At 42.4% G+C, this 105,844-nt stretch overlaps 2 protein-coding genes across 7 annotated transcripts; one reads left to right on the forward strand and one right to left on the reverse strand.

Annotated features, from left to right (window-relative positions):
• Positions 1-1,848: 1,848 nt before the first annotated feature.
• ATP6V1C1 (ATPase H+ transporting V1 subunit C1) lies at positions 1,849-41,619 on the reverse strand. 3 transcript variants are annotated; one of them, XM_073330400.1, is made up of 13 exons: positions 41,529-41,619; positions 30,583-30,765; positions 26,786-26,853; positions 22,005-22,090; positions 20,215-20,309; positions 14,822-14,913; positions 12,578-12,676; positions 10,777-10,845; positions 8,685-8,777; positions 8,506-8,599; positions 6,792-6,889; positions 4,319-4,445; positions 1,849-2,630 (listed from the first exon to the last, which is right to left on the reverse strand). In XM_073330400.1, the coding sequence occupies exons 2-13, from the start codon at positions 30,712-30,714 to the stop codon at positions 2,535-2,537; spliced, it is 1,149 nt and encodes a 382-aa protein (XP_073186501.1). In that variant the 5' UTR covers positions 30,715-30,765; positions 41,529-41,619; the 3' UTR covers positions 1,849-2,534. The 3 variants fall into 3 exon arrangements, with proteins under 3 accessions (XP_073186501.1, XP_073186500.1, XP_073186502.1); XM_073330399.1 differs by having other exon boundaries at positions 41,444-41,609; XM_073330401.1 differs by lacking the exons at positions 26,786-26,853; positions 30,583-30,765; positions 41,529-41,619 and adding an exon at positions 22,290-23,279.
• A 164-nt stretch (positions 41,620-41,783) lies between these two features.
• LOC140906445 (uncharacterized) lies at positions 41,784-80,586 on the forward strand. Of its 4 annotated transcripts, none has more exons than XR_012157112.1 (3): positions 41,784-41,981; positions 79,158-79,281; positions 80,271-80,586. XR_012157112.1 is itself a non-coding variant. In XM_073330403.1 (2 exons), the coding sequence occupies exons 1-2, from the start codon at positions 41,810-41,812 to the stop codon at positions 56,153-56,155; spliced, it is 654 nt and encodes a 217-aa protein (XP_073186504.1). In that variant the 5' UTR covers positions 41,784-41,809; the 3' UTR covers positions 56,156-57,386. The 4 variants fall into 4 exon arrangements, 1 of the variants encoding a protein (XP_073186504.1); XR_012157114.1 differs by lacking the exons at positions 41,784-41,981; positions 79,158-79,281; positions 80,271-80,586 and adding exons at positions 45,359-45,740; positions 52,453-55,032; positions 55,674-57,386; XM_073330403.1 differs by lacking the exons at positions 79,158-79,281; positions 80,271-80,586 and adding an exon at positions 55,674-57,386.
• The last annotated feature ends 25,258 nt before the right edge of the window (positions 80,587-105,844 follow it).

The raw sequence follows: 105,844 nt of genomic DNA on the forward strand, positions 1-105,844 counted from the left end.
AAAGTCCCAAAGCCCTTTGTTCTAAGAATGCCAGCCAGTATACTAATCCTTACTGCCAAACACCTTCATGCCTTTTCCCATGCTACCTCTATGCTCACAATATCCTGCAAAGTCCAAGCTTCAAAGCCACTCTCTCTCCCCTCCCTACACCCACAATCTTTCCATAAGGATTCACTTCTTCCATACTGGCTGCAAGTGAGACAATAGCTATTTAAGAGAATTACTTCCATTTCCTGCTGATTTGTTACCACCACTTGTTGCATCTTATCTAAAACTAAACTGCAAGCTCTTCGGGGCAGGGATCATCTCTTTGTTGGTACTGTAAAGTGCCAAATACTTGCATGCAATAATATATGAAAGTAGTAACCAAGCCCTGCTCTAGATGATATGAAAGGTAGGGCAAGAGATGAGGCAGAAAGTCTCCATTTTAACAAGAAACCCTCTGCTTTCCCCTCCACTACAATACAATTGCCTCCCCTCTCACTGCTTTATCTATTCCACACCTTCAAGTCGCATCTTAACACCTTTCCCCTTTGTCAGTGCACATTAAAATCAAGACGGGAAATAGTCACGAGGTCTAGGAAATAAATTTCTTATTTATTTGTGTCCAGCTCAGGTGCCCATAATTCAAGAAGGACATTGATAAACTGACACGAGATCAAAGAAGAGTCAGGAGAATGATTAAAGAATTAGAAAAAACATCCCTTTTAGTGACTGAGCTCTTTGAGTCTATCTGTTCAATTTAACAAAGAGAAGGCTAAGGAGTGACTTGATTCTGGTCTATAAGTACCTACACGATGAACAAATATTTAATAATATGTTCTTCAAGCTATCAGAGAAAGGACTAACATGATTCAAGGGCTGAAAGTTGAAGCTAGACAAATTCAGACTGGAAATAAGCCATAAGTTTTTAAATGATGAGAGTAATTAGTCATTGGAACAATTTACTAAGTGATGGAGTCTCTATCACTGGCAATTTTAAAATCAAGATTAGATGTTTTTCTAAAAGATCTGCTCTAGGAATTATTTTGGGGGGAAGTTTTCTGGTCTGCACCATACAGGAGTTCAAACTGGACCACAATAGTCCCTTCTGGGCTTAGAATCTATGAATGATTTTGTTTTGGAGTTTTGCTACTTTAGCTCAGAACTCCTTCTAAGTTCTTATACACAAGCACGTCCTTCCTTTAAATGGGCCGGGAGTTTCAATGAAAGCTGCTGCCAAGTCTGTCAGACATATGCCTGCAAGAGTGTTTATACTAAGCAATTAGAAGTCACACTACTGATCTTCCTTGAGCCTTTCAACATTGCTTAGATCCCGATTACAGGGGAAACAACTGACTAGGGGGAAACAGTTCCAAAAGACTACAACACTCCAGAGAGGCACTGATTTACCAAACATTATTTCAAAGCTCAGGACTTGTCCGGATGACTACAATAAGCTTTAGTGTTATAAATCCAGTACTTGGAATCCATCAGTGTTGAAGTAGTGAGTGAAGATACAGTTTCAAATGCAAATGTCTTGAGAACAGTTACTAGAAATGTTAATAAACTCTTTCCGACAAGAATTAAAAGGATGCTGTCTTGTGTGATGAGGATATAGGGTAAGTAGCAGCTCTTTCTCTAGAATTTTGCATGCTACGTTATAAAAGAGTAGCCACCGTTGCAAATAAGTGAAAACAGAGTAATACATATATATAAGTAGAAATACTGACTAGGCCCAGGGCGTAAGAAGCCTCTCTCTCTCCCACTTCTCCAGAGAGTAAGGCCATGACTGTCTCCTTAAGAGAAGTTGTGTACGTATATTCACACATGGAACTTTAAATTATAGAAATAAAATCTGCTCCAGTATTTCTCACAACAATGCAGATGTTTATTTTAGTTTACCTCGCATCAAATATTTATGTTAAACTGAAAACTTCATTTTTATATGGTCAGATACAGCATATATCACATCTTTACATTACCTGTATTCATGTTTGGCTGGAGATTTTTACAGTTCTATGCATCAGAATAAGACAGACCATACATTTGCACAGGTATTTTTATTTTCTCCGACAGTGCTTATGGATTATAATTTAAAATATTCTGAAAGCACAGACTGTATATCAATCTCACATACTTTACATCACAATTCAACAACGTTAACATCTGTATCTACTAAATACAGAGAACAAAATGGCATGTTTACACTATCTTCCTTTGTAAACAAGGTCTTTATGAACAATGGTAAATGAAATTAATGCAATCACCATATGAAAGAGGAATTATCCTTTTCTTTAAATAAATGACTGTTTATAAATACTTTCATTCTCTCAATATACATTTACAGACTTGATTGATTAAAAGCAGTAATACCTACATTTTTCTTTAAAAGAAAATGCCAAGAGATGGACCACCATGGGGAAAATTCACCTAAGTAAAGGGAGTAAGAAGCAAGCATAGGATTAACAGAGTTAAAAGTATCATTGTACTTCAACCTCACTTCTGTTTGTTTACACCAACACTATCAGAGGATTGTCAGGATAAGAAAAGGTTTACTTGAAGTCCAGCAAATTGCAATCAATCTTGTAATACACATATGGGTAGTACTCCTGTTGACTGAGGTTTAAGCCTGGAATATCCATAGTTGCCTGTGAAAAAGTTTTTAAAAAAAATTACTAAACATTTTACAATATAATTTGTCAGTATCCCATTCAGGAGATTACATGACATAGTCAAACATTTAAGATGCACAAAAGTCATGCCATGTTTTGTCTGGTAATGTAAACGTTAAGGGAAGAAAAGGATAATATGCCATCAGGCTTCTCAAAATGGAGTAAGATGAATAGAGGAAAAAAGATCCTTCCTCACAAAATATTGGTAGGTTAGCATCAGTAATACATGCCATATTTTCATATGAAATGACATTTGGCTTTGTTACCATAATATAACTATATGGAGCAAAAATGTAGTTACTTGTTTCTTTTTTTCAGTTTCTTAGCTTAATACAATCTTCAGCAAATCACATGCGTTACTGCTACTCCTCTACAATAGTTTGTATTAAAGGATTTTCCTTTACATAACAACATTTAAGTAATGCAGTTTTGTCTAACTATTTTCAAGTGTGGAAATCTAAAGGAGACCCTGAAGAATCAGTATAAATGAAATTTAGATTTGTTTATTTACATCCCTATTTCATTAAACTATTGTATTTAATATTTATGCAAATTTAAAAATTGTACTGGAGGACAATTCAGCTGATCCAAAAGTTTGAACATTAGTCCGCAGGATTAAATATGATTTTTCATTCCCTATTTCTGATCAACATTGACTTCTTACATTAAAAGAATTTTTGAAACATTTTCAGAAGGAACCTTCATGATTATTTGGCTGGACTCCACATTTCACCTGCATTTTGCTCTGAAGACATTGGCTTGTTTTAAGGTCAAATGCTCATGAAAGGTAACAGCTATGGACACTGAAGTTTTATCTAGACACAGAACAAGTATAGTATTGGCAGCAGCAGTGCAAGCTTTCCTTGCACTGAGGACCTCTAGAGGTGGAAAGGGTAATTCTGAATTCATGTCCATTCACTCCTTCGCATCTCTGCTGAAACTGCCAAGTAAAAGTATGCTTTTCTTGTTTTTAATAAACAGAAGCAATCCCTCAGATTGGAGATGGCAAATACTATCTCCTGTATTATTTGTGCTTAAAAGTTATGAAATGCCTAGAGATGAATTCTAAACTAAGTTTAAACTTGACTGAAGGCATTTTTCTCAATCCATTTGACTTAAAGTTCTATTTTCTTCTTACTGTGCCACCATGGTACATTGGCCATGGAAAGGTGCTTTAAAAATTGTACAGTGTCTGTTGGACCCACAGCAATCCCCAAGAACACAGAAACAGCTCTTCAGATGACTTGGTTGTAAATTGAGTACTTCCTCCTTTGCAAAAACCCATGCACAAGGCGTCTGGAGAACTCCACTGAATTAATTCCAATAAGAAAAAATGGCCTCTGCAGTAGAGGAGAGCAATGAGGAACGGTTGTACTTAATGGAGAGGATGAGCTTTAAACAAACAAAACAGCTCCTGAAACCTTTTGTGACCTGCCCCAAGACAATCCATGGAGCATATTTCTTGTTAAACAGCATCCAGAAGAGCCTAGAAGCCTGAGTCTCTTTCTTTCTCATGGAGCAATTCCTTTCAGAGGATTAACACTGTACAGTGAGGCAGACCATTCCCACTTAATTTTAAGAAAAGACTAATCAATGTAGGGTTGAACGTGGGTGGCAACTGGACACCATAAACACTAGTTATAGAAATTACACAAGTTACTTACATCAATGATAGCTGCTGCACTGCTATCAAGGTGTTTGTATAAATCATTCAAAACCTCTCTCAGTTTCTTCATTGTTTTCTTATTGGGTTGAAGGAGCATTGCCTGGAAATTAACTGGCAAACCATACCTGAGGGAGCAAGCAGAAAGCTGTGACAGATGCTAATGAGATTTTTTTTAAAGTGGCTTAAGAGTTTATTCATTCTTACTTCAAACAGTGCTATATCACTTTTTAGGGAGAAGAGACCTTGCTAAAGGTTTCTGGTTCCTGAGAATAAAACATCTGCTTATTTTTTTAATTTTGGGAAGACCATATTGTTATTACTGTTTCATCATATTGAGAACTTTGGAAAAGAATTTTATTTCATGTTAAAGAAGAGGAGATATCTAATATTTAGACACCTGTTTTTTTATTCCTTCCATGGTCAATATTGAACTCCCATATTCATTCTTACCAAGCTTCATCCCCCACTTTATTATTATTATTTTAAGTTTTGAAGACTTCAATTAGCTTACTTCTAAGTCTTGGGGTTGCAACAAAATAATTTACCTAGGTTGAAAGATCTCATTTGTGTGGAAAGGCTAGCCCCCTTTCTTATCAATCCCTTCTCACAACCACCTTTTAACTTCTCTAGGTGCATATTCATCTTCAACACTTACATTCTCATCTTACTTTCCTTACCCACATTGTCTCCCAAGGTAATAAGTCTGCATAGTTGTGGGATGGGCAAGCTGTGGAAAAGACCTATCAAATTAATTTAAGATTCTATTATCAATCCCTACCATTCTTTCAACACTGCTCCTTCACCTACCTCATTCTATTTTTTACACTGTTCCGTTATTGTAAATGTAGTATCAAGAAGGTTTCAGTAACTGTCCAAATTAGAAAGCTGCAAACGTCAACTGAGAACCAGATGTTGCTATCCTAACAATCCGCCTTCTTCGCAGAATTCATCCAGTTATTTTAATCAACTTATTAGCTATGCTTCTTGTTCACTTATGAACAAGAGAAAAGCAGAGCATGAGCAAATAGTAAAGCCACATGCTGGGGAAAAAATAAATCTAGTGGTTACTGCTACGCAGAGTCTTGGGTTGCTTTGTATGCCTCAAAGCCTGAGCAATTTTGTATTAAACTGTGTTTACCTAATAATATGACTGAGTGCTTTGTCTTCTGTGTACAGTAACTCCTCGCTTAACGTTGTAGTTATGTTCCTGAAAAATGCGACTTTAAGCAAAATGATGTTAAGTGAATCCAATTTCCCCTTAAGAATTAATGTAAATGGGGGGGCGTGTTAGGTTCCAGGGAAATTTTTTTCACCAGACAAGACTATATATATATATACACACACACACAAAGTATAAGTTTTAAACAAACAATTTAATACTATACACAGCAATGATTGTGAAGCTTGGTTGAGGTGGTGAAGTGAGAGGGTGGAATATTTCCCAGGGAATGCCTTTCTGCTAAATGATGAACTAGCACTCGGCTGAGCCCTGAAGGGTTAACACATTGTTGTTAATGTAGCCTCACAAGCTACAAGGCAGTGCAGATGGAGAGAGGCATGGCAGACAGTGACAGAGACACACACCATGTGCGTGTGAGAGAGAGGCGCATCGCCCCTTTAAGTACACTGACCCCACTCTAAGTACATTGCCTTTTTAAGTAGATCTGCAAGTTGAGACAGCAGCTGCTGCCAGCAAGCTCCCTCCATCCTGAGCCCTGTTGTGTCCCCCCCTGCTCTATGGAGATGGGGTAAGCGGGGGCCAGGAGCAGGGGGGAGGGGAACACCCTGACATTAGCTCCCCACTCTTCACCCCCCCCCCCCGTACAGCAAGCAGGAGGCTCCCAGGAGCAGCTCCAAGGCAGAAGGCAGGAGCAGCACATGGCAGTGGGGGGAGGGAAAGCTGCTGGCAGTTCAGCTTTCCCTTCCCCCACTGCTGGGTGGCTGCCACACAGGGAACTTAGGGGAACGGGGAGCTGATAGGGAGGCTGCTGGTCCACCCTGGTGCCAAGCCCCCACCAGCTAGCTCCAACGGGCTGCTCTTCCTGCAAGCAGTGGACAAAGCAGGTGGCTGCCAAACAATGTTATAAGGGAGCATTGCGAAACTTTAAAAGAGCATGTTCCCTAACTGATCAGCAACGAAACAACATTAACCGGGATGACTTTAAGTGAGGAATTACTGTATCTTGAATAGATCACTTTATTTATTGCTTGCATTTCTAAGTCTAGAAAGTTTTCTTCTACAAGCCATTCAATTAAAGCAAACCATTAACAGTCAGTGAGGACCTCTTGCTCTAATATACAGAAAGCCCAAGATGCTTAAAGGAGTAAGGCAAGAGCACCTCCAAGAACACTACAGAATGAGCTGAGCCAGATGGTGCATGGATTAAGATCCTCAGTTATCTACATGTCGCTCCAGATAGGTTTTTTAAAGTCTAGGAAAAACAGTGACACTCAGCTCCAGATCTATTTACCTTAGAACAGATTCAACAAAAACTCGTAATGCTTTCACATGAATCCATGCAATGAATGCTTCACTGAAATTCACTTTCAGCCACCGAACCAGAGGTCCCTGTTAGAGGGGGAGGAGAGAGGGGACAAGAGACAGGAAGTTATTCACAAGCATCAATAAAGATTCAGCCTTATTAAAATTTGTTTAAACAGATACTCAGTGTTAAAAATGGTATTACTACAGACACAGAAAATGGATGAATGGAATAGGTGACGCTGGACAGCTAACTCCAAAATGTTTTAGTATACAGAAATTACAGTAGGAATCTCATATGAAAACTGCACTTGGGTTTACTGAGACTACTCTGGACTTTAAGAATAGCCAAATATCTATTAGTGAAGTTCATAATCACTCTGCTACTGTACTTTTAGCCCATAGAAATCTGTTAACTCTGAAAATTAGGGCAACAATCCTGAGTCATGCCTCATCTACTTTGCTCCACTCCAACGGTATGAAGCAGCCCTAAACCCAGAAACCATACTGTTAAGATCTTCTTTGCATAGGGAGATCCCTGGACAGGATAGAGTCCCCACAGAGAATCAACGTCACTCCTCTTAGCTGCTGGTATAGGAGATGTGGACAGGGCTCTTGTGCACTGGGAATGCCTAGAGCCATAATGGCTCCTTAGGTCTGCTGGCAGCAGGCACAGGTTAGATCAGTGATACTGAGACTTCAGTGGTTTAGGAACCAAACTAGCAATCAACATTATTGAAAAGAGAAACAGTAGTGTGAATTCATTGTTTAATTTACTATAGCGCTATATATTCATAGAGTTTTATATTTTTTTTATATATATATATATATACACACACACACACACACACAATTCTCACAGCAAAATAATTGACCAATTATCATCATCTTATCAACTACAATTAACAGTAAAAAAGCAACCTGATTGGTTAATAACTTAGATCAAGTAAAAACTAAATCACACAGTGTTTAAATATGTGCTTTAAAGAGCCACAGGAGACACATTAAAGAGCCACTTGTGGCTCTTGAGCCTGTCTGCCTAGCATTTGGTTAGGCTGACCTACTACACAGCAGCCCCAAGATCAGGGAAACACAGAGAGCATCACTTCAACCCCCATCCTCATTTACCTTAGCCAGAGCTAAGGATCTGGCTAGGTATATTGTACCACTGAAGGAGGACAACTTAATGTGTGTTTTTTCTTCTACTTAAAAGGAGAGAATTGAGTTTTAGCTTTCTGCTTGGACACCATAGTCTTTCTAACAGTGTTTTTGGACTAGAGACATAGTTGTATATTTTATAGAAGACTTTGTAATGCTAGGAGCTACTATCTGTAATGTTTTCAGGCAAGCTACAATGCCTTTAACTGGCGTTCATAGCCAGGATCCACCATATTTCAAGCGTGAGTGTAATGGAAACAACTTACATATTATCCAAGTCCTTTTGGGACTGAGTTACCATTTTGGTGAGTTTATTCAATATCAAAAAGCCATTCAACAGTTCACATGCAACTGAGTATACCCTTATCTCAAGGATTATCATCTCTGAGCATTATGTCTCAAACCAAAAACAGATATAACAGAGAAAAGGACTCTTGTTGTGAGCTTTGTAGTTGGAGGATGATTGCAACAGTGAACTTTTCATGCCTAAATGCTCAGTTATAGTAATTTCTGTCCAAAATAATATTTAGTTTATGCCAACTTACAAACTGTTTTTTTTTGTCAGTAGATAGCCTGTTCATTTCTTCTTTGTCTGCTTTCATCTCTTCTTCATTATACTGGAAATCACGGACCATAAACCTACATTTGGAGAGGAACAAGAACACTGCAAGTGGCTGTGTAGAGTACTCTTAAATAGGAAATCAATCTGAAGAAGTGATCTTACTTGTATTCCCTGGCTTTGTGTCTGAAGTCATCCACTGCCTTCCTGAACAAGGTGACATTACACAGGTAACTATCTTGGTCCTCAGAAAGAACACTGTAAAGGAAAAAAAAAAGTGTTACAATTCGCAAGTTTAGAACCTTTATGGGGCTGAAGCATCACAATCAAAATTCTAGTCTGTGGTCACTCAGAACTAGTAAAATCAAATTAGTTGCTTATGAATGGTTCTAGAACAACCCTACCACACCCAGAATACTTAATTTCCAGAGTTTAACTACATTAGAGAATAGTAATTGTAGCTCAAACATGTGCCTTTGTCATCCTTGAGCAAGAGAGGAACTGTTTACATTTTACATTCACATGCTTTCTGGAGTAAAACTGTTAGCTGCGCTAAACCAGATATTTCTTCAATTTAAAGCCATATTTTATTGGAAATGAACTTGAGTTGATTTCATTTCAATGTACATAGTCATGAGACTTTTCAGTAGTTACATTTATTTTGGTGCCTTTCAGGTGAAAGGAAATGGGTGCAAGTATGGAGAGACAGGAGTTGAGGTAGCAGCGAACTAAGAGTAGGTGATTGGGTGGCATAGAGCTGCGTTAGCCATCTTGGAAAGGGAGTGCTCTAAAGAAGTCCAGCTAACGTCCCAATACAATGTGGCTTTTCTCACAAAAGTTAATCTTTCTAAAAGCCCAAATGCTAAAATGTCTGTAGCGAACAATTAAAGGGATCTAGCTTGTTCCCCACTGCCATGAAATCCATCATCCAACCCACCTGATTTACACCACCCACCCATCTAAGAGCAAAGTGTGCAATATACCTAATTATCAAAATAATCTACGAGGAAACTACTAAAAAATGATGCCTCAAATAGAAAATGACAATTTTGCCTCAGTAATTATAATGCTTTTAACACTTGGAACACACTGTTTGCCTAGCCATCTCCCTTGCCACATTCAAATCCCTCTAAAAAAATCATTTCTATCTCCAAGTAAGATAGGGGCAAGAATAGTAACAAAACAGAAAGGACTGGAAGTTAGGCATCAAGCTTGCATGTGCTCGAGTTACCACGTTATATTACTGTTGCCCTTGTTCTCTCTCCCACTACTGCTATCACATTTGTCTTTACGAACATTTGTTGTGTTAAATTTACATTGTAAGCTCTTAAGGGAAAGGATCATGTTTTTACCACATATCTAGGCACTCTTAAAAATCCAGTGTTGCTTAATATGACTTGCAGACAAAGGAAAATGCATTTGCCCATTCCCCCTTCCTGCATGATTTTTTTTTTTTTTTAAATAGTAAAGTTCACTGGATTTCCCCTAGCCAATCCTCTGGCATGTTCCCAAATATTCTCCCCACCAAAAAAACCCAATCCAACACCCACACTCTCCACTCCCATCAAGGATTTGCACTTACACAGATCCATCCTGTTTCTCTGCACCACCCCCAAAACACTACACAATAGTCACCTCCACACCATCACACAGAGGCACACGTGTGTGCCTCCTCACACATTTTTTCTAGGTAATGTGCTGACCTCCATGGTTATAGAGTGCCAAAACATACATTACTCATCTCCACATCTCCATCCTATCCCCTGCCCAGAACCATCTGCATCAGGTTTCCAGTGATATAACTTATTTGTTTCTAGCCCTTCTAGTAATGGCAACACAGTTACCACTATCAAGCATTGTTTTGTAGAGGGGGGTTTTGTTGTTGTTGTTTTTTAAAATAAGACACTGGGGCCCAGGACTAAAGCAGCACATCTAGACTAGTTTAATTTTCCTGCTTCAATTCTTCGGTCCATGCCTTATAAACACTGGGGCTGACTGACACCTTTGTGAACTACAGAATTTAGAGAGAATCTTAAAGTTTAGAATATTGTACTTGGAGTTGAATTCAGATGAATTATTTAATAAGAACATAGGTAATGACTTTATAATCAATTACTAATCAGCAATTAAAACCCAATTACAAATAAAAGGTCCCAAAGATTTAGGGTGAAGAGGTACTCTTATGCATCATTAAAACCCAATTCAAGCAAATCAAAGATTTACTTTGGAAAAAGCTGAATCATAAAAAACCACTTACTTGCTGGATCGTGGAACTACCATCTCCGATAATGTTTCATATTGCTTAACCCAGTCATTGTAATTTGACCTACAGAATAAATAGGTTATAATTCAAGTTTAGTACTACAACAATAAAACCATGGTAAAAATCAAATGGGTCACAAGAAGCTGGCAGAGAACCCCTGAATATTAAGATACCCACAGGAGTATTTCAAAATTCTTTCTTCCTCTTGCTAATCAAGTTTCCTTCCTATCATTGGAGGACATCAGAAAGTATATGAAATAGGGAATTTGGTCCCCTGTCCTATTTTTCAGGGCACGAAATATTGCAAAGAAAACACTCTGAAATGAGAACTCAGAGAAATTGAGAAATAGTATCTGATTTTTAAAAATATTGTTTATAAGTTTACACGTGTATTGTATAAGGTGGGCTATTTTTTAAAGTGAAAAGCAAAGTTTTTCTTAAATCTGGCACAGCTACACAATGAAGTTAATAATTACATGTTTAACACCTCTCAGAGGATCTCCAAATGTCTGACAGACATTGTTCAATGAAGTCTCTCAACACTCCTATGAGATATTTACACCCCTTTTAGGAGTTGGATAAATGTAAGTACAGAGATTAAGAACCAGCTTTTCAGAGACATTATGCACCCCAGCACTCAAAATTAATATGATGCATTTGTGGGTGTTTTATTCCTGTTTATGGGAATGGAACCCATCCCTACGCAACCTGCCCAAAGTCAAAACAAGTCAAATGCAGAAGGAAAAATATGATCCATGAGTCTTCACTCTCATTCCCTTGCTACTACCACTAGAATAGATAATATTGCTTTCCTATGGTGTTACACTTAATTCTTACTGAATACTGAACTACTATTTAGTAATGTTGTGTGTATATATTGTAAATTAGAAGCCCACCATCTGCTCCCCGCCCCAAAGGGATAGCCTGGTGACGTAAAGGCAGCACAACAAAATGCCCTGAGTTTACTCAGTTTTTGAATCAAGAAATAGTCAGTCTGCTATGTTCCATCCCATTCGCTCTAAAAAAAGATTTGGGTTTCTAGGTTAGCACTTTTTGGCAGAGGGGCAGATTTTCAATTTGAAGCTAATACTTCAAAAGTTATCTGTACAGTACTCAGCATGTACCTGACAATTCCTCTTGACCCTCATGCCAGTCAGAGCATTCCTTTAGAAGACTTAATGAGATTTCAAGACTACTGAAAGGAATATTCCTTAAATTGCTAGAGGTTGTACATGATTCTAAAGGCAATGCTCAAGCTCTTTGAGAAGATGGGATAAAGAAACTAAATAGAACCTTAATGTATTAAAATTAATGTATGAAAAAAAAAGCTTAAGTTAAGTGGTACAAGCTAATACTGAAATTACAAGGCAAATCAGTGACTAGTTCTTTTAGGAAAATTAGGAAAGAAATCCTGGCTTTCTTCCAGTATTTTGCTTGGATTTTATTATTTTATATGGACAACTTTTGTAACATTAGCAAGGGGAATCACCTTTCCATACAAAACATTAACGGCCTAATTCCAAATTTTCTCCAAGGGGATTTGTGGATAGTGAGCACTCCCTATGATAAAGCCAAAAAATAGCAACAGTGAGAAAATATCCACACAGGCTTATTATGCCACAGGTGAGCATCCAAAAGTTTGGGCTACATTGTTTTCAATCTCAAAATTGTCTAAAAGCCATACTATAAACAGTTCCTTTCCTACTTCAAACAAAACATATTGTACAAAACTTACATTTTTGCTTGCATTTTGGTTATATTTGTATTCAGTGTTTGGTACCACAAGATTACTTACTTTGGTACAACCACCACCAATGTAATTAAGTATTCTGAATCAAGTACAAAGTCCTCTTTCTTTACAATATCAGCCAGACTTCTAGTTAGCAAGCTTCCCCTGTAGAGGAACAAAAACTGCTATAGTAAGTGTATAGTTCAAATCTTAAACTTGGTCTGGATAACTTCTAGTGTTTGGTTAATAACATTTTAGAAAGTACTTCACTTAAGAACTAATTACTAGTATGCAGAGTGCACTTACTACTCTTTCTGTAACTGAAGTTTTTGTAACATAAGAGTTATCAGTGGTTCCACTGTCACTACTATAGCCCATGTGGCGTGGCAGCAGCTGAGGCTCCTGATCAGTGATGAGCTGCCAAAATCTTAACAACGGGTTCCCTCCTCACCCCACGAGGGGGTCGTTGCCTGCCCCTGCCCCCCCGGGACTCCTGCCCCATCCAACCCCCCCCGTGTTCCTTGACGCGCCCGCCCCCCCAGAACCCCTGCCCCCTGACTGCCCCCAGAACTGGGCAGGAGGGTTTCGTGGGCCACCATAGTGGGTGCCCACTCCTAAGAGCCAGAGGCACCCGCCGGGGGGTGACATGGGGAGTCCCGGAGGTGCTTACCTGGGGCAGCTCCCAGGAAGCATCCGGCAGGTCCCTCTGGCTCCTAGGGGCAGGGGAACATAGCTGGGGGGGAGCAGGGGGAGTGGCCGTTCCCCCACTGATCACATCAAAAGTGGCGCCTTAGGTGCCGACTCCCTGGGTGCTCCGGGGCTGGAGCACCCAAGTGGAAAATTTGGTGGATGCAGGGCACCCACTGGCAGCTCCCCACCCTACCCCCAGCCCCAGCTCACCTCCGCTTCCTCCCCTGAACATGCTGCCCCACCCTGCTTCTCCACTCCCTCCCCCGGCTTCCCGTGAATCAGCTGTTCGGCGGAAAGCCTGGGAGGGCTGAGAAGCAGGCGGCGGCTTCCCACTCAGGCTCAGGCCGAGGGTGGCGGAGGTGAGCTGGGGCGGGGAGCGGTTCCCCTGCAGCCCCCCCACCCCCGGGTTTACCTGTCTGCAGTGCGGGCAGCCCTCCTCGCGCCCCAGCTCACCTCCACCTCCCTGGGCCTGAGCAGGAAGCCACGGCCTGCTTCTCAGCCCGCCCCGGCTTCCCGCGCAAACAGCTGATTCACAGGAAGCCTGGGGGCAGGGGGTGGAGAAGCAGGGCAGGGCAGCACATTCAGGGGAGGGGGAGGAGGCGGAGGGGAGGTGAGCTGGGGCTGGGAGTAGGGCGGGGAGCTGCCAGTGGGTGCTCTGCACCCATCAAATTTTCTACTTGGGTGCTCCAGCCCTGGAGGACCCATGGAGTTGGCGCCTAAGGTGCCACTTTTAGCCACTTAAATTTAGAAGCCCTTTTAGAACCGGTTGTCCCTCGTGGAACAACCGGTTCTAAAAGGGCTTCTAAATTTAACAACCAGTTCTAGCAAACCAGTGAGAACCGCTCCAGCTCACCACTGCTCCTGACCAATCCATATGTGAGGGTTTGCGATAAAAGTTCCTAAGTCAATTACGTGTTTTTAAGTCCCATTTTAAAAAATGACTTTAAGAGGCAAAAGTACAATTGACTATCAGAGACTTAGGAGCCCAAATCACTTCTGAAAAATGTATCCTTAGGGCTTGTATATAGCCACTGGGCATACCCTCCCAAAGTGCATGCCTCCACACAGAAAACACTATAGTCTGGTTACATTAAGGACCTTTCACACGCAGAGAGGAAGGACAGAATGTTACCCTCAGTTACTTAAAGTTACTCCGATTCCCTATTTTCATTACGTTTTATCTTTACCCATTTAAGACATTGTATCTACATTGCTCAACTAATCTGGGTTTTTGGGGACAAGTCACCTATTACTGGAGGAATATATCAAGTTCAATATTAATTGATTTCTTCAGACAGCAACAATAAAAGGAGAAACTTCCTCAAGAGAAGTTTAGGTAGATACTTAAATTATAAGGAAACCAATAGCAACAGGCTCAGGTAATTAGTAGCATTATTCAAGTAGAATACTGTTTGCGTATAACTATAGTGAAGTAAAAATTACTATTTTAGGCCTGTTCACCCCCGTAAACAAGCTAATTATCATGACACACCAGAATTCTGAAACATAGGCACCTCTAAAAACCTACCAAGCCGAAATATAGTATATTCACATTACCAACACTTTGCAGTTAAACTGCCATTTTTCTGTGCTGCATTAGCAAGGTCTAAGATCACTTACGCATTCTTTCTTTCCAAGTTCTGAAGGTTGCCTTTCAGATTGTTATATGCTGATGCTCTTGATTTTAAGTCATTATCAATCTGGGTTACTCCCTTTAAAACACAAGATTCAAAAATCAAATTGTTCACTTTAAGTCTCATAAAAGGATAAATTTAGCAAACAAATTATTTTTTAAATTGTCTCTAAGAAAAAGTTAGAGATTTCATTATTTGTAAGCAGAAATTTGACAAAATTGGAAAAACAAAGCACTGAACAAGTTGTATTGCTACACAATTCTAAAACTGGGAACACACTGCAATCATCTCTAAGGAAATCCAGTGAGTAATGTAGACTGGAACTTGCCATTTATGAACCACAAGTTCTATGCTGACATGCGGTTTTTGTTTTCAGAAGTGTCATGAAGTGATGCACACTTCACTCACCTCCCCCTTACCAAATAATATTTCATCTGTATTTTTATGTCAACTATCTTTACAAGATATTTAATTTATTCCAGAAACTTTCAGAGACCCCACAATCGAAATTGTTCATCCATTGTGCTTCTATAGTGCATTACATGTCCAAAAAACACTATACAAAATATAGTTGCAGAAACAGTTTACCACAACTCTTCTGCCATAAAACACTCTCATCCATTTAAGTGGAACTGACCAACTGCCAGTAGTGAACAGACTATTTTCTAATGCATGATCTTCACTTGTATCATAAAAAAAAAAGTGAATTGTGACCATATTTCATCCCCTACCCAATATATCTCCATATACTCTTCTGTACACTAATGGGAGTTCAAACATGTTGCTCTGTATTAATATTAGATCCTCCAAGTTTAGTTTCCAGACTTCAAAAGGAGTACAGATTTTGAATCTTTAAAGCAGGCTCTCTCTTTACTACTACACACTAAGCTATTTACTAAATACACTTTTAACTTCCTCCCTCGACCTTGATTTCTAATCATATTATTATTCCTTCTATCAAGCCATTTCTTGGCCAAAGAATGTCACTGAGGCCAAGAATTTAGTAAAAAGAAAAGGAGTACTTGTGGCACCTTAGAGACTAACCAATTTATTTGAGCATAAGCTTTCGTGAGCTACAGCTCACTTCATCGGAGATCTTCTACACTTTCCACAGTATGCATCTGATGAAGTGAGCTGTAGCTCACGAAAGCTTATGCTCAAATAAATTGGTTAGTTTCTAAGGTGCCACAAGTACTCCTTTTCTTTTTGCGAATACAGACCAACACGGCTGTTACTCTGAAACCAAGAATTTAGTATGATTCAAAAAGGGAATGGATGTTTACATGGATTCAGACTTACACTAGTTAACAACAGTATTTTCGGAAGCAATATAGAACTTCATGCTTCAGGGTTTAAGCCAGTCTGTATCAAGAAGAGACATGAATGGGGGCAGATTACACAGATTACACTGCCTATTGCATGGTTTCTTATACCTTCCTCTGAAGTATATGGCACTGGACACTGTCAGACAAGATACTGGACTAGATGCACTGGGTCTAAATCCAGTATGAAAATTCCTATGTTCCAATTCTAAATATTGTCGTGTTTATACTACACCATTTTTTTTTAACTAAGCAGTTCCCTGATTGTATACTTTGAAGGGAAGATGTAGCAAAGTTTGCATCAGAAAGCCACTTGCCAATTCCATTTAGGAAGTTTCAGTCCTGTTTTATATCTTGGCATAACACCAAGCTATCTCTGCTGCAGGTCTGTAGCAGTTTGTTATAACTAAAATGGTGGGGTGGGGGGAGGGCTGTTTCAGCATGTTTTATGAGAGTTTTCTTCATTTAGTAAAGAGTGCCATGAGATATTTTGGCTTGTGCTGAAATTGCACTGGGCCACATCCAATGTAATTATTGCTGGTTAAAAATCAAAGCATTTCAAAATTAAAAATCAGAGCCTGACTTATTTTATTAGCTACAGATAATTGGGTATGTCTTAACTCCTTTCTTTCTTTCCTCCAGACTATTTTGCCCCCCTTATTCATTCACTGTTTTGGGTCTGATTATTTCCAATTACATTAGCCTACATGCTAGTTTCAAATATAAGGTATCTTTGGCATTACAGACAGATTCTCTGCCCATCTCAGAGCCATCTTGTTATAAGATTCTATTAAGGATTTACATCTGTAATTAGAAGTCTAGTCTCTTAGAATTGCCTACTTCCTCCATGGCTACTCAAGCCAAGTATAACTTGTACTCCACCTTTAAGATTTAGGGGGTCACTGTGAACCTTTAATGATCTTCGATAAAGAGATGGTAAAACAGATATTCCTTTATCACACGGAATTTAGGAAGGCTCTACATGCTGGCTGCCTGTTAAGCATATTGATTTAAAAATGTTTAGTTATATATTATATATATATATATATATACACACACACACACACACACAAAAAGGACTTAGTACAGTGTACCTCTCTGGTCTTATAATTAAACCTAAAACCCACCTCTACTGCTTCTATCTCAAGTATCTAGGTACATATACATTACACAATAATATATGAATGCCTTATTAATAGACAAGAGCAGCAAAGAGTCCTATGGCACCTTATAGACTATCAAATGTACTGGAGCATAAGCTTTCATGGGTGAATACCCAGTTCATCGGATACATGTCAGATCCAGACTAACACACCTACCCTTCTGATTATTAATAGGTAGTGCCTTTATTTGGGCCTACATTGTTGTCAGAGAGTTTTTCAGTGTTTTTTACCATGACTGCTTCCAAGGTTAGGTTTTTTAGTTACTGGCAACAGGTGTCCCAGACCCAGTCCCAGCTCCCAGGATTATGTCTGGGGGGACTCAGCTCAGAACCTTTTTCTCCCTATGTGCCAGAGAACACGGGAGCTTGTAGCCAGCTTCAGTTGCTTATCTTACTGGCTCCCCAGGCCTCAGCTGCTGAACTGGTCTTCAGGTTGCCTAGTTTGCCAGCCTACACTTCTGTTTCCTTTGCTCCCTGGCTGCGGGTTGGACTTGGGCTCTTTCTCAAGTCCCTGCTCCATGACTCCAGGGAACAGTGAAGGGAACATGCACTGTGATGAAATTAACTCCCCCTTGTGGGGAAAGCATCAGAGTTTTTTTAGGACAATAATATGGAAGACGAGAACCACCAGAGTTATATTTAATGCAAAAGGTATTTTGGAAGTGATCTAAAAACCTCATGCTTCAGGGTTTAAGCTAATCTTTAACTATTAGGAATCAGCAAGAAACTTTCATGTGCGGCAGATTATACCACAGTGCCTACAGTGAGGAGGTTTCATACTGCCTACAGTGAGGAGGTTTCAAACTGCCTACAGTGAGGAGGTTTCAAACTGCCTACAGTGAGGTTTCATACATCTGGTGTTGGCCATTCTCAGACAGGAGACTGGCTAGATGAACCATGTTGTGATCTAGTATGGCAATTCCTGTGCAGTAAGAGGCAGCTGTAGGCAGGTCCTGGAAGGGTAAGGCAACAGACAGAAACAAGATGTCTGGCCCTGGCTACAGCAAAATGGCAAAATTTCATGCCACCTTGAAAATTCCCAGGTATGCACAGTTGCAGAATTGCAAAGTGCATGGAGCCTGGATTGAGATCAATGTGGCTGGTCACCCCTCAGGACTATTGTTTCAGGTTCTCTACAGACTCAAACAGATGACACTATCAGTTTACACTGTTCATTTCAGGTTCTCCGCAACTCTCAATGGCTAGAAACAGGTGGCTTTAAAAAATAAAAATAATCAAAAGTAAGGTTCTGGTGCACAGTTTTGTGGCAGGTGGGCAAGAGCTTTAGCAACTTCCAAGGCTGGGAGGGAGCGGGGAGAGAAATCACAGAGGACACTATCCTGCTTATGTTTGAGCTATTTTTGAAATGCAATTAAATTACACTTACGTTTGTGTAGTTCTCTAAGTGATTTCCATCCTCTACCTCTGGACAGATAAATTACTATAACTATGATTGTTTCTATAGATAATTTCCATTGCAGGACCAATAATGAGAGAAGATATAGTGGCAAAATCTTCTGTTACTTGTCCAAGTACTCCATACTCTCTTACTTATTAAACAAAACCAGATTTCAGAGACTGCTTATTTCCTCAAGTATCAGCTCAATAAGACTTTCACAAATCTACCAGTGAAGTTACTGTAAAACTTTTTCCAGAGTTTAAATTCTAGGAGTGGATGAACATTTTACAACTGATCAATTGCCAAAAACAAATCTCTTCATTTTTTCTGCTTTCTTCAAGATTACAAAGAACTCATGACCTTACATAGTTTCACATTTTAACACGAACACATTTCACATAAGAAATATTACGGTCATGCAGTTTTTATCAAAGCCAGAAGTCAGCCTTCATACTTCCAGTAGGACTAAAGTATTGCAGACACAAAATATATGAAAGTTTAATTACCAAGCCTAGGAACATGATTATTGATAAAGAGGTGATCTTAAGCTATTTATCTAATTTAAGAAATGACAGTTACTACAGCTTGAATTTAGTCTTCCATAACACTGCATCAAACTAAGTGTCAGATACAGTCTGGATCAGCTACATGGTGTATACTGGTATAACAAACTTAGCAAGAAGTTCAAACCAGAGGATGCAATCTGTAAACAGCTGGGGCATGCACCCTAATTGCAGAGCACATGTCAGCATTCTAGCACTGATCCTTCCTTTTACTTGCAACCTACTTCCATGATTCTCAGTTTTGACCAACTGAACTAAAGAAGAAAAGGAGTACTTGTGGCACCTTAGAGACTAAAATTAATTTGTTAGTCTCTAAGGTGCCACAAGTACTCCTTTTCTTTTTGCGAATACAGACTAACACGGCTGCTACTCTGAAACCTGAACTAAAGAAGGTACTTCTGTGTGCCCTGTGCAGCTGCTTCATGGTTGTCTGGATTTTCTTTTGTGCAAATTCCACCATTAGCCAGTTCAGACACCACACAGGAGAACAGAAACAAACCGTAAAGTACCCTGGAGCTATTAACGCAGTGGAAAAATATACTGAAATCTCTTGTTGCTTTAACACAAGGGGTCATATCTGGCCTGACCTGTGTAATCCCACAGAAATCCATGAGATTATACATGGTGAGAGAACAGATTTTGTTTTAGGAAGAAAAAAAGAGCACAGATACCAAACGAAAGACATAACGAACCTGCCAAACAGAAGCAAGTTTTGTTTATATATGGTGTTAATATTGAATTTTTTGCTGTAGCCAAATACTACAGTTGTCACAGAACTGGTGATAGGTGGAAAGGAGGTGACCCTTAAGAAAATCTCTCGTTTCGTAAGTAGTTCAGAGTGGAAAAAATTGAGAATCATTGTCAAACTAAGTTCTCGTATCAAGGATGAAAGCAACACAATATATATGTAGTTTGAATTACATGTCATCTTACCTTTGCAATTATTTCTGAAATATTCTTCAGGGACTGTTTGATGGGATACTTGGCCATATCCCACTGGAACCTTATTATATAGGTAACCAAGTCAACTAAAAATGCGAAGGAATGAATGTGTTAAATTTGGTAATAAAGAAAATAGACTTTAATACTTTACTTGTTTGCTATAGTATTGTTTATGATGCCATGGAAGGTACTGAGAAAGACTGCAGACTTTCAGATATATTGGCCCTATTACTAAGGCTGTGTTTACACTGCCACTTTCAGCGCTAAAACTTTAGTTGTTCAGGGGTGCGAAAAAGTGACAGAAGTGACAAAAAATTTTGCGCTGAAAAGCACCAGCACGCTCTTGGCAATAAAGCTACCACCCCTCATTTGCGGTCGGTTTTGGTTGTTTTTTTAAAAATCGCCAGGAGAGCTCTCCCCTGGTGATAAAGCATGACTACACTGCCCACATCACAGCGCTGCCGTGGCCGCGCTGTAATGTGGGCAGTGTAGACATACCCTTAGACTTATGGTATTAGAATTTCTGATACTAAAATGTTATAGGTGCATTAATTGAGATTCTTGCCTTCAGATATTGACTGCTGTAGACCCTTAAAATTGAAGAAATATTAACCTGGAGAACATGGCAGTGATATCTCTTGAGAACCAGCAAAGTGATGAAGACAAAAACAGTATGTCTGCCTACCACCTATGACAGGGATGGCCCAACTGCAGCTTGTGAGCCGCATGCAGCTGTTTTACAGTTAAAGTGTGGCTCACTAAGCCCCTCACACCTCCCCCCCATTCTCCAGCTGCCAGACTGGGGCAGGGGGCTTGTGGCTTCTGCCCTGTGGCAGGGTGGTGGGACTTGGGGCTTCTGCCCTGCTGGGGAGGTACCTGCTGGGGCTCCAGAAGGAGCAGGGATGAGGCCCTTACCCCCGGCAGGCACGCCCGGCTCTCAAACCTTTGAAGATTATTGTGTGTGGCTGAGGGTCAGTAAGTTTGGCCACCCCGACCTATGGCATTCAAGTCTTGGATTTGCACAAAGCTGTTTTTTAATTTAAAATTTAATTTGGGTCTCAGAATAGCAGCTTCATGCATAGGTGCTGGGAGCAGTTTCTATATAGATATGTATATATCAGATTTCCTTTCTGTTGAGCACTACTTCAGCAGTTATTTTAACTGAATTTTGTATCTGTCCTTAATATCAATACCAGGCAATAGTAAACTCAGTTTGAATTTGCCAGATTACTTGGTGACAGAATGCTGACATGAGGGATCAGTGCTGTGTTCCACCATAGCCAGTCTTCTGTTTCTAAGAGAAAACTAGCTTGATAAAATGCCACTTGACAACTTGGGGGAAGGCAGAGATTCTCAGCTAGCTTATGTGAAGAACTTAGTAAGCAAAATTTGGACACCCTTTTATGAACATAATTTATTGATGGAGTATTGGATTCTAAACAAAATCTTTAAAAATGTATAAAAAGTAAAGAAAAAAATTGGACTTTAAACTGGTGGAGGTATCAAACCAGAGTACCCAAAAGGAACTCAAGGCTTTTCTTGGAAGTGGACAGTTACCATACACATCTGTACCTATATTTTCTACCCACAATTGGAGGTATCATCCCCTCCGATATAAGTGACTTATGTAAGACTGGTATAAATGACTTATGCAAGAGACAGATGAAAGCATTTTCATGTTTAAACTAAGTTCTCAGTCTGATTCTTTACATGATCTGTTAAGTCGGTAGGAAAAAAGGCAGAAAATCCTGAAACACTTGAGAATAAAGTTAACACTTTACCTCCATTAGCCAATAGATTTTCCTGAACTTTATCTTTACTGTCTTCCAGAACATCAGCCATGTATTGGGCCACCTTCTTGACCACTCTGGAGAACAAAGATAGAGCAACAAAACATGAACTGCTTTGAGGATGAAGAAAGCACTGCCATCTTATAAGAGAATCTGTTACATTAGTCCACTGAGTCAAAGACAATTTGGCCCAATCTTTTTTAATACTGTTTTCCAAACAGTTTCAGATCAGTTACATCAAACTTAATTTTTAAATTGCGTTCCTGGAAGCCTCACCTTACAGAATTTTTCCATTTGCAGGAAGCCATCTCCCCAACAACTGCAGACATATCTGTTTTGTTTTTAGGCTTTCATAGGTGCTTGTCATTGTGATGTGACTATCTTCCAGAGTTCCACAGTATTTATATTCTATTTATATTCAGTGGGATTTGGGTGCCTGCTTCCCTTAGGATCTTCTGAAAAATCCCAGCCCAGTGAGGTTGGGAGTATGATTATCTCTATTTAATACAAAGGAAACTGAGACACAGACTGATTAAAGCCATGTCTACTATGCTACTGTAACTCCGTAGCATAGATGCAGATACAGTGACAGAAGGGGTTTTTCCGTCGCTATCAGAACTCCACCTTCCTGAGCATAACTATGGCGCTAAGGGTTGTGCCTTTTCACACACCTAAGCACTGTAGATATGCTAACCTAAGCGTTAAGTGTAGACCAAAGTGTTAAGTGAGTTACCAAAGGCACAAAGACAGACTGTGGATGAGCCAGCAAGAGAACCCAAGTCTCCTGAGTAATAGTCCAGTGCCTTAAACACAAGGCCATCCTTCCTGTCTAGTAAAGTAGAATGCTATTTTAACAGTATTTCAACCATTTACATGTACAAACCTAAAAGATTATTTGCTTTGTTTGAAAGCTTTACAACAAAGTTACCACACCATTAATCATTTCGCTTTCCCTCCCTTTAAGACTATGTCATCAAACTGTTAACTAACAATTTTAGATTTGGATAAGACAATGGTCATCTATATTGAATGCCTTACTATGTCTGTATCAGTAAGACACACACTGGTTTAGCAGGGACACTGTGAACATAATGCTGTGAAAGGAAAAGGAGTTGTGTTTATTTAGCTCTTCATTTTAAAAAGCAGTTATGTTGCCCAGGCTACAGATACTTTCCCCAACACAAACCTCCTCAGACAACAATGAACAAACTCATGTAAGGCTATACCTAGCAATTTGTAAAATAAATTACCACAAGCAACTGACTGCAGATTTGCTAAGGAAAATGTCAGCACCACTACTAGTCGGCCATTTGATTAGCTGAGCTTGAAGGCCTTACTCAAGGAAATTTGTTAGTCTCTAAGGTGTTACAAGTACTCCTCATTCTTTTTGCTGATACAGACTAACATGGCTACCACTCTGAAACCTGTCAAGAACATCTGTTTCTCATGCAGTAACTTTTGAATGTCACGTCTGATCAATTCCAAAATTTCAGGGAATGTTCTAGGCATCAGTGGCCAAAATCCTACTTATTTGGGAGAAAATTGAAAAACCAAAAGGGGACAAGTGGGGAAACATAAGAATGGCCATACAGGGTCAGAGCAAAGGTCCATCTAGCCCAGTATCCTGTCTTCTAACAGTGGCCAATGCCAGATGCCCCAGAGGGAATGAACAAAACAGGTAATCATCATCAAGTGATCCATACCCTGTTGCCCATTCCCAGTTTCTGGCACATGGAGCTCCTGCCACCTGATTAACACAGTCACAGCTTCAAGCACCTCTACAATTGTCCACAGATCAAGCAGGTTGATGGCATTCATTAATGCCTTCCATCATAACTATAGCCTCTTATATTTCTGCTTATCCTCCCAACAGTTTAACTTGTTGGCACTCTGAATAACTCATCTTCTAGACAGAAAGAATAATGCTGAATAATGTCGGTGCCAGGGGCAGAGGCATGGTGCCTGAGGAGAAGCTTGGTGTCAAGTCCCCTACTGGTACACTCAGTGCCATGGAGGAGGCATTCTTTGTGCCTCAACTCCATCTCCTTCGCACGGACCTCGGTGGTGCCAGAGGTGCCCGGAGCGCCATAGCTGCTCACCCAAGCATATATTGGCATCAGGGGCAGCGACCTGGAAGGAGACCGCCTCTGTTTTCAAAGTGTTCTCTATGAAGAAATCTGAGCCCTCTTTTTTCATTTTTCAGAGGGTATGTCTCCTTTCCCATTTGGAGGAGTGACCAGAGAGGCAGTCTGCTTGTCCGACTCTGGTTGGAGGGATTTCTCCATTAAAATAATTTTTAGCCGGAGATCCCTGTCACATGGGGCTCTGGCTTTCAAATTGCTGCAGTGGGGGCATTTTTGGGGGATATGCCCCTCACCCAGGCAGCGTACATGCAACGAGCATAAGGAGCCGCAGCATTTGAAGCCTGAAGAACCAGGCATCTTAGCAGGTAACCATCCCCTGAGGGGAGGTAGCTAACAAAAGAAAACTTTTCTTTTTTTTTTCCCAATAAACTAAAACTAACTTTCTATCTAACTATCTAATTAACTATTTTTCTAATGGTTTTAGAGAAGAGTGCTAACACTGCCCCAGAGCTCCATCTTCAGCCGAGGACATTTGAGAAAGAACTGGAGGGCTCAGATCATGCACATGTTACATGCAACACCAACAGCACGTGCAAGAAGGCTACTGGGCACGTGCAACCAGTGTGGACACTGCTATTGTAAATCCCTGATCAACAGCGCCGGGACACACCAACACCTGAAGTGGAGCACCCACAGGAACAGCACTAGAAGAAGAATTATAGCATTAAATGGAAAGATCCTCTAATCTCTTTCTTTTCTTCCCCACCTAAAGAAAGACCAAACCCTTGCCCTTGAAGATAATGAGTCTTTTTTGGAATTGGTAAACTCCATACCAGACAACCCTGTAGAACAGCAAAGATGCATTCTGTTGGAACAATGGCCCTACAGCAAAATTAATTTCTTTGTAATCCTATATACTTTACCTCAGAGTTAGCTAAGAAGGTATTAACTACTCCTGGGGGAATTCTGCGCCACTGTGTGCCTGAAGAAACATCGGCCCTGCAGAATCCCTTTGCCTCCCCACGCTAGTGCTCACTCACCCCTCCCCAGCAGCCTGGAACCATCTGTTAGGGCACCTGGAGCAGCTGTGGGAGAGAAGTCACCGCACGGGGGGGGAGGGGGGAGGAGAGGGCAGGGGGAAGGAGAGACAGAATTCCCTCTACCCTGCATGGAGCAGCCAGGGCTGGGTCAGATCAACCCCCAGAAACCTTTCCCCCCGCTGCAGGAAGCTCTGCACAGCAGAGGGGGTGTCTGGGTGCAGAGGGTAAGACTCAGCATAGGGGAGCAGGGGTCCAGATGCACTGGTGTCAGGTGGATGGGAGAGCAGCTCCCCATACAGTGACCCCTTCCCCCACTTCCTGGCCCCATCGCACCTCGGCCATTGGGGGAGGGGTCACTGTATGGGAAGCTGCTCCCCGTGTCCACCCGACCCCTGTGCATCTGGACCCCCACCCACACCAAAAACCCCTTTCCCCACTGAGAAGTTTTGTTGTATCTGTGTTACTGAAATATGTTGTGAGGTTGGGAACACCCACAACCAGCCTTTCAGGTGCAAAAATGGAGGAGCTAGACATGCTGATGGCCCATTAAAGGGAATCCACGCTCCCAAGGACTATCCCGAGAACTGTATACAACGGAGACTTCTCAGGAATAGCATGTAGACAATGGAGACTGCTTGACCCATGTCATAACAAAGGATCTTTCCAGCAAGGTGGAAGAAGCTTTGAAAGGAGGGGAAGTATATCATCACTTGGCCTCATGCTCCCCACAATTCACCACCTGGAAACATGTTTGGTGGACAAAGACTTTGAACTGGGGAAGTAGTCCTGGGCTGGAGGAGAATTCCAGCCTGTGTACTGAAGATCTGTAACCTGCTTACACTATCAGGGTGAGACACCACTTGATTCAAATCTTGTTTAATTTATAGAACTTACATTGTGCACTTATTTTAATTTTCTTTGGTAACCATCTCTATCCTTTATTCCTACCACTTATAACTTCCCGTAGTTAATAAACCTGTTTCATATTTTTCCTAAAACAGCGTATTGTGCTTGAAGTGCTGGGGAAACCTCTGCTCAGTGTATAAAAGCTAGTTCAGGTCCTCTCCACATTGGGCAATAAACTTACACTGGTCAGGCTTCTGACCAGGGCAGGACGGTACATCCCTGGGGTCCTAGGCTGGGGAGCTGGGGGAATTGGCTGGAGTCTCTCTACTGTTAGTTCATGAGTGGCTAGGAGAAGCATTTATGTAACTCAGCTGGATGTGTCCCTGCCTGTGGATGTCACACAGACAGTATCTGGAGAGGTTTGTAGCTTGTCATAGTATAACAGTGTGAGAGGGAGCCCAGGTTGGTAAGCCAGTGGGCTCAGCAGTATTCCAATTCCAGTTGCACCCCAGGAAAACCCGTCATACTCACCATCACTTCCTGTGATTCTTAAGCCAAGATCTGAACACATTTCTCCTGAATCTGGCAGCACACAGCACTTTTTTTTTTTAATTAATGAAGGTAACCTTAAGCCTGTTTAGATCTCTCTTTTTATAAAAAGTATGTGTACTACTGAACAATAGGTCAATCTGCTGAAAGGTTGACTATGGAGTTTGACATTGTGAAGGTTGACATGAAGCCTGAGCAACATCAATTATACGATATATACATATATATATATATATATATATAGTTATATTACCCCTCCACAAATGCGTCCAACTTAGCCAATTCATCTGACAAACCAACTAAAATATCCAGTGTGCCAACCTAGAAGAGAAAAAATAATTAAAGTTTATTAATGGATTTTAGGTTCAAGTCAAGTCTTAGAGACCAAGCACTTAACAAAAAAAGCTTTACACATTCTATACAAACCCAGACCTTAAGGATTCAAAGCAGTACAAGATGTCTGAATTTGATAATTACCACGGACTTTAATAGGAGTCACACAAATCAAACTTTAAACATTAATTGCTTCCTGAAACGGTCTTAGACTTGACTTAATGTAGCTTGCTACAACAGGGCTTTCTGCACTATACCCATTCAAAATCCTTTGATACTGTCCATCGATACTGAAAAGTCAATTGTGATTTGCTGCAGTCTTTTTGAGTTCTGTATGTAGAAATTGCCAGTGGCTAGTTCCAGATGCTCCAATGGAAGTTATAAGAACACTGAAGTAGGCAGATGTGGGATAATTTGCCACCCATATTAGGTCTCACTCTTATCTAATAATTAGAGATTGGTTTAAGCCCTGAAACATGAGATTTAACATCCCTTCCAAGATTTGTTGCTATTAATAACAACAACTCTGGAAACTCATTATTCATATAAGTGTCCAAAGTACAGTAATGAAGTGTAGTTTTTTAGCATTGGTTCTTACTTTTGCCACCCTCCAAAAAGCAGTCATCTTCTTTTCCTTTTTATATATAAGATATTTGCAGCTACTTTTGCACATTTACTTTCAGGAGACTAAAACGTAACCATTTTAGATTCAAATATTGTGTAATAAAGTGTGGATTATATGAAATATTTTGGGTGCCAGTTATTTGATGTTTAAGTCACAGGAAGGTCTTGGAACCTCATATATGGTTAGACTTCCTCAAATATACAGACAAAAACTGAAGGGTTTTTTTTTGGGGGTGGGGGGAGAGGACATGTAAAATAAGAGCTCAGAAAAATCTCTTGACATGTGCTGGTACATGTTGTTCACATAAAGAAACAAATGTTTTACAAAGAACAAGCACTAAGTCTACGACCTTTAAAAGCCACATTTAAATGCCTTGATTATGTTACACTGAAAATTAAATAAAGGTGCGTTACAAACCTTTATGTAGACACAATCGTTAACCTAAGCTGTTGAAGACTCCAAATCTAACAGATTTCTGTTCTATGCACTCACATGTACATAAAAATGTGCCTCAGGTTGCAATTTTGAATACAATCCCTGTGCCCTTTTCTTGCCTTGAGGGCTAGGGAGGGAAAGAGGATGTTTCACATTCTAATCCCTGGTAGTGGCCTACTTACAGGTTCATATACAGCCAAAAATCCTAAAGTGAATGATTTATGAGATTTTGGTCTCAACAGGGAGAAATCTCAAGAACATCTTGTGATATTTTGATGCCATCCAAACCTTAACCTAAGCTCCCTCTGCACCTGAATACAGCCTCTTTGTCCACACAATGTTTAGGCTGGAAGAACACAACTTTTGGCCATAAAGCGTACACAGGAATTAGAAAGGTTATACACAAGCACAGCACAAAACAGTCTTGACTCCATGAGGAAAGAGTCTTACTTCAGCAAGATCAGAGATAAAGGAAAAAGGGAAGAATTACTTGCTTAGGTCCTCAATGAGGGGTACAACAGTAAAACCCACAGAGAGCTGTCCTTGGTAAGTATTGGCCTCACCCCTGCAGACAGACAATTATTTGATTCTGTGCCAGATCCACAGATGCATTAAGCTTGTGCTTGACACAACTGAAGAGAAGGAGAGGGAAGATTGTTTTAATCTACCTTCTACTCTCAGGATGCTGGGTCTGAAACTTCTACCAGCATAATATAGAGTATTTCCAGGGGTGCTTTAAATTATACCAGCTGGAGACGACTCCGAAGAACCTCACCACCCGCTAAGAATAAACTGGAGCATTGTGCTCTCTCACTCTCGCTCCCAAGGACAGCGACAGGTAAGCCGGTGGTAGGTAGCCAGTGGCCTCCTATTTAGGAATCATTCCAGTGACAGGCAGGTTTTCCTACCTTCTTCCTTTTCTCCTTCCCCTTTGGTAGATTTTTCTTCTTTTAAAAGTTGATCTGGACTTATAATTTCTTATTGTTTCTGAGACTAGGATGTGTCTTTTCTTACTTAATGTACTGGCTCCCAACTGTGACTGACAGGAAGAAGTAAACCAATTCAAGAGAAACTGCTTTTCAGATTTCCTTTTCCTTGCAATGGTATCCACTGTCTCTTACTACTTTTTTACTCTTGGGGGAATTCTGCACCATTGCACATGTGCAGAAGGCATGTTCCCTCCACAGTTTTGTTTTTTTCTATGCAAAATACGGATTCTGCTGGAGAGGTGTTGCTATACACCTTTTGCCCAACCAGGGGTTGCTGTGGCACCAGAAGAGAGGGAAGTCAGCTGGCAGAGAAGCTGCGCTCCTCACAGCAGGGCCGGGTGACGAACCATGGGATGGACAGAGTGGGGCACACAGGGCTGCTGGGGGGGTGGGGGCATCACAGACTGGGGTTCAGAAGGGCTAGCAGGGCGATAGACTGGGGCACAGGCTCAAGAGCTAGTGGGTGACAGCATTGAACCAGGGGCTGAATGGGAGGGGGGCTGCAGGAACTCGTGGGAACAGGGGCACATGCGCCTGACTGAATGGGAGAGGGTAGGGGTCTGACAGGGTCTGCATGGGGGAGGCTTCCCAACTCCCTAACAATCCTTTCCCCCCCTTCCCAAAAACAAAACAAAACAAAAACACAACCAACCTTGTTCCATACATCTCCCACTCACATCCAACAACCCTCCAGATTCACTCTCAGACTCCTTCCCAGCAATTACTTCCCCTCCCTCAGTTCTTCCATTACCCCTGACCACCACCCAAACCTTTGCTCTGATTCTGAGGTAAATACATTTCTGTATTGTAGTGTAAATTAATAACTCAATGCTCTGTATTAATATGTCTAGTAAGGTATCTATTTGTCCTGAATTTTTTTTGTCTGTATTGTTAGAAATACTTGCTGACAGGTATTTCAAAATAGATTACCAAAATAATTGAAACTAGTGTGATTCTGTTTTATTTTGACCAAAAAAATGCAGAATTTTAAAATATTGTGTGCAGAGTTTTTGGGGTTTTTTTGCCATAGAATTCCCCCAGAAGTCATTTTTCCATGCAATAACTTGGCAAGACACACTGAGGCAGCACCATTTGCACTGAAGGAAGAAGTGCTGTGTCTGGATATAGGTTCTGTCTCTGACAAAGACTCTGATTTTAATCAAGCCATTTCATGGTATCTCATGTGAAAAAGGAGAAGCAGACAATTCAGAAGTGGACCATAGAAAACCCTACCGCAGACAGCTCATATTACAAATCTTAGTTGATCAAAATACATTTATATCTTCTCCTCCATTTAACTACTAACTCATGGTTTCAACATTTTTTTTTCTTATGCAGCAGTTGCCAGATCTAGAAGAATGCAGTGAGTGCGATTTATTGCATCTTCAAGCCTTGCAGAGTAAATAGAACCCAGAACTCAGAATATGTTAAGCAGAATAATTGATTTTTCAGTTATTTTCTTCAACTGAATTTATTTCTGGTGTTCCGGTCTACATAAACTTCTAATTATCTGCAATTTTCTTCATTAAAATTAAAGTTTCACAATTCAAACCACCAATAACTACCTAACTAGAAACATAAGTTCACTGAGTTTTTGCAGCAGAAGAATCCTGAATTAGATAAAGAAAATATGCACATTTTAGGAAATATGAGAGAGTATTTACGTACCTTTAAGTCAGGAATATTGAACTTTGAATTGGTGGAGAGATTATTATTTTTTGTAGTAGCAGCATGTAGTTTCTCCCATGTCTGTTGACACGTTTTCTCCCCAGGAGCAGAAATAAGCCAGAATTCTGTCATTTTTGTCACTTTATCTTTACACTTAATATGTCTGAAAATAGATGCGAGACACTGGAGAGAAAAAGGATCTATACTTAGCCACAGATTAGTGTCCCTCAAAGTAGTACTGTAACTTTAAAAAAAGTCTACTGTGTTTTCAGAAAAAAGAAAAGGAGTACTTGTGGCACCTTAGAGACTAACCAATTTATTTGAGCATGAGCTTTCATGAGCTACAGTTCAACACACTGCAAAAAGCCTACTAAAATACCCCATAATGTTGTTACATTTGTTTTTTTCATTACTTGCCATTTTACTTTTAAATTACCAGCCCTGCAAACTCAACCTAGAAATTGCAAGTTAAGGTGGGTTCTTTCAACTACATAGATTCTCCAATAGGACATAATTTACAAGTCTACTGAAGGTGCACAAGTGATAACAGAATTCAGCTCAAACTCCCACAGCCATATTTACTCTGCAGTGCCAATATAAAGAAGGTTTTTTTTTAAAAGCCCAGACAGCAAGCAAATACATTTGAATATATAAGGAGAACAAATTGGCTCAGTAAGGTGGCGTTAAGTTTTACCTGACCACTTTTCAGAGTAGAATCACACTTGAAGAGCTATTGCTTGACAATGAAGTAATTTTTGGACGTTTACTGCTCTGAAGTTAAGAGTGTTTTCCAAGTGGCTAACATGAATAGGGAATTTGTTACACATAATCTAATAGTCACTGAATCTCTGATCTCATCATGGTACTTTACAAAACTGTACACATAATAGACAATTGTTCATTACAACAATGCAAGTACTGAAAGAAAATTACAGTGAGACAAGTAAACTTTTCAAAGAAGATCAAAGAGGAAGTATTTAGGCACTGTTCTAGACATGAAAAACAGAACCAAGCCTATTGAGAGTTACTGGACTTTTTGAATTAGTAAATGAATTTAAAAAAAATCAAGTTTAACACATCACTAAGTGGGCTTTGTTCATTTGACAATTATGGCTTAGTTCTGTTAATTCCTAATATTTTTTTCTATAGTATATTTTGGAAAAGTTGTGAAGTTTTAATGAGACCTCACTAAAGCACTTATAATCTTTCTTGAGAAAGGGGCCCATATCTTTAAGAATCAAAGTGTGTGGGTTAGCAAAGCTCTACTGTACTTTAAAACACATGTATTCCCTTGATTGTATGACTTCCAAATTAATGCAAGTCTCTTCCAATTAGAAGATAAACAGGATGAGGCTCATATTACTAAACTCTACTGTCTGCCCACACAGAAGATTTCCTCAAATGACAACTGCCAATTTATTTCCTCCCTTAATAATATGCCCTTTCACCACCACCAAGATCCCTCTTATAAAGGAAGCTACTTAATGCAATAACAGAATGTGGCACATGACTGCAAAGATTTTATGCCCATGAGTGTGATGTCTATGCAGGGGAAGGAGGGGGTATAATTTTCTGGTATATAAAGCCTAGACATCTACATGAAAAAATGCTAGCTATATTATCTCACATCATTTGACTTCCATAGAATTTGGTCTGCTAAATATCCCATGTTTCTGGAGAAAATGAGACTTACACCCTTCCCTTCTCATGACTTAGAAGCACTCTTTCACTTAATATATGACAAAAATCCAGCACTCCAGGTGCAACGCTAGACGCCTCTTCCACTACCCTCACTCTTAGTTTCTATATACACACTTACAAAGCAAAGTACTGATGTTGCTTGGTGCGTGCGTTGTGGGTTCCCTATTCCAACCACCTTTCACATCATTTGTATACTTTATCTGAAAACAGTGGCAGAATGGCTTTGGTTTACTGTATAGCACTTGAGCATTTTACAGCTAACATTTGCTCACAATCTCTTCTGAGTGGAAACTCCCAATCAGCTTTTGGTTCTGCCACTGCATGAGATGGAGCTCCACTCTTCCCCTGCCTCCTAACCCTATCCACAGGAAAAGACCAGAGTTCAATTTAGAGACACACACCCTGACATCTGAAATGCTAAAGTCATTTGTGCTATTTTCAATTTGCCACACTTAAGGTTTGACTAGAATTCGAAAGTACTAAAACTTATTTTTAAAACGGATTTTGTGGGAAGACGGAGGAACTAAAAAACAGGCCTCACTGCAAAATGAGGAAGTAGTTCTTCTGAGAGCATAACAGTGCAAGCAAATATCCTAGCAAAACCAAATCTGACTCATTCACTCCAATAAGTGGAACATTACATGATTCCATTTAGATCTGAAAGGCTCCTCATGCACGTGTTATAAAGTATTTCCAAAAGATGTCTCAGATATGATCAATAAGAGAACAGTTACATTTTCAAGGTGACATGGTCCCACATTCTTTGCATTACAGATAATTATGTTGTGAAAGGTAGCTTCTCTGAACAGAACATGCAGTAATCATTAATAAATTCTTTTAAATACTTAAACTTTTTTCTGAAGAAAACAGTGAATACAGGCTGACTTCAGAATGTCAAGTTTTAGGGATTTTTACAGATAGTACAGAACACCTTTGAAAACTATTTTAACATAGTTCAACGTTTAGTCTATGGTAAAAAATTATAAACTATTGAAAAGAGGGACTTGTAGCAAATCTTTAATTCGGCTGGTACAATAAAAAATACAAGAGGCTGCATTGTAGCCTTATATTGTTATATTCAATTCCTCTTTCTGATAACCAAGACTGGTTTTGACTTAGACTATCTTTACACTAAAAACACAGGAGTGGCACAACTGCAGCTGTGCTGCTGTAATATTTTACTATAGATTTCAGAGTAGCAGCCGTGTTAGTCTGTATCCGCAAAAAGAAAAGGAGGACTTGTGGCACCTTAGAGACTAACCAATTTATTTGAGCATAAGCTTTTGTGAGCTACAGCTCACTTCATCGGATGCATTCTGTGGAAAATACAGTGGGGAGATTTATATACCCAGAGAACATGAAACAATGGGTGTTATCATACACACTGTAAGGAGAGTGATCACTTAAGATGAGCTATTACCAGCAGGAGAGTGGGGGGGAAAAAACCTTTTGTAGTGATAATCAAGGTGAGCCATTTCCAGCAGTTGACAAGAATGTCTGAGGAATGGTTGGTGCGGGGAAAACAAGAGGAAATAGTTTTACTTCGTGTAATGACCCATCCACTCCCAGTCTCTATTCAAGCCTAAGTTAATTGTATCCAGTTTTTGAAGTTTTTTTGTTGAAGAATTGCCACTTTTAAGTATGTCATCGAGTGACCAAAGAGATTGAAGTGTTCTCTGACTGGTTTTTGAATGTTATAATTCTTGACATCTGATTTGTGTCCATTTATTCTTTTACGTAGAGACTGTCCAGTTTGGCCAATGTACATGGCAGAGGGGCATTGCTGGCACATGATGGCATATATCACATTGGTAGATGTGCAGGTGAATGAGCCTCTGATAGTGTGGCTGATGTGATTAGGCCCTCTGATAGTGTCCCCTGAATAGATATGCGGACACAGTTGGCAACGGTCTTTATTGCAAGGATAGGTTCCTGGGTTAGTGGTTCTGTTGTGTGGTTGCTGGTGAGTATTTGCTTCAGGTTGGGGGGCTGTCTGTAAGCAAGGACAGGCCTGCCTCCCAAGATCTGTGAGAGTGATGGGTCGTCTGGGTACTCTTTAGTGTAGACTATGTTTACACTAAAAACACTAGAGTGGCACAACTACAGAGGTGCTGCTGTAATACTTTACTGATAGATGTTCACTATAGCAATGGAAGGGGTTCTTCCATCACTGTTGTAAATCCACCTCCCCCAGAGGCAGTAGCTAAATTAATGGAAGAATTCTATCAACCTAGCACCATCTGCACTAGGGCTTAGGTCAGTTTAACAACATCTCTCGGGGTTGTGAATTTTCCATACCCCTGAGTGACACCAGAGTCGACCTAACTTTCTAGCGTAGACCAGCCCTAATAATACTGTCATAACTAGCAATAGAAAAAGTATGTGGCTATGTCAGCTGCTCAAATCAGGATCCTAAGTAAAACAATTATTTCATTTCCTTGCAGACTGCAGTAACAGTTGCATTTAAACTGTCACCGCTCAGGGCTTGCAAAATTAACTTGCCATCTTGCCCTGTGATGAGAAGGAAGCTTTCCCAGGCAAGGCCCATTAACATCTCCATTTTTAAAAATAGTTTGTTTCTAGTCCTTTGATAGAAAGATATCCTTCCAAACATGGAATGTAAGCCAATGCAGTGCTGTCATCTGAAATGTGCAGACAGAGCTCAGTGCCTCTGCTGCTGCTCAAAGCAGACCTGAGCTGCAGTAGAGTGAAAACTGATAATTCAGACTATTGTGGGCAACAATGAAAGTGAAAAGAATCTGATCAGTTTCATTCTACCACTACTGCTTGGGAAATCATGGAGCTATTCACTGGGAAGCAGACTGAGGGTTTGTCTTCACGTACAGAAGCACAGGTGCACTTTAAGTGAAGACACTACTACATCAATGGGAGAGCGTCTCCGTTGGTGTAGTTAATCCACCTCCCTGAGAGGTGGTAGCTATGTTGAAGGTAGAAGCGGTCTCCATGAGGGGGTTAAGCCAGTATAAAGCCAGTGTGAAAAAATCCACACCCAAGTGATGTAGTGACACCGATATAGGTGTGTAGTGCAGACCCGGCCTGAAAAACAAAGGCTGGCGGAGGGGTTGAGTAGTAGAGAAATACTCCATTACCATCCTCAGAGAAGACTGAAAGCTGAGGGAAAAGGAAAAGCAGAGGAGACCCATGCACATGTTCATTAGCAGCCAAGTGTGTTTACCCTAGTCAGAGAACATAAATAAGCATTCCTTCTCTTTTTCAGTAGCCAGAAGAGAACAGCACCACTTCAAGTTTCTCAGGCACCTATTAGCTGGAGGTTTATATGAAACTGAAGCCTCCAAGCAGGGTAGGAATTCCAGAACCCTTCCATTTCTCATCAGTTGCAAGAAGAGGTTAGCTTCTTACTTGGGCATTGCCCCACACAGTTCCATCAGCCTTTGACAAGTAGTATAACTATTGTATATATCATATAAAGATAAGCAATAATCTATTATAGGAAAGAAAATATGGCAGAACAAAAAGAGGAGATCGTAGTTTTTACTTAAAACTCACTAGGAGTCCGGTGGCACCTTAAAGACTAACAGATTTATTTGGGCATAAGCTTTCGTGGGTAAAAAACCCACGAGAAGTAGGTTTTTTACCCACAAAAGATTATGCCCAAATAAATCTGTTAGTCTTTAAGGTGCCACCGGACTCCTCGTTGTTTTTGTGGATACAGACTAACACAGTTACCCCTCTGATACTAAGTTAAGTGATTTTTTCTTCAAAATACATCAATAGAATTGCAATTAAACAGTAAGCCACTGTTTTGTTCCTTTAAATTGCATGGGAGTGTTGATTCAGACTCTTCTCCCGCCACTGCAAACTGTTAGATTTTGTCTTTAGGCTAATAGGTGTTGGGTACATTTTGAAGTCCTGGCATCACAAATAGTATCTGCTGATATTAGCCCAAGCATTGTGATAGCTGAGACTAATATCTGTCAGTTTCTAGGGAAAGTGGTCTCAAATTTGGGAGGAAATATAGATATATGGTTTTGCAGACAATTACTTTTAAATACTGGAAAACAATTATATAAACAAATACCAACTTCCATCCAGGTAAACAAAACTAGAATCATCAGGCCTTTACACTAATGCTGGCAGCAGTTATACCAAAGATTAGTACAATCCTCATTTCAAATTCTAGCACATAGTATTTCAAAGATACTAGTAAATTTTGAAAACTGGGCAGCTTATGAATTAGCAAAAGAAGCAGAGTATATAAAGCAAAGTTCCTTGCAGACTTATTACCCCCAATTTCTTATTCAGACTGTTTTAAATTCTATAGTACAATAACTGAGATATTGTTTAACTGTCTAATGAACTGGCCGATTCTATCAAAAAAGTATGAAAAACCCTTCTCCGTTTAATTACTTAGTAACAAGTAGTCTGACCTAAATTCAGCTGTTCAATTTTAGTGTTGCAAGTCAGAGAAAAAATGAGCCCTTTTACAGAAAGACCAAATTCCTAACTGTATTCAGTTTAGAGTCATAAAATTCATATTTTAAAATCTTACTTCAGAAATACATTGACTGTAAATACAGGTTGCCTACAAGGACAGTCAATGTTTTTCCTGCAAAGAGGTTTATCCAATGCTGTTAAAAATAACACTGAAGATTAAAACTACTACTATTGCAATAAATAGGTTTATAAACTGTGCACGATAACACCCAGAAACTCCAATCAAGGTTGGGTCCTATTGTGCTAGGTGCTATACAAATAAATATAAGGACGCAGTCCCTGATCTGTAGAATCTGCAATCTAAGAGGGTGCAATTATTATTACATTTTTATTGCAAGTAGTTTTCAAGTTGTGCCAGATTAAGATTCTAAGTATAATTTAAGAGTATTACAAGAAACTATTGTAACAATATTCAAAAACTAAATAAAACTGAAGACACTAAGAGCAGCTTAATTGTACATTTTAAAAGTGCCTCTCAGAAGTTTTCAGAGCATGTTTCTAATAACTGAAAGATTAGAAAAGAGATCTGTCAAATTAGTTTGCAATCCACATCTGACAGCACTTTGTGTCCCGAGTTTCACTCAGTTTCCCTTATTTGTGAGGTTTCACAACAACAACTGGGGCTTGGGGGGTGAACAGCTTTGAAGAGAAATGATTGACAGGGCAGTAGAGGACAAGTGTAGTACTGAAGACTACTTTTCACTCATTTTAAGAAAAGCTGATTATGTTATGAAAGAATGTCAAAGGAACATAGTATTTGAACCCCCTTGGGTAGTATTCTTTATAGAATTTAGGGTTCAATGAACACTGGTACTGCTAGCGATTTCTCCCCATTGCAATTATTTCTGATATACATTCATAAGAAATCAGAGGTATCCATATTATGTAATGGAATTCTGCCTGCAACAGGGAAATACATCAATTTCTTCCAAGTCATTGATTTCACAGTGAAATGAAATCAATTTGGCAGATATAGTCTTAAGCGACAGGCCAAACAAAAGGCAAAATTTCTCATTTGCTAGTATAGTTGACACAGAGTAAATAATTCTGAAGTTTCTACGTGTTTGTGGAAAACTAGACACCACTGTTAATTTTGAAAAATAGATGCAGATGCAGATAGTTCAGTCAAATTGTTTGATTCCTCTAAAGGCTGATTTTTTTCCATTGATGTTGTTATTCTGTTTTAAGACATTCTGTTACATTGAATGGGCAGAAACAATGTCCTGAATCCTGTTGCGTATGAGCAGACCCATGTGCTTATGTAGAGACCCAGTGAAATCATTAAAAGTAACCCCTCCACAATATATTGCAGGAGTGGGACAAAAGTTCTCTCGTCTTCTGAAATGTCACTATGAAAAATTAATCAACTTTTACAAGAAGTATTTGTATACAATTTAAAAACAAAAAGTCACCAAGCTAAGCAAGTTACATAAAAACCTCTCATTGGTTAAGCCTGTGAAAGGATGTCTGGAACTTCTTCAATATTTTCTGAAACTCTGCTTCTTATCTAACTAAAATATTTTTAGAGAGACAAGGTGGGAGAGGTAATATGTTTTACTGGATCAACTTCCATTGGTGAGAGACACAAGCTTTTGAGCTGACGGAGCTCTTCTTCAGGTCTGGGAAACTGCACTAGATACCTTACAGCGACATAGCTGTACCAATGCAGCTGCATCACTATAAGATTTCCCACATAGCCGCTCTATGGCGACAGGAGAGAGCTCTCATGTTGACATAATTAAACCACCCCCAAGAGTGGCGGTAGCTATGTCGGCAGGAGAACGTCTCCTGCTGACGTTGTGCTGTCCACACCGGCGCTGCTGTCAGTGTAACTTATATCACTCAGGGGGCTGCACCTGTGAGCAACGTAAGTTATACGGACAGAAGTGCTAATGTAGACATAGCCTAACTAGAGTGTCACTGCTAAATACAAGATGGAACAGACTGTTTAGCATAAGTAGTCAGCACATATTTCAAGGGACCATTCAAGAAGCCCATTGACACCCCCTCCAGTCATAGGGAAGAAAAGTGAGGGGGAACATGGATTGTTAGTGGGTTTCAGATTGTTGTAATAAGCCATAAATCCAGTGTCTCTATTCAGTCCATAATTTTTAGCGTCTAGCCAAGATATGAATTTAAGCTCCCAGGCTCATCTTTTGAAGGTGTTGTGCAGGTTTTCTTTCAGGATGAGGACTGATAGGTAAGACATAGAGTGACCTATAGCTGCTGCAGTACAGCTGTGCTGCTGTAAGGTCCACAGTTTAGACACAGTCTTCATTTCCCAGACCTGAAGAAAAGTTTGTGTAAACTCAAACGCTGGTCTCTCTCACCAGCAGAAGTTAGTCCAATAAAAAGATATTACCTCACCCACCTTGTCTCTCTAATATCCTTGGACCAACACAGCTACAACATTGCATAAAGTATTATTAGTCATTTAATGTTAAGGGGCATAGATAGGATGCTGCAGGCTTGTAGATTATTAGTTATAGGATTGACCAACTGAAGTCTAACATTTCACATGAATCATTTTGCTCCAATTATCTTACAAGAAAATGGAATGTTTTAGCCGGTCTTCATATGGAAAATTTTTAAATCTTTCCACTATTAGAATACAGGATACTGGGCTACATGGACCATTAGTCTGACTCAGTAGGGACATTCTTTTAAAATGATGCATTATTTAACACTTCAGTACTACTGATAGAGAATGTCTATTCTTGTTTATAATAAAAAGGATCAGTAGAGTTTTAATGGAATACACTTACAACTTAGTTTTCATTTTAGTGTCACTGATTAAGCAGCACATTACACTGAATTTTCCTTGATACTCCTTTATAAACATGCCTGTAAGGGATTTCAAGATAAGACTTACGATATTAGCAACTGCTAAACTACAAAAGCAGTCACAGAAACACACAGATGTTTCCTGGTTTTCAAAATACAAGTTTATATATATCGAAAGATTATATTAACTCTGACTGAACTAATGGGGAAAAAAATTATTTTTGGCATCACAATAATTGGATGCTTAAATATGCTTAAAACAACTACACTAGGTACAAGGGGTGGAACTTAATGTACAAAACCTCTTAGAAACATGGAAGTTAAGCCTCAAAGAATTTTTCATCAGGTGATGTTTACTAATGTTTTGGAACATGCCTGCTGCCACATCTATAGAGATCTTTCTTCATTATTATGAATATTTTCATGAAAGCCCTCATGCGGTATCAAGTGAAGAATGGACAGTGGGGAAGATGCATGTCTGTAGAGCCAGCTTTCATGCAGTGTGCCATACATAAGCACAAGCATCCCTAAACAGAAGTTAGAAAGTTCACTAGTAGACCAGTGAGTGTAACTATAATAATGCCAAAACAGGATCTTAACTAGTACGCATTTTATATTGCATTTTTCTAGACTAATTCAGAGGTTTTTATATTCAGCTCTCATCTTTACTAAGGTGAGTGTAAGGTTTCCAGTACCTCAGAGTGTAACTGTGTTGTATATACTTCTTCATTTTTGTCTCCAGAAATCACTTCTGGTATGTATTGCTTTGCTATTAATGTCCCTACATTTCATAAAGGGAAGTCTGCCATAGCAAGGAAGTGATATTTGTACTGGGAAGAATTTGAGGAAACGCAAGCTTCGTACAAACACACTGGGGGGAAAAAAGGACATGTTTATATGTCATAAGACAATATCACAAGAAGTAGACTACAGTGCTCCATTTGACTGAGCATTCAGTGCCCATCACTACAGAATCTCAGTCATTTCCAGGTTTTCACAAAAGCTTCACTTAAATTTACAAGGGACAAAGACATGCCAAAGTTTTTATCTTCAACCCTTGACATTTCAGGTCAGACGAAGTTTGTGTCCTTGAACCAGTTGCTAGAAGCAGCAATTCTCAGGATATAATCCTGCACACATACAGCTTCTGCATTTACAGCTGACTGACTCAGGTAGGATAGATGGGGTCCTGTAATGATCCCTGATAACTGAAACCTTTGGTGGCCTAGAGAGCCTAGGAGAGGCTGTTATTATCTCACTAAACAAAATTTTAAAAGCAAGGAGTTGTTAAGTGTTTCATTAGACAATAAAATACTTTAGGACCAGAAATCACTAATTCTAGAGTTTGGTTTCCCATGGGCCCCACAGAGCCCAAGTTTACTGACCAGAAGGCTTTACTCAGCTTTGGGGAGGGGGGTTGTTTTTTGCACTTTAGGGACAAGAGCAAAGCTTTTTTGATTTAACATTGGGTCAATGGTTAGCCAACATGGTTTTTAAAAGGATGCATGAGAAAAAGAGGTACATTGGCAGCACACACCCTACACCAAATTTCAGCATCAGCCTCACCCCCTATTCAGCGGGAGGCCGGGGCCCGGGCTACCCGGTGGAGTCTCTCTTTTCCCCACCGCCTCCCCTGAGTGAGAGGCCGGGGACCAGGCCCGCCCGGGAGAGTCTCTCTGCTACCCCTCCCGCAAGCCAATGAGTCAGGGGCCGGGGCCAGGCCTGCCCGGGCGTGTCTCATGCGCTGAGGGGTGACCCGCTCCCAGCCCTGACACCGCAGTGGCCCTCACTCTCGGGGGCCTGTCAGCCCCATTCACCCGGGCCGAGTCTCACCCCCCGGGGCTGGGCCCTTCAACGCTGCTGCTGCTGCTGCTTCGGGACAATGTCTCCCCGCACTCACCGGTGTCCCCGGAGTGGCCGGGCCGGCGCAGGGAGGGAGAGAGGGGGCGGGACGGATCCCGCTGGCGCGCCCGGTGGCAATTTACCCGTCACTGCTCCATCCCCCCGTGACAGCAGCGCTCGCCACCCCCGCAGCAGCCAGTGAGTCACGTGAGGCGCCAGTCAGCTGATCCCTGCGGCAGCTTCACCCAGGGGGACCGGGAGAGGAAGGGGTGGGGCGAAGACCGGAAAGGGCTGTTGATTGGCGGGCGGGGGGGCCGGTGAGGCGCCGAGAAGGGTCGGCGGCGCGGATTGTGAAAGCAGGTAGCTGAGGGGGGCGGGGCCGATGGCCGTGAGGGGAGGGCGGTTAGGACGGGTGCCGGGAGGGATGCCGCCCTCTCCAGGTTTCGCTGTGGAGCGGCCTGCACGGGGCGGGGGCGAGAGACGCGAGCAGCCCCCAGCCTGGGCCGCCGTGAGCCTCCCTGTTGTTGAACCCAGTGGGGTATTCGGGGCCGGTTCCAAGCGGCCTGGCCTGGCCTGTCAGCCCGCTGGGAGTCGCAGTGAGTTGTGTCCAAGCTTTGCCCCCGCCCACAGGGCACCACATCGCTGCTGTCTCATCTCTTCCCCGCCCTTGCATTGTAGTAGATGGGTAGGACAGCGTGAGAGCTTGCATGAAACACACTTGCGCCCTTGGGGCCCCAGAGATTAGCCCTTGTACCTAGGGTGGAAGGAGCTCATGCGCTCAGTCTCCAGCGCAGTCACGTCTGCCCTTTCCTCCCTACTAATGCAACAACGATCTTCTTGGAGACATAAAAAACAATAGATTTAAAAAAAAAAAAAAAGAAATAGGCCTGACAAAGGTAAGGAAAGGCCCCATAAAGGGGGCCCTTCAAATCAAAGGGGCAGTTTAGGATTATTTATAGCTCTAGTATTGCCTGCATATAAGAAACTAAACTGAATAAAATAAAGAGACAAAAAGAGGTCCAATAAATTATATTAGCTCACCCACCTTGTCTCTCTAGTATCCTGAGACGGACACAGCTACAACTGCACTGAATAAAATAGTCAGTTGCTGACAGGTTCCATGCCCTGGGTGTTTGGCTTGAAGTTAGTGGTCTGTTACATGTGTGGAAAAATTATCAGCCCTGCAAAACAAGGCTTAAAATCCTAGCTAATGAGCTTTGAGCAGAAGAATTACAAATACAGTACACTGGGTGGGAGCATGTAGTCTGCCTTCTATTATTTGCTGTTCAGTTGTTTTTGTGAGATAGCAAGGTTTTTAAATTTACAACAGTCTTTAAGTCTACGGTATTTTATGTTTGGCACTTTAAGACTCTCCTAACTCTGATTTTTTTAAAAGATGGGGGGAGGGGATTTTGCTTTATAAGAATCACCCTTTCAGCCTGTTAATTTTACCTTTCTCAATGTGTTCAGATACTCTGAACATGGCATGAGCATGGCATAGAAGTTAGATAGATTTATTGTCCCTTTAACGTATCTGTTGTGCCTATTCCAGAGTCCTTTAAAGAGCTACTGCAGTAGCAAGAAGAGAAAATAGGGAGCCTTAGCTCATGGTTTCCTTGTTTTGTTGACCTAAAGGGGGACCTTTTATTCTTGGAGAGTGGTAGTAATTTTAAAAAAAGGGGAGGGGGGGGAAGTACTCTTCCAAGGTAATCTCCAGATCTGGACACATCCTAAACATGATCATCTGACTGGAAGAGAATTTAAGGAATAGAACTGACTAAAAATTTGCTGTTGAGAAATTTCTAAAGGAAATACTTTGACAGCAAAAAAAAAATTTGGAAAAAAAATGAGAAAAAGCCAATCCCCTCCCCCAAACCCACAGAATTTTAGTTGAAGTGTTTCATTAAAATAACCCAACAGTTGCCATTTCAAAAATGGTTGAAGTTTTAAAATTTTTGGTAGGATGAAAAAAAGTGCCATTTTATCTCACTGTCACCTCATCCCCTTTTGGCCAGTGGAGGAAAATAAGTCAAAGGAAAAAATGGGTATTTTAACCATTAAAACCAATTTTTAAAATTGTGTGTAGTTTATTGGAAAAAAATCCCAAGTGTTGAAACAAAATGAATTACCTGAAATACTTATTTTTTTCAACTGTCTGTAACAGTAAACATAAAAATCATTCCCCTAACCTGGATAGATTATTACCTCATCCAGTCAGATCAGCACTTGGGCTCCAAGCTCAACAATCCACTGTCTGCCCTTATAAGATTGTGGATCAAGCTAAATTCTAGAGCATTCTTGAAGAAATCGCACCCAATCAGTGGACCAAAGATGCCTTGTCTACACTTGGAAAATAGATCATGCTAAATGTCATATACTGTATTGCTTTTAGTAGACAATGACAGTGTTTAAAAATGTGTGGTTGTGGTTTTAACTACAGTTGGCTAAAGCTTTTTAGCAGCAACTTGTCTTTCTACACTAGGTACTAAGTCTTGGTTAACATCCTATTAATATAGTATTAGAAAACATGTTTTAACATTTTTTTGGTGTAGACATAGGGTTCATAATGTTGGGAAATTTAATGATAATACATTGAGCAAAGCCACTAATACACACTTGTGCCTAAATGTACCCTCCCTAAATGTACCTCTAAGGTGCCACAAGTACTCCTTTTCTTTTTGCGAATACAGACTAACACGGCTGTTCCTCTGAAACCTCCCTATGCTGGTTTTCTAATGACCTGCAGTGAATTTCCTGCTCTCCCACTTCATTCAAGTGATGGTGATGGGCAGAAGAAGACTAAATCTGCCACAGTTTAGTCCAGAATGTGCAGCACTGAAGCTAGCGTTGAGGTAAATGGCGCTGCGCCGACCAGATTGAAAATCTCTTCCACTTGGCAAGGTATGTGGCCCTCGTCAAGGGTTTCCTACTGCCAAGGAGGACCTGTCTAACCTGGTCTGAACAGGAAAGCTCCAACGGACTTAATCATGGATCTTCCACGCCATGAGATGGAGCGACTGAAGGTTCAGGTGCTAGAGATATCTGATCTTGTGTGAGAAGGTCCAGAGAGAGCGGCAAGGTAATGGGGGCTCCCACAGACATGTCTAGGAGGGATGTGTACCAGTGTTGAAGGGGCCAGGCCAGTGCTATCAGTATGACCCAAGCTTGATCCCTGCAGATCTTGAGCAGCATCTTGTGAACGAGCGGTATCGGTGGAAAGGTGTATAGGAGAGAACCTCCCCAATGGAGGAGGAATGCATCTGCGCTGGAGCTCAGGCTGTGATTTTGGAAGGAGCAGAACTGCTGGCACTTCCTGTTGTGTCACGTGGCAAAGAGGTCTATTGGGAAAACCCCAACCTCTGGAAGATTGAAATTGCGATGTCTGGGCGAAGGGACCACTCATGGCTGAGGAACAACCTGCTGAGGTGGTCCATCAGCTCGTTCTGAACCCTGGGGAGGTATGACGCCTGCAGGTAAATTGAATATTCTACACAGAAGTCCCACAGCATGAGGGCTTCATGGCACAGGGGAGAGGAATGTGCCCATCCCCCAGTTCGTTGATATAGAACATTGCTGTTGTATTGTCAGTCATGTCTGATACACATTGTCCAGTTAGGTAAGGACAGAATGTCTGACATGCTAGGTGCATTAGTCTGACATTGATGTGGAGACGCAAATCTGCTTGCAACCAGAGGCCTTGAGTTCTGCGGTCTCCCAGATGAGCTCCCCAGCCCAAGTCTGATGCATCTGTCAGCCACGACAGAGATAGCTATGGGGCAGCAAAGGGGACCCCTGACCACACCTCCTGAGCGTCGATCCACCACCAGAGGGAGTCGAGGACCAGGCGAGGCAGGGTCATGAGCCTGTCCAGACTGTCTCGAGCTGGGCGATACACTGATACGAGCCACGACTGGAGCGCTCGAAGCCTGAGTCTGGTGTGCTGCACCATGTAGGTACAGGCAACTATGTGTCTGAGGAGTTTCAGGCAGTTTCTCACTGTAGTGGTGGGGAACTGCAGGTGGCCTCTTATGTCGTTGAGAGCCTGAAACCTTGCCTGCGGCAGGTATGCCCTAGCTTGGGTCAAGTCCAGTACTGCCCTTATGTACTCCATCCTCTGGATGGGAGACAGTCTATTTTTCTTTGTTTAGGAGTAGACCCAGACTCTTGAAAGTGGCTCTGATAAATGTGACCTGAGTTTCCACCTGGGTCCTGGAGCAGCCTTTGATCAGCCAGTAGTTGAGGTACGGAAACACCTATATTTGGAGCCTTCGCAAGACCACGGTGACAACTGCTGTGCACTTGAGGAATACTCGAGGTGCTGCTGACAGGTCGAACGGAAGGACAGTAAATTAATAGTGAGTACCGTTGACCACAAACCTGAGGTACTTCCTTTGGGTCTGAGTGATTGCGATGTGGAAATACGCATTCTTCAAGTCGAGGGCAGCATACCAATCTGCTGGATCTACTGAGGGGATGATGGAGGCCAAGGAGACCATGTGGAACTTGAGTTTCTTTATGAACTTGTTGAGTTCTCGCAGGTCCAGGGTAGGTCTGAGGCTGCCTTTGGCTTTTGGCATTAGGAAATACTGGGAATAGAAGCCCTCGCCCGTGTGCTGCTGAGGAACTTCTTCCACTGTCCCTAGTGATAGGAGCAACAGCACCTCCTGGACGAGGAGTTGCTCGTGATAAAAGTCCCTGAAGAGGGACGGGGAAAGGGGGTGGAAGGGCGGGAGGGCACAGAATTAGATGGAATATCCCCTCTTTACCATTCGGAGCACCCAGGGGTCTGAAGTGATATGGGACCACGCACAGTAGAAAGGGGATAGTCAGCAGGAAAAGGTAAGGTGGCATAGATCTAGTCTCTGATCTGGTGCACCGTCTTTGACCGCACCTTCAAAAGACTGGTTTAGGGCCAGAAGGTGGCTTGGGGTGGCCAGAGCTCTGGCCTGAGGATGGGTGTTGCCTCCTCCTGCCACTCCTGTTCCTTCTCCGAGAACCGTCCTGTCGGTTCTGCTGCTGGAATCTGTGAGGAGGTTGTGGTCGGAAGTATCTCCACTGTGTGGCAGGAGAGTGCAGGCCCAACAACTTGAGGGTAGCTTGTGAGTCTTTGAGGCTGTGCAGCCTCTTGTCTGTGTTTTCAGAAAACAGAGTCACACCCTCAAATGGGAGATCCTGAATAGTCTGCTGGACCTCGTCAGGGAGCCCCGAGACTTGGAGCCAGGATCCCCTCCTCATGGCTACCCCAGTCGCCATGATCCTAGTTGTGGCATCTGTAGCGTCCAATGTGGCCTGGAGGGAAGCCTGGGAGACTAGCTTCCCCTCCTCTACCAACGTCGAGAACTCAGTTCGGGAGTCTGATGGGAGGAGCTCTGTAAATTTGGCCATCGCCGCACAGGTGTTTTATGAGTACCTGCTGATGATGGCCTGTTAGTTTGAGATATGGAGCTGAAGACCCCCGGTGGAATAGACCTTTCTCCCAACAACGTCTAGACGCTTGGCCTCCCTGTTTTTTGGGGAGGGCTCTTGGAAACCCTGTCTCTCATGCTGATTAGCAGCATCCACAAGAGAGTGAAGGGGTGGGTGAGAGTATAAATGGTTGAACCCTCTGGAGGGCACAAAATAACTCCTCTCATTATGCTTGGCAGTGAGCGGCAAAGAAGCTGGGATCTGCCACAGGGTCTTGGTGATGTCCACAATGGTTTTAATTAATGGAAAGGCAATATGGGAAGGTCCTGAGGGGGCGAGGATGTCCACCATGAGATCAGCCTCCTCGACTACTTCCTCAGCCTTAATGCCCAGACTATGAGCAGCCCTGCGCAGCAACTGCTGCAGCACCCTGTTGTCCTCGAGTGCTGGTGCTACGGCTGTACCTGCCAATGCTTCCATCAGGTGACGAAGAAGAGGAAGCGCTTATAAGGAGCGGATGCTCTCTGCCATCTGCTCCCAGGGGGTCTCTAGGCTCTCGGGGCAGCATCGTTGCCAGTGGTGCGCTTGATGGTGCTAGGGTGTGCTTGATGGTGCTAGGGCTGCAGACGCCGGACTATGTGTTGTCGCTGTCATCAGTATGATGAGAGGAACCTCGATGGAGCTGGTGCCGATCTGCACTGACAAAGATGGAGGGCCAGGCCATAGGTGCCTGTGTCATAGTCGACATTGACAACGGTGCTGGCATGGAAGTCGGGTGTGTCAGCGATGCCGAGGTTGTTGCCAAGGGTGGTGCCGGGGTCGGTGCCAAATCCACTGCCGGAGTCAACGACGGTGCCACTGTCAGAGGAATTGGTGTGTGGGCAGGTGCAGAGGGAAGATGCGTAGCTGATGGCAGGATAAAGGTGGCTGAGGCCACAGAAGATGCAGCAGAGCGGTGATCTTGGGTCCCTCCCTGTCCTTGGTGAAAGGCCCATGGGGTCCAGAAGGGCCACTGTGGTAAGTTCTGCCACTGCGGAGGCCATGCCTGGGGCTCCCTCCTATCTCTCCTGGACCTCGATCTGCAGCTTCTGCTCCTCCTGGAGCGATAGGAGTTGGACTCTGACTCTGAGGTCTCAGAGACTGAAGACCACGGAGGAGCTGAGCGGCAAGAGCTCAGGGAGTGGGTAGGCTCTCTGTCTGAGTGGGCTGATGGAGAGGGGGAGCGCCTGGACATCATAGCCGGCTTCCCTCTTGACTGCACCAGGGGGCGGGGTGGGTCTGCCAGTGCTGGAGGTTCTTCCCTCCTTGGGGGTAGAACGGCGCTGTAAGGTACAAGAGGTCCCAAGTGGCTTGGTAAGCTTTGGCATTAAAGGGAGCTGTCACTGCTGTGTAGGGACCGGTGATTGAGGGGGGCCTGGACTCAACTACCTCGCCTGGGCAGGAGTTGACATGGCCCCGGTAGGGGATCTGGAGCTGTGGCCCGCCCGGGGTCTCACTTCTCTGGATTTAGCTGGAGGTGAGCGGCTGTCCAGCTTCTTTTTCTTCTGAGGCACCAGTGAGTGGGATTGGTGCCTGCTCTCAGCCGGGTCTTGTGAAGTGCCCTGTCGGTGCTGAGCATCCTGGGACGAGTCCTTTCTTGGCTCCGAGCTTGACGACGGTGCTGGGGCTCTCCATATCAAGGATGAAGTGTTATGAGCCGGGTCCTCTGACCCGGGTCGCAGTGAGGCCGTCGGGCTGCCTCCATGAGGATCACCTTAAGCTGCTGTTCCCTTTCTTTAAGAGTTCTAGGGCGGAACTTGCTTCAGATTTTACAGCGATCCTTTTGGTGGCCCTCCCCTAGCTACCGTAGACACTAAGAGTGTGGATTGCTTTTCAGCATGCGTGTTGCATGGGCCACACAGTTTTTAAACCCCGAGGACTGCGGCATACCACAGTTCCAGGGAGGCGGAATGGGGGCAACGCCCAACAACTTTATACTAAGAACTCCAATACTAATACTAAGAACAGATACTAAGGTAACTATACACAGTAACTATAGAATGCGCTTGCTAAGCAAGGGCTGAGGGAAGTTCCAGCCAACCGTCACTGGCGGTAAGAAGGAACTGAAGGGGTGGCAGGTCGGCAGGGCTTTATATGGAGTGCCATGAAGGCACGGCTCCAGGGGGCGCCCAGGCCAGCCTGATGGATGCTGCTAGGGGAAAAACCTTCTGGCCACTGCACATGCATGCGCACACACCTGATTGGAACGGACACGAACAAGCACTCGAAGAACAGCTATTTCCCTGAATTTTGTTCAAGACTACAGAAATAGGTTTCAGAGTACTCAGCATGTGTTCAACATTTCTCTTAAGCCCAATGTTGAGAACTTTGGCTATGACCGTGCCATTTATTTTTTCACGATTTTGTTCACAAACTGTCATCAGATTAGGCCAGTTCTTGATATAGTGCTCAAAACAGGCCACTACTGAGTTCCATCGAACGTGTTGTGGGAGAGTTAGCTTGGTTCCTCCCACTTCTTTCAGAGCAGCTGCTGCAAAGTGATTGTTATGGAAGTATTTTGCAGTTTCAACAACATTAGCCTTTATTTCTGGAACACAGAAGTCTTTGGCTAGGAAGTGCATCAAATGAGCACTGCAACCATATGTTATTAGCTTGGGACTCTCTTCTAAATTTCTTCTCATCTTGGATTCATTTGCAGCATTGTCTGTGACCAAGCTGGGTACTAGACATTTGAATTTTTTTCACAGTTTGTTACAGCTTTTAATGCTACTTCTTGTAAGTATCATGCTGTCTGTGCATTTCCTGATGTATCAATTGTTTCTGTAAGGAAGACATTCCCTTCTCTTGCCACACAAGCACATACAATAGGATTATTGTGGACATTGCTCCACCCATCAAGACTCTGATTATCCATTTTACCCTCTAGACCTTTTGCACACTGTTCAATTTCTCTTTCATATACTTTATCCAGCAATTTGCCTGCGGCATCTGCTCTGTTGGGTGGAATGTATCCTGGTCTTAATGACTGAACCATGTTAATGAAGTGTGGGTTCTCAATCATACGGAAAGGTGAGTTTGTTGCATAAACAATCTGGGCAATTTTTTCATCAATTACCTCTTTTTGTAATCTGCTGGTTCTTATCACAAACTTATCTATGGTTGTTTCTGGATGGTGGTTGTTTTTTTTTCCTTTTTGCCACAGGTGATATACTGTGGCTTTGTGACATACATGACGTGACTGAAAAACTATCATTAGCAGATAACTCTGAAACTATAGAAAATTATGGTGATCTTGAAGGTGGATCATCTTCAGAATCCTGTATGTTGAAGATGGATTCTCCTAAACAAAATAAGTCAATGCAGTTATTTAATTATTATTTACCATACTGCTCATTTAGTATTACTCATTGCATTCACTAACAGTCAGTACTACTTTAAAGGTGAAATTTGTAAAAGAAAGATCTGCCTATTTCAGCTATTTGTTTTTTATCACAATTGCATCTAAAATGATAATACCATAGAGTAACGAGTATATTTATTGCTCAAAATGAGAATTCAAGAATAGTCCAGAAGGAAGACAGGCAGTCCTTAAGAAAGAAGTAGGAAATAAAGTTTACCAACCTGAAGATCCTGCATGTTCAAACATGTTCCTTTCATCATCTTCAATGCAGCTTCCCCCTGAGAAGGAACACTTCTCATGATGTTGTTTCATTCGGGCAACCAAGCCTTGCATTTCTTTGTTGCACTGTTTACATTTTGCGCGCATGCCTGTCTTACCCACAGGTAGAGGAAGTTCATTAAAATATTCCCAAACTGGGTCTCTTTTACGGCCTGCTGCCATCATAGGTTTTCCCTTCTAGTGAGAGAATAGTATGGTGGATCTCAAATCAATGAAGGCTACACTCAGAAAGACCTCAAGATTTCTGGAATATGTTGGTCACACAGTTTCACTTTTGTTTCTACTGCGTGTCCCTCCCTTCTCACATTTATCTCCAGACTTCTTCTCCTTGTCCAGATCTATTCCACCTACAACAATTTTCTGTTCATTGAACTTTCTGAAACTTTGCACTTTTAGAGAGAGGTAAGGGATTGACTCTGTGTACACAAATTTGCAGGGGGACAATAGGGTTGAGGTCTGTTATTCTCACCTCTATATATTATTTATTTTAAAACATTTTTGCTATTAACAAGCATGTTATCTCTGGAGACACAAATCCACAGTTTGAGAACTGCAAAACTAAGCAACTCTGATGGTATCTTCTAGACCAGAGGTGGGCAAACTGTGGCCCGCGGGACCATCCTGCCCAGCCCCTGAGCTCCTGGCCCGGGAGGCTTGCTCCCAGCCCCTCTCACGCTGTTCCCCCTCCCGTGCAGCCCCGCAGGCAGCGGGCCTGCAAGCTCCTGCCGCTCTGAGCGGCATGGTAAGGGGGCGGTGGCAGCATGCATGGCAGTGGGGAGGGTGGGGTGTTGGGTAGCAGGTCCCGGGGGGCAGTCAGGGGACAGGGAGCAGGGAGTGGTTAGGGGTGAGGAGTCCCAGGGGGGCAGTCAGGGGACAGGGAGCAGGGGATGGTTGGATGGGGCAGAGGTTCTGGGGTGGTCAGGAGGTGGGGAACAGGGGGGAAGGGGTTGGATAGGGTGTAGGAGTCCCGGGGGGTCTGTCGGGGGCAGGGGTGTGGAAAGGTTGGGGCAGTCAGGGTATAGGAGTCCCAGGGGGTTTGTCGGGGGCAGGGGTGTGGAAAGGTTGGGGCAGTCAGGGTACGGGGGGGGAGAGCAGTTTGGGGCGGGAGGTCCCAGGAGGGGGAAGTCAGGGGATGGGAAGTAGGAGGAGGCAAAATTGGGGGCAGGGGCCAGGCTGTTTGGGGGGCACAGCCTTCCCTACCCATCCCTCCATACAGTTTCGTACCCCGATGTGACTCTCAGGCCAAACAGTTTGCCCACCCCTGTTCTAGACTGAGCACTGAGTCCCACTGGGTAGATAGAAAGAAAGATTAACCTAAATAATCTTTACAGAAGCCCCTGGGACCCCATAAGATTGGGTCCCTAATGCATGAAGTATTGGAACTCATTTCCAAAACTTTTCTTAAACATTACATGAATATATTGTCTCATACTATAGAATTTATAATCCCTATTCCGTGATGAGATATCTCTGAGCTATAATGCATCTTAATTAAAACTATCTTTAGATAAGTTTTTTCCTCAAAAAGCATTTTATCAAAAAAATCTGTTGTTGTTTTTTTAAACATTGATTTTTATCCACCCTGGCTTTTGCATATTGAGTTGGTATGCTACAGTATGAGTTTAATGTACTTATTTACTGATGTTTACAAACAATTCTGAGGATAAAAGGCATAATAGAGGGTTAAGTATTGTAACTTCTAATTCAGGGCACCTGATATAAGCACTTTGACTAAGGATGAGGTGCCTCATCTCTTTGCACTGCAGGTGGTACTCAGAGGCTGCTAGATACAACAGAAATAATACAGCTTACTGTTGGGTGTGCTTACAGATGTGCCTTTAATAACAAGAGGTTCTGGATCAAACAGGGCTATATACTGTATAACCAATCTAGAAAGATTTTCCTTTATTCAGAGAAAACTTTAGTAGTTGACCTTACTGTCCTAGTTTCCCACTCTTGTCTCATTTAAATTCCTTTTTCAGTGATGCCCACAAATCTAAAGCCATACCAAATACCCTCTCCACCTTCATAGGCCTCCACCTCAAGGCCAGAAGAGACCATTGTGACCAGCTCACCTGACTTCCTGCCTAATGCAGATCATAGAACTTCCCCAAAATAATTCCTAGAGCAGATCGTTTTGAAAAATATCGAATCTTGATTAAAAATCCTCAGTGATGGAGAATCCACTATGATCTTTGGTAAATTGCTCCAAAATTAATTACCCAAATTGATAAAAATGTACACCTTATTTCCATTCTGAATTTATCTAGCTTCACTTTTCAACCATTCAATTGTTATACCTTGCGCTGCTAGACTGAACAGCCTATTAATATTTGTTCTCTATGTAAGTACTTAGACTATTATCAAGTAATCCATTAACTTTCTCTGTGTTAAAATGAATAGATTGAGCTCTTTGAGTCTATCACTATAAATAAAGCATTCTTTAATCATTCTTGTGGCTCTTCTCTCAATGCTCTCCAATTTTTCAACATCCTTCTTGAATTGTAGACACCAGAACTGGCCACAGTATTTCAGCAGCCATTGCACCAGTGCCAAATACAGAGGTAAAGTAATCTCTCTGCTTCTACTCAAGATTCTCATTTATGCATCCAAGGATCACATTAGCCCTTTTGCCCATAGGGTCACAGTGGGAGCTCATGTTCAGCTGCTTATCCGCCACAACCTCCAAATCTTTTTCAGTCACTGCTTCCCAGGATAGAGTTCCCCATCATGTAACTATGACCTACATACTTTGTCCCTAGATGTATATATTTACATTTAGCCATATTAAAAGCACATATTACTTTTTCTCTGGTCCTATCCTTCTGTAATAAAAATGAAACCCTCCAAGCTTGTACTTTATTTTGGGCCTCTCAGGGCCTAATCCTGCAAGGTGCTGAGGGCCCTGACCTCCCAGATGTTCAAATTCTCAACACCTTTGAGCTCTCCATGCTGAGGAATGTGAAAGCAGCAGAGCAGTCATCCCCCCTGCCAGCAGCAGTCTGCCTGCTTCTGTGTTCCTTGGGCAGGGAAGAACACAAGCATTCCAATGATTTGCTCTTTGTTCCCCAAAGGGAGCAGCATTCTCAGTTGTCAGATATTTCCCTGGGCTTTGAAAGGGGAGGGCACATGCATGCAGGGCAGCAGAGATCTAAACAGTGAACAGGAGAGTGGTCAGGGCAGGCATTGTGGGATACTGGCGGAAGCCAGTTCTTTCGACAAAACAAATAGCAGTGTCTAAACTGAAGCTTTGTCATTTTAACTTTGCCGCAAAAGGATTTATGCCTCTAGATGAGTGGAGTTTTGCCACCAAACGTAGCTTTGTAGTGTGTACACCTCCCCTGTTTTGTTGGCAAAAGGCAGCTTTTGCTGACAGAACTTTGTAGTGTAGACAAGGCCTCATGCTAGTGAAATAAATGGGAGTTTTGCCATTGACTTTAATGAGAACAGATTCAGAGTTCCTCCTGAAAAAACTTAAGCAAATTAACTCCTTAGCTTTCACTGGGGTCTTGGCTACACTTGCGAGTTACGGCACAATAAAGGAACCCCAGGTGCACTAGCTCACTACCCGTCCACACTGGCAAGGCACATACAGCGCTCTGACTCCCCGGCTAGAGCACTGCGACTCCACCTCGGCGAGTGGAATAATGTTTGCTGCACCCCCGCTGGAGCGTCGCAGCACCAGTGTCGACGCCCTGGTCCTATAGTGCGTTCTGATCGGCCTCCAGAAGTGTCCCACAATGCCTGTGCTAGTCACTCTGGTCATCACTTTGAACTCTACCTGCCCTCAGGTGACCAACTGTCAGACCCGCTCTTTAAATGCTCTGGGAATTTTAAAATCCCCTTCCTGTTTGCTCAGCCAGGCATGGAGTGCTCTCAGCGAATCTTTACAGGTGCCCATGCCTCCACGCACCAGGCGAGCCCCTGTATGGAGCAATGGCAAGGTGCTGGACCTCATCAGTCTTTGCGGGGAGGAAGCTGTCCAGTCCCAGCTGCGCTCCAGCTGTAGGAATTACGGTACCTTCGGGCAGATATCAAGGGACATGATGGAAAGGGGCCATGACTGGGATGCACTGCAGTGATAGCTCAGTGGTTTGAGCATTGGCCTGCTAACCCCAGAGTTGTGAGTTCAATCCTTAAGGGGGCCATTTAGGGATCTGGGGGGGAAAAATTAGGGATTGGTCCTGCTTTGAGTGGGGATTGGACTAGAAGACCTCCCGAGGTCCCTTCCAACTCTGATATTCTATGATTCTATGAGCTGCGGAATGCCTACCGCAAAGCCCGTGAAGCAAACAGCCATTCCGGTGCTGCCCCTGTGACCTGCTGTTTCTACAAAGAGCTGGACATGATACTTGGGGGCAACCCCACCTCCACTCAGAGTACCACCATAGGCACTTCAGAGCCCAGTGCAACAAGGCAGGACAAGGAGGAGCAAAGTGGGAGCGAGGGTGGTAAGGCGCAGGAAGACACCCCAGAATCCGTAGATGCATGCAGCCAGGAGGAAGGTAGCCAATTGCGACGGCCGGTGCTTGGGGAATGACAAACACCACAGGAGGTTCCCAGTAAGTGTCTTTTTTATTTTGGGAAGTTATTCGGTGTGGGCTCTTGGGGTGAGGAGGGTTAAGGCTGCATGCATGTCTAGATGCGGAACAGGGTGTTGATGTCCTCTCTCACATCGTGGTAATCGGCCTCAGTGATCTCTTCAGAAGTGTCATCCAGAATTGGGCAATATGCTTGCGCAGGTTTCTCGGGAGAACCACTGTGTTCCTTGTCCCAGTAAGGCTAATTTGTCCACGCCACTGTGCCGTGAGGGGTGGCTGTACTATTGCTGCACACAGGCAAGCTGCCAGGGCGGAAGCCGCATTGTGGTAGAAGACCCTCCCTTGCTTCCCAGGTCACCCTCAGCAGCGAGATATCTTCCAGGACAAACTCCTGTGGAAAATGTGGGGATGGTGTTCAGTATAGGGGTCCCCTACTGCTGATGGATCCCCAAGGCACAGAAACCCAGAGGACAGTACAGCCGTGAAACAATCAGTCACGCTTGACCCTGTGCTTACTCACCATTTTGGGGCTCCCGTGGGTTATGTGCGCTCGCTTTGGGACGGGCAAATTTGCTATTGTGTAGACTGTGCTTGCCCTTAAGTATGGGGGAATCATTGCTCTGTCTGGTGTGAACAATGCTGCCTGCATTTTGCCTTTACAGATGCAACCTTGAGATCTCAGCTGTCCGTGTTATCACCAGCCGAAAGACTCCAAAGAATCAGAAAGAGGCCCCGTAGAAGCAAGGAAGGCATGTTGCATGAAGTAATGCAGCATTCAAGTAATGAAAATCAGAAAGTGCAGGAATGGCGGGACAGTGAAAGGAGGGTCTGCCAGCAGAATGAGGAGCGCCGGCACAAAAGCGCGGTGCTCCGGCAGCAAAGCACGGATCGGCCGATAAGCGTAATGGAGCGGCAAGTGGACTTGATCCAGGCACTCGTAGCCATGCAGGTGGAACTTTACAACCCTCCCTCCCCTCCGCAGCCCTTGTCCCAAAATTATTTCTCTTGTGCCCCCATGTCACCTCCAACCCACTTTCCCCAACATCCGGGTTCTTACCACCACCAGCTGCCTCCAACACCTGTAGCTTCACCACCCAGCCCTGAAAACTACAACCCTTATGTCAAGGTTCCTCCCCCACTCTGAACTCTAGGGTACAGATGTGGGGACCTGCATGAAAAACCTCCTAAGCTTATCTTTACCAGCTTAGGTCAAAACTTCCCCAAGGTACAAAATATTACACCTGTTGTCCTTGGACTGGCCGCTACCACCACCAAACTAATACTGGTTACTGGGGAAGAGCTGTTTGGATGCGTCCTTCCCCCCAAAATACTTCCCAAAACCTTGCACCCCCTTCCTGGACAAGGTTTGGTAAAAAGCCTCACCAATTTGCCTAGGTGACTACAGACCCAGACCCTTGGATCTTAAGAACAATGAACAATCCTCCCAACACTTGCACCCCCCCTTTCCTGGGAAATGTTGGATAAAAAGCCTCACCAATTTGCATAGGTGACCACAGACCCAAACCCTTGGATCTGAGAACAATGAAAAAGCATTCAGTGTTTTACAAGAAGACTTTTAATAAAAAAATAGAAGTAAATAGAAATAAAGAAATCCCCCCTGTAAAATCAGGATGGTAGATATCTTATAGGGTAATTAGATTCAAAAACATAGAGAACCCCTCTAGGCAAAACCTTAAGTTACAAAAACGATACACAGACAGAAATAGTTATTCTATTCAGCACAATTCTTTTCTCAACCATTTAAAGAAATCATAATCTAACACATACCTAGCTAGATTACTTACTAAAAGTTCTAAGACTCCATTCCTGTTCTGTCCCTGGCAAGAGCAGCATACAGACAGACACAGACCCTTTGTTTCTCTCCCTCCTCCCAGCTTTTGAAAGTATCTTGTCTCCTCATTGGTCATTTTGGTCAGGTGCCAGCGAGGTTACCTTTAGCTTCTTAACCCTTTACAGGTGAGAGGAGCTTTCCCCTGGCCAGGAGGGATTTCAAAGGGGTTTACCCTTCCCTTTATATTTATGACACAGGTGGAACTTTACCGTGCCCAACCCTCCCTCCCCAGCCCTTGTCCCAAAATTATTTCTCTTGTGCCCCCATGTCACCTCCAACCCACTTTCCCCAACATCCGGGTTCTTACCACCACCAGCTGCCTCCAACACCTGTAGCTTCACCACCCAGCCCTGAAAACTACAACCCTTACCCTCTGCACTCAACCCCCATCACCATGCAGTATAGCTATCCTGAAGTGCAGCACTCATTGCACTGCACTCCAGACAGGAAGGCTGAGTATGAGAATATGGAAATCTGTGATTGTACCATTCCCCACCCCACCCCCTTGCCCTTTCTGTTTCCAAAGCAGTTGTGTTTTTCCAATAAATGGATTTTTTGGCTTTGAAAACATTCTTTATTATTGCATAAAGTAAAGGTACCTTAGCCCAGGAAAGAAACAGGCACTGCAGGTCAGCGTAGCTGACACAGATTCCTACTAACATTGGAACCACTGCACTTCACTCCCGTAGGATGCACCAGACATTACTGGTGGCTTGCAGCCTCAAATTGCTCCCTCAAGGCATCCCTAATCCTTTCAGTCCCGCGCTGGGGCCCTCTAATAGCCCTGCTCTCTGGCTGTTGAAATTCAGCCTCCAGGTGTTGAACCTCTGAGTTCCATGCCTGAGCAAATCTTTCATCCTTCCCTTCAAAAATGTTATGGAGGGTACAGGATGCGGATATAACCGCGGGGATGCTGTTATCAGCCAGGTCCAGCTTCCAATACAGAGAGTGCCAGCGGCCCTTTAAACGGCCAGAAGCATACTCCACAATCATTCTGCACCGGCTCAGCCTGTTGTTGAACCGCTCCTTGCTGCTGTCAAGGTTCCCTGTGTAGGGTTTCCTGAGCCACAGCATTAAAGGGTAAGCGGGGTTCCAAGGATCACAATGGGCATTTCTACTTCCCCTACAGTGATCTTCTGGTCTGGGGAAGAAGTCCCGGCTTGCTGCTTCCTGAACAGGCCAGTGTTCTGAAAGACGCACGTGTCATGCACCTTTCCGGGCCAGCCTGCATTAATGTCAATGAAACGCCCATGGTGATCCACAAGCGCCTGGAGAAATACCCCTTCCAGTGAAGGTACTCAGAGGCTAGGTGGGCTGGTGCCAGAATTGGAATATGCGTGCCATGTATTGCCCCTCTGGAGTTAGGGGAACCCATTTGTGCAAAGTCAGCCACAATATCATGCATGTTAGCTAGAGTCATGGTTCTTCTGAGCAGGATGCGATTAATGGCCCTGCAAACTTGCATCAACACGATTCCAACAGTCGACTTCCCCACTTCAAACTGGTTAGCGACCGATCGGTAGCTGTCTGGAGTTGCCAGCTTCCAGACTGCAATAGCCACCTGCTTCTCCACCGTCAGAGCAGCTTTCAATTGTGTGTCCTTGCGCCGCAGGGTGGGGGCGAGCTCATCACTCAGTCCCATGAAAGTGGTTTTCCTCATGCAAAAGTTCTGCAGCCACTGCTCGTCATCCCAGACTTGCATGACAATGTGATCCCACCACTCAGTGCTTGTTTCCAGAGCCCAAAAGCAGCGTTCCATGGTGGTGAGCATGTCCATGAATGCCACAAGTAAACTCGTGTCATATGCATTACTCACATCGATATCATCGGAGCCCTCACTGTCACTTTGGATCTTAAGGAATAAGTTGACTGCCAAATGTGACATGCTGGTGAGACTCGTCAGCATACTCCTCAGCAGTTGGGCCTTCATTCCCACAGACGGAAAGGGAAGATAGAGTGCGCAGTACAAAAAACATTGAAAGATGGCACCAGATGTGGACAGAAACAAAGGGAATGCTGGGATGCGAACCAATGCAGCACAGGGCGTTGGGACAGGACACAGAATGCCCCGTACTCCCTGCCCGCTTCCTACAAGCCACAGCGCCAGAATGGGAAGAGGTGTTCTGTGGGATAGCTGCCCATAATACACCTCTCCCAATGCTGCTGCAAGTGCCGCAAATGTGGCCACACAGGTGCGCTTGCAGCTGTCAGTGTGGACAGACTGCAGCGCTTTCACTACTGCGCTCTACGAAGGCGGGTTTAACTCACAGCGCTCTACATCTGCAAGTGTAGCCATGCTCTGAGACTATTCACATGAGTAAGGTTACATAAGTGAGTGAGAGATGGACCTTGGTGATTAAAAGATAGTAATGTATATGGTGTCACAGTGGAGGGACAACTGCACCTGTATTTCTCCCTCATGGTCCAGCAAGGGCAACTACTCTAAACTCCCAGCTACTCAGTCATCACCTCTCTTGGGCAAAAACCTGTCTCTCTCTTCCTCCTGAGGAGGATATTTCCAGACTGCGTAGTATATCTACACTATGAATTCCCCAACAAAGTCCTATTATCTAAGCAGGCCTGCTTTACTTTTCTCTTCAGATGACACACAGTGTTATTGCCACAGGTATAAGTTACCACACAGCTCTTTCTAAGCAAGCACATTCTTAAGGTAAAAACATTACAGAAAAAACATATTAAAAACAATAAAAGAACCTGCACACATGCTAAGAAGCTTACTAGTGATTACCCCGACTCCAACAAAGTTTCTGGCCTGTGAATAGCCCTTCAAACCCCACCCAGGGTTTTTCTGTAGTCACAAATTCCTAACAGCTTTTAGCTCGGCACAAGCACCCTCACGCCTTTATTAGTTTGGGTCTTTGAAGAGATCCAGAATAGGTAATCAGCCAAACAATGGGTTTCTCCTCAAGGTGGAGCACCAAAAGCATGGATCTGGAGATGGGTCATTTGCATTCCCCTGCTCCCAAATATTTCCTAGGAAACCTCCTCAACTAATAGTTCATTCTTATCTTAGCCCATTGTTTTAAAGAGTCCTTTAAAGCTCATTAATGCTTCCCAAGTGTTAGTCAGATCTCCTAGACAAGTTACATACAATCCCACGATAACATAAACATTTGCATTTTAATACAGTGAGCTCCTAAAATACTTAATTCAATAAGGTTGGCCAGGATATTGCAGGAAATTGTCATCTTTGTCACATATGATACACTAACTTATTCTGCTAACATAAAATACTTTTACAAAGTATTTCATTTCTATCTCTATGCTTAGACTCTATCATAAAACCTCTGATATTGTGCAATATCTCAGCCTTCTCCAGCTTGCCTCCAAGGCAGAGTTCATTGGCAGCCTGATGCTCCTACCTCATTGCCTATTTAATTGTTCATTTTCCTGTCTGGCAATGAACTCAGACACATTAAAAATGAATTCAGACACATAAAAATATTCTCTGAGGGCTCATGGAAAGTCGTTTCCCTCTTCTTAGGTGTGTGTGTTATGCAGGCAATGAGAGATAAGTTGAAAAAAAAAGTTACTAAAAATCTAGGCAAGACACTGCATCCTTTCAGTACAGTAGGGACCAGCAAACTAATACTGGTCAAATTAAAACCAGCCCAAACCTGTGCCCCAAACCCAACCAAATCTATAATGAGGTTTAATAATATATATAGCGATCATGAGTGGTGAGTAAATTCTGTTTGTTCTACTCACCAAAAGAGAAATGCAAAGCTGTGTCTCTGTCTGAGGGAAAGCCCCAGGTGAAGGCAGCAAAAGTCATTGGATATGTCTACAATACAAGTGTAGTGGGATGGGAGGAGCCTACACAGGAAGGATGGGCTCCACCTAAACCAAAGTGAATCCAGACTGCTGGCACTTAACATTAAAAAGGTTGCAGAGCAGTTTTTAAACTAAGAGATGGGGGAAAGCCGATTGCTACAGAGGCGCACGTGGATCGGACAGAGACTTCTCTTAGAGGAGAGTCTATTGATAGAGATTCTCTAGGTTTTAGTCAGGAGGAGAGGATGAAAGAGGACAAAGTATGGGCCAGATCAGACGAGAAACATTCACATAAAGAATCTGACACATCAGAAAAGGGCAGACAAATAAACAGTGACAAGTTTTTAAAGTGCTTGTACACAAATAATAAGATGGGTGAACTAGAGTGCCTCGTGTTAAAGGAGGATGTTGATATAATACGCATCACAGAAACCTGGTGGAGTGATGACAATCAATGGGACACAATCATTCCGGGGTACAAAATATATCGGAAGGACAGAACAGGTAGTGCTGGGGTGGGGTGCGGAGTGGCACAATATGTGAAAGAAAATGTAGAATCAAATGAAATAAAAATCTTAAATGCATCCACATGCTCCATAGAATCTTTATGGATAGTAAGTCCATGCTCTAATAAGAATATAACAGTAGGGATCTAATATCGACCACCTTACCAGGACAGTGATAGTGACGATGAAATGCTAAGGGAGATTAGAGAGGCTATCAAAATAAAGAACTCAATAGTAATGGGGGATTTCAATTATCCCCATATTGGCTGGGTACATGTCACCTCAGGATGAAATGCAGAGACAAAATTTCTCGATACTTTAAATGACTGCTTCTTGGAGCAGCTGGTACTGATCTAGTCCTGAGTGGAGCGCAGGATCTGGTCCAAGAGGTAACTATAACAGGACCACTTGGAAATAGTGACCATAATATAACAACATTTAACAGTCCTATTGTGAAAAGAACACCACAACAGCCCAACTCTGTGGCATTTAATTTCAGAAAGGGGAACTATGCAAAAATGAGGAGGTTAGTTAAACAGAAATTAAAAGGTACAATGATTTGAGTGAAATCCCTGCAAGCTGCATGGACACTTTTCAAAGACGCCATAATAGAGGCTCAACTTAAATGTATGCCCCAAATTAAAAAACACAGTAAAAGAACTAAAAAAGAGCCACTGTGTCTTAACAACCATGTAAAAGAAGCAGTGAGATAAAAAGGCATCTCTTAAAAAGTGGAAGTCAGATCCTAGTGAGGTAAATAGAAAGGAGCATAAACACTGCCAAATTAAGTGTAAAAATGTAATAAGAAAAGTCAAAAAGGAGTTTGATGAACAGCTAGCCAAAAACTCAATAGGTAACAACAAAATGTTTTTTAAGTACATCAGAAGCAAGAAAGCCTGCTAAACAACCAGTGGGGCCCCTGGACAATCAAAATACAAAAGGAGCATTTAAAGTCATCACAGAGAAACTAAATGAATTCTTTGCTTCAGTCTTCATGGCTGAGGATGTTAGGGAGATTCCCAAACCTGACCTGTCTTTTGTAGGTGAGAAATCTGAGGAATTGTCACAGATTGAAGTGTCACTAGAGGAGGTTTTGGAATTAATTGATAAATTTAACAGTAACAAGTCACCGGGACTTGATGGCATTCACCAAAGAGTTCTGAAAGAACTCAAATGTGAAATTGTGGAACTATGATTTGTAACCTGTCCTTTAAATCAGCTACTGTACCCAGTGACTGGAAGACAGCTAATGTAACGCCAATATTTAAGAAGGGCTCTAGAGGTGATCCTGGCAATTATAGACCGGTAAGTCTAATGTCAGTACTGGGCAAATTAGTTGAAACAATAGTCTGACCATTTTATTCTTTACACATAGAAGAACATAAATTGTTGGGCAAAAGTCCACATGGTTTCTGTAAAGGGAAATCATGTCTTACTAATCTATTAGAGTTCTTTGAAGCGGTCAAACAAACGTGTGGACAAGGGGGATCCAGTGGACATAGTGTACTTAGATTTCCAGAAAGCCTTTGACAAGATCCCTCACCAAAGGCTCTTAGGTAAATTAAGTTGTCATGGGATAAGAGGGAAGATCCTTTCATGGATTGAGAACTGGTTAAAAGACAGGGAACAAAGGGTAGGAATAAATGGTAAATTTCAAGAATGGAGAGGGGTAGCTAGTGGTGTTCCCCAAGGGTCAGTCCTAGGACCTATCCTATTCAGCTTATTCATAAATGATCAGGAGAAAAGGGTAAACAGTGAGGTGGCAAAGTTTGCAGATGATACTAAACTGCTCAAGATAGTCAAGACCAAAAGCAGGCTGAAAAGAACTTCAAAAAGATCTCACAAAACTAAGTGATTGGGCAACAAAATGGCAAATGAAATTTAATGTGAATATATGTAAAGTAATGCACATTGGAAAAAATAACCCCAACTATACATACAATATGATGGGGGCTAATTTAGCTACAACTAATCAGGAGAAAGATCTTGAAGTCATCATGGATAGTTCTCTGAAGACGTCCATGCAGTGTGCAGCGGCAGTCAAAAAAGCAAACGAGATGTTAGGAATCATTCAAAAAGGGATAGAAAATAAGACTGAGAATATCTTATTGCCCTTATATAAATCCAGGGTACGCCAACAATTTGAATACTGCGTACTGATGTGGTCCCCTCATCTCAAAAAAGATATACTGGCATTAGCAAAGGTTCAGAAAAAGGCAACTAAAATGATTAGGGGTTTGGAACGGGTCCCATATGGTCTTGGATAAAATCTTTATTTACCTAGTCCCTGAGCAATTTCGGGAGGGTAGCAGGCAAGTGTTCAAATGGCTATGTGCTGATTTGGGGACGGGTTTAATGTGGTGTTTCCAAAGACATAGTGCAGAGATTTAGAACTGACAGCACAAGTGCCTTAATCGCTGAGGGAAAAGAAGCATGTGTGCTGCCAAGGTTGCCAAAGTGTGGATTCTGGGGGATTCCTAGATCATAAGGTTGCCGAAGTTTGCGAGAGAGCAAGGAATACACAATGACATTGGGATTGCTGACTACAAATACATGACTATTGCTGATATTTGGCTCAGTATGCAAACTGAGGTATAGGATATATACAATTGTCTAAAAAACTACTAATTCCTGCCAACAACATATCTTTTCCTGTTAAAACTAGGAAACTCAGTGGCAAAAACCTACATTAATGCAGAGTTAAGGTAGCTTGGAGGTGTGCTGTCCCTTTGCAGAATGCTGCATTGAACAGAACTCATGCCTCTGAAAACCAGGAAAGGCACGTGGGCAACCTTAGCGCCGCCCTCTTTCAGCAGTGCCCCAACACAAACCTTTTAATCTGCCAACCCCACAGCTGTTGAAATGTACAAGCTCTTCACCTCCTTTTACAACCCATTCACTCCCACCCATAGGATTCCAGTTAACATTATTAAAGGACAAAAGGGGGAAAAAAGTTGCCCACGCCACCTCTCCGCCCCCCCCCATCTTCTTCAAGCAATGCCTCAATATGCACATAGCAAATGCTCACGCTGGCCCCTGGCACTTTCAGATTCAGGAGGTTCCAGGTCATGGGGTACAGTCACCCACTTAGCTAGCTCCCCAGAAAGAACACCACTTGTGTACAATTTAAGAACCACTTCACAGCCTTTTACAACTCCCTTACACTTACTCACAGGATACCATCTCAGCATACACTTTCTCTTAACCATCATTAAAACATTAGAATCCTCTTATTCCACCTCACTGCTGACAATATCCTTTGTAATAAAAGTCCTATGCCCTGCTACTGACATAACTTATGGTACATTGCATCCTGAAGGTACACATGCATCTCTTTCTTTTCCTCACACAGGAGGGGCTAGAAAACATGGATCTCCTCATATCACAGCCACAGCTCTGTCAGGCACCTCAGAGCAATCCACAGATCTCACAAACATACTTCTACCGAGCAAAGCTAACTACTGCCTCCATCAGCCAGAGCAGCATCACCTGACATAGACCACACACACTTTACCTGGAGTGCATGCAGATAATAAATGCTTAGACTGCTCTTCTGTCCTGTCTCACAACTGACAAAACCCTTTGTGGTAAAAGCCCTATCTCATGCTAATTAAATAACATTCATAAGTCTGCACTGAAATGATGCATACTGAAGGAACACATACAGCTCTTTCCTTTACTCACACACATCAGAGGAATGTAGATCTCATATCATAATCACAGCTCTGTCACATATCCTCATATCACAAACACACCTATACCAAGCTTGCCTAACTACTACCTACATTATTTAGTGCAGATATACCTAACATACTGACTGCACCTGGAATGTATGCAGATAATTCCTATTAGCTACTGCCAGCTCCAGGTGAACAGAGGAAAGGTGGCATGGGCAACCTTTTTGTTTTGGTTTAGTTTTTGTCATTTAATAGTATTAGATGAGGTCCTGTAGGTGAGAGTGAATGGGTTGTAAAAGGAGGTGAAGAGCTTGTACATTTCAACAGCTGTGGGGTTGGCAGAGTAAAGAAATGCATGGTATTGTGGTCTATTGAAGCACTGTGGAAAGAAGGCAGAGTTAAGAATACACAGAATACATTTTATACTGTGATTAATGAAAAGACTAAAGTGTTCGCTCTTTTCTAGCCATTTGGAATACAGAAACACCATAAACAGCATTCAAAGAATTCACTCAACCTTTTAATGCATCATTTTGCTCTGTGATTTCTTGATGGTGGTGACTCTGAAAATACTTTGGGGTCTCTCTTATGTTTGGTCTCTTTTGGAGGTAGGCTAATGTACCAAGTTTTTCTCTGCATCAAATCTTTGATTCAGCTTTATTCTGCTTTGCCTGAGTGACATAGTAACTGACTAGTTTCATCTGGATACTTTGTTTCCAATTACAGTCAAAACAGTGAAATCAGTACTAAACCTGCACTGCATTCACTAGATTTGGAACACCTGCAGTAAAGCACTAATTTCCTATGGTAATTTGCATATTAAGAATAAGACACTTCTGGGAGACTGTCTGGGGACACTTGTTGCATGAGTTTGAGGAGGCAAGGTATTTGGGGGAAGGTTTATGGCCTGTGTTTTACTAGATCAGGCTAGATGATCGTAATGGTCCCTTCTGGTCTTAAAAGCTGTGAAAGTGGACTCTTTTTCCCACCTACAACTCAGTTTTAATGATCATCCAAGCACTGAAACCTGGTGCATGCAACTGTGATTATCACTATCTTCCCTCGGTTTCTATAGCGTCTAGCACCTTAGTATGTAAGAGTTGAGGTATAAATATTTTGGATATTAATTAATACCTAGCTCTTCTATCCATACATGTCCTTGTGCTTTATAAAGGAGGTCAGTATTCTTATTCCTATTTTACAGGTGAGGACACGGTAGTATAGAGAGACGAAGTGATTTGCCCAAGGTAACCCAACATACTAGTAGCAGGGCCAGAAATTGAACCCAGGATTCCTGAGTGAGAGTCCAATGTCCTGTCCTCAGCCAATACTGCCAGAAAGAGTGGGTTCTAGGAAAGGTAACCCACTACTCCTTCCTCCTCCGCTCCCCCCATACCTCCCAAAGCAAAAAGGTTAACTTTTCAATTAAAATGCAACACTGGTATAGAAAACTCCTTGAGTTCTCTGTAACACAGCTGCAGTAGGAATAATGACAGGTTTCAGAGTAACAACCGTGTTAGTCTGTATTCGCAAAAAGAAAAGGAGTACTTGTGGCACCTTAGAGACTAACCAATTTATTTGAGCATGAGCTTTCGTGAGCTACAGCTCACTTCATCGGATGCATACCGTGGAAACTGCAGCAGACTTTATATATACACAGAGAATATGAAACAATACCTCCTCCCACCCCACTGTCCTGCTGGTAATAGCTTATCTAAAGTGATCATCAGGTGGGCCATTTCTAGTTTCAGTTTCCATTTCCATTTCCAGAATAATGATAGTCTCTACCATGCTAGGACTGCATTTAAAGAGGTAGCCTTGACGATGTCCTTTCAGTACTTCAGGAAAATCCTGAAGTAGGAAGAGAGAGCACAGGAAGACTGTTAAAAGCAACAAGGAGTAGAAATGTGAATTTTAGCTTTTGATCTTACAAAGTTTAAATGTAAAGTAAGTCAGCCAAGACCCTTCAGATTTAGATGCATAGAATAAGTATGGAGTTGCAGTGCAGTTCTACCTGTTGTTGTTACAGTAGATGCTATAGTGTAGGCCTAACAAATAGGACAAAACAGTATTGTCTTGTCGCTTAATGCCTTTCATCTGGAAATCTGAAAGGGCTTTACACACAATTAAGCCTTGCAGCAACCCTGTTCAGCAGGAACAGTGAGTTTTATACCCATATTGCAGATAGGTAAACTAAGGCCCGGTTTACACTGCAGAAATTGCACCAGTTTAACTAAATCAGTTTAAAATGGATCTAGTAAATTACCGTATTACATATGGGTAAACTAGGGTGGCCAGGTGCCCAGTTTTCAACGGGAAAACCTGGTCGAAAAGGAGACCTGACAGTGTCCGGTCAGATCTACTGACCAGACACCTAAAGTCCAGTTACTCAGAGCGGGGTAGGTGGGGAGGCTCCAGGTCATCACCTGCTCCAGCCCCTACTCAGCCAGGGGGCAAAATCCTTCATCGGGCAGCTGCAGCTCCCAGCCCTGGCTCTGCAGGCAAGTCCCTCCTGACCCAGGTGGCAGGGGGTGGGAGGTGAAAAACAGCAAGCGACGAGGGGAGGGAAGGGAAGAGGAATGAAGGGAGGGGTAGGGCCTCGGGGGAAGAGGTGGGGCAGGGGAGGTTCTGACACTCCTGCTGGAATGTCCAGTTTTTAAGTATTACCAAGTTGGCAACCCTAGGATAAACTACGGCCTTGTTTACACTGCAGAAATTGCACCCAGTTTTACTAAATCATGTTGAAATTGATCTCGTAAATTGCTGCAACTTTTCTATTATAGACAAGGCCTATGGCACAGAAAGATTAAGGGCCTAATTTTTGGGACTACGAGTGATTAGCACTTCTGAAAATCTGGCCTCAGGATTTTGCCCAACGGTATATGGTACAGTGAACTAGTGGCAGAGAGAAAAGAATCCAAGAGTTCTAGCTTCCAATCCCCTGCTAGAACCACTAGTCATACCCATAAAACTGGCAGCCAGGAACCAGCAACAATATATATTTATTTGTAAACTTTTGTTTATTATATATATATATATTTCCCTTTTTGGATGCTAATTATTCTAGATACTTTTAAATTACTATTGTTTGCTGAATACTCTGGGCATTACGGATAAAAAATATAGATATTGCTATGGTTATAAGTGTGATCTAATACAAGCTACCTGGGAAATTATGGTTACCTTTTTGGATTTTTCCATACCTTTTGCTGCTGTATTCATGGGATACTGTGGTCATTTAGTAAGTCTTGTACTTTGTAGTTGCTGGCAACCATGTAACACTCTTAAGATTTCTGGTGATGTCACAATGACTGGTCAGATGATGACATCTAATTCAAATCCAGATTATGACTGCACGCTATATGGATGGGGAGGCTGTCATATACAAAAAGGGAAGCCCAGTGCATTATCCTAAGGGAGAACTTATGCACGCCAGAGGAATTATGAGGCTCAGTTTGAGGCACAATATCTTCTGGACCTTCTTCTGGAGTGATCCAATTCTGTCATGCTACAGCTCTGTTCTGTCTATAATTTACCCAACATGGACCTCTAGAAAAGTGTAAATGGTCTCATGGGTGTACTGCATATATATGCCTGCATTTGGGTGTGGGGTTTTTTTTCCTAAATAAAATATTTGCTATTATTTCAATTAAGTAATTCTGAAGACCCAGGTTAAGACTACAAGACTGATGGGAGAGTAAATGGTCTCTCATTACTCAGACCAGACCCGAAAATGGGCCTTTCTGCTCCTCAGCATTTTGAACTGTAATACTAACAGTTTTCACATGCGCTTATAGCTGCTGCAGTGTCATCCCCAAGCTTTCAAAAACAATAAGTCAGTCCCCCTTAAAAAAAATAATCATGTGATAGTGTGATAGAATGTAAAAACCACTCAATAGGCAGGAAAGGGTTAAGGAACAGTTATGGGCTAAGGATGCCCCACCCCTTAGTTCTTACCGAGCATGCTCAGACTGAGGGCAGGCGTTCAAAAGGCAGCCAAGCAGCTCAGTCTCAGCCTGACCAGCCAGGTTCTTTTTATTTGCTTTCTACTTTTTTAGCTTTTTGGGTTCATGCTTTCAGGTTTTTCTCCACAACCAGGAGGGCTAGAAACCTCTTCATTTAAAAAAAGCAGAGAGTCTCATGTAATCACTTCACTACAAGAACTAGAGCTTTAAGCAAAAGATCAAATATCACAAGATTCACACAATAAATTTGTGAGAGTTGGCAACACTGCATCTGGCTTACTATGTACATGGAGACTCCAAACACTGTTGGAGTGTCTTTTAAATAACAAAATATCCACTAATTAGTCATTATTAGTAGTAACTGACCCTACAGATACTCTGACAGTAGCTTTTTAAAGAGTTTTGGGTGTGATCCCACAAACATGCACTGAGGTCTCAGTGGGTCATTGAATCAAGCTGTTAATGCTTCATTTAAAAGAGAGGAAGTTACTAGCAGGATGTTCTCTGTGATCATGTTTTTACAATGAGATAAAGACATTGTAAAATCCTATTGTAGGGCAAGCTATACTTTTACCTTGGATTCTCTTCAACCAGCTTCACTGAGGTGGAGCTGCACCTTGCCCTGTTTACGTTAGGGGTAGGATACCCAAGGGGCACTTAGGTACGTAACTGCCATTTTATGCACTTAATATCCAACATTTAGGTGCCAATGGCATTTACAAAACCCTTGGTCAGCTACTGCCTGTCTCTGTAGGCCCTTTTGACTAATATACACTGACTAGCATACATATATACTATGCTAATAATACGACCCACAATGTATATATTTAAGCATTTAAGTATACATATTAATCATTAGTATAGCAGTTACATAGCCCAGATTGGCCTGTACCTGAGGCAGGCAGCCCTGGGCCAGCAGCAGCAGTTTGGGTATGTGGAAGGGGGCTAGGGGCAGAAGGTTGGGGAGTGCAGAGGGGTACTTACCTCAGGGTGGGGGACTTCACGGCTCCCACTGGCATGGCCCCCCTGCAGCTCCCCTAGGCGGCAGAGGGGTGGGGGTGAGGGGTGTCTCCATGCTGCCTGCAGGCCCCACAGCTCCCATTGGCTGCAGTTCCTGGCTAATGGGAGCTGTGGTAGCTGGTGCTTGTGGCAGGAGCAGCAGAGCTCCTCCTCTGCTGCCTAGGAGCTGCAAGGATGCGGAACCAGGTAGGAAGCCTCTGCCAGCCCTCCTCCCCTAGTACCAGCAGGGGTCCCAGGCCGTGTGCTGTGGCCATGGCTCCCCTCCCCCAGTACCAGCAGGAGTCATGGGCTGTGTGCTGTGGCCATGCCCCTGTCTCCACCAGTACCAGCAGGGGTCCCAGGCCATGCGCCATGGCCCAGCCCCCCCCCCCAGTACCAGCAGGAGCCCTGGGCTGTGTGCTGTGGCCATGTCCCCCCTCTCCCAGCACCTGCAGTGCCCCCAGACCACCACCACCCCTCCCCCTGAACACCCAGGTATTTTAAGTAAAAGTCATGGACAGGTCACGGCCCATGAATTTTTGTTTACAGACCATGACCAATAAGCCAATTATGGGGAATTACTGGGGCTATCGAGAGATAAATGATATAGGCAGGAGGTGACCTGGCCAGGAATGGTTTTAAAGATGTGACTTAGTCTGTAGGAGAGGGGAGATATGATTATGTTAAAAAAAAAAAACACTTTCAAAATGCTACAGCACACTGCCACACAAACAGGGGAGTTTGAGTGAGAGTTTGCGGGGCGGGGGGGTGTTTTGGGTTTGTTTTCTTTTTCCTTGACAGGAGTTTAGGCGAGAAGGCTATAATAGATACAGAGGCAGCAGTGGTAGTGACCCAACCAATGGAAGAGACAATGAAGATGACTGGATATGGAAGCTGTAGGATGTACATGATCCTAGAGTGGGTACTTGAAAAGATCTTTGTTTGTATGAAGTGCCGCCTGATAGAGCTGATGAAAGAGAAGATACGAGGCTTGGAGATGCAGGTGGAAACTATGGTTGGGTTTTGAAGGGGGTTCGAGCAAATGACAGAGCAAAGAAGAGGAAGCTGAAGGGAAAAGTCAAGACTTGCAGATGCAAACTGGACTGAAGAACTTGGAGGGGAGACTGGTCTGTAACTATGGGAACTAGGCAGAGGAAAAGACCGGCTAGTGAAGGAGAAAGAGAGTTAGAAGAGAAGAGTGGCTAGTACTGTAAGAAGAGGGAAAGAATCAATGGAGATACCAGAGTTCAGAGCCACAGGAGTGATCATGAGCTAATTCAGTTTAAACTAAATGGAAGAACAAACAAAAATAGATCTGCAACAAGGGTCCTTGATTTCAAAAGAGATAATATTTTTAAATTAAGGGAATTAGTTAGGGAAGTGGACTGGACTGAAAAACTCAAGGATCTGAATGTGGAGGAGACTTGGACTTGCTTTAAGTCAAAGTTGCAAAAAGTATCTGAAGCCTGCATCCCAAGCAAGTGGAAAAAATGTGTAGGGAAGGGTTGTGGACCAAGCTGAATAAACAAGCATCTCAAACAGGTGATTAAAAGAAAGCAGAAAGCCTACAAGGAATGGAAGATGGGATGGATCAGCAAGGAACACTATGTCTTGGAGGTCAGAAAGTGTAGGGATAATGTGAGAACTGCCAAAAGCCAAGGAGAGTTGGACCTTGCAAAGAGAATTAAAACCAGCAGTAAAAGGTTCTATAGCCATATAAATAAAAAGAAAACAAGGAAGGCAGAAGTGGGACTGCTAAGCACTGAGGATGGGGTGGAGAGTAAAGATTATCTAGGCATGGCCCAACACCTAAACCAGGGGTTCTCAAACTGGGGATCGGGACCCCTCAAGGGGTTGCAAGGTTACTACATGGGGGGGTCGCGACCTGTCAGCCTCCATCCGAAGCTCTGCTTTGCATCCAGCATTTATAATGGTGTGAAATGCATAAAAAAGTGTTTTTAATTTATAAGGGGGGTTGCACTCAGAGGCTTGCTATGTGAAAGGGGTCACCAGTACAAAAGTGTGAGAACCCCTAACCTAAACAAATACTTTGCCTCAGTTTCTAATGAGGCTAATGCAGAGCTTAGGGGTAGTGGCAGGGTGACTAATGGGAATCAAGATATGGAGGTAGAAATTACTATATCGGAGGTGAGGTCAAACTCAAACAGTTTAAAGGAATAAATTGGGGTTGGGAGCGGGGAGCAGATAATCTCCATCCAAGAATATTAAAGGAACTGGCACATGCAAGTGCAAGTCCAATAGCAAGGATTTTTAATGAATCTGTGAACTCAGGGGTCATTCCTATTGTTAAAAGAGGGGGAAAATGATAAGGGTTTTTTTTTTAACTTTAAGCTAAGCACATGTGATGTGGAAGTCACAGAGGGGCAGACCTAGAACCCCCAGTGCCACTTTTTGCTGTATAATCACACACTGATACCCCTGAATAGGTTATGTGTAGAATTACATATTGTTTCACTTTTTGTCTGAAAAGTAGAAGTTCTCTAAAATGTAATACTTGTCTACATGGGGGAAATTGGGAAATTGACCAGAATAGCTATTGCACCACAACAGCTATTCTTAGATAGCTCCCTGTGTGTACCCATGTGGCCACTTTATTCTAGAATAAAAGTCACTTTATTACAGAATAACTACTGTGTTCACAAAGCACCATAATAAATAAATAAATTGTGGCTTTTATTCCAGAGTAGAGTGTCCAGATAGGGAGCTATTCTGAAATAGTTCATTCCACAATAGTTATTCTGGTCAATTTCCCCATGTAGATAAGCCTACAGAGTAAAAGGTCTCCACAAACTATTTGGCACTGGGCTAGCTAGCTTCAGTGAGTTTCTGATTGAGAGCCAAAACATGTTCTTACAAAGGTGCTTTCCAGGTTGATGGCATTAAGACAGAAGCAGTTTGGCTAGCAATTGTGATATACATAACTGCATAACTACTAGCTAGATTGTTGGGCTCAGCGGGTAGTGATCAACGGCTTGATGTCTTGTTGGCAGCCAGTATCAAGCAGAGTACCCCTGAGGCCGGTTTTGTTCAACCTCTTTATTAATGATCTGGATCATAGGATGGATTGCATCCTTGGCGAGTTCGCAGATGACACTAAGCTGAGGGGAGAGGTAGATACACTGGAAGGTAAGGATAGGGTCCAGAGTGACCTAGACAAATTAGAGGATTGGGCCAAAAGAAATCTGATGAGGTTCAACAAGGACAAGTGCAGAGTCCTGCACTTAAGACAGAAGAATCCCATGCACTGATACAAGCTGGGGACTGACTGGCTAAGCAACAGTTCTACAAAAAAGGACCTGGGGATTACAGTGGATGAGAAGCTGGATATGAGTCAGCAGTATGCTCTTGTTGCCAAGAAGGCTAACGGCATATTAGGCTGCATTTGTAGGAGCCTTGCCAGCCGATTGAGGGAAGTGATTATTCCCCTCTATTAGGCACTGGTGAGGCCACATCTGGAGTATTGCATCCAGTTTTGGGCCCCCCACTACAGAAAGGATGTGGACAAATTGGAGAGAGTCCAGCGGAAGGCAAAGAAAATGATCAGGGTGCTGGGACACATGACTTACGAGGAGAGGCTCAGGGAACTGGGCTTGTTCAGTCTGCAGAAGAGAAGAGTGAGGGGGGATTTGATAGCAGCCTTCAACTACCTGAAGGGGGGTTCCAAAGAGGATGGAGCTAGGCTGTTCTCAATGGTGGCAGATGACAGAACAAGGAACAAGAGTCTCAAGTTGCAGTGGGGGAGGTCTAGCTTGGATATTAGGAAACACTGTTTCACTAGGAGGGAGGTGAAGCACTGGAATGGGTAGCCTAGGGAGGTGGTGGAATCTTCATCCTTAGAGGTTTTTAAGGCCTGTCTTGACAAAGCCCTGGCTGGGATGATTTAGTTGGGGTTGGTCCTGCTTTGAGCAGGAGGTTGGATTATATGACCTCCTGAGGTCTCTTCCAACCCTAATCTTCTAGGATTTGGCCAGAATCCTGAACTCAGCAAAGCTTACACACATGTAGCCTGCCATTTTTGCTGTTTTATCCATTTTTGCTCAAGGCAACAATAGCAGCTACATGCATATGGCAAATAAAAATAGCCAAAGTAAAAGTATTCTAGATTTGTGCCCTCTCGCTTCTTTCTTACCCAAGAATTATCCCTCTCGGAACTCCAAATAATGCTTAACAGCTCAAAAGCTGGAACAGGCTGAACACAATAGAAAGACTAATATAGTCTTAGTTGTTGGAAAGGCAATTAATCATTCAACATTAAAAGATGTTAGGTAGGGTGGGAGGGAGGAGATAAAACTGCTGAAAATTCCATTCTTACAATCTTGCTGTAGCAAGTGGTTAGAGAAAGTTAATGCAGAAATCACAGCAGTGGAGTTAGCTCCCTTTTTCAACTATGGCCAAAGGAGGTTTCACATGACTTATGCAGACTAAAGTTTCAAAGTAGCACATGCCTGGAAGGACATTCTAGTCTACCTAGCTAATTCCTTAAATACAACCTAAAGCCAACGTTTGATTGAAGAGAGTTTCACACATGTACTGCGCTTTGCTCAGTGGGTTGACCTAATTGTTCACACAGAAATGCACATACGACAAGATGGTTAATTAACTGCAGATTTCTTTAAACATATTTTTCTTTCAAAAAGAAAACTGGGAAATCTTTAGACACGTAAAGCTCATAGGAGTTCACGGTGTTTTTTTTTTTTTTTTTTTTTTTTTTTTTGCTTTTTGATGTTTCTTGTTCTTTCTTTGCCTCAGTTACAATGAGAAGCTGTAGTAAATTTCAGTCCCCTGCACTAGAGATTGAAAGCTAATTGTCATTTAATTTGTAAAGATCTTGTGTTATGAGATACCCTGTGCAAGATCAGAATGCGATGCAAAGAAGTGGCCCTCAGGGGTTCCATGCTGCCTCTCAGCAACTTCCACATGGCATGTGCTCAGTTTACAAGAAAAAGAGATTGGTCAAGGTTTCCAGAATTGAGTAGTGATTTTGAGTGCCTCTATTTTTGGATGCCCAAGGTGAGAAGAAGGCTGAAGTGTTTAATGCCTATTTTGAGTCAAATCTTCACTAAAAAAGTTAATGGTGAGCAGATACTTAATACGATATTAACAACAAGGGGAAGGAATAGACGCCAGAATAGGGAAAGAACAGCGTAAAGAATATTTAGGTAAATTAGCCATATTCAAGTTAGCAAAGCCTGATGCAATTCACCCTAAGGTACTTAAGGAACTAGCTGAAGGAATTCTGGAACCCTTAGTGATTATCTTTGAGAACTTCTAGAGGACTGTCAAGGCTGATTCCCCACTCTGGCACTTGGAGTGCAGAAGGATTCTAAAAATTAATACTGGCCACTCCAGGCTGGTATTAATCTCCCAAGGTCACAGCTTGTCTCTGACCTTGGATGGGTAAATGCTGCTACCACCCAAATGCAAAACCCTTTGGAACCCAGGAAGGCTTACTTGGGAATTCCTTCCTATGGGGTACCATCAAGCCCTTTCACCCCCTCTGTGGGGAAGAGCTGAGAAAGAAAACAAAGGAAATTATCTGTTGCCCTCGGCTAATTAAACAACATATGCACAAACCTCTTAGGACACCAAAAATCCAATCCTGTTCTTTAAAAAGGTAATTTTTATTAAAAACAAAAAGAAAGAAAATACATCTGGAACTTAGGCTTTTGCTAGATTTTAAAAACCCACTTACAAAAATTAAACATCAAGAATAACCTTCTTGAGGTCCAGCTTAAAGGTTACAAGCAAAACAAAAAGAGTTTGGGTTTAGCACAGAGGAGTCCACAAGCCAATAAGAAATAAACCTAATTGCATCTTTCTAAACATTCCTGATCTACTTACATATCTGGGTTGTTAAGTAAGTAGTTCTAGATATGATCTGATGATTTTCATATCTGGCTTCAGCTTCTCACAGCATAACTGCTCCCTGTTCCCCTCTTTCCCAGAGAACAACAGCACACAAAGGGAAAGCTTTTTCCCCCCAATTTTAAAAAGTTCTAGCCTTCCCATTGGCTCTTTTGGTCAGGTGCCCACTCCCTTCCTTTTACCTGGACCTTTTTAACGCTTTACAGGTAAAGCGAGTCAAGAATAGCTACCAAGAGGGACTTTATAGCTAACTGGGTGGCTGAGTGTTGATAAAAGGAATTACGGCTCCCTCCCTCCCCCACTTCATTTATCACAAGGACAGATGAAGTCCCAAAGGCCAGGAGAAGGGCAAACCTAGTACCTATCTTTAAAAAGGGAAACAAAGAGGACCTGGGAAGTTATAGACCAGTCAGCCTAAATTCAATACCTAGAAAAATACTGGAACAAATTAAACAATCCATTTGTAAGCACCTAGAGGTTAATATGGTTATAAAAAACAGCCAACATGGATATATCAAGAACAAATCATGCCAAAGCAACCTAATTTCCTTCTTTGACAGAGTTACTGGCCTAGTGGATAGGGGGAAGCAGTAGATGTGATTTATCTGGATTTTTATTAAGGTTTTTGACACAGTCCCACGTGACAGTCTGATAAGTAAACTTGGGAAGTGTTATCTAGATGAAATTACCATAAGGTGGATGCATAAATGGTTGCAAAACCATATTCAAAGAGTTGTTGTCAATGGTTTGCGGTCAAACTTGGAGGATGTATCTAATGGGGCCCTGCAGCAGTCTGTCCTGGGTCTGGTATTCTTCAACATTTTCATTGATGTCTTGGGTAGCGGAGTGGAGAGGATGCATATAAAATTTTCAGGTGACACCACGCTGGAAGGGGTTGCAAGCACTTGGAGGACAGGATTAAAATTCAAAATGATCTTGACAAATTGGAGGACTGATTTGAAATCAACAAAATGACATTCAATAAAGACAAGTGCAAAGTACGTCACTTAGGAAAGCCATGTTTTAATACAATGTAGAGCATTAAAATTACTCTCACAGCACTGGTTGCGGGCACCGACAAAATAATTTTTATCAACTTCACCACTTTGGAAAACAACTGATGTTCAGGCTAGCTTAATGAACTGAGATGTTTCAGTACTGACTTCAGTGATCTTTCTGTAAACCGGAAACCTACTGACCACTATTCCTACCTACATGCCTCCAGCTTTCACCCTGACCACACCACACGATCCATCGTCTACAGCTAAGCTTTGCGATACAACCGCATTTGCTCCAACCCCTCAGACAGAGACAGACACCTACAAGATCTCTATCAAGCATTCTTACAACTACAGTACCCACCTGCGGAAGTGAAGAAATGGATTGATAGAGCCAGAAGAGTTCCCAGAAGTCACCTACTACAGGACAGGCCTAACAAAGAAAATAACAGAATGCCACTAGCCGTCACCTTCAGCCCCCAACTAAAACCCCTCCAACGCATTATTAAGGATCTACAACCTATCCTGAAGGATGACCCAACACTCTCACAAATCTTGGGAGACAGGCCAGTCTTTGCCTACAGACAGCCCCCCAACCTGAAGCAAATACTCACCAGCAACCACATACCACACAACAGAACCACTAACCCAGGAACCTATCCTTGCAACAAAGCCCGTTGCCAACTGTGCCCACATACCCATTCAGGGGACACCATCACAGGGCCTAATAACATCAGCCACACTATCCGAGGCTCGTTCACCTGCACATCCACCAATGTGATATATGCCATCATGTGCCAGCAATGCCCCTCTGCCATGTACATTGGTCAAACTGGACAGTCTCTACGTAAAAGAATAAATGGACACAAATCAGATGTCAAGAATTATAACATTCATAAACCAGTCGGAGAACACTTCAATCTCTCTGGTCATGCAATTACAGACATGAAAGTCACTATTTTACAACAAAAAAAACTTCAAATCCAGACTCAGCGAGAAACTGTTGAATTGGAATTCATTTGCAACTGGGATACAATTAACTTAGGGTTGAATAGAGACTGGGAGTGGCTAAGTCATTATGCAAGGTAGCCTATTTCCCCTTGTTTTTTCCTACCCCTCCCCCCCCCCCCCCCCAAGATGTTCTTGTTAAACCCTGGATTTGTGCTGGAAATGGTCCACCTTGATTATCATATACAATGTAAGGAGAGTGGTCACTTTGGATAAGCTATTACCAGCAGGAGAGTGAGTTTGTGTGTGGGGGATGGGGGGGTGAGAAAACCTGGATTTGTGCTGGAAATGGCCCACTTTGATTATCATACACATTGTAAGGAGAGCGATCACTTTAGATAAGCTATTACCAGCAGCAGAGTGGAGTGGGGGGAGGTATTTTTTCATGCTTTGTGTGTGTATATAAAAAGATCTTCTACACTTTCCACAGAATGCATCTGATGAAGTGAGATGTAGCTCACGAAAGCTTATGCTCAAATAAATTGGTTAGTCTCTAAGGTGCCACAAGTACTCCTTTTTTTGTTTTCTGTAAACTGGTTTGCAACAGATGAAGCTGAGTAATCAGTCTATACACCTGAAGCACATCTTGAACTTGTGTTTGTTAGGTTTGGAATTATGATGAGAGGTTTCAAGATTTTGAATAATTTTGTAGCCTGTGTAAATTTCACTGAATACTGGACATTCTCAAATCAATTGCTTCATAATAGATGTATTTATAAAATTCTTTTACTGAATTTGGGTAGCTGGGTTCACCTGTCCCTATTAGCATTTTCCTGGGAATTTCTCTCTTCCTTGGAAGCTCAGGCCAGTCAACTATCTCCAATTTTAAACTTTTTTTCTGGTGGATTTGTTCTCAGTATAAGCTGTAGCATTCATAGGTGCTGACTCCGTGGGTGCTCCAGGCCTGGAGCACCCACGGGGAAAAATTAGTGGGTGCTCTGCACCCACCGGCAGCCAAGCTCCCCACCCTGCCCCACCTCACCTCACCTCACCTCCACTCCACCTCTGTCCCTGAGTGCACTGCATGTCCCCACTCATCTACCTACCTCACAGTGCTTGCTGCGGCCAAACAGCTGTAGCAAGCTCCGGGAGGGAGGGGAGAGGAGGCGGGGAAGAGGTGGGGCCGGGATTTGGGGAAGGAGTCGGAATAGGGACAGGGAGGGGACAGAGTTGGGGCGGGGACTTTGGGGAAGGGGTTGGTATGGGGGCGGGAGGGGGCAGGACAGGGATGGAGTCAGGGCGGGGCCCGGAGCAGAGGGGGGTCAAGCACCCACCAGCGCCAGGAGAAGTTGGCGCGTATGGTGGCATTCATCTAATTGGATGTACTGAGGTGAATTAAATGAGTTAGACTGAAGAATTTGGAACAGATTGTCTAGCATGCTTAACGCTTCTTGAATGAGTTCCCTACCAAAGAGGAAGTGAAACTTTTCTGTTTGAGCTAATTTAAGATCTCATTTCAGAATCTTTCACTGCATCTTTCACAACCTCCCAAGATGCACACAGTTCAAGGTAGTTCTTCAAAATTCAAGCCAATGCCTCTGCACGGAGAATACATCTTGTTGGACAGAGGACACAAGATGCCAGGTGATGAATTTAACACTAACTTATTTTATGTTCTGAAATATCTGATTTGGGTGACTTTTTTAAAATTATTTTTGTGATTTTTTGTAAACAGTTTCAGGAATATCTTTTAGGATGGTGTTAATTGGAATAGTGTCCTGGCATGTCAGATTCAAGGCAAGCCCATAGCAATGAGTATATATAGCTCATGGTTCCTCCTGTTGCAGTTTGGTTGCTTCTCCAATACTATGTCTGCCTTATTAATTAGTGGTGACATCATGGTGATATGCTAGGTTTTCAGTACTCTCAGAAGAAAGATGAAAGCAGGAAGAGCCTGCTGAAAATACTAAGTAACATATGTTATCTTGTTAGAAAAGGACTTGCATTCCAAGGCCATTATACTGAAAATATGCTTGTCACAGGGTGTTCTACTCACCACTGGAGTGCCTCCTTTGGTTACATCAGGGCATTAGCTCTGCCAGTATGATGCTCCTTCCTGTAGTTGCTCATTCCACCTGCCTCTCACTCTCATTCTCCCAGGATTTGACTGCTCTTGCGTCATGGCTTGGCCCTCTGGCCAGGTCCCTGTAGTTTTCCTCTTCCGGGCCTGGGCCCAGGCCCAGGTCCACCCTCTACACTAGGTTCCAGCCATGGGACCCTACAACAAGAATTCAGAGTCTGCACAGTCCTAAACCTTACCTAAACCTAGCTGTATCCCTGGGCTACTTCCTATTTTGTCTTCTCCCATCCTGAGTGACTTCAGCCTCACTCTCTGCAGCCCCTTCTACTCTCAGCTAGTGGACTTAATACAGGCCTCTCCTGTTCCTCTCCAGCTGAGCTTCATCTCTGCTTAGTCCCCCTTGCTCCATGGCTCCTCCTCCAGGTGCAGCCTGGGTGGTTCATTGGCCCACCTAGTCACCTGAAGCCCTTCAGGTCTGGAGTGGGGTGGACACGATCACAAAGCCCTTAAGTGGAGAGGTTGACTGCAACTTTATTCAACTGCTTTTTTGCAGGCAGAAGAGGATCCTTATATATGAGCTGAAAAAGTCAAGACAGATTCACAACGCCAGTTGTTCAAAATGAGATAAAGGAAATCATGACTCTTAAAATTGTGAAAAATATTTCTGAGAAAAATTCTGGAAAGTGGCATGCAGCTATAGTAGATGAAACAGTAGTCTTCTTCAGCAAAGAGCAAGAGCTTTTATGCCTACTGTATGTGAATGATGACATGAAGAGTTCACTGGATTGTACAATTAGTCTGTATATCAGCAGAGGTAAATGTATCAGTAATTAAAGATATATCATTGTGCCCAAATCTGAGGATCTCTAGGGTTTGGCATTATTGAAGTACAATAAACTTTTTGGTAGAAAGCTATTTAGTGGTTCGTTCCCCAAGAAATCTCTACAAGATTTGGTGACCTGGCTGTATCGTGCTTCCACCATAGCAGAGGTTGAACAGACCAAGCAATGGAGGACTCTGCCAACACAGGGAGATGACCTTATCTTTTGAAGAAGCTGTAAACAGTTCTGGCTTGATCTCTGGATCCCCACAGGTACTGCCAGAACAGCCTCCATCACCTCATGACTTTTTTAAAAGGTCTATCTAGTGGTTCTTGTACAATGATCTTGTATTACAACAGAAACAGAGTTTAAAGATCTTTCTACTTATTGAGCCATAAAGAAAAGAAGGGAAGTCACATCCTCTTTGGACTTGTTCACAACCCCCAGGTTGAGAATCATAGAATCATAGAATATCAGGGTTGGAAGGGACCTCAGGAGGTCATCTAGTCCAAACCCCTGCTCAAAGCAGGACCAATCCCCAATTAAATCATCCCAGCCAGGACTTCGTCAAGCCTGACCTTAAAAACTTCTAAGGAAGGAGATTCTACGACCTCCCTAGGTAACGCATTCCAGTGTTTCACCACCCTCCTAGTGAAAAAGTTTTTCCTAATATCCAACCTAATCCTCCCCCACTGCAACTTGAAAAATAATAGTATTCATAGAATATCAGGATTGGAAGGGACCTCAAGAGGTCATCTACTCCATCCCCCTGCTCAAAGCAGGACCAATCTCCAATTTTTGCCCCAGATCCCTAAATGGGCCCCTCAAGGATTGAGCTCACAACCCTGGATTTAGCAAGCCAATGGTCAAACCACTGAGCTATCCCTCTCCCCCAATCAGTGCTTAAGCAGAAACTGTTCTTGATATACAAGAGCTTCAAGTTCATCCTGGCCTTCATTTTGAGTAAATAACTAGGAAATGGTGCCAGTACTTGGTGGTTCATGTTCATGGGTTTGACCTCTTCTCTCACAATTCCCCTAGACTCCCAGAAGGCCTCAAAATCTCCTAACAGCTTCTGCTTGAGAGAGAGGAACTAGGAACTGTGGGACAGCTACCCACAGGGCATTGCAGATACAATGGTATAGAAGACCACTAATATGAAAGTGGGTATGACACTCTGGGATAGTTGAGTGGTTACCTTCTCCCCTTCTTAGCTTGATGGCTTTGTTTATCTTTTATGTAAATGCATTTCCAGTGTCTTTTGATTTATCTTCAAGGAGATGGAACCACATTCCTTTGTCTACGGTGGGGTACTTTGTCCTGCCATTTTAAGAACATAATTTCAGCACATATGTATAACTCTTTGTACACATCCCATACATACATCATGCAAGAATATTGGTGATCAGTGATGTATTAGTTTTCCAGTGATATATTATTATATACTACCTTTGGGTATATATCATGACATCAGTGTGTTTGGTGTAGTGAGTATGTCAGGCTTGACAAAAGTGCTGCCACAGAGTAGCAAACCACTAATGGGCCTCTGTATAAAACTAAACTGAAACGGCAGGGGTAGTATGGACATAATGAACAGTAGGTACTTACACTTGTTCAGTTGACTTTGGTCCAGTTCTTGAGGGTGGACAAAGACAGCCGAGGTGGGCCAATTGTCATTGTGACGTTGTGGGAATCACCCAGAATAGTAAGGGGTTCTTTTACCATCTGTCCTGTAACCTTGGGTACCTTAATGCTGTACTGCTATGGTTCAGAGCCCTGACACCAGTAGCTAGCCTTCAGGCATATAGGTCTCACCCTGGCTCCCCCAGCCTAATTACTCCTTGCAGGGTCACACCAACAGCCCTTCCAGTCCCAAGTCCCTCCAAATCCGTCCTCCCTGAGTTCTTAGCTACCAGACGCTTGGAGTTTTCCCCTCTGTTCATCACCCCCAAAAGAGGGAAACCAGCTCACTTGTTATCAGCTCACTTTGGCCCAGACACACACACACACACACACACTCCATGCAGTTTGCACAACAGAGACCTGCTTGGGGCAAAAAAAAAAAAAAAAAACCAAAAAGGTTATTTAATAGAAAAATCCAGCACTTAATTTGTAATGAAAGAGGTACTGGGGCTCAAGCAATTTTTTTTCTTTCATAACTAATGTGGTAAGCCCAGAGGTGCTGGGGCTATGAACTGCCAAGCCTAGAGGTGCTGGGACTCAGCCCTGGCAAGCCCCAGCACAAATTAAGCCCTGAAAAAAATCACAGATTCAAAGATGAAATAGTAAGGAAGGGCAAACTCATACCAGTTACACAGCAAAGAAACATAAATGTGCAATTCCAGGCTTTATGCTTCTATATTATACAAATCCCCTTTTCTAATACAAGTTACTTATTGCCTCTGAACAGTTTTACCCTTAGCCCTAGGTGTTCCAGTGTTCACAGACAGCCCCCTGCCTTTGAGATTGTCCCTCAGTTCTGGATGTCTCTCACTTCAAACCCCTTCCCTTTTAACAGGGTTTGCAGAGTTTGTTTCTCTCTCTCTCTCTCCCTCTCTCTCACTTATTCATGGTGGGGGAAATTCCCTCTTGACTTGATAGTCAGGATGTCTGTGTCTTCCCATTAACTGCAGTGGTCCATCATTTGTCATTTCCTGGGATGTATCATAGATAGTTACTTGCATCTGTTTTTTTGTAAAAAAATCTGGATTGGGAGGAGCCCCTCCCTGCTGTGAGGTACAGTATTTGAAATTGTAGTACAGGTCATGAGCATAGCCCTTTATAGAGATAAATGCATAGTCATAACCACAGTCTGTATACATATCTCATAATGATCATCAAGTTCAGAAGATCACAAGCTTTCATAAAAGATCTTACTCTATATTTTTATACACAACATTGTATACAACCACTTGGTCCAATTGCTTACTCTTTGGAATTCAGACCCCCTGTTGGGATGTGTAGATCCTGACTGTCACAGTCAGCTCCTCTATCCAAGTGTCCTAAATGGATCATTACTCACATCTATTCATATATTATGGAGTTCTATAGCTAAGTCCCACATATTTAACCCTTATGGAGAGTTTCATATCAAGTGTTCATTTCAGTAGTGCACTTCTTCACCACCTTAGCCATAACATATCAGTCCCTTTTTCTGAGACTTCTTAGCATAAGTGCAGTTTCAAAGCATGCACTGATAGTATAAAGATGGAAAAATGTGTGATAATTAAAAATATAAGAAAAATAAAGGGAGAACAGGAAAAAAAATGTAAAGAAATGGGAAGGGAGAAAAAGGAAAGGAGGGCAGGAAGAGGAAAGGAGAGCAATCCAGTTTCCATCCACTAGGAATTAATCAAAAGTTTCTAAAAAGTCCAAACAAAATCTCCTCAAATTTGTCTGAGGGCCCTCTTCTCCAAAATGTTACCAACTCTATATCTGCCAGGTCAGCCAAGTTCCTGTGCCAAGTTGCTATCCCTAGAGGCAGTCTTCTTCTCTAAACAATATGACTCAGTTGGCTACAAGCACTGCTCTAGAGAATGAGTTTTTCTGTGAATTGAAGAGTTTCCAAGTTGATGGGAAATATCACTAAACACAATTCTGTGAGGTAATTTTTAAGGAGATAGCAATTATAATTTTAATCTTATCTACTTCTAGCCAAAAAGGGGACATTATTCTAGGACAGTTCCAAACATGTGAACTAATGTAGCTCCACCAGCAGTCTGTTTTGGCAAGACTTATGAGGGGACCAATGTGAACAAAGTATAATTTTCTAGTGCATCAGCTTTAATTATAGATCAGTAATAGAGTTTTTAAATGGTTTGCAAGGCACTTCCCCATTGGCTAGGGCTCAAGGATATACACAAATCCTTGTTCCAAATGTGTCCCAGGCAATCTAATTTAGGGAGGTCTGCTGGGCCAGGAGTTTTTAACAGGCTAAAGTTGGTAGGATGAACCTATGGAGCTCTCTCCACATCAACAACAATTCTGCTGTCTCTGGTGTTCCCAGGACCAAATATATCCTTCAAGAGATGCTTACACTGTAACATGCAGTTGGATCGAGTGGGTTGTATTGTTTTTGGAATGCTTGGAATAGCAGAAACTGATCCTCTGAGATCAATAGAGAGCAACTTGATCATTGTTGATCTTCCGAAGATGACATTTTCCAGTATTTCTACATCAGTCCCAGAAATATTCCATTGTGAGAGTGATGGCAAGGTGACATTTAACTTGGGAGAGAATCAAAACATAGCTCTTCTGATGAGCAGTTAAACTGAGGATTGACTGCATTGTATCACTCTGAATGATCACATCACTGTTGGATTAGTTAGAATCCTTTGTCTCCTCATCCCAGTGGTAGCTCTCCACCTTTTCCTTTATACCTGGAACATCATCCCTGATACAGGCCACTACACCTTCAAATCTCTCCTAAAGAACTCAGGATCTGATTTTTGCTTTCATTAAGACACTTTTTTCACCACTCTCGCAGTATAAAGGAGCCTTAAAGTGGGTATAAATGCCATCTTCCTTTTAGAAGATCTGTGTTTTCCTTGGAATATTGAATGCAATTTACACCCACTTTCAGACCCCTTTACAATTCCAGAGTGGTGTAAAAGAATCTTAATTTGAATGAGAATCAGGCCCTCAGTTCCTTCAGCTCACCTCCCAACTTTAGCCATCTCCACACACTCTCATAGCCCAAAATTATCATCAAATTAATGTCATTATCTATATCTATATATTTTCTATATTTATATATATATATATATATACACACACACACAATACCTAGTCAACCTAACCAATTAATAAAATTACAGAAATTTATGCTACATCCCTTTCTCCTATTTCCTTCCTGCTGTTCCTGTCTGATTTAGACTGTTTGTTCCTCAGCACAAAATGTCTTCCATATTATGTCTGGTAAGAGCAATGTACATGTTTGGTGCGATAAAATTTAAAACATTAACTCTCTGTATGACAACCTTTGTATGCCAGGAACCGCTGTCAGAGCAAAAAATGTACATGTGGGATTTGATAATGCAGCTCTAGTGCCCCGAGTAGTTGGATAAACTCCTCATCCATTGCAGTAGCACCAGGTTGCATATCTAGGGGAAGCATCTCACGCAGAAGGCTAGGTCTTTTGGATCTCCAGGGATTGCACTCGCCAAGCAGTGCCACATTAATCTATAATTAACTGGACATTAAAGAATAATATTTTAAAAAACAGGGTGCCCCCATTAAACCTTTCAGTGATTTCTCTGTACTCCTTGATGTGCTTGACTTCCACACATTTCATCATGGCTGCTGTAGTGTAACCTAAGTTCATTTTTCATGAGATACTATGGCTTGGATTTGATTCATACAGTAGAGAACTCCCGTATATGCCATGTGAAAGATCATCACTATGATGCTCAGTGCTCTGCAAAAAATGCCATGACATCAGTGTTTCAATTCAAATACATTGTATTTAAAAGTGTAAGTTAATAAATGAATGTAAATCAAGATCACCACTAAGAATCAGCTTAATAAAGGTTTCTAACACATTTGTCACAAAGAAATGTAAAGGTCTAACATTTTTAAACTTGCTTATGCATGAGATCACGTGGGCAGCTGATCAATTTCACAGGGATGTTTTAGGTTTTGTTGAACAAAGTCTACCACAAAATAATACAAGCTTTGTAACCCAACTTGAAACAATTATAAATTTATCTTGGCATACAACACAGACATGTTAAAAGATGAAAAATAACTGTTAGCTCTGTACAATGAATGGCCCTGTTGTGGGAAATAAATTAGCATGTTATACAAGTAAATAGTAGAACTAATCAAGTTTAATTTACCCTTGGCCATGTCTAACCCAATGTGGTGTTATAAAAAAAAAAAGTAATGAAAATGCAATAGAAGTCACTGAAGCTGATGAATAAAAGATACTGTGCACACATGGTGATATCTCAGAAACCGATGCAATCTAGGAATGATTACATGCCATTTTACCAGGATAGGGCTTTCCTAAGGATACTGAATTCTTTCCACAGAAAAATCTGTTACACTTTGAAGTCTTCACAGAGTCCTGATGCTGCTCCCACTTGAGCAAATGGTAAAACTCCCGCTGACTTGACGGAGCTAGACTTGGCCCAAAGCAATGTGTCTAATCAGTGGTATGGTGTGGGAGATCCAGGGCAAAGGAGAGGAAGAGTGCAGGGGGAAAAATGCATGACCCCAGATTCACCCCACGTTGTACTTTCCATTCCAGTGATAGATGGCTCCTTGACAGTAACTCACCTTCCCTATCTGTTCCAGTGGTACTATAGATGAAGCTAGACATGGTATCAGCTCCTGTACAGAGGAGCAGATTCAGAAAGCAGCTCATCCAATCTTCTCTTCCCCTCTGGCACTCAGTTCAGCTACAAGAAAATGTACACAGTCCCATAGATTCAGCAGTGGGTCACCCCCATGAGTAGCATGTAACCTTCTGGGGAGTGGGGTAATGAAGAGAAGTGAGAAATAGTTTAAAAATATAAAGAAAAAAATACATAGTGAGGAAGAAAAACAAATGCAGAGAGAAAGTGGATATAAAAAAGGAGAGATGCTGGCAACTTGGCTCGAGGCAGCATGAGGGCAATATAGGGAAACAGCAGGGGCTATCTACTAAACAAGATGGAGGGTAACATTTCCCAAAACACCTAGGTGTCCTAGGGCTTGTCTACACTTATCTTAGTGTAAGCAGAGTCAGGATGAGCTCCACCCTGACATCTGGTGGTGAGGTGTGGCAAGTTGTGGAAAAGAACTTCAGGGGCCGATCTCATTTGCACAGGCACACCCACCCCGCCTAGAATGAGGCCATAGCTGCCCAAATGGTCACTTTGGCTGCTGTGGGATCCCCAGTGTCTCTGTTATTGGGGCAGGAAGAATAAATTGTTACTCGCCATCAACTAAGTAGCACTTGCTAGGCAAGGGACATGGGTTCCAAAACTCTGTGAATTGAGAGAGGCTGGAGACAGGTGTTTGTACCTGGTGGGGTGGGCAGGGCCAGGCCCCCTTTGTGAAACATCAATTGCACCTCTGTCTCTCTCCACTGTGGAATGTCAGAGCTAATTTTGGGTCTATTAAGAGTCTAGCTACAGGTACTGTGCTGAATTCACTTTGGCCTTATGGTGCACCAGCACTGAGGCTCCCACTACTACAACCTGAAATCACTAAAGAGCTGAAATCACTGAGCACTGTGTCAAGCAGTGGGGAGCTGTTCGTGGATGGGCTGGTGGAGCAGTTCATGGGATGGCGGGAGCTGCTTGTGTGGAGCGGAGCAGAGTGGAGCCGTTCATGGGACAGCTGGCGGAGCGGAGCCGAGCGGCTTGTGAAGCGGATCAGAGTGAAGCCCTGTAGAGCTGTGGGGCAGTCAGCTTCAGGTCACGTAAGGTGCCCCTTACCTCTTCTCCCCTCCCCCCCACATTTTTACCCAGACTGGGGAGTAATACTCTGCAGATAAACTTTTGAACTCTGGGGCTGGACTTTTGGGGTTGTTGGACTTTTTGGACTTTGGGTGATTTTTGGATTGCTGGACTCAAGAGACGTTTGGGTTGTGGGACTCAAGAACCCGAGGGAAAGGACATGGCCCAATTTGCTGGGGTGGGTCTTTGCTCATGGTTTGGTTGATGAACCCTAGTTGTGGTGTTTTCCCAATTTAATGCTGATGTCGTTTACCTCATGTTATTAAAGATTCTCTGCTACACTGAGACTCTGTGCTTGCGAGAGGGGAAGTATTGCCTCTTTGAGGCGCCCAGGGGTGTGTGTAAGATTTTCCCAGGTCACTGGGTGGGGGCTCAAGCCAGTTTTGCATTTGCTTTGATGAGAGGGAAACCCTGTGTACTGAACCTGGCCCTTGCTGCTATCAACTGGCAGAAGGGTTACATTAGGCAGTCGTGCAAGGCTGATAGTAGCTGAATGATCCTGGCTGTCTGTCTTGCATGAGCACAGGCCATCTTGCAATTGCAGGGCAACCTGTATGGGGGGAACTTTTGCAACACTCTTATTGGCACTGTTTACTGTTCCTTGAGCAAGAACAGGCTGCACCTCAGCTAGTGCTCCGTGCTAACAGATACACTTTGGCTGGTTGGGAGAGTGGATGTGTCCCCTAGCCCAGAGATCGTATTTCCTTGTGGATGTGGTGTGTATGCTGGTGTGTTAGCTGGATGTATTTCTCAGTACATTGTGGAGCTCTGTGAAGGCACACTATCTTGCTGCTTACAATAGGTGGAAAAAGAAGAGGATCAGCTCCCAAACAACCAGTATCACCTCAGCCTTGTCTGACTCAGCCCCTTGGCTTTTATCTGTACCCCCAAACTCACTCAGAAGTTGAGGTCATTGACCATTTTGGCTGGGTCTGATGAAAAGAAACATATTGAAAACACCAAGCCCATGTCCATATACTAACCATCCTAATACAAATTGAACAGGAGCCTTTGACATCAGTGACTGCTGGTAGTGAGACAGGGTGGTAACAGTTGAACTTGCAGTTTTTCATTTAAATTTATTTTCTTTTTTAGTATGAAACACCCTTACAACAATGTTTTCTTTTCTTTAAGCAAAACTAGCTATCTAGTTCTATTTTCCTTGTTTATATCTTAACACAGTATCTTTAGTTTGAAACATTTATATTTAATGTTTCATTTTCCACTTATTTTTCTTATTTGATCAACAATGTTGCTTCACGCAATCTTGGATAAACTGGAACTACAGTAACTAATCAAGATCTGTTTAGATGGCTCTCTGGACTCAGAGAATTAAGTAATAGGAATTTCCTTTGACACTCATCCCTGAGGACCACTAACACAATTAATTTATGAAAAGAAAATATGAACTATAAATCAAAGAACTAAGCGCCGGATTCTGGAAAGTGCTGAGTGCATGGGAGAGGAGGCTGCTCGTTCCCTTGAAGAGGCACGGTGGCCAAACTTTTCAAACAGTGACTAAAGTTAGGCACTAAAGCCTATTTTTAGGCACCTAAAAATAAATGGCCTGTGGTTTGATATTCAAAGGTGCTGAGAATAAGCAGCTTCCATTGGGTGCTGCAGGCACTCAGCACTTTTGAAAATAAGGCCACTTACATGCATAAATACCAGCTTAAATGCCTGTTTTTAGGAACTCAGGTTTGAAAATGTTGGCATCAGCACCTTGCAAGGTCAGGCTCTGACTTGCCATGCAACTCAGCTGGCTCTAATATCCTGAACAGTAATTGTACCTCAGTAAAATGCAGACCAACAGAATCTCAACAATTATGTATGATGTTGTATATGTGACATAGGTCCCAGGTCTGCAAACCCTTATATGTATGCTTAATTTTAGTCAAGCAAATATTGCTTAGTATCAGGCCCAACTGCTGGCCTATTATGATTTTTATATTTTATTTGTGAAAATGTGTTAGAAAACCCACAAAGGTTATATAACGTGTTTTGATCTTTTTCAGATGTTCTGTCATCAGCGGTTTCAGGAAAAAAATGCATGCAGTGAAGGAATTTCAAATATAGAGAAAATATTTTCAAATATATTACATAAATATGAATAATTATTATGCATGTCCATATGGTTTTTACTACTGTTGTGCCAAATCCTGCTAACCTAACATTAGTGAGTCTACTTACGCAAGTAAGGCAAATAGGTCTTGTTGTCTTAAACAGGTTCAACTATTTCTACAAATGTTGTGCAATTTATTTTTAAAAATTGTAGCAGTTCTGTGTTTTTGTCTGACTGAAGAGTCCTGCCCTTTTCATCCTTGTGGGAACAGACCTCAGCCTTGATTTGTGGTTCTCTCACCCCAAGAATGCATGAGGCAATGCTGTTGATCAAACAAAATGCAGACGCATGTCCATTGACATCTAAGAATGTACTGAAGTGGAATCGCAAGAGAGAGCACTTTCTTTATCTTCTTTTATCTCTCACCTTCCAGTCACAAGAGGGAAATCACTGCTACTTACCAGAGGTGGAAAAACAAGAAGAGAGAAATTGACAGGTGTAAAGCACTCCTCCAAGACTCAGTTGGAAAACTTCCTCTTTTAAGATGGTGAACTAATTAGTTTGATGCCATGTTAATGCCCTCTCAGCTGGAGGAAACTCAACTGAAACCATCATGGACTCTGAAAGATTCTGTAAGTGTAGCCTTAGAAAGCACAAGTAGTATGTGTCTCTGTGTGGGAGGGAAGGTAACAGATGAGGATTATTAGGCAGCAAAGCAGCTTGAAAACACTTTTAATCAATGCCTGGAACTAGTCCCAAGTAGTCATTGGAACAAATTCCAGGTGGACTTTCTTCAGAAAAACTACAGAACTATTAAAGAAAATCTGGGCTATGTAACAAAAATAAAATAATCATAACTGATTATTTATGAAAAGAGTGTTGATATTACCAAGATAAAAAGAACCGGAGTACTTGTGGCACCTTAGAGACTAACAAATGTATTAGAGCATAAGCTTTTGTGGGCTACAGCCCACTTCATCGGATGCACAGAATGGAACATACAGTAAGAAGATATATATATATACATACAGAGAAGGTGGAAGTTGCCTTACAAACTGTAAGAGGCTTATTAATTAAGATGAGCTATTATCAGCAGGAGAAAAAAACGTTTGTAGTGATAATCAAGGTGTTCCATTTAGACAGTTGACAAGAAGGTGTGAGGATACTTAACATAGGGAAATAGATTCAATATGTGTAATGACCCAGCCACTCCCAGTCTCTATTCAAACCCAAGTTAATGGTATCTAGTTTGCATATTAATGCAAGCTCAGCAGTTTCTTGTTGGAGTCTGTTTTCGAAGCTTTTCTGTTGCAAAATTGCCACCCTTAAGTCTTTTACTGAGCGGCCAGAGAAGTTGAAATGTTCTCCTACTGGTTTTTGAATGTTATGATTCCTGCTGTCAGATTGTGTCTATTTATTCTTTTGAGTAGAGACTGTCCGGTTTGGTCAATGTACATGGCAGAGGGGCATTGCTGGCACATGATTGCATATATCACATTGGTAGATGTGCAGGTGAACAAACCCCTGATGGCATGGCTAATGTGATTAGGTCCTATGATGGAACAGATACTTTGTAATAAAATGCTATTGCATTATTCTTCAGTAAGCACTAATAACAGTAAATAATTTGCATGTGCTGTCTTTTTAATTTTTAAAAACATTTGTCATGAGTCCTGATTTAGCTCTTAAAGATGAACGAATTTATCTAATTTTAGTATTTTTTTAAACAGTAAATTTAGTGGTTATTAATGGTGCTCAGCTGACTGCTCTGGAAACTGATTTCTTCAAGTTAGCCATAAAAGGTGCTCCGCACATTACCAGAACATTATGTCTCTTCTCTGATCTGGGGGTACTACTTGTAGTGGGAAAGGATAAATTCCACAACAGCAACCTCTTGGCTGATGCTCCTGATTTTGGTAATTTGTGTTACTTGCCTACTAGAACTGGAATGAGACCATCAATTATTTTCCTATAGGGCACTGAACAACCATCAGATGGTAATGGCTTTAGGTCATTTCTGACCTGGGCTGAATTTATGCCTGTGACTTAGAAGCAAGCAGCTCTCTGGTGGATTACAGAAACCCTAAGCCGTTCAGTCCTCCAGTTCTCACTGATTAGTATCAGTGTTTTTGAGTGTGTAATTTGACTCTGGCCAAACAAAATACTGTATATTTGAATACACTCCTTAATTGTCCGTACTCTGCGGGCCAAATCCTCATTTCAGACTGATTTACCTTTAGTCCATGTGTCTCTAGTTCAGCTTTTATTGTGATGTAACTGACAGATATTGCACCTGCATGCAGTATCTTTGGGGGAACATATTGTATTAAGGTTATGAATTGTTTAGGTATCACTGTGGGCCAGGGGTTATATGGGAGGAAGGGAAAAGGGTTGCTTTTAGCTCCCCCAGGAACTAAGAAGAGTGCAGGATGATTAAGATGAATCACTCAGGTTGTAAACGTCTCCAGAGAGATACCTCCCTTGGGGAAGCTCGCATATACTAGTTCAAACTGGGTTTTCCAGAGGCCAACAGACAAAGAAAAGGCTTCTGGCATAAAAATGCTGCTTTTAAACTGAGTTGGAGTCGGGGCCTTCTTTCTAATACAGCAAACGGATAGGACCTCCTGTTCAAGGGGTGTGTGTGTGTGTGTGTTGCAATCCTTGCAGTAGGGTTGAAAATACTTTGACCTACTAGGGCCCCATAAGACTGATGGTTGACTCCTGGTGCGTTTAGTGTGTGTTTAAATCTGTTTATGGTTTTTATTATGTTTTCTCTGTAATGCTTTTACCTTGATTAAATGCACTTGCCTAGTAGGAGCTTTGTGGTGTGGTAACTTGTAACTGCTGGCAATGCACTGTTCATAGGATTTGGAGAGAAAGCAAAGTACGGATGCTGGACTTTCAGCAGACCAGCTTGCTGGGCACATTACAGTGGAAGACAGGAAGCTATACAGCTTTAAAACCCCCGGTTACAAAGGAGTGGGACAAGGGTCCCTGTCCAGAGACAGGTGACAGCTGGAGATCTGAGATCTGACTGGGAACTCCTGGAGTGGACAATAGGCATTGGTGGATACAGATGCAGTTACCCTGAAATTGTGATGGTAACAATCTGGTATCAGTCTGGGGGAGTGTTGCAGTTGGAAAAAGCAGAATTTGGGTTAATGCTGTATTGCTGGATACCTTCAAAATAGGATTACATTTCCCATTATACTTCCCAACTGTCTCTGATTTTGTGGCTCAACCATAATTTGTTTAGTTGTGGCATCTTGATACAGTGCCGTGCGGTCCTATGTTCCATTAAGCCTCCATGTGTGACTTCATGCAATTATACACCTGTAGAAGCTCAGTTAGTGAAAACACTGCCACTAGTATTCCTTTTCCCCTTCCTGTGTGTAAGTGCTTCAGTCTGCACATGGGATGTTCAGCACTGTACTCAGTGTACTGACATATTCTGGGTCTGGGATGAAGATGATCCAAGATAACACTAGGAAGTCATGGCACCTGTTTGTGCTCCAGTTAATTTTGATCCAAACAGCAATTCAGTAAAAACAGACAAAAGGTTAGTGCTGTGTATATGCTCAGTAAAAGACATTCTCCCTCCTGACCGTAACTGTGTTTTTAATAGGTATGCATCATCCCCCTGGCTTCCATCAAAATTTCATTTAACGTACCAGGGAGAGGAAAATGGTGATTCTTTATCTTAAATGTATAGAAATATGAAAATTGCTGTTACTTTCAGAAGGTCCTACTTGTGTCTTTAATCTTAATAAAAAAGATTAAAAGACTTACAGAATCATAAAATTTCTATGAAAACCACCAGTTCCTTGTAACACCTTGTGAAAGAAAAGTCCAGAATCACCACTCCTTTAATTTGTCTCATATAGCTGCTCTGTACACTGGGTTGTTCTGCCCTGGGACTGAAATGAAAATTCTAGCTGTGATTCTCTCCCCATCCCCCTCGATTAGGGTGCAGCTGGAGAACAAGAGATTTTAACTGTTTCCAACCCTGATTGACTCAAATAGTGAGCTGCATTAGAGCAGGAAAGGAATAATATTGCCAACCCCAAATGTTCAAAAATCATGTTAGGCTCCAAAAAAAATCATGAGAATGGCTTTAAAATAGTGATATTTTATAAAACCTTAAGTGTTAGGTTCTTTTTGTTTGCCTTTTGGTGTTTGAACCTTTAGGGCCAAGTTTTCAAACTTTTCTGCATAATCACCTGGACTAGAGACTTACTCTTTTTTAATGAAAAGTGAGAAACTCACAGAATCATATGACTCCAGGAGCTGAGGCTTTAAGAAAAACACCAGCTTTCACAACTCACTAGAATTGGCAACACTGGAACAAGGGGAGAAGAGTAAATAGAGCATACAGGTAAGGGAATGAGACTTAAATCTGGTGCCACTGCGAAGGTCTGGTGAGGGAGAGAGCGTAAGTGGGGAGAGAGGAAGAAAGAGGTAGCATACGGGAGAAGAGAAAAAGTGACCCACGGGTAGACACATAGGAGGAAGAGAGAAGGAAATGCCTTGGTTTGGTGGCAGAGGTCAAAAAGCCCGGTGTGGAGCCTCTGTAAATCAAAGAAGTATTTTCAGGATGTCTACCCAAATCAATTCTGAACTCCAAACCACTTAATTTTATCATCACTGATTTGAATGTGTATTTTTTGCAATCCAGACAGTGGATTCTTTCCTGCAGCTGTATGTTTTTGACGTGCTGTGTCATGTGGACAAAACATAATTTACTATATACCCAGCTGTAAACACTAAAGGAGGAGAATGTGGGGATTTAAAATGTGGTGAGTCTGCCACACTACCAGTATCTGGGAAAATCTTGAGGCCATGCATGTATTTTGTCCTCTGGTGACCTTTTATCCCATGTGAACAAAAATTGAGTTGCTTACTTACATTACAACAGCCTATGAAATATACACACAAACACATGGATTGGGTCATCTGGTGACTTTTTATCCCATGTGCTTACGTCACAGCCACCTATGAAATATACATATACAGAGCTTTACAATGTACATATTTGGAGATCATGTTTAGTTTTGATATCAGGAGAGATTAAAATGAGGAAGGAGAGAAGTCTCATTGTTTCAGCTGTCTTGTATCACAGCTTGCTATGGACAAAGTGACATCATTGTTCTGTACAATAAGACATTAAAAATATTGATATTTGAGTTGTGACATCAGTTTTATATCACTTCTGAAGGGAATATTACTAATATCACTAATGATGGAAAGATTGTATAAATTGATGGAAATGATAGAAATTTTGCTATTTTCTTTCTGAAATAAATGTACAATACCTGAAAATTTCATAGTCATAGAAATGTAGGGCTCGAAGGGGCCTCAAGAAGTCAGCAAATCCAGTCTCCTGCACTGAGGCAGAACTGAGTAAACCTAGACCATCACTAGCAGGTGTTTGTTCAACCTGTTCTTAAAAACCTCCAATTATGGGTTTTCTACAAACTCCCTTGGAAGCCTAATCCAGATCTTAACTACCCTGATAGTTAGAAAGTTCTTCCTGATGTAAGCAGGGTCTGAATGAACTCTCCCCTAACAGCTAGCTAGGAGGAGGCAAGACTTCAGAAGCAAACTGTATTTACCTGAACAAACCTACTCTGCTTAGATATCCAGCAGATAGAGTGGTGTTGCTCAAAGTGATCAATTTTGGCAGGTGTTGGGTTACAAATCATTTCAATACTGAATGCAGTAGTAGTGAAATGCTGTTATCAATGTTGTCTTTATTGTATAAATAAAGGGGATCAGAACTGTGCTTAACCTGTCTCAAATAACGGGGTCATCCTCAACTGAACGGACCTCGTTAAGTCAGGGGCTCGAATGCCAGACCCCCATGAAAGTAAGAGGGGCAGGGGCAGGGTGTCGGTGTTCTAGCAAGGAGATGTGGACTCTCTTCTCCCCCCTGCGCCCCCCCCAGGTTTAACTTATTCCTCCCCACTGTTGAAAGATAGAGCTAAATAGGCTTCATTATGAGCCATTTGTTACATTAAGTACTCAATGAGAGCTGAAATTACTTGTGGTGGGGCAGTGTTTCTGCTCAGGCTGCTAAAAACTAAAAATCACTAAGAGACTGATCTACAGAGGTCACAGCAGAGAGGCAGGTGACAGAAAAGGTGGTGAGGAGGCAGAGAGCAGGCGGCTGGTGGCATTGAGGAACAGCGGATGGCAGGGTGGCCAGGAACAGCAGCTGGCGGCGTGGACAGCCAGAGCAGGTGCTCACATGGCGGTGCAAGCCAGGTGTCTTCTTCTCTGGGTGGGAGGTGAACTCACACAGATGCACTTCTGAACCCTGGGTCCTCACTGACTAAGGACAACCACCGTGAGTGGGGTCTGGTGAGGAAGCAGAGAGGGGCACAGTAAAAGAACTTTTGGTTGTAGAACTCAAGAACCTGAGGCAGAAGACTCTACCCCATGGACTCAGAGGTGGGTGTCCTGCTCACAGGTTTATGTTTATGTTATTCTGCTGCGCTCACTCCTTCTTTTCCTTAGACTGATGAAATCTCTGATTCTATGATCGCTTTCACACAAATTGTCCTCCACCTCAAATCCACAACCAATTCCTCCCTGTTGGTCAGAATCAAATCTAAAATGGCCATCCTGTTGGTTACTTCCTTGACTTTCTGAAACAAACAGTTGTCCCCAATACCTTCCAATATTGGAAATTTTGCAATATTACTTTCCCCCATTACTACCAGGTCTTGTGTTTTGGATATTTCTGTTATTTGTTCTAGAAATGCCTCATTCACCTCCTCTTCCAGATTTGATGGTCTCTGGTAGATCCCTACCATGATGTCACCCCTATTTTTTCCCTTTTATCTTTACTCGGAGACTTTCAACTGGCCTGCCTCTAATCTCTTTTCACCTGTTGGTTTCACAGTTAATAATAAATTTTATTTGCTTTTCATACAACCTGTCTCAAAAATTGAATTCTGACTGTGGTTTCCCCCTTGGCTTTCAGAATGTAGTAGCTACTTGGTTGCTTCCCCCTGTTACGAATTACACCTGGTAGGACACGCACACAAGTGCTACGAATTACACCTGGTAGGACACGCACACAAGTGCTATGAATTACACCCTGGTAGGACACGCACATAAGTGCTATGAATTACACCTTGTAGGACACGCACACAAATGCTGCGAATTATACCTGATAGGACACGCACACCAGTGCTGCGAATTATACCTGATAGGTCACGCACAGTTTGAATTTAGGCTGAGGCACAGAAACAAAGTCCACAACTGCAGAGTTCCCAAAAGACACTAAGTTTATTACGCTCGAGCGTGGTGCCCCCCTGCTAGCCAGGAGGGGATCCTGAATGCAGATTATACAAAGATTATATACCTTTTAGCAAAGCATGTTGCCCTCGTGCATCGGAAATCTTAGCCAATAAACAAACCCTTGTTTTATCTACCACCTATCCCTGCTTGGTGCATTCCTCGTGCTATACCAGTATGTTAATTACACAGCATGGTCCTAAAGCCATGCATCAGTAACTTTTATTATTAGGATGGGAGGCCTCACATCAAGGCCAAGAAACTGGGAGTTAAAGACTGACAAAAACCAGATACTGGGAGTCAAGGCAGGCTGGAGACAAGGAGGAGGATTTTCACAGGGATTCAATATCTAAGGATTACTCCTCCTGGTGTATGATGTGCTGGCATTTAAACAATGGTGGGCCCTAAACCAAAATGGAGTCACATGTGCTAACTTTTCCTTAACACCCCCATCTCTCCACAGGATTTTTTTCTTTCCATCTTCCCTGCTGCTTGTACACCCTAGGGATGGAGCTCCCAATAGCAGGTTGTAAGCCTGTCTAGGTGGAAAATGAGAAGCATGTGCATAGGGGTATAGCACTACAGGCATTTTAAATTTTTGTGCCCAGATGCAGAATATCTTGCAAAATACCTGCTGACTTTCTGCCTGCTGATCCTGGTCCTATTGACTTATCCACATGGAACCACCTGTGCCTACAGGAGATGAAGAGACACCATAATGAACCCAGAATTACTTGCCAGTTCACCTTGTCCTCACCAAAGTGATTGACAAAAGGGAAACTGGACTGGTGGAAGAGTGAGAAGCAAAGATGAAGTCACCCAGACCTACCATCCTTGGATGCTGTATACTTTCAATTTTTTTTTCTGAAAAGTTGACAGGTCTGTACCTTTTGCTTAAGACTATCAACTCTCTCTGTATATTATTATAAAAATATTGCTATAAATAGTCTTGCATTGAAGGAAAACAAATAGTTTTCCTCCACACTGGTAATTTCATATTTTTCTAGTGTTGGGTGCATTCTCAGCTCAGCCATCGGTTTGGAAAGTCAGAAGCACCCATCCTCATCTGGCTTTTTGGTGGGTGTAAGTGAGCTGGACAATTCATTCTATACTTGTGTGTGTAATAGAATTGTGACAGTTTGAACAAGGTGAGTTTTTAAAATATCCTAAATGTGTCATTGTGGTTGAACTACTGGATCAGGATTGTGGATCTGGGTTCAATTCCCAGCTCTACCACTTCTTTTGTAACCTTGGGCAAGTTAATCTCTCTGTGCCTCAGTTGTAAAACTAGGATAATACTTCCTTTCCTCAGGGGGTTTTATGAGGACAAATTGTTTGTGATGTGCAAAGATACTAGTGTTGGAGACCATTAGTGCCCAGATAAACTATATGGAATATACGGAGCTACCTAAGTTTTTTAGTCTACATATTTGCTTATGCAGTAGTCCTGAGGGCCTGAGAAATCCATAAAAAGCCTGCGTTTGCCAGGTATGTGAACATGATTAAAGCCTTCTTCAGTGAGAGTTAATAACAGCCTATTAATGCTTAGTGAAGTCAGTCAATTAATAGGCTGTCATTAACTCACTGAATGAGGCTGCTGATAGACTTTAAAGACCTAGTTTCTGCCATGACATCTGCTTCCAAATGGATAGAGCCAGACATTATTTTTGTGGGGGCCTCCAATCAAAAGCAGGGCTCCAACTTGCCATAATGAAGTGATGCATGGCTGTCCAGTTGCACTGTATTTTGAGAGATGCCTTTTATTTGATGCCTAATGGCCCATGACCCATTTCCAATAAGGAACTACCATGAAGCACTGAATCAGATAAAATGTGTTTTCAAGCAATAATTATGCCAACAATCAGACTCTTTGACACAAATGAATTATTTTGTACTGTGTACACTTTTGTTCCATGCATAAAAACATTGTGGCTGGTGTCCTTTAACAATAACTTTTGCCTGACATTTTTCATGGAGCAGTCGTTTATTTTCTTAACACACAGGTACCACCCTACTCCTTGTGAGCGACAATCAGACTTCATCCTTCCTTTCCCCACTGCTCCTATTGCGAAGTAGAGATGAATAGGATGCTCTAGTAATATGCTGCTTCTTCCCTTTTCAGTGCCTTTGTTGGAGGTTGGAAAGATACCATGGTAAGTTGTTTCCTTATCCTTGGTCCCTTTACAGGGCTGTCGTGGGCAGATGCAGTGCTGAGTTGTTTCCTTCTCCTTGGACCCCTGGCTGGCTGGGGGTTGGTGTGGGCAAAAACCTAGAAGATAATAAGGTGATAAATAACAGTCAGCATGGATTTGTCAAGAACAAATCATGTCAAACCAACCTGATAGCTTTCTTTGACAGGCTACCAAGCCTTGTGGGTAGGGTGGAAGTGGTAAATGTGGTATATCTTACTTTAGTAAGGCTTTTGATACTGTCTTGAATGACCTTCTCATAAACAAACTAGGGAAATACAACCTAGGTGGAGCTACTATAAGGTGGGTGCATAACTGGTTGTAAAATCATTCCCAGAGAGTAGTTATCAGTGGTTCAGTCATGCTGGAAGGGCGCAACGAGTTGGGTCCTACAGGGATCAGTTCTGAGTCTGGTTCTGTTCAATATCTTCATCAATTATTTAGATAATGGCATAGAGAGTACTGTGATGTTGCACCCCATAATGCTTTATGGAAATATACTTATGAAAGTAAATAAGACATAACTGGAATATGTTTTATGCTAGATATACCATGTAACATATCTCTGCAAAGGTTATGACTTACTGGATATATTCATCCTATTTGTATGCATGTATCATTTTTGTATTCGAAGTTATGAATATTGGATGTGTACTTGTTTGATTTTAAGTAGCCTTAGTAAGGCATTTGGTCAGCTTCTTTAGAAAGAAATTTGCAAGTTAAGTGCCCAATCAAGAAACACTTAAGCTGACAATGAACTCTGAGATTCCAGTCCACATCTGAGCTTTCCTGGGAATGGGGCCTGGCTTGTAAGGACTGAGTCATGCCTGGACATGTGATTTGCCCATGTGACTCCAAAACTCCATCTTGAATATGGATTCTGCATAGGAGAGGAGAAGGGGTTTCCATACACAAGAGGAAGTCTATTTAAGCCCCTGGAAACCCCTCCATTTTGTCTTCAGCTGACTCAAGAGGTAGCCTCTCAGCCCCCAAAGGATTCCTGAAACTGGAACAAAGGACAGTAACTACAAGGGTGTGAGTGATTGTTGGACCCAGACTAGAAGGAGGCTAGTCTGTAAAAGAAACTTATTGGAACATCTCTGAGGGTGAGATTTCACCTATAATCACTTTCTTACTGTATTAGGTTTAGACTTGCGTATTTTATTTTATTTTGTTTGGTAATTTACTTTGTTCTCTCTGTTATTACTTGGAACCACTTAAATCCTACTTTTTGTATTTAATAAAATCACTTTTTACTTATAAATTAACCCAGATTATGTATTAATACCGGCGGGGGGGGGGAAGGAAACAGTTGTGCATACCTCTCTATCAGTGTTATAGAAGGCGAACAATTTGTGAGTTTACCCTGTTTAAGCTTCATACAGGGTAAAACGGATTTATTTGGTGTTTGGACCCCATTGGGAGCTGCATACCTGAGTGTTGGAGACTTGAACACTTCTTAAGCTGTTTCCAGTTAAGACTGCAGCATTTGTGGGATGTGGTTCAGACCTGGGTCTGAGTTTGTAGCAGGCAAGCATGTCTGGCTCAAACCAGGCAGGACACTGAAGTCCCAAGCTGGCAGGGAAAGCGGGCTCAGAGGTAGTCTCAGCACATCAGTTGGCAATTCCCAAGGGGGTTTCTGTGATCCAACCCGTCACAACTACACTTATAAAGTTTCCGGATGATACCAAGCTGCAAGTGCTTTGGAGAATAGGATTAAAATTCAAAATGATCTGGACAAACTGAAGAAATGGTCTGAAGTAAATTGGATGAAATTCAATAAAGACAAATGCAAAGTACTCCACTTAGGAAGGAACAATCAGTTGCACACATACAAAATGGGAAATGACTGCCTAGGAAGGAATACTGCGGAAAGGGATCTGGGGGTCATAGTGGATCACAAGCTAAATATGAGTCAACAGTGTAACGCTGTTGCAAAAAAACCAAACGTCATTCTGGGATATATTAGCAGGAGTATTGTAAACAAAACACAAGAAGTAATTCTTCCACTCTACTCCACTCTGATTAGGCCTCAACTGGAGCACTGTGTCCACTTCTGGGCGCCACATTTCAGGAAAGATGTGGACAAATTGGAGAAAGTCCAGAGAAGAGCAAGGAAAATGATTAAAGGTCTAGAAAACATGACCAATGAGGGAAGATTGAAAAAACTGGGTTTGTTTAGTCTGGAGAAGAGAAGACTGAGAGGGGACATAACAGTTTTCAGGCACATAAAAGGTTGTTACAAGGAAGAGGGAGAAAAATTGTTCTTCTTAACCTCTGAGAATAGGACAAGAAGCAACGGGCTTAGATTGCAGCAAGGGCGGTTTAGATTGGACACTAGGAAAAACTTCCTAACTGTCAGGGTGGTTAAGCACTGGAATAAATTGCCTAGGGAGGTGGTGGAATCTCCATCATTGGGGATTTTTAAGAACAGGTTGGACAAACACCTGTCAGGGATGGTCTAGATAATACTTAGTCCTACCTTGAGTGCAGGGGACTGGACTAGATGACCTCTTGAGGTCCCTTCCAGTTTTATGATATCCTAGTGAGTTGTTTCCTCCTTTGCCCCCTCACAGGGTGGGTGTGTTGGTAGCCAGCCTGTTCTCCCCCACAGGATACCCTGCTGGTCCAGAGGGCCAGCCTGGGAGTTGCTGAGGTGCTGTGAGGCCCCAAGTAGATACTGGCTACTGCCCTATCTTCCTCTAATCCTCTCCTCCCCCCCACCCCATCATACTGCAGTCCTCAGCCTCCTCCACACCTCTGAGGCCCCGGTTCACATTACTGCAGCCCCTCAGGGAATGGAGCAAGTCCCTTCTGGCTGCCCCCAGTGCGGGGAGGCTGCCTGGCATGGATTCCCTGAGACCTCCCCTTGGGGGTGTACACCCCCCCCGAATTTCCCCAACACCCCCACCCCCAGTTACATGCAGTGTTGCCAATTTAGTCATTGGTTGGAAATCTGAATTGAAATTGAAACATTAATAGACACTTTAAAAGCATATGCAGTATATGAGAAAATACTTGTACCTGAGAAAGCATAATGGGTTTGAAAAGTATGAACAAAGACTAGCTTCCTCATACAGCTGTTATTTATGACAATGTCAGTACATTTGTTTTGGCTAGATTGGCCTACCTAATAATTTCAAATTATTATTTATAAGCAAGGTCTGAATGAGCTCTCCCCTGATAGCTAGTGATGAGCCAGTGGTGGGTGGAAAGGCTTCAGGACCAGACTGTATTTACATGAACACACCTACTCTGCCTAGGTATTCAGCAGACAGAGCTATGCTGCCCAACTGATCAATTTTGGCTGGGGTTGGGTTACAAATCACGTAAGTATTAAATGTGAGGGTCATGAAATGTTGTTGTTCTTATTGTATGAGTAAAGGGCAGCAGAACTGTACTAAGAGCTTAGACCTGCTATGGGAAAGTGTTTCTGTGGAAGAGACAGCCCAGCCTGCACTAGCCGTGAGGTTTCCTCACTGAGAGCTGGATAGAACCGTGAGAGACTGACTTGCCGAGATCACAGTGGCAGGTGGCAGCAGACGGTGACAGTGCAGGGACATTGGGGACGGAGTGGTAGTATGAACAGTGGCACAAAAAACAACAGCAGCCAGAGCATTGGACTATGTTTTAGTGACTTTGCTCCAGAATGCTAGATTTGTGACTGGGAAACTTATATAAATATACGTTTCCTAGTAGGCCAAGATTTTTAAAATGCATTATTTGCCAAGGTTATTATCTATCATCATCACTATCTCAAGAGGTCATTATCTTGGGGAGTTTCTGTACTAAACTTTATTATTATAATTATTTTTCATGTAAGAACGGCCATATTGGGTCAGACCAATGGTCCATCTATCCCAGGATCCTGTCTTCCAACAGTTACTATTCCAGGTGCTTCAGAGGGAGTGAACAGAACAGGGAATCATCGAGTGATCCATACCCTGATGCCCATTCCCAGCTTCTAGCAAACAGAGGCTAGGGACACTCAAGAGCATGGTGTTCCATCCCTGCCCATCCTGGCTAATAGTCATTGATGGACCTAACCTTCATGAACCCTGTTATAATTTTGGCCTTCACAACATCCCTGGCAAAAAGTTCCACGGGTGACTGTGTGTTGTGTGAAGAAATACTTCCTTTTGTTTGTTTTAAACTTGCTGCCTATTAATTTCATTTGGTGACCCCTGGTTCTTGTATTAAGTGAAGAGGTAAATAACACTTCCTTCTTTATTTTTCTCCACACCAGTCAAGATTTTATAAGCCTCTATCATATCCCCTCTTAGTCATCTCTTTTCCAAGCTGAAAAGTTTGAGTCTTTTTAATCTCTCCTCATATGGAATCTGTTCCATATGCCTAATAATTTTTGTTGCCCTTCTCTGTACTTTTCTAATTCTAATATACCTTTTTTGAGATGGGGTGACCAGAACTGCACACAGTATTCAAGATGTGGGCATATCATGGATTTATATAGTAAAAGTGGAGGAGCTTGGTTTGCCAGACTGATCAGCTAAGCCAATACTGACAGCCTATATGAAAAGGCTGCAAAACACCATGGCTTGGACTGCATCAACATGCAGAAAGCATTATAAGCCAGTCACTGTCAAAGCCAATTTTAGAAGAATTTAATGAGGCTGTAAAATGCTGGAGACTCAACTCAGTTTATATGAACTGTTTATGTGGCTATTGCATCATACTTTCTATTTCAGCAAGAGATACCACACACTACAAACTGGAGACCAATGAAAAGTGCATTGTCACTTGTTAATCCTGAAGTTGGACACTGGTTTTGAACAAGACTGGCAAATGCTCGCTATCTTTCTGAAAAAACACAGCTGACTCTCTAGAAGCATGCGGTGCAACAGTGAAAGACTCAGCAGTTGAAAAAGTGAAGAACTCTCTCACCATATTCAAAATATATGCATACATGGCTGATGAATGCACCAATGCAAATAGGCATTAAGTTTTAAGTCATTGCGTATGTTATCTTGATGTCCGTGGTAGGCCAGTAGATGCATTCTCGATGTTCAGGTTATAGAAGACACATCAGCTGCATCTGTGACATCTTAGAAGAATTAAATGTTTGTAAACTGAACCCTAAACAGATGGCTGCTTGTGCATTTGATGGAGCTACAAACTTCTCTGGAAGATGTAGTTGAGTACAAGTTTTGCTCAGAGAAAAGTGTAACCCTAATCTCTCCTATACACACACTGGAGAGGCCATCTACTCCAGCTAGCGCTAGTACAAGCTGCAGAATCTTCAAAAGACATTGAAAAGCCTTACATTTTCAGCAAGAGTCCAAAAGGACTGAACATCTTGGAAACAAATAAAAGATACACTGGAACTGAAGTTCAAACCTGGGAAAACCTGCTGGCTTTCTCATGAGCAATTCTTGTCTGTTGTCTTAAAATTACTGCAACCATTGTTACTGACTTTGGAAAGTATCCAAGATAGAACAGATCTAAGTAAGGAGACTTTTTTTACTAAGTTCAGAGAAGACTAACGCCATTCTCTCTAAGTCTATTGTTGAAACCACTTGGGTCATTAAACAACGTCATCCAGGCATCTGCTACAACAGTAGTAGACCTTTGTCCAGCAACAGAAGCTACCCTTGGATCAATCAGAGATATCCATTGAAAATGGACTAGAAGCAAAAACTTCAGTCCAGAAGTTGACTAATGAAGGTCTTAAGTGAAGAAGATAAGAAGTGTTTGTTAAACCAGCGGAAAAAGTACACAGACTTGATTCTTACAAATCTACAATATCTATTTCTGGATTCTACTCAACCTCTACATAGCTTTTATAGATGCCTGTCCTATAAAACACCTACAGTTGAGTGGAGTTAGGCACTACCAGCAATAGGATCAGGACAGAATAGAAAATTTTGAACAGAGGGTGAAATATCAGATGACAAATAAATGAAAACTTAACTTCAACTTCTTTATCATCACTAATAGTTTGACCCAATTTTTGTGCTATGTTTCCTGGGATGAAAGAAGTAGAAATTCATCTCTTGCTACTCCCAGTCACAACAGCTACAGCTGAGCATTCTTGTCGCCTTCTGCCTGATCATGAGCATATCATGAAGGACTGGAAGTAGGACACACAAGAAGACACCAAAGGGTTGTGCAAAATTACAACAAGAAACCAAGAAGGAGGCAGATGTAGCGCTTCACAGTAAGCTTGGAGTAGCCAACTTTAATTTTTGTGATGATTTTAAAACACGAGTTCAACCTAAAAAAGGGGTCCTGAAACATTTTTCAGTTCTTACTAAGGTGCCATACAGCCGACCTTCGCCGCCACGGTCTCA

This window comes from Lepidochelys kempii, chromosome 2 (assembly GCF_965140265.1).
Source record: "Lepidochelys kempii isolate rLepKem1 chromosome 2, rLepKem1.hap2, whole genome shotgun sequence".
Lineage (NCBI taxonomy): Eukaryota > Metazoa > Chordata > Testudines > Cheloniidae > Lepidochelys > Lepidochelys kempii.

Excerpts from the sequence above, each read along its gene's own strand:
- LOC140906445 (XM_073330403.1), top strand. The coding sequence starts at position 41,810 with ATGCCGCCCTCTCCAGGTTTCGCTGTGGAGCGGCCTGCACGGGGCGGG. Across the intron at positions 41,982-55,673 it reads TCAGCCCGCTGGGAGTCGCA|ATGCAACCTTGAGATCTCAG; the intron begins GTGAGTTGTGTC and ends TTGCCTTTACAG.
- ATP6V1C1 (XM_073330400.1), bottom strand. The coding sequence starts at position 30,714 with ATGACAGAATTCTGGCTTATTTCTGCTCCTGGGGAGAAAACGTGTCAA. Across the intron at positions 26,854-30,582 it reads TCAATATTCCTGACTTAAAG|GTTGGCACACTGGATATTTT; the intron begins GTACGTAAATAC and ends TTTCTCTTCTAG. Across the intron at positions 12,677-14,821 it reads AACTTGGAAAGAAAGAATGC|GGGAAGCTTGCTAACTAGAA; the intron begins GTAAGTGATCTT and ends GTTCCTCTACAG.